The sequence below is a fragment of the Salvelinus namaycush genome, chromosome 4 (assembly GCF_016432855.1).
Source record: "Salvelinus namaycush isolate Seneca chromosome 4, SaNama_1.0, whole genome shotgun sequence".
Lineage (NCBI taxonomy): Eukaryota > Metazoa > Chordata > Actinopteri > Salmoniformes > Salmonidae > Salvelinus > Salvelinus namaycush.
Window position 1 is genome coordinate 35,187,532 of NC_052310.1, and position 144,179 is coordinate 35,331,710.

Genomic DNA, 144,179 nt, shown 5'->3' on the forward strand with positions numbered 1-144,179 from the left:
GGCAAGCTGAAATAATTAGCTGAGGAGTAAAATTTGGCTTAACAAATCACAGAATGTGTAACATGGACTCTATGGGAAATAATAGGGGTTAACATGATTTTCTTATGACTAACCCTTCCTCTGTCCCCATACAGTACATACATCTGTAAGGTCCCTCAGTCAAGTTTTGAATTTCAAGCACAGATTCAACTACAAAGACCAGGGGCCTATCAAAAGCCTCATAAAATGCCAGTGATTGGTAGATCGGTAACAATATCAAATCAGACATTGAATATCTTTTTAAGCATAGTGAAGTTAATAATTATGCTGTGGATTATGTATTAAACCACCCAGACACAAAGATACATGCGTCCTTCTGAACTGAGTTGCAGGACAGGAATGAAACTGCTCAGGAATGTTACCATGAGACCATTGGTGATTGTAAAACCGTTACAGACTTCAATGGCTGTGATGGGAGAAAACTGAGGATGGATCAACAACATTGTAGTGACTCCACGAGAAGGATTTAAATGACAGAGTGAAAAGAATAATACAAATGTACAGAATGCCTAAATGCAAAGCCTTATGTTTGGGGCAAATCCAACACAAGACATCACTGAGTAACAGCCGCCTTATTTTCAAGCATGGTGGTGGCTGCGTCATGCTATGGGTATGCTTGACATCGGCAAATACTGAGGAGATTTTTAGAATAAAAAGAAACGGTACGGAGCTAAGCCCAGGCAAAATTCTAGAGGAAAACCTGCTTCAGTCTGCTTTACAACAGACACTGGGGGATGAATTCACCTTTCAGCAGGACAATAGCCTACAACACAAGGCCAAATCTACACGTGTTGCTTACTAAGAAGACAGAATGTTCCTGAGTGGCCAAGTTACAGTTGACTTAAATATGCTTAAAGCTATGGCAAGATTTGAAAATTGCTTTGTAGTCATGAGCACCAACATCTTGACAGAGATTGAAGAATTGTGAAAATAATAAAGGGCTAATATTGCCCAATCCAGGTGTGAAAAGCTCTTCGAGACTTACTCAAGAAGACTCACAGCTGTAATCTCTGTCAAAGGTGTTTCTAACATGTATTGACTCAGGGGGTTGAATACTTATGCAACGACTATATTTTAGTTATTTAATATCTATCAATCTTTATATATAATAGCCACCCTTTGTCTTGATTACAGCTTTGCACACTCTTGGCATTCTCTCAACCAGCTTCATGAGGAATGCTTTTCCAACAGTCTTGAAGGAGTTCCCACATATGCTGAGCACTTGTTGGCTGATTTTCCTTCACTCTGCAGTCCAGCTCATCCCAAACCATCTCAATTGGGTTGAGGTTGGGTGATTGTGGAGGCCAGGTCATCTGATGCAGGACTCCATCACTCTCCTTCTTGGTCAAATAGCTTTTACACGACCTGGATGTGTGTTTGGGCTCATTGTCCTGTTGAAAAACAAATGATAGTCCCACTAAGCGCAAACCAGATGGGATGGCGTATAACTGCAGAATGCTGTTGTAGCCATGCTGGTTAAGTGTACCTTGAATTCTTAATAAATCAATGACAGTGTTACCAGCAAAGCACCCACACACCATCACACCACCTGCTTCATGGTGGGAACCACACATGTGGAGATCATCCGTTCACCTACTCTGCGTCTCACAAAGACACAGCAGTTGGAACCAAAAATCTCAAATATAGACTCGTTAGACTAAAGCACAGATTTCCACCGGTCTAATGTCCGTTGCTCGTGTTTCTTGGCCCAGGCAAGTCTCTTCTTATTAGTGTTGTCGTGAAGTGACTATCATTCATTTGATGACATGGTATTTATTGAATAATTAGCCATGTTTAATTATTATGTGATTCAATTAATAATGTAACAATTAACTCATTAGTAACCTGGGGCACCACGGGAAAAGTTTGTTTAATGAGTTACCGTTTCCAGAATTAACTCAAGAATATATCAGAATCTCTATCATAGTAGTCAATAATTTCCTTATATCAGCAGACATGCCAACATGCACGTATTTTGCATACCAATGTACTCATACATACCTCCATGTACGCAGGTACGAGATCCGAGTTAAAAGTACGCAGAAATGAATAGGGCTCTATTTATTTATTTATTTATTATTATTATTATTAATTTTTTTTATTGAACAAAAAATAACTCCACTGACTGTCAGCTGTACGTAAACACTAATTGTTTCAAGCTAACGTTAGCGAACATAAGGACATTGTGGGCTCTAAAGTGCCAGCAGGTCACTCACATTTGCTAGTGAAAGGAATTAAATGCAAATACGAATAATAACTGGTCGCATTTGTGCGAGTGTGACATACATATAATTCTGCGTCCCGTTAGTTGTATTTTCCATGTAACATTACGAGTATCACGCAACCTGAGACTAACTGTAATTATGATCCACGTCACAAAAAGCATTACAAAAGTATAATAAAAAATAAATAGAAACATCTTGGCATCAAATGTCGGGAGTTTAGAAGACTGCGCGATGAAGAATGAATGAGTGTCTGGTATTAGCTATAGAGGCAATGCTTCTAAAATGCCTTTGCACTAGATTTAATATTTTATCAATTTTGAAAATCTGAAATTATGTATGCGCTGCAAAGAAATACAATAAGTACCTTTACATAGACTGAAACACTGGACTCTTCTAGCGAACAGCGTTCAGTTTCCCTTTCCGGTAGCCTACTTAAGCTTTGTGTAGCCAGTTTGCGGCCTGTGTTGATGCGATCATTTGTTTTTATGTTTTCAAAATAATTTTGCTTTTAGTGTTGATTCGGAACTGTGTCTAAAAAGCTAAAACTTGTTAGCTGGCCCTAGTGATTGGCCCTGTTTGTAAGGTGACAAATCTCTGCTATAGAGACTAAACTTGGGGGCATGCGCTAAGAAAAATGTTATAGATAATTATCTCCATTCTACACTGTCTGTATGTTTATTCCATTACATGTACATGTAACAGTATAACTTTAAACCGTCCCCTCGCCCCGACACGGGCGCGAACCAGGGACCTTCTGCACACATCAACAACGGTCGCCCACGAAGCATCGTTACCCATCGCTCCACAAAAGCCGCGGCCCTTGCAGAGCAAGGGGCAACACTACATCTAGGTTTCAGAGCAAGTGACGTAACTGATTGAAACGCTACTAGCGCGTACCCGCTAACTAGCTAGCCATTTCACATCCGTTACACTCACCCCCCTTTCAACCTCCTCCTTTTCCGCAGCAACCAGTGATCCGGGTCAACAGCATCAATGTAACAGTATAACTTTTAGTACGTCCCCTCGCCCCGACCCGGGCGCGAACCAGGGACCCTCTGCACACATCAACAACAGTCACCCACGAAGCGTCGTTACCCATCGCTCCACAAAAGCCGCGGCCCTTGCAGAACAAGGGGCAACACTACATCTAGGTTTCAGAGCAAGTGACGTAACTGATTGAAACGCTACTAGCGCGTACCCGCTAACTAGCTAGCCATTTCACATCCGTTACATACAATCTTTGCTAATTCCACAAAACATATATTTATTTTATATGTTCTGTACTTATCAGTATGAATCTCTTATGTTTTGTAAATACCTTTTCAAAAGACTGAACTGAACCAGGTGTGATCCATAATGTTTATGTGTTGGAGATCTCCGTTGGATGTCTTCGGATTGGCCTGGTCTTTTTTTACACCTTTTTTCTCCCCAATTTCGTGGTATCCAATTGGTAGTAGTTACAGTCTTGTCTCATCGCTGCAACTCCCGTACGGACTCGGGAGAGGCGAAGGTCGAGAGCCTCTGAAACACAACCCAACCAAGCCGCACTGCTTCTTGACACAATGCCCATCCAACCCGGAAGCCAGCCGCACCAATGTGTCGGAGAAAACACCGTACACCTGGTGACCTGGTCAGCGTGCACTGCACGCGGCCCGCCACAGGAGTCGCTAGTGCGCGATGAGACAAGGATATCCCTACCGGCCAAACCCTCCCTAACCCGGACGACGCTGGGCCAATTGTGCGCCGCCCCATGGGCCTCCCGGTCGCAGCCGGCTGCGACTGAGCCTGGGCTCGAACCCAGAATCTCTGGTGGCGCAGCTAGCACTGCGATGCAGTGCCTTAGACCACTGCGGCACCCGTGAGGCCGGATTGGCCTGGTCTTTTGTCCTCAGGTGTAAGTCTCTGATTGTTCACAAGATGTCACAATGTCCTTTCTCTTAGTTGTCTGTTTTCTTGCAGTCGTTCTGTAAGAGTGGTCTTCTCAGGATGGCTAATCAGACATGTAGATGATCCCAGCGTGGCACTGAGAGCAGTGTAGATAAACAATGACTTGCAGAGAATAACGGGGTGGTCCTGCTTGAGATGTTCGACGAGCAGGTGTCTACATACTTTTGATCATGTAGTGTACCTTAAATAAATGGTTGAGACATTGATCAGAAAACCAGTCAGTATCGGGTGTGACCACCATTTGCTTTATGCAGCGCAACATCTTCTTCGCATAAAGTTGATCAGGCTGTTTGTGGCCTGTGGAAGGTTTGTCCCACTCCTCTTCAATGGCTTGCTGAATATTGGCGGGAACTGGAACACACTGTCGTACACGTCGATCCAGAGCATCCCAAACATGCACAATGGGTATCAGGTGAGTATGCAGGCCATGGAAGAACTGGGACATTTTTTAGCTTCCAGGAATTGCGTACATGTCCTTGTGACATTGGGGCTGTGCGTTATCATGCTGAAACATGAAGTGATGGCTGCGGAATAATGGCACGACAATGGGCCTCAGGATCTCATGGTGGTATCTCTGTGCATTCAAATTTGCCATTGATAAAATGCAATTGTGTTCATTGTCCGTAGCTTATACCTGCCCATACCATAACCCCAGCGCCACCATGGGGTGTTGACATCAGCAAACGTTGACGTCAGCAAACTGCTCGCACACACGACGCCATACACGTGGTCTGTGGTTGTGAGGCCGGTTGGACGTACTGACAAATTCTCTAAAACGATGTTGGAGGCTGCTTATGGTAGAGAAAGGAACATTCAATTCTCTGGCAGCAGCTCTGGTGGACATTCCTGCAGTCAGCATGCCAATTGCACACTCCCTCAAAACTTGAGACATCTGTTGTGTGACAAAACTGCCCATTTTAGAGTGGCCTTTTATTGTCCCCAGCACAAGATGCACCTGTGTAAAGATCATGCTGTTCAATCAACTTCTTGATATGCCAAACCTGTCAGGTGGATAGATTATATTGGCAAGGAGAAATGCTCACTAACAGGGATGTAAACAAATTTGTGCACAAGCCTTTTGTGCGTATTTAACATTTATGGTATTTTTTATTTCAGCTTATGAAACATGGGACCAACACTTCACATGTTGCATTTATATTTTTTGGTTCAGTGCATATCTGATTATTTGCCAGTTGAACAGATTTTTTTGTAGGCATTGTTGAGCACAGTGCTCAATGAATCCAAGAGTAACTAGAAACTGTGTTTCCAACTACTAATGGTGGATGTAAATGTGGGAAAGGTTGGTCTCATCATTGAACGCCAATTTGTCTAAGCACAAAAGGCTGCTTGATACTAATATAGAATAATACTTACCTATTTTCAAAAATGCATACAACATCGTGTAAAGTAAGAATAAAATCTAACAATGTTGAATTACCCACAATCCTCCAAAAACCGAGCCACATGGAAAGATATGAAGTGCAAGGAGAGTAAAACCAAAGTACCAATGAGTTAAATCACTCAAATGTTCTCTATCTTTGGATATCATGAGAAATTAAATAAAAAATGTAATTAACGACTTGCATTCAATTTGTATTAAGTATATGTTGGTTGTTTTGAGTCAATTTCAATTCACCCCAGAATATTTTTGTGCGTGTTGACTGTGTAAAATTCTAAAGAAATTCCAATGAAATGTACAACCTTACTACCCCTGTAACGGCTGTCGTCGGTGGAAGAAGATGAGGACCAAGGTCCAGCAAGGTAAGTGTTCATGATGTTTAATAATCATCAAAACAGAACACTGAATAACAAAATAACAAAGAAACAACTGAAAACAGTTCTGTCTGGTGCAGACACACAAAGACTGAAAATAACCACCCACAAAACCCAACAGAAAACAGGCTACCTAAATATGGTTCCCAATCAGGGACAACGATTGACAGCTGCCTCTGATTGAGAACCATATCAGGCCAAACACAGAAATAGAAAATCATAGAAAAACTAACATAGACAACCCACCCAACTCACGCCCTGACCATACTAAAACAAAAGACAAAACAAAGGAACTAAGGTCAGAACATGACAGCCCCAGAAGTCAGGGGTTCAATTCCTATTTCTGCCTCTCCCACTTTCGCTCCTTTTCTGTCTCCTCCCTTTTCTAATCTGTCTAAATAAAGCCTTAAAAAAAGGAAGGATGCAATCAATCAATATATAGGCTATAAATGCATTTCGCATTCATTTGATTATATGAGAGATACAGTCTGCAAAAAAATATTTGTAGGTGTTTTAATGCTGCCTTTTACATGCACTGAACCCCCAAAAAGTGTTTTGACAACACTTTCCTAAAAACACTAATACTCAGATTGATTAACCACTTTGGGTGTGTCAGTGTACTTTTATACATTGGGGTTTACATTCAAACACCAGCTCTCAGGTTAGGTGCACTACTTTTCATGGTTTAATTACACAAATCATTGTGTTTTGAGTCTTTCTATTTTTACTGTGCAGTATTTCTCCCAGGGTGGGACACACAGTGCAGTGAGTGCACCCAGTATGCATACATGCCTGTAAATATATACAAAATGATCAACAACTTACATCACTACATTAAACATGTCTAACAAAACCAAACACAGGTAAATAGAACCTGTTATTGTTTCTGTCCATGACGATGACATCACTCTCAGAGGTGCAGTCACAAAATGTAGAGATTCACACAAGCAAACCATTAAGTAATGTAGCGATTTTGGTGAAAAGGGGGGTTACATGCTTTTCAAAACAAACGTTTTATTCAAATGTGTGTGAACCTGTAAAGCAGAGGTAACATCCCATGCCTGTCCTATAAAAGTGGACCCTATACTGTATTTTGTTGTTGGTGGCCTCTTGTCATGGGTACTAAAATGTAATGAAACTCTCTCACAGTCATAAACATAACAGTAACATGGGGTGGGAAATCACAGATGAATTTCGGATATTGACGTCAATTAGCAACGAACTAACAAATGAAAACAGGGGTCTGTCACCAAGTCCTGTTCGAAAGTGTTAAATTCAGCACGCTCCTCCGAAAGCCAGGAAGGAATGGTCGGAGCCTACACACCCCAATGAGAAAGCTGTCAATGCCACTATCAGCAAGCCGGTAATTAATGAATGCCTTAGTCAGACTTCCAACACCGTTGGGAGGAGGATCTCAGTTACAGATGATAAAACTCTCAGTATAACAGCACAAACTACGTTTCAGAAAAAATACCTTTGACCCGATTTACGGTCAGCTGTGATCCAAACACAATGTGACACAGGAGAGTCAATAAAGTTTGGCACACGAAAAGCTCAGCTTGTAAGGGAACGTATTGGAAGTTAATGGAATATTCTGCATAGCCTCCTTACAGTCAGGCGTTTCTGTCTTGTGTTGTGGTAACCAGCCACTGTTTGTACTGCTGCACAGTTATGCCCACACGTTTCCATGTACGCACATCACAGGGAAGGAAGAGGATTCACTGACTCCTAATAGGTTCTAAACAATTTCCTCCATCAATCAGAGGTTTGGTTGAGATGGTTTGGCTCTCATAACACCATTGTACTACGTATTTGTAAAGCAGGTCCCCACGCAGACGTTATAGAACAGCCAACAGGCATCAATGTTGAAGTGACATATTAGTCAGACCTTCAGAATCGGAAGACAAGGGACAGGTAGGATACCCAGTTACCCAAATGCCCGTCTCAAAAACTGCTCATCTCTATGCCACTACAATTACAAAGCAATTACTAAACAAATTATTATTATGAAACAAAAATGTTGTTACTGAGGTAATGACAGTGTTATTACACAGGCATATGAGCAATTTAATATCAAGTCTTAACTCTGTTCCTGTGCGGTACTTGCTGAACTAGTCACACCACTTGAAACATGTTTAAAAGGTGAAAGCGCTGCTTACATTTTGTCATCATAAAGATTAAGCCACAACTTTGCTTTTGATTTTATTTAACCATTATTTAACCAAGTTAAAGCTCAGACACACCGGTAGGATTGTCAAACGTTTTCCCTCTAAAGAGAGTGTCGGCAGTCAGTCACTTTAGTGTTCACACAGCAAAGACCTTGAAGTCGTCAGCTACTCAGCCTTGTGAAAATAATCCAAACCAGAAGGTGGCAGTAGCGTTGTTTGGCAATGCATGTCCATGTGTGTTGCTTAGTTTATGGTCTAGATTTCAATGTTAGCTAGCTAGCTGCACTACTGTTGCTATTTTGTAGAAAGCCCTTGTTGATACTAGTCAGATGGCCACAACTAGATAAGTATCTAGCAAGATGACAAAGAAACAATTTAAATCACTCTCCATAATCCCATACTGCCAGTGCCAGCCCATAGCCAAATGTTTAGCTAGCTAACTAATACTAGCATATTCGCTAGCTAGTACAACATAGTATCAGTACCAATGGTATCTAAAGATGAGCACTTCCCTGCTTGACTTCCAGCATACCCAACTTCTCATCAACCCAAACTCCCAGATATGTGTATGTTTTGACTTGCTCTATGGAATGATCTCTAAGGTAGCAATGACATGGTTTTAGTGTTTAGTTATGGAAAATACCAAGCATTGGCATAGGACCAAAAAAGCTCTGAAGTCGACACTTGTGTGCTGCTTGTTTACATTGGCCCACAGCACAGCTACCCGCACGAGGGATGCACTGTGTACTATCCTAGGTCTAACAAGAATTGTTGCTGTTTTCATTTGGTTTACATAATTAGCATACAGCCATTTAGCTGTGACAAAGGCCCCAGACATTGAGAAGAAGTCAACATTCAGGGACAATTGTTGCATTAACACGTTTATCACAATCCAAACTGCAATTAGGAATACCTCTTGACTTGTTATACTTTCATGCGATATGCTGTCAGAGGGAATTAAATCTCTCTTGACACCAGCCCAAATTAAACTCATGCTCTGTCAAACTCAGTTCCCTATACAATACAGAAATACAGTATACACACCAGTATCTTAAGAGTTAAATATTTCACTACATACATATAACAAATGATGTGTAATCATTGAAAGGGGAAAAGGGGAAAGGGGAAAAATCCTGAATAGACTATGGTAGGACCCCAAATACATAGCAGTTTCCTTTGCAGCTGTAATAAATGCATTCAGATCATATTTCTGTTGGACTGAACAAATAACTGTAGAGGTTGTGCGAGTTCTCCGTCTAGGAACACTGTCTGACTTCCTCAAACTGTCCATGGCAGCCTGAAGAAAGTATAACGTTGATGAAGATGTCAGATTAGAGTTTGACGAGTTCTTAGAAAAGGACAATAGAAAATGATAGCATTATACGAGAGATCCTTCTCTTACAAGTCCTGCTCAGATTTTCCCTGAGCGCGTTTTCCCCTCCCTCTCTGTATGTGTTCGTGAGAAGACGGTGCAACAGAAAGTTATCAGGGCAGAGCCGCCACACGAGATATACTATTCTATAACAATAACACTGTGGCAGCTCCTCTTACCTCTGTAAACCTTGATGTCTGACTGACATAGAAACGTGTAGTAGGCAATCAACAGAGTCAGGAGAGGCACACATTCAAACACAACAATATATCACAGTATTCTATGACATAGTGAACAGAGCATATAGACGTTATAATTTATGACACATTTACTTTTGCATTTTGCATAATGCTATTTCCCCCAAACACAAAAAATGCTTCATTTTGAATCACTTGAAATGTTGATACATAAAGAGACGTAACATATTATAAGCCTTATTATGAGACATTATAAAGTCTCATACAGTACATGCTTATAATAAGTTGCAATGCTTTAAAGAAAGTGTTACTTATACTCCTAATAGCCAAGTATTTCTTAAGTGTGTTCCTGTCTTTAGAAATGAACTGAAGAGTGCGGGTTTGGTTCTGTTGTAAGGGGTGTGTTTTTAAATGTGGACGTGTTAGCGTGCGAGAGTCGGGAGATTACAGAGCCCCCGTGTGTGTTTATCCCGCAGCGACCTTGCCAATCCAGTTTGCCGTGTTCTATTCAGCTTGACACAAAATCCATTTCCTGGTTACATAAACGGATGTAAACTACAAGGAATGTAATGAGCCCTCCTGTAAAAAAAGACACTGTCACATTCTACAGAGCACAATACTTTTATCAATGGAAACACAAGAGGGTAAAAATGTCATAAATCCACCATATGTACACAACTACTAGGTAATGTATTCCTGAGCAAATATAGGCCGTTTCAAAGGCTGAATATAGTGTGATAAAATCACTTACCTCTCAGTCATAGTGCCAACACGTGCTGCACAATCACTGATGGACTATTATCAATAAACTTTTCAATAAATGCATATGACCAAAATGTAATCGGAAAAAATGCACATACAAAAACCGCACACACAAACACACTTTTGAAAAGTTATTCTTGTGGGAACCAAAGAATTGATTCCCATCCAAAATCCTATTTTCTCTAACCCCTAACCCTAACCTTAAACCTAAGCCTAACCGTAACCCCAAAGCCATAAAACTATATCTAACCCTAACTCTTAATCCTAACCCTAACCGTAACCCCTAACCTTAATTGTAACCCTAATTGTAACCCTAACCCTAAAATAGCATTTTTCCTTGTTGGTACGGCAAAATGTGCCCAACAGTGGAGACTCCTCCTCAGAGGAAGAAAATGACCATCCTCCTCAGTGAATTGTTATAAAAATAAAAATAGTGAACCATTTAAAAAGTTATTATTTTTAGTTAAAACTATACTATATAGTTAAATATATATTAACTTCATTAAATAATTGATTAAACCACACTGTTTTGCAATGGAGGTCTACAGTAGTCTCAACAGCACTCTGTAGGGTAGCACCATGGTGTTGACTTCAATACAAAACCTAGGAGGCTCATGGTTCTCATCCCTTTTCATAGACTTACACAGTAATTATGACAACTTCCAGAGGATGTCCTCCAACCTGACAGAGCTCTTGCAGCATGAACTGACATGTTGTCCACCCAATCAAAGGATCAGAGAATGAATCTAGTACTGAAAGCTTAAGCTAGAGCTAGCTAGAATTGCAGTGCATAAAATGTGTTGAGAAGTTGACTCAGATAAAGAAAGACAATAGTTGAACAGTTTTGAACAAATTAATTACTTAAAAAATGAAGGAGAAGCAAGAGCTCTCTCTCTCGCTCTCTCGCCATGTGTCACCTCAAAATTATCTTGACCTGTGTGCGCCTACGTTGCAAACCTCCATTCATAGGCCAGGTTGTAGCAACCTCATGGTGGATACAGGGAAAATTTGAGTATCATGTCGTCGACAAGATCTTGTTTATCCAAGATGGCATAGCAGTCGGTCGTGTGTTTGTCTTTGTCTTATCCCATGTCTGATCCCGTGTAAATAGACGTTTAAAAAAAATATTTTTTCGTATACATTTTAATCACTTTCTATATACGAACTAAATATACTTTCCTGCAACCCGCCTCACCCAATGTGGTACGGATCTGCTATTTTTATTCCTTATAACTGGATCCTCCATCAGGAGCTAGCCAGCTAACTAGCTACTAGTCTTTGTTAGCCACGGCTAGCAGTCTTCACCTTTTAGCTCAGACACTGCCAGCTTTAGCTTGGACAATACATGCCAGTCTGCACAGCACAATATCAACCCAGAGCATATCGGACTGCTTCTCCCTACCACATCACCGGATTCCTGCACCTCCTGTACCTCCTGTACTGACCCACTCTGCCCATTCATCACCATTTACCCGTTGTTGTCTTAGCTCTCCCGATCAACAACTGTGACTGCTTTATGCCTCTCTCTAATGTCAATATGTCTCTCTCTAATGTCAATATGCCTTGTCTACTGCTGTCTCGGCTAGTCCTTATTGTTTTATTTCACTGTAGAGCCCTCAGTCTCTCTCACCTTGCCTTAGATAGCTCTTTTGTCCCACCCCCCACACATGCGGAGACCTCACCTGGGTTAACTGGTCCCAACAGAGACGAAACCTCTCTCATCATCACTCAACGCCTAGTTTACCTCCACTCTAATCACATCCTACCATACCCTTGTCTGTACATTATGCCCTGAATCTATTCTACCACACCCAGAAATCTGCTCCTTTTATTCTCTGTCGCCAATGCACTAGACGATTAGCCGTACCCTTATCCTACAACTCCTCTGTTCCTCTGGTGATGTAGAGATTAACTCAGGCCCTGAAGACCCCAATACCACATCTATTCCCGAGGTGTTATCATTTGTTGACTTCTGTAACCGTAAAAGCCTTGTTTTTATGCATTTTAACATCAGAAGCCTCCTCCTTAAGTTTGTTTTAGTCACTGCTTTAGCACACACAGCCAACCCTGATGTCCTAGCTGTGTCTGAATCCTGATTTAGGAAGATCCCCCAAAAATCTGAAATTTCCATCCCCAACTACAACATTTTCCGCCAAGATAGAACTGCCAAAGGGGGCGGGGTCGCAATCTACTGCATGAGTTCCGTCATGCTATCCAGGGCTGTGCCCAAACAGTTCGAGCTTCTACTTCTAAAAATCCACCTTTCCAGAAATAAGTCTCTCACTGTTGCCGCTTGCTATAGACCCCCTCAGCCCTCAGTTGTGCCCTGGACTCCATATGCGAATTGATTGCCCCCCATTTATCTTCAGAGTTTGTGCTGTTAGGTGACCTAAACTGGGATATGCGTAACACCCCGGTCATCCTACAATCTAAGCTAGATGTCCTCAATCTCACACAAATTATCAAGGAACCTGCCAGGTACAACCCCAAATCTGTAAACACGGGCACCCTCATAGATATCATCCTGACCAACCTGCCCTCTGAGTACACCTCTGCTGTCTTCAACCAGGATCTCAGCGATCACTAACTCATTGCCTGCATCCATAATGGTTCCACGGTCAAACGACCAGCCCTCATCACTGTCAAACGCTCCCTTAAACACTTCAGCGAGCAGGCCTTTCTAATCAACCTGGCCTGGGTATCCTGGAAGGATATTGACCTCATCCCATCAGTAGAGGATGCCTGGTTATTCTTTAAAACTGCTTTCATCACCATCTTAAATAAGCATGCCCCATTCAAAAAAGGTAGAACAAAGAACAGATATAGCCCTTGGTTCACTCCAGACTTCACTGCCCTTGACCAGCACAAAAACATCCTGTGGCGTACTGCATTAGCATCGAATAGCCCCCGCGATATGAAACTTTTCAAGGAAGTTAGGAACCAATATACACAGTCAGTTAGGAAAGCAAAGGCTAGCTTTTTCAAACAGAAATTTGCATCCTGTAGCACAAATTCCAAAAGCTGCACACTGCACTGAGGCTAGGAAACACTGTCACCACCGACAAATCCACGATAGTCGAGAATTTCAATTAGCATTTTTCTACGGCTGGCCATGCCTTCCACCTGGCTCCCCCTACCCCGGCCAACAGCTCTGCACCCCCGCAGCAACTTGCCCCCCGCTTCTCCTTCACCCAAATCCAGATAGCTGATGTTCTGATAGAGCTGCAAAATCTGGACCCCTTCAAATCAGCTGGGATAGACAATCTGGACCCTCTCTTTCTAAAATGATCCTCCGCAATTGTTGCAACCCCTATTACTAGCCTGCTCAACCTCTCTTTCGTATCGTCTGAGATCCCTAAAGATTGGAAAGCTGCCGCGTTCATCCCCCTCTTCAAAGGGGGAGACACTATAGCCCCAAACTGTTACAGACCTATTTCCATCCTGCCCTGCCTTTCTAAAGTCTTCGAAAGCCAAGTTAACAAACAGATCACCTACCATTTCGAACCCCACCGTACCTTCTCCGCTATGCAATCTGGTTTCCGAGCTGGTCATGGGTGCACCTCAGCCACGCTCAAGGTCCTAAACGATATCAAAACCGCCAGCAATAAAAGACAATACTGTGCAGCCGTCTTCATCGACCTGGCCAAGGCTTTTGACTCTGTCAATCACTGCATTCTTATCGGCAGACTCAACAGCCTTGGTTTCTCAAATCACTGCCTCGCCTGGTTCACCAACTACTTCTCAGATAGAGTTCAGCGTGTTAAATTGGAGGGCCTGTTGTCCGGACCTCTGGCAGTCTCTATGGGGGTGCCACAGGGTTCAATTCTCGGGCTGACTCTGTATATATCAATGATGTCGCTCTTGCTGCTGGTGATTCTCTGATACACCTCTACGCAGACGACACCGTTCTGTATACATCTGGCCCTTCTTTGGACACTGTTAACTTACCTCCAGACGAGCTTCAATGCCATACAATACTCCTTCTGTGGCCTCCAGCTGCACTTAAATGCAAGTAAAACTAAATCCATGCTCTTCAACCGATCTCTGCCCGCACCTGCCCGCCTGACTAGCATCACTACTCTGGACGGTTCTGACTTAGAATATGTGGACAACTACAAATACGTAGGTGTCTGGTTAAACTGTAAACTCTCCTTCCAGACTCACATTAAGCATCTCCAATCCAAAATGAAATCTAGAATTGGCTTCCTATTTCACAACAAAGCCTCCTTCACTCATGCTGCTGAACATACCCTCGTAAAACTGACTATCCTACCGATCCTTGACTTCGGCAATGTCATTTACAAAATAGCCTCCAACACTCTACTCAGCAAATTAGATGTAGTCTATCACAGTGGCATCCATTTTGTCACCAAAGCCCCATATAATACCCACCACTGCGACCTGTATGCTCTCGTTGGCTGGCCCTCGCGTCATATTCATCGCCAAACCCACTGGCTCCAGGTCATCTATAAGTCTTTGCTAGGTAAAGCCCCACCTTATCTCAACTCACTGGTCACCATAGCAGCACCCACCTGTAGCACGCGCTCCAGCAGGTATATTTCACTGGTCATCCTCAAAGCCAACTCCTCTTTTGGCCGCCTTTCCTTCCAGTTCTCTGCTGCCAATGACTGGAACAAAGTGCAAAAATCACTGAAGCTGGAGACTTATATATCCCTCACTAACTTTAAGCATCAGCTGTCAGAGCAGCTTACCAATCACTGCACCTGTACACAGCCCATCTGTAAATAGCCCACCCAACTACCTCATCCCCATATTGTTATTTATTTTTGCTCTTTTGCACCCCAGTATCTCTACTTGCACATCATCATCTGCAAATCTATCACTCCAGTGTTAATGCTAAATTGTAATTTTGTCACTATGGTCTATTTACTGCCTTACCTCCCTAATTGTACTACATTTTCACACACTGTATATAGATGTTTCTATTGTGTTATTGACCGTATGTTTGTTTATTCCATTTGTAACTCTGTGTTGTTGTTTTTGTCGCACTGCTTTGCTTTTTCTTGGCCAGGTCACAGTTGTAAATGAGAACTTGTTCTCAACTGGCCTACCTGGTTAAATAAAGGTTAAATAAAAAAAATATATATAAAAAAGTAGCCTAAACCTATTGATGTTAAATTGAACTGGGTGAACGCAATATGAATGACAGTCATCCAATTTGCTGTAATAGAAAATAAGGCAATACTCGTAAAAAAAATAGTCATCCTCCCTCATCTTAAACGGCACGAACACCACTGGTGACACCTGTCAGAATTGTCATTGTTTTACTACCCATGTGAGGACATCCGGTACCCACAAGTATAGTTAAACAAACACACACACACACACAGCTATGTCTTACTATACTTTAGGACTTTTTGTGGACCAACAATTCATTCCCATTCAAAATTCTATTTTCCCTAAACCTAACCGCTAATCCCAATTCTAACACTAATTCCTCACTTCTCTTTATTTTAGTAGGTTTACTACTCTTGTAAGGACTTCTGGTACTCACAAGTATAGTAAAACGTGCACACACACACACAACTGCTCTTCTCTCTCCCTGCTACAGATAGGAGCCAATCTAAACACTCGGGGAGGAAGCCTGGGTTCCACAGCATGTAAATGTTGTCTGGTGCTGTCACCATACATCAAAGCTTGTTTAGACAGAAGTAATCCCGACTAACAGGCCAGCCCTTTCCTTCCACGCTAGAGTACCAAAGCCATGACAGCCTCTTTACTTTAACTATGAGAAACAAAACAATCCCAGCAGCACAATCCTCCCTGGCACAACTCTACACACCTTGTTAACTTCTTAGTAACCGCCCCAGCAGTGCTCTAAACACTGAAAAAGAGCATCCATGGTTCTTCGGGATGTGCAAAAAAGGTGTGAAGCTCTAATCTCAATCCTAGAAATGAATAGAAATTAAATTTAACATAAAACCTTCTATGCTCATCCTTTTCCAGTTCGGGCCTGTTTAAAGTAGACGGACATTGAGGGTTTCCAATTTGTCCCTGGAGCTAGAGCAGTGAAGGTGGGTTTTGACGAGGTACATTAGGGGTGTATTGGGGAGTAATGGGTGAGTGTTTGTGGAGGGTCGTGTTAAGGTGTTCCCTCTCCCTTTGATGGTGGCCATGCGAGGGCTGCTGGGTTTCTTTCTTGCACCCTATTCTATCGACCCTTCTGTCATTCCAGGGGAGAGGGAGGGAGAGACCAAACAAAGAAGAAGTTTCATAAGTTTTCATTATATACAGGGAGGAGTGCAGTACCGAGTCAATGTACGGGGGTACAGGTTAGTCGAGGTCATATACATGTAGGTAGGCGTAAAGTGAATATGCATAGATAATAAACAGTGAGTAGCAGCAGCGTAGAAAACTGTTTAACAGTCCTATGGCTTAGGGGTAAAAGCTGTTAAGGAGCCTTTTCGAACTAGACTTGGTGCTCCGGTACAGCTTGCTGTGCGATAGCAGAAAGAACAGTCTATGACTGGAGTGGCTGGAGTCTTTGACCATTTCTAGGGCCTTCCTCTGACACCGCCTGGTACAGAGGTCCTAGATGGCAGGAAGCGATGTACTGGGCCTGTCATGACTCATAATGTCAAATAGTGCACCCCTCATAATCACAATGGGATTCGATATACTATTAGCATCCGTTACTATATCATTACGGCCTAAATTACGTTATTTTCATCATCGCTGTGCAAACAAGGCTGATTTTCGCGACAATTTCGCTATTTAAACAAGTTTTGTTTAGCTAATAAAATGAAAACATTAATTCAAACTACTTTTTGGTACTTTGTTAACATTACAACGTGAAATCCATGTCTTAAACATTGCTACGTTTCGGAAATGGCAAAGAAAACGTGTAATATACTTGACACATTAAAGTTACTTACCTTACAGATCAGGAAGTCAGCTAATTTCCACTCCATTCATGTGCAAATCCGTTTGATTCATACACTGGCTTGTCTGGCAGTCATGTTTTTATTTTAACCTGCCCTTCCCTTATCTACACTGAAATAATATAATTTCAGTAGTCCTCTATTATGATAAAAAAAAAATATATCTTGCATAGCTCATTAGTACACCCTTGGGGTTGAATATATATGTATCTATTGTAGGTCTTAGGATACAACAATGAATAATTTAGAGAAAATAAATACAATCAAAGGAGAACTTACAATAATGAACACCTTGTGAAACAGCTGTGAAAACCAACCTGGCAATATTTAAGATTATAATACATAAACTTTGATTGTTTTTGGTACAATTGTGTCATTCATTTATTTTCACAGATTTTTTGTACACTCACATGGCAATCATAGACCAAAATACTGAATTCAGGTGTTTGGAATATAGAGGAGGTGGTTGCGAGGTTCTGCCTGTCACTTGTTCTCAACAGACGGGGGACTTGAAGAGGAGACTGCAAAGTCCAGGCACTGCTGCTCTCTTTGTTCTGAGTGTTTGCAATGCTGGTGTTTTTAGTTAATCTGTGTATCTCACATATTATGTGCCTGGTATGACAGAGCAAGAAAAACTTCTTAGCAGATCATGACAACAACAGTAGCTGTAGATGATGTCATGAAAAGTTGGAGGGTGGTTGGTAATGGAGGACGTCAGGTGGATCCACGTCTGGGTGTTGGGCAGAACCCCTAGGTCCTGAAGAACAGGAGCAGAGTTAAAGGGAACAGGGTTGGAAACAGAGACGTAAACAAGCAAACACTTTACTGTGAGAAAATTTGATGGATTAGTGCAGTGTTATAAATGGGAGATATGTACTTTTCAACACTTTTGGAAGGTATAGCCTACCTCAAGCTGGTCCCCCTCCGACTCAGAGCACAGAGAATCAGACTGATCCAAACTCACTGGTTCTGGAGGACAGGATAAATCCTGGGGGGCAGGTGTTGAAGATGTCCACCATCGCCTTGGAGGTGGCCTCTCTAGTCTCGTCCTTGATGGGTATCAAAAAAATCTGTTTTTATTCCAAGCACCCTTTTTAATGGGTTTCAGAAGGGAATTGAGAGTTAAGCACAGTACTCTTCCTTTACTGACCTTAATGGGTATTGCCTCCACCCACTTGGTAAAGTGATCGGTCGCCGTCAGACACCAGATGTTGCCGTTCCTGGATTTCGTGAAGGGTCCGAGGAGGTCTACCCCTAACATTTAAAGTGTTAGAGAGACGATTACTTTATTCTTACACGTATCTGTGTCATACAGTATGCAGATTTTCATATTTGTAAGGATACTGACACACACATTCTATAATATTGAACTCTGCTGTGGTCAAATAAAGAAACCATTACAAAACAACTTATCAGGGCAAAATTTGAATTGGGACACTTACTGATCAAGTGCCATGGTGAAACAACTTTGACGGGCTTCAACTCCGTCTCCACAGTCTTCGCCATCTCAAACTTCTGGCAGGCTAGACAGGTACTGCCAAATTGAAACATTGTGTGCTCTCTGACATGACATTAATTGAAATCATAATAATTTCAGATATAATAGAATGTGATTGATAAACAAAAGGTTATTTCAATTGCCCAGCTGTCTACCGCCTTGACAACTCCCCATCAGATGAAGCATAGGTTGATTAAGGCAATCATGCGCTTCACTCCGAAATGGCCAGCATGCATCTCGGTCAGCACGGCCTCCTTCTCCTCCTTAGTAAAAATCACCCTCCTGTGTAGCTGGCCATCCTTCCCCCATAGGTAGATATGATTGCCTAACAAGTTGGAATAGAAGAGTTGTTGAAATACTCAAGTCTAAGTATATTTGCATCTCTCTCTCTCTCTCTCTCTCTCTCTCTCTCTCTCTCTCTCTCTCTCTCTCTCTCTCTCTCTCTCTCTCTCTCTCTCTCTCTCTCTCTCTCTCTCTCTCTCTCTCTCTCTCTCTCGTTACGGCCATTTTGAATTACCATAATTGCTTACACCTATCCATTTGATTGATCAGGTTTAACTTATAGCTAGACACCTCAATATGACAGACATATCAGTGGAGGCCGCTGAGGGGAGGACGGCACATAATAATGTCTGGAATGTAGTCAATTGAATGGTATCACCCACATGTTTGATACCATTCCATTTACTCCGTGTTATGAGCCATCCTCCCCTCAGCAGCCTACACTGAACTAGATGTATAGCTAGCAACTAGCTAACGTTAGATGGAAAATGGTTGTTGAAAAATAGTTGTACATAGCTAAATCCGTCCAGTTATCTAATTGTTTCTCTGAATGTTGCGCCTGTTGTCGAGATCAGTGGTGTCTTCATAGTATTTTGCCTGGTTGGAAAGATCAAAGAAAATTATGCGGTGAAATAGAACTAGAACTGCCCATATCCTCCCTCCTTCGCGACCGCTATGAGGTAAAATAGAGCCAAGCAACCAGCATAGCAACGGACACTTTGGTTCATTACGTAATCTGGTCAGAATGTTGCAAGTTCTAGCAACAGCCCTAGCAACAGAAGTTAGAACTCATCGAATCCCATTGTGACGTATAGGGGGACACTATTTGGCCGGGGGACACTATTTGGCATGACAGGCCATACGCACTACCCTCTGTAGTGCCTTGCGGTAAGATGCAAAGCATTTGCCATACCAAGTGGTGATGCAACAAGTCAGGATGCTCTCGATGGTACAGCTGTAGAACTTTGAGGATCTGAGGACCTGTGCTTGGCCCTCCTTTTCCTATAGTCCATGATCAGCTCACGTTGAGGGAGAGATTGTTGTCCTGGAACAACACTGCCAGGTCTCTGACATCCTCTCTATAGGCTCTCATTGTTGTCAGTGATCAGGTCTACCATCGTTGTGTCATCGGCAAACGTATTGATGGTGTTGGAGTCGTGGGTGGCCACGCAGTCGTGGGTGAACAGGGAGTACAGGAGGGGCCTAAGCACACACCCCTGAGAGGCCCCCATGTTGAGGAGCAGCGTGGCAGATGTGTTGTTGCCTGCCCTTACCACCTGGGGGCGGCCCGTCAGGAAGTCCAGGATTCAGTTGCAGAGGAAGGTTTTGAGTCCCAGGGTCCTTGGCTTAGCAATGAGCTTTGAGGGCACTATGGTGTTGAATGCTGAGCTGTAGTCAATGAACAGCATTCTCACATAGGTGTTCCTTTTGTCCAGGGGGGAAAGGGCAGTATGGAGTGCAATATAGATTGCATCATCTGTGGATCTGTTGGGTTGGTATGCACATTTTAGTGGGTCTAGCGTTTCTAGGATGATGGTGTTGAAGTGAGCCATGATCTGCCTTTCAAAGCACTTCGTTGCTACAGATTTGAGTGCTACGGGCGGAAGTCATGTAGGCAGGTTACCTTCGCATTCTTGGGCATAGGGACTATGGTGGTCGGCTTGAAACATGTAGGTATTACAGATTCGGTCAGGGAGAGGTTGAAAATGTCAGTGAAGACAATTGGTCAGCGCATGCTCTGAGTATGCGTCCTGGTAATCCGTCTGTTCCTGCAGCCTTATGAACAATTACCTGTTTAAAAGGTCTTACCCACATCGGCTACGGAGGGCGTGATCACAGTCATAAGTATATGAACTGTAAGGATTGCCATGCCAAATTTGACTTGGTATACGCCCGTTTTCTTGTCGTGAGAGCATTTAAGATTTCCTTTAACACATACTACTACATCTTAACGAGTCATAACAGCACAACTGGGCTGACCGTTGCACACAACAAATTACATCATGGTTTTGGATGAAAGCTTGCTGTGCCAGTAAAATGTGTTAACAGTCCGTGACCTGCCTGAAAATGTTTAACATATGCACCCTAATTATCTCAAGTCATGAGATGCTCATCAGGAGTCGGCTTGGACAACACACAGGTAACTGACAAAACAATGGAAACGCCAACATAAAGTGTCTTAATTGGGCCACCGCGAACCGCCACAACAGATTCAATGCACCTTGGCATAGATTCGACAAGTGTCTGGAACTCTATTGGAGGGATGTGGCACCATTCTTCCACAAGAAATTCCATAATTTGGTGTTTTGTTGATGGTGGTGGAAAACGCTGTCTCAGGCACCACTCCAGGATCTCCCATAAGGTTGTTCAAAGTGTTCAATTGGGGTTTCACCATAGGTTGAAGGTGCTCACTCAGAATGGCTGTGTATTTATTGCCATTTACCTTACCCTCTTAGGTAAGGTAAATCTAAACCATGCCAGGTAAATACACCCCACACCATAACTGAGCCTCTAGAACCCTCAATCCTTCAACTGTTTCCATTATTTCCGCAGTTGGTGTAACGTGTACGCTAAGAATCGGGAAGCAAGTACAGGGAGTGAATTTAATAAATAACGGAACATGATATGAAACACAGAAACAGAGTCAATAACGCCTGGGGGAAAGAACCAACGGGAGTGGCAGATACCGGAGAGGTAATCAGGAAGGTGATGGAGTCCAAGTGAGTCTCATGAGGCGCAGGTGCACGTAACGACGGTGGCAGGTGTACATAATAATGAATAAACTGGTGACGTCGAGCGCCGGAGAGGGGGAGCGGGAGTAGACTTGACAGTTGGCTGTAAATTGGGATGTGATAAAACATTTCAGATAGAGAAAAGGGTATATTAGTTCATTTTTGTTCCTGGAAAATGTATTATTCAAATAAACTTAATCCGGCATGCTTAAAATGTTTCATGAGTGTTTGACATTGAACATCTATTACCAGCTTATATACACCTCCAGTAATATTTATATGATAAACTTGTATTTGTTACAATGTGTCAACTAGCTCATTTAGAGAAACCCGAGGAAACTACAGGGCTGGAGCTTGTGCTATGTCCTAACAATTGACATATTTTGCATTTTTGAATTTCGACTTAAAATGAGAAGTCCCCTCCTATTAGGTTAGAAAGGTTTAAAAACACAAACTTTGTACACACTGGAAAGGTGAGCAAAACAGCTAATCAATGACATAATCAAAGACATTTAGAAAAACCTTAAAAGTTTTGATCTTCCCGCCACCCCCCAGTGGTGCCCTTTTTCCATGTACCTCATTTTAAGGAGCTGTGAAATTCTACTGATGTTGTGGCAACATGTTCCGTGTATAAGACTGGAAATTGAATGAGTTCCAACATAACACCATAAGAAACTTTACAGATCATTTCTCGCCATTTTCCTCTCCTCTTTGTTTGAACATTAGCCCACTTGCCAAACTGTTAAATGTTCACATGGACACTTTTACCAGTTTTTTTTGCATTGGCTGTAGCGCAATCCACTGAATCCACCGCTTTAAGTCATTCGCCTATTCGGTGGACAGGTGCTTCCCAAAGTCAGTTTTTGTCAGACATGAGAGGATGTCAAAAAGTACATTTTCACTAAATCATCTTTAAAGTCCGAATAGTTTGAGCTAGAAATTTGTTGGACCCCAGTATCGAAAGCTGTGACTCTCATGAGTCTAATAGCAGTAATGCCACATTCAATATTTCATAAAATATATATTTTTAATTGGTGTAACGGCAGATTTCCTCCTCTTCGTCTGAAGAGGAGGTGTAGCAGGGATCGGACCAAGACGCAGCGTGGTAAGTGTCCATGTTTTAATAGAACAAACTGAACAAGACATAAATACAAAATAACAAAGTAACCTAACCGAAAACAGTCCCGTGTGGCACAAACACTGACACAGGAAACAAACACCCACAAACCAACAGTGAAAACAGGGTACCTAAATATGGTTCCCAATCAGAGACAATGAAAAACACCTGCGCCTGATTGAGAACTATATCAGGCCAAATGACAAACCTAAACATAGAAACACAGAACATAGACTGCCCACCCCAACTCACGCCCTGACCAACTAACTAAAGACAAAAACAAAGGAAATACAGGTCAGAACGTGACAATTGGATACCTACAGTGGTCCTAAAACTCCAAATCAAGGCTCAGACTCACAAGGGTTTTAATGAATGGCATTTAAATTTGTTCATTTATAACATTCCTACCCCTCTCCATCTTTCCTCCTCTCATTGGACTAGGCCCACTGGGGCTCTCTATTATTACTGTCGGGAGTGATGAGTCTCCTGGTGAACGGGGACGTGGGTGGAAGGGAAGTGCCTTGTTCTCCACTGTGAAAGCTGGGACCTACAGAGGCGAGGTGGCACAATGATGGGGTGTGTGGGTGTGTGGGTGTTTCCATGCACGTGTGTGTGTCTTGATGGCAGTAGAGGTGGGGGTCATCGTCTGGCATTGTTTTTTATGCAGCTCCAAAAGTCACACAGCTTCCTTCCTGTGGGGACCGGGCTTGGCTAGCTGAACCATATTGTTGATATCAACATCCTACTGATCTGGGTCCACATTAAATGAATGAAAAATAGACCCCTCCTTTGCTCCTCCAGTCCATGAATGCAAAAAGAGCAGGACAACAACCACAACAACGTACTCTGACTGCAAGTCACCTCCGAAGAAGTCGCCCAGGTCTGCTATTGACCCCTTGCCTAACGGAAGTTTGACATCAACAATAGGTTTAAGACCAGAGACTCTCGGTAAACCACTAAATCTGTCCAAAATCTGCCACCACCTGATCAACTCTGAATGCCTTATCAGCAGCAACTAACAGCTCAGAGGAAATATCAATCCCGCTGCCTTAATGGCACAATAAGCTGAGAACATGCAGTGCCTGAATGGAGACTGGCTGTCAACAGGGAGCTCTCTCTCCAAGGGGGGAATTTCTCTCCCTTCCTACTGGGGTCCAAAGTCACACAAGGTGACTTCACATACAGGCACGAAACTCATGTGAGTCATGAATGATTCTGAAAGTCAGGGAACAGACTAGAACACTTCTGCTTCGAAGGAGGTATTTTGACAATGATGACATTAAGGTTTAATGCAAAAGCAGCACGTTTAGCCTCCCGAGTGGCGCAGCGGTCTACGGCACTGCATCGCAGTACTCGAGGCGTCACTACAGCCCCTGGTTTGATCCCAGGATGTGTCAGTCGGCTGTGGCCGGGAGACCCATGAGGCGGTGCACAATTGGCCCAGCATTTTTAGGGGAGGGTTTGGCCGGCCGGCTGGGATTTCCTTGTCGCTTCGCGCTCTATGAATCCTGATTGTCAAAGGCTCTCAGTCGGTTGATGCATTCTGCTCAACCAATATGACAAGAGGATTAACAATGAATCAGTCAACTCTGATCTTTCATTTAATATTGACCCAATCCCCCAAAAAGTCAGTAAACAGCTGAGACATCGGAGAACAGATCATGTATTGTTCCAGGGTCGTCATCTGTATTTTGTCAGAGAAGTTGGATAAAGTTCTCTTAATGTTCTGAGAACATGACTTTAAACAGAACCATGAGGAAACGTTATGCAGAAGTACTGAAATTCCCACCTCAGAAACATATGGTTCTCAGAACGTTGTGAGTTGTATGCAAAAATAACCATAGGACACTCAAACGCAACTCCATGTTTTTCCATTGTTCCCCTCTAAATCAGAGACTGATTTAGACCTGGGACACCGGACAGGTGCAATTAGTTATCAGGTAGAACAGAAAACCAGCAGGCTCTGGACCTCGTTGGGTAAGTTGAATACCACTGCCATAGGACAACCACGCTCTCACTAAGCTCTAAGAAGCATATGATTCTCAGAACGTTGTGTGCTAGCTGGGACACGACTCATCTCGAGAACACTGCAGATTGTACAACAGACAAGACGACTCAGTACCTTGCATGACTTCACCTCTGCAGGCTGTGGCCAATCGTGCGTGACTGTCCGTCATCATTACCTGCTTGTAAAAACACCAAAGATGGGCCCAGGGAGGGGGTAGAGGGGAGGCTAAGCTTCCCTTTGTAGGGATTATTCACCTCTTACCTCTCACATGGGGGTGACAGATAAACAGAAGAGGGAGACCACTAAGCTACAATGACAGACTCGGTTAGGGTTAGAATAGCATCATCATCATCATGCAGAGGCTAGATAAGATTAGAGCTCATCAGGCATGGTAACAAGCCTCTCAGTTGCTGCAGAACTATTTTCTCTGTGTGCACAAATGTTAACATTTTACTGCAGTGGGCTAAATCAGGGCAACAGTGATTCTTGGTAGTCTTAAATCTACTTTGAAACAAAAGTACAGACAGTTATGAGCTTAAAAAAAGAAGACACCTGTACCATGTCAGATATAGAGTTTAAATGTGTTCAATTTTGAGTTTGCATATTAAACATCACAGAAGACTGTAATATAACAACCATTTGACATAGAAATACCAGATTTGTCAGGTTTTTTGTAAATAGTGTAATTATGATAAATATGAATAACATTCCACATTTGGCCAAAGAGGGCATTATTGGCCAATGACTGCAGGAAAGGGCTACAGAGTAACCTGCTATCACACAGAAAGTCTGAGATTTCACTTCAAATGGAGGCAGGGGATCAGCTTTCCTGAAGGAAGCAACCATTTGAAAAAGAAAAACATTCCTTACTGATTGTTTTGTGCAAATAAAGTAGTGCCAATCCTCCATTCTAATGTCCTTTTTCTGACTTGGCAACTGGTTTACAAGTCAAGCTTCAGTCTAGAGGGATCGCTCAAAACAGAAACAATCTACCTTCACATAACCTGTATGATATGCACAAAATGTGTGTCTGAGACCAGGCAAAAATGATACATCTTGCTAAATTGCCTCAGACTGGTTTATACTTAGCCTGAATATTTATTTTCGTAATCAATTCACGAAGTACATTTCCAAACAAAGCAGTTCTGGTCTCTTCCATGAATTTCTCTACATAGGCCTTGTCTGTGTTTTCTACTAGGACAATGACCAGTGGGCACAGCGAAAGAAGGACACGCGATGACAGCTTTCTTAGCTGACGTGGTTTCGGTCTGTATGTACTGTATTAAGGGCACAAAGCGAGATCCAAATGCAGGCACAGGAGGCAGATGGTTGAGCTCGGATGTTTATTATAACAAAAGGGGTAGGCAAAAGGCAGGTCGGGGACAAGCGAGAGTTCAATAACCAGGTCAGAGTCCAAACATTACCAGGCGATAGGCAGGCTCGAGGTCAAGAGAGGCAGGGGTACAATCTTCTTAACCTTTATTTAACCAGGAAGGGCTCATTGAGATTTAAAATCTTTTTCAAGAGCGTCCTGGCCAAGATAGGCAGCACCAAGTCATTACAAAAATTACAGACAAACATGAAAAACTGCAAGTAATCTAGTAAAACCCATAGAATTCACAAGAGCATAACAAAATCAAAAACAGCAAATTAAAAACATTGACAGGTCAGGGAATCAGTCTCAAGATCATTCATCAGTGATTTAAAAATACCAATTGTGACAAGTTCTTCCAGTTTAAAAGTATTTTGTAAGGCGTTCCAAGACGATGGCGCAGAGTACATAAAAGCCCTTTTACCAAATTCAGTTCGGACATTTGGAACAGTTAGCAGGATAAAGTCCAGCGAACGAAGAGAGTACCCACCACATTTCTGAACAATAAAATTGCCAGAATAAAAAATAAATCTCAAAGTGCCATGGTAAAGGGTGTCAATTGTTTGAGATCAATTGACACCCTTTACCATGGCACTTTGAGATTTATTTTAATCTGCAAAACCCTTACACACCACACTTTGTATACCAGGGTTGGCTGGCCTTCTCTAGTCACTCGTAGGCTCAGTCACTGGTATACTTTTATTTACAAAGCCAATGATCAGGTCCGAGTCCAAACAGTACAAGGGGATAGGCAGGTTTCGAGGTCAGGACAGGCAGAAAGGCCAGGCAGGCGGATTCGGCATCAGGACAAGTAAGGGTAAAAATAAAAAAAAATCCAGAGACTGGGGAAATAATAGGAGCTACGAAAACCACTGGTTGACATGGTAAACAAGACAAACTGGCACAGAGATACAGGAAACACAGGGATAAATACACCAGGGACTAATGGGGAAAACAGGTGACACCTGGAGGTGGGTGGAGACAATCACAACGACAGGTGAAACAGATCAGGGCGTGACAATATGGCTGGTCTCCCATTTTTCACAAAGTACAAGGTGTTCAGCCGGCTTCCACAGGCTTGTGATAATGTTTCTGCCAATAAAACCCCCCAAAATATGACATACAGTGGGGCAAAAAAGTATTTAGTCAGCCACCAACTGTGCAAGTTCTCCCACTTAAAAAGATGAGAGAGGCCTGTAATTTTCATCATAGGTACACTTCAACTATGACAGACAAAATGAGAAAAAAAAATCCAGAAAATCACATTGTAGGATTTTTAATGAATTTATTTGCAAATTATGGTGGAAAATAAGTATTTGGTCAATAACAAAAGTTTATCTCAATACTTTGTTATATACCCTTTGTTGGCAATGACAAAGGTCAAACGTTTTCTGTAAGTCTTCACAAGGTTTTCACACACTGTTGCTGGTATTTTGGCCCATAATTTTACCAAGCTAATACGTTAAGCTGAGTAGAAAAGTACAAAGTTACCCACATGTAATGATGACTGAAGTAGTAATCTTGGTTACATTGCTTGAGAAAGTACAGAAATACATACAGTCAATGCTCTAAAGATCATACAAGGTCAACAAGGAAATATGATGTCCCTTACCATTTCAAACTGCCATAAGCCACCCCATGCAGTTTTAAACAAGAGCATGGGGAACTCTGCCTTACACACATACAGGTTCTTAGTTTGGGTTGAGTGGCAAAATAAGGAACTTCCAGACATAATTTGTATTATCTCCTTCTCCAAAATCATAGTATCCAAAACTGAATCACATGGCAGTCTGGTCACGAGGTCACAAGACAATTAAACAATCAAACTAAACATACGAGTTCGAGTGCAGGTTCAAGGGAAACACTACCTAACAACTCAATTGAAGTTATATCATATCAACACAAAATAAAAAATCTCAAACTTAGTCAGCATTTACTAGATACATGGCTAAACTCACCCTGCACCCGCACCTGCACCTTCCCCCTGGCAGTGAGGGCCTTGTGGTCGCTTGTAGCTTTCAGTACCTCTTACTGCCATGCCCTCACACGTGACCTCAGCAATTGAGCTGTCTGTCTCAGAGCGCACAAGGGGGAGAGAAATAAAATGGTCAGGTTTCGGGTGCTCCTTTAATGAAATGCTGGCAAACGTCAAAACGAGTCCGTATAGGCATTCCTAGAAGAGATCAGTACATTTAATTGAATTGTTTTGTTTTAAAGAAGCAATCTGCAGTTTAAACAATAACAAAGTGTTTCACTCTCTCTGTTATGGTAAGGAGCTGAGGGATGGGGTTGGAGAAATGTCTCTGACAGAGCTATGGATGCAAGGACTGACCATCCATAAGAAAACAAATATTTAAACTATGTTTTGAGGCTATATAGCATTTGTTTACAATTAAATAATTTTAAAATAATGGAGTAAAACATGCTTATATTTTTACTTCTGATGGGGTGTGACAGTTGAACTAAGCTCATGAGGGATTTCTATATTCTTGATGAATTGATGGGGGTATATAGTATATCATTAATTTAAAGGAAAACAAATTGATGCAGTAATTGCCTCTTGAAGGTAAAACAAATGATCCTATATGAATTTAGTGTGTTTTGGTCTCTTGACACAAAATAAATCATTATGAACTTCTCACCTTCTCCTTTTATCCAAATGTACAGATTCATTGGGCTTTTAAGAATGTGTAGTGAATATGAGCGTTTTTTTCTTTCAAGTTTTTTAGTCTTTGTAAAGCTATGTGTAACCTCAGCCTGTCCATCTCTGCAGTGACTGATTAATTCATTAATATTATGTGAACATGTGGAGGAGGGAAATCCTTACATGTCATGTTGATTTACTGATGTTAATGTGAAAAGTTGAACTCTGATTGTGCGTCAAAGCCTTTCAGTAGATCAGCCCAGCACCTGTATGAAGCAGGCTGCCCATCTATGCACAGTCACAAGGGGAGGGACAGACAGCCAGTCCAGATGTAGGCTAGAAAAGCCACATCGAACCATCTCTAAGCTTTGGATCTGCCCCATCTGGTCCTCACCTCTCCCCTCTCTCTCTCACTTCACTAAAGACTTTAAGTTTACCTGGTCAGTGGATGACCTGCATTTAGCTATTTCACCTATTCAAAACTATTCAGTTCATAGCAGTCCGTTCACCAAATCAATTACATAAAGATGATGACATGAGTTTGTTGAGTTTATTGAGTTTAAGGCATTGAGTTTATTCAGTTAAAGGTCAATAAGATCAGGATTCTGGGTTGTTGTATTGTGCCTTGTGAATAGATTCCACTTATTCTCATGCAACCCTCTCATAAGATCCAGTTTGGTACCCCTCTCAGCGATTACACAGGGAAAAAAACAAATATACCAAGCCTGTTAGAACACATACACTGTTTGTCATGACCAGGGAAGTTCAGGATCACCAGTTTGACCATTGACTGGGATTTGCTGGTCCCCAGCGGTCACCCCCCCCTCTGGGCCAGCCACACTCACACCAGCCTCTGTCATGGTTCAGCTCACTTCCTGAATCTTGATTTTTTTTTTCTGATGAAATGTCTCCCTTGAGCCTAGCTTTAATGTTAGTCATATGAATCATAATCTGAAGTACCACTGTCAGATATAGACCTCCACTAATTACTTGAATGAGGATCCTATGACCAACAGAAATGGTTTAATTCCTATTGCATCTCTCATGCACAAAAAAACGAGTATTTCTTCTACTGCTCATACTGACAAAATAATGCATATCTGAGGGGGAGTTACCATGGGAGAAGGAGGAGGAAAAGGTGATGCTGATGTCATTGGAGCGGTGAATATCTGAGGAGCATTTGGACTAGTGAATAAAGTTGAGTGTATGGCCTTGACAATGACAAGGGGGTGGGGTCAGACTTCATCCCCCTCGCCCCGCCCTACTGCAGCAAAGCAGGCTCGAACACAACTACCTTGCTAGGAGGAGTTCGACAAGAAGAGGAGAACCTGAAGTGCCCAATTCAGTACGTGTTGTGAATTCTTGTGCACTCAGGGTTCACTAAATCAAAAAAGCTCTCATGTATTTAATCATATATCCTTTCAGTACTGGCGTGTGTCATGGTAGTTACTATTTATATGAACTAAATTAGTTCATATAAATTGTTTGCAAATTGACTGACCACTGAAAGTAAATTTAATCGGGAAAATTATGTTTCGTATTTTTTTTAAATCATCATTTAATAACGAATGTTGGCATTCTGGTAGGGAGCCAATTTTGAGAGTAAATCAACGTAGGCATGTTAAATAGAAGAATATTGTCTAGACGGATATCGAAATATTTAATAGTGAATTTAGGGGGTGGGGGGGGGGGGGGCTGTGTTTGAAAACACCGGCTGATTAACAATTATGAGAATTACATGAAATGACCCATTTCAGTTTTTGATCTCAAACTTCAAAGCATTGTATAATTGAAACATTAGCTTTATGATACATTGTGGATTTTTTATTCTAAGTCAGAAGAAAAAAATGTGTATAGTTATAGACCTCAGTTGTTACCCATCGGGTTGCGTAAACGTTCAACAACTTGAATCCGGGTCACTGACTGAGATATATTGGTCTTCTGCAGGATAGATGAGAAATATATGTAAAATGCAAACAAAAATCAAGCTTAGGCTGCAAATAACCTATAGCAAAGGGATAAGATTCACGTAATAATGTTTACATATCTTGCATTACTCATCTCATATGTATATACTGGTTTATATACTATTCTACTGTATCTTAGTCCGTTCTGCTCTGACATCGCTCGTCCATATGTATATAGTCTTAATTAATTCCTACTTAGATTCGTGTGTATTGGGTATATGTTGTGTAATTTGTTAGATATTACTTGTTAGATATGACTGCACTGTCGGAGCTAGAAGCACAAGCATTTCGCTACACCCGCAATAACATCTGCTAATCGTGTGTATGTGACCAATACGTTTTGATACGTTGCAAATGAACACGAGGTTATCTTGTATATGCGCTGTCCGTGGTACTGAAGTCTTAAAACTAGCCATATAAAGGGACCGCAGGTCCTGCATCGATTCATTAACAGCATGAAGCAACAGACAAGGCCTGCAACTTCATGTCAACAACATGTTTTGCTCCAACACAAACAAATAAAACTAACACATAAATCAACAAACACATAGGTCAATGAGTGACAAATCTCCTCGCTCAGACTAACACCCTTTCCACAATATTGTGCTTTGTGAGTGGTGTTGTGAGATGCTCAACAGTGATTAAAACGGACATAGATGCAGGGATCGGTCTCATGCACCTAAGGTGACAAAAAAAAAGCCATAGCCTCTGTAGCTTTAGCTCAATCATGTCAGGACCCGGTGCGAGAAACAGTCACTAATAATCGGCAGAACCCAGAAGATGAGGCAGACACAGCAGTACTAGAGATGGTGGTTTAATTAAAGAACAAAATCTTCAGGCAAAGAATCTAAATCCACAATGTCCCAAATAAAGCCAAGAGGCAAAAAATGGATATCTTCCAAAATACAAAGAAAATCCACAAAGTGGTAAGAACAGCAAGGGAAAAAACAAACCTCAAAAGACTAATCAAAAATACACAAGAACAAAACCAGAGAACCTCTGGAAAATCCAACAAGAGAAAATATATGTTCAGAACAAGGCTTGGGCTGGGGCTGGGTGCTAACATACAAACACTGAGCAAAGAACTGAGGAACACACAGGGTTTAAATACTAACAAGGGAACGACACACAGGTGCAAACAATAATTAGAGCAAGGAAAAAACAAAAGGTACAAAAAAGGTGCAATGGGGACATCTAGTGACCAAAACCTGAACAGTCCTGGCCAAAACCTGACAAATCATGCTTATTTCGATTTTTGTGCAGACCAACTTGTAAACTATTATTTCAATGGCTTGTATTCCAAGATATTCGTTAAAGGTACAAGGCAGCCTCTTTTATCGCAATATCAAATAATTTCTGGGTAACAATTAAGTACCTTACTGTGATTGTTTTCAATTCAAATCGTAAAAAATAAACAAATAGCTTCTTAGCTAAGTGCAATTTCTCAAGCACGAATTGTGCTGGTGATGCCACCAGGCATGCTAAAACTCCATCCCACCAAGTCGGTCTTTTCAAACAGCTATTACACTATATTATCATAATTTTCACAATTGCATAGTATTATTCCAACCTCATAGTGTGGAAATACACTGAGTGTACAAAACGGTAATGTGGATGCTACCATGATTTCACGTTGACATGAAGGATCGGGAGACAGGCGCAGGAAAGCGTCATATTTTTTTTATTAAGTCCCAAATTACGGCGTGCCGTGTAAGATCACAAGGACGAAGACCAAACAAACACAGGGTTGAAACCTCCCAAAAAAGAGCGAGGAGTACCTCGAATAAATAACAAACGCCAGATGATTATCACACGGGACGAGACCCGTAATCGTCTGCGCAATCCACAAGGGCACGAAAGCACAACACACTCAGCACATGGTGAACAAAGGGCACACATATACAAATACAATCAGTGGGAATAGTGGCCTGGTGTGCGCAACGAAAGTTCCAGAGGGATCCGTGACAGTGCTGTAATTTCTAAACGGTTTACCCGATACGGATGAAAATACCCTCAAATTAAAGCTGACAGTCTGCACTTTTTTGTATAATTTCAAATCCATTTAAAATCCGAAGTTCTGGAGTACAGAGCAGAAACAACAAAACTAAATGTAGTAATGAATAAATTGGCTAAAGTTTAAATGGACAATTTTTTGGTATTTGACAAAAATAACGTTTTACACAATAACTGTTATCTAGCTAGCTAGCTCATGGTTAGCTAGTTAGCAACATTAGCCTGGCTATATGGCTACACTATTTGTCTATCCATTTAAATACATGAGAAATGCATAAAACATGATTTTATAAACCAACAGTCTAGCTTACTAGTTAACTATCTATTAGTGCTGAGCGATTAGTGGTTTTTTGAGGTCGGTTCGGTTTCTGTTAGATTATTAAAAAATAATCATGTTTGTCTATTTCTGTTTAAAAAATATATTAAATACACAATACATTATGTAGGATGAATGCTGTAACAACACAGAATAAAACAATTAATAATAAATCCATGATGGTAGTGACTGCCCATTGCTGCTTATCACTTACTAACTGTCCATAATTTACTCACATGACTTTACTTTAATAAAATAGTTCAGTTGTTGTGTATTTCCGCATTTGTTTTATTTGATTACTTTAATATTTCATTCCAAGTCATCATCTAATCTCTGTAGAGCTGCTGCCTATCCTGTCTAACAAAATCACTATTTGAGTAGTTCTAGTAGTCAATAAGACATAATTGTATAACTGCTGAAAATCACCTATCATTTAGAGCATGCATTTGCAGGTAGAGATACCTCGCGATGCAACTGCTTTTAATTCCTCTCGATCGCGCGTTCTCTTCTCTCACAGATCCCGCAAGAAGCCGGCGTGCAATAGATTATGGTCATTGTAGTTAATTACCACGTTTTCTGCATTAAACTATGTAGAATGTGGCCTGTTAGAAACTACAACTCCCTACTACATCGCACAATTGAGAAACTGCGTGAGCGCACATAATTTATTTTTACGAAATGGAATTAAAATAATTGAACTGACATCTTTCAATGAGTTGTTTAAAAAAACTAAAAATAACCGACATTTCAGTTATTTGCAAAGCACTACTAGCTATGTAACTTAGATGGTGAAATATAACGCTCCACTCTCAAGTTGAACTTGAACTTGTTGACTGATGTCATGGTGGTGGCTGCTAAGAAGAAGGGAGCAGCTGAGGACCAGAAGACTGCAGCCAAGGCAGCACTGCCCCGTCTGTCAGGTAGTATTGGTTGGTACTCTATGTATTGGTAATATTGGTTGGTACTGTATGTGCTTTTAGGTTCCTGTCCGTGTGTAGGCTATTGTACTGGCCTGTGTGGTACAGTATTTCATATGTGTAGCAGTTTGTTGCATCGTATTGCTTAGTTTATAATTTGTGTCAACTTTGAATTCAATCTAAGCTACAGATTGTTAGTTCCTCCATTTTGTACTTGACCTTTATAGATTCAGACCCGAAGACATTCAAGCAGCAGTTTGAGCACAAGCATCTCAAGTCTCCAAAGATCCCAGTGCTGGTTTATGTGCAGGCCTAAGTGACCACACACACTCAAATGGATCTACAGCAAGGGTAGGATTCTTCCATCATTCACACACATTTGATATAGTTTAAACCACCATGTTGTTAACAAAATGCGACATGTCTTCAATGCTTAAGCTGTATTGTGTATGGCTCAATTTGTGGAAATCCGTCTGTCCCATCAGCGCCGTATGTGGGGACGCTGTACGAGCTGTCCATCCCAGGACGCCTGTCTGCCCCGTGTGAGAGGCTTGACAAGGAGGAGGCCATAGCTGGATTTTTCTCCCGCTTCAATCTTGTGGGTGACTGAAGCCAAGTGGGTGACTTAAGCCTGCTTGATTGAAGCAAGGTGCATAGGTCCCCCTCAGCCCCCACTCCCACTCCCCTCCACATCAATCTCTGTAGTCGGTTGCATTTCCTAAAGCCTAAGTAATATACTGATATGATATCACATTTCGATACTTTGTCAATACAAATATTTTTTTTTTTTCAAGCATTCGGACGGGAAATTAGTGTTACAAATTGAGCGAATCAAATCAAATTTTATTCGCCACATGCTTCGTAAACAACAGGTGTAGACTAACAGTGAAATGCTTACTTACGGGCCCTTCCCTACAATGCAGAGAGAAAGAAAATAGAGAAATAATAGAAAAGTAATAACACATAATAATACAAGTAATAATAAATACATAATGAGTCACTATAACTTGGCTATATACATGGGGGTATCAGTACTGAGTCAATGTACAGGGCAACGAGGTAATTGAGGTAGATATGTACATATAACTAGGAATAAAGTGACTAGGCAACAGGATAGATAAAACAGTAGTAGCAGTGTATGTGATGTGTCAAAAAAAAGTTAGTGCAAAAAGGGTCAATGCAGATAGTTTGGGTAGCTATTGGTTAACTATTTAACTAACTATTTAGCAGCATTATGGCTTGGGGGTAGAAGCAGTGTCCTGTTGGTTCCAGTATCGGTACTGCTTTCCGTGCGGTAGCAGAGAGAACAATCTATGACTTTAGTGGCTGGAGTCTGGCATTTGTTTGGGCCTTCCTCTGATATCGCCAGGTATAGAGGTCCTGGGTGGCAGGGAGCTCGGCACCGATGATGTACTGGGCCGTACGCACTACCCTCCTCTGTAGCGCCTTGCGGTCAGATGCCAAGCAGTTGCAATACCAGGCGATGATGTAGTCAGTCAAGATGCTCTCAATTGTGCAGCTGAGAGAATTTTGCAGAGCTATTGGGGTTGGGGCATACTTTTAGGCTCTGAATGACATGTGGCCCATTGTTTACCTTGTTACCTGGCAACGACCACAGGGGTGTTTCAAAGAGCTGTCAGTCAAGGCGAGCTCATGAATACCCACTCAGCCCATTCTTTCAGGCTTCCTGATAGTTAGAGATGAGAGAAAAGGTACAATTTCCTTAAATTCTGAGCATTTTAATAGCGTAGAAATATTGAATGATGTTTTGGTCATTCAAAGGCAATTTTTTACACGGGAAATAAGATGACTGTGCGGGATCAACAGTTAAAAAGTTATTGCATGGATGCTTGAAATCCGGTTCTGTTGAAACCCGGTCTCTGTCATGTATTGTAGGCCTATATCATCAGGCCTCAATAAGGGAATAAAACAATGGACTATCAGCTTATAATTATAATGAATAATAATGTAATGTACATAATTATTACCATGATCATTTTTGTATAGCCTAGAATATTCATAATTCATAATTTAATATAATTATAAATTAATACTGACATATTTTACTTGTTGATAATTGTAGGCTATATTCCTGTATAATAAGAAATAAAACTACAAGAAAAGCCCAGTCCTGTCTACAAAAATGTTTTTTTTCTATTCATGAGTATGATCCTATGTAGCCTATATGTAGGCTAAACACATTAGGACCCTTTTTTTATTCATAGCATATGAAAAATACATCTTCTTAGATCCATTTGAAACTCGTCCCCTGCATTTAGCTCAACTGTAAATGACACAAATTCGTTTGAAATCCTTAATAAATGACAATATCAGATCATTTGAAAGAATGGATGAGTAGGCCCCTACACCCAAGCTTTATTTGCGTAAATTCAACACAGTTCAAATGAAATATTTCCTCTCCCATTTGCTGCTTGTTCAGATATTGAATGCTATTGAATTTGAATAAACAAAAGATTTCATCAGACACTAACTATCATATGATATTTCATTATGGTTGTGGATCATCAACTACATTCAGCAGCGGGACGATTTTTTCTTGAGCGGATGATCGGGGGGCCGGGACATAATTACAAATCATTTGGAGACTGAAATTTGACAGCAAGAATCCCAAAGAGATATCATATTTGACTAAACCATAATCATTTCAAACCTTGCATACATTTGTAAATGTTCACATGTTTCTCTCTAGTATGTGTGGGAATATTTGAGAACAGATTTCCAAAATAAAAATTACTTGAGCTGATTTCCTGGTGTTTACACAGTCTTTTATGTTTAACAATTATTATTATTATATGTTTTTAATCAAAAATATGTTTTTATTTTAGCTCAGAAAACTTGGGGGGGACAAAGTAAAACATCCCGCGGGCCAAATTCGCCCCGCCGGCTGCCAGTTGGGGAACACTGGAATTGGTGTGTCGGAGAGACAGACAGAGAGGGAGAGAGAAAGGGGAGAGAGTAAGGGTGGGAGGGGAGCTGACAGCTCTACAACAAACCACGACTCAGACGCTGACGAGCTATGATGCTATTTGACACTTCTGTTTCAGAAACTTCTGTTTCAGGCTGTTATTTTCTTAGAAGAAGCAACAAATGAACTGCAAGGTGGTGCTTATTCATTCCCGGTATTTGACTCATTACATTTTGTGCCATATTTTGCTCTGTGATAATATGTCCGCTAGACTATATTTGTGTCTCAAAATAATGATTATTGAATTTACATGTATTTTGCCCTATAATCAATTCATTATTTTTATAGAACTAACTTATTGCTTTCTCTAGCCTCCATAATGGACTTGCAAGTTATATTCGAGGAGATGACCCGGCCAATGCCAAGGAGTATAGGCCTACTATTGGCGTCTTTGACTTTTCTCTTTGCCATGCTCATGTGGCGCAGGATCAGGCGGAACTGGGAAGTACACAGCCCGCCTGGACCGTTCGCTTGGCCGGTCATTGGGAACGCAGTAGAGCTTGGCAACACTCCTCACCTCTATTTCTCTCGCATGTCACGGAAATATGGGGATGTCTTTCAAATTAAACTCGGCTGCCGGGACGTTGTGGTACTGAATTGCGACGCAATCAGGCAGGCGCTCATCAAAAAGGGATTTGATTTCGCAGGCAGACCTGACTTTGCCTCGTTTCAATATGTTTCCAATGGCGATGGCATTGCTTTTGGTACATTTAGCGAAGGGTGGAAAGTGCATCGAAAAGTGGCCCAATCTACTGTTCGGATGTTTTCTACCGGCAACATGCACACCAAAAAGGCCTTCGAAAACCATGTTGTCTGCGAAGTAAGGGAGCTGCTCCATATTTTCCTGGTAAAAACTAAAGAGCACCAATATTTCCAGCCGATGACATACTTGGTGGTATCAACCGCTAACGTAATGACCGCCGTGTGCTTTGGAAAGAGGTATTCATACGACGACGCAGAGTTTGCGCAAGTGGTGGGACGAAACTATCAATTCACCCAAACAGTGGGAGCTGGAAGCATCGTGGATGTTATGCCTTGGCTCCAGTATTTTCCCAACCCAATAAAAAACATGTTTGAAAACTTTAAAGAGCTCAACCAGGAGTTCAGTAAATTTATCCTTAATAAAGTTGTCGAGCATCGAAAGACCATTCAGCCAAGCACCATCCGGGACATGACAGATGCTTTCATCATGGCATTGGACCATTCTCAGGATAGCTCACCAAGGGTCTCACCAGGCAAAGATTATGTGCCACCCACTATCGGTGATATTTTTGGAGCAAGCCAAGACACACTATCTACTGCACTCCAGTGGATCATTCTGATACTTGTGAGGTAATACATATTCATTTTGAATCAGCTAAAGTGAAATTAAAGTACTATTTTTCCTATATGGCATGTTCTGTTAACAATCACCTATGTGTAAAATTGAGAAAGCCCTACATGTAAAGTGAATAAATTATATGCGTAAAGTGGAGAAAGCAATTTTTTACTGGGAAAATTACTTAACCTCCTAGTATTCCACCATCTCGCAATCAACATAAAAAAAACGAAAGAGCAGTTATGCTCGTACTTGCTCTTGAAATCGGCACTTCAGTAGCAGAACTATGATGTTACGTAATAGTATTAAATATCAGAAGCGCCCAGGCAGGTATTGGCAGCCTAAAATGAGGGCTCGGCTGTTTTTTCCTAAAATATCGCTTCAGGAAATAACGTATTCTGAACAGTAGAACATGCTGTGTTGCCAGTAGGATTAACAGTAGGCATACTGTAGTTTGTATGCGCAGGAAAAATAAAAGCGTTTACATACCTAGTAATTAATGCAATTGTTCTGAAGCTGATTGAGAACCTTATTAGTGATGAATGTGTTTTGTTTTATTTATATTTTGATGTCTGCATTTTCTGTAATTTAGGGCTCATCTGTAAAAGACACCTTGGTCTCAGTATGACTCCCTGATAAAGTAAAGGTTAAATAAAAAGTAAATAAAAGTGATAATGTCCTCGAAGCCAGTGTTTGTAGGATATATTGGCACGATTTGACTTAGTCTCGGGACTAACAATCGGGCATTATCACTTAATTATACAGGTGGTGGGTCTAATCCTGAATGCTAGTTAAAAGCGCATTCCAGCCGGTGTGTTTTCCACAAGTTACCACCACCTAAATATATGACATTAAAATGCCCATTTACTCTGTTCCATCTGACTGCGCAATCCACTGTCTCATCAGCCCAGCCAAGAAATGAATAAACTTGATCTCAACTATAAAAAGCATCTATATATTATCTCACATTTCTTTTACACTAACATTTAGCTTTCAACAGCGGAGATTTGTATTGATTTGTATTGAAGAGGGAGCACATTTTCTATGCCAGACGAAATCATGCCTCATTAGCTCATTGTTATGGATGTATCCAAATAAATGTCTCTAGAAAACAGTTAAACAAATACAAATGCAGCTACTTTGCTGTTATTCTGGCTGCACTTTTTGACGTGACTGTAAATTAGCCGTAGTTGGCTAGCTACCCAGCTAGCACAGTGGATCTGGGCCGTTTCGTGCTGAGAGTCGGGGCACTCCGCTGAGAGTCAGACTCTGCCGACGTCTGGTGGCCCAAGTCTGGGCCGCCTTTGGCAGTATTACCACAGATAGATGAGTAGAACATCTTTGGTATTACTTATGGATAGGATTCCGGGCCGATTCAATCAGTTCCGCCCCCCCGGAAGAGGGCCACAACTGGGCCGATTCCTCATTGCTAGCTGGGTAGAAAGTAAGGGATAAGAACATTGCCAGTCAGTATGGAAATGGAACATTCAGAACTAACGACTGGGTCGCTTCCATAAATACAGAGCAAAAAGACTGAACAACTGGGTCTCTTCTCTGGCAACCGAACCAATTGAACCAGCCGGCTTGGGTAGTAACCCCAGATTAGTGTTGGGACCACATATCATGGAATGATGAAATAGTATGAATAAATTCATCAAAATAAAGTATTTAATGAAAATATGTCAATCATTATCTGAATATGTTGGTACCCCATGTTTAAAAGTGATAATGCCCTCGAAGGTGTCATTGGAGGATATATTGGCACAGCTTGCCGGCTCTTGACATCATCTCTGGCCTAACCACAGCCATGCAAATATATCCTCAAAACACCGGCTTCTCTGCAATTACAGTGCATTTGGAAAGTATTCAGACCTCTTGACTTTTTCCACATTTTGTTACGCTACAGCCTTATTCTAAAATTGATTAAATATTTTTTTTTATACACATCAATCTACACACAATACCCCATAATGTCAAAGCAAAACATTGAAAAAAATAACTGAAGTATGACATTTACAGAAGTATTCAGACCCTTTACTCAGTAGTTTGTTGAAACACCTTTGGCAGCGATTACGGTCTCGAGTCTTTTTGGGTAGAAATCTACAAGCTTGGCACATCTGTATTTGGGGAGTTTCTCCCATTGTTCTGTACAGATCCTCTCAAGCTCTGTCAGTTTGGATGGGGAGCGTCGCTGCACAGCTATTTTCAGGTTTCTCCAGAGATGTTTGATCGGGTTCAAGTCCGGGCTCTGGCTGGGCAACTCAAGGACATTCAGAGACTTGTCCCGAAGCCACTCCTGCGTTGTATTGGCTGTATGCTTAGGGTCATTGTCCTGTTGGAAGGTGAACCTTTGCCCCGGTCTGAGGTCCTGAGCGCTCTGAAGCAGGTTTTCATCAAGGATCTCTCTGTACTTTGCTCTGTTCATCTTTCCCTCGATCCTGACTAGTCTCCCAGTCCCTGCCGCTGAAAACCATCCCCACAGCATGATGCTGTCACCACCATGCTTCACCGTAGGGATGGTGTCAGGTTTCCTACAGAAGTGACGCTTGGCATTCAGGCCAAAGAGTTCAATCTTGGTTTCATCAGATCAGAGAATGTTCGTTGTTCAAAACTTATTCCATTTAAGAATGATGGAGGCCACTGTGTTCTTCTGGAGCTTTCAATGCGCGATTTTTTTGGTACCCTTCCCCAGATCTGTGCCTCGACACAATCCTGTCTCGGAGCTCTACAAACAATTCCTTCGACCTCATGCCTTGGTTTTTGCTCTGACATGCACTGTCAACTGTGGGACCTTATGTAGACAAGTGTGTGTAACGGCTTTCGTCGGTGGAAGGAGAGGACCAAAGCGCAGCGTGGTTAGTGTTCATCTTAATTTAATAATAATCAAAAAACAGAACACTTCAAATACAAAACAACAAAAGTGAAAACCGAAACAGTTCTATCTGGTGCAGACACACAAAGACTGAAGAGAACCACCCACCAAAAAAGGACCAAGCAGCGTGGTAACAGGCAGCAGCAGCGACCTAAATCTCAGGACTCCTGGATAAGGGAGGAAATATTAGACGGCAAGGGACCATGGGCACAGCCGGGTGAATATCGCCGCCCCAAGGCAGAGCTGGAGGCAGCGAAAGCCGAGAGGCGGCATTATGAGGAGCTAGCTCGGCAGCGCGGCTGGAAGCCCGAGAGGCAGCCCCAAAAATTTCTTGGGGGGTGGCACACGGGGAGTGTGGCAGAGTCAGGAGTCAGACCTGAGCCAACTTCCCGTGCTTACCGTAAGGACCCGAGAATGGAACCAGAGCAGTCGGCGAAGTTGAGGTGTGAGTCTGAGAATGTTGAGGAGTTATTGGACAGATTGGAGGAGAGTGAATGGAGGGGAGATTATGAGACATTCGAGGAGTTGTTGATGAAATTGGAGGAGAGTGAAGAGAGAGAGCTGTTGGTTTGGCGTAGTATGCACGGCATTCGCCCTGAGGAGCGTGTTAGCTGTCTGATGCCACCGGTGTCAGTTCCTAGTACTCATCCTGAAACATGTGTTAAAGTTCCGGCACAATGGATGCCGGCTATACACACCAGGTCTCCAGAGTACCTTCACAACCCGGGGTGTTCTGTTCCTGCTCCCCGCACTCGCCCAGAGGTGCGTGTTCCCGGTCCGGTACCACCAGTTCCGGCACCACGCACCAGGCCTACTGTGCGCCTCCAGAGTCCAGTATGCCCTGTTCCTGCTCCCCGCACTCGCCCTGAGGTGCGTGTTCCCAGTCCGGTACCACCAGTTCCGGCACCACGCACCAGGCCTACTGTGCGCCTCCAGAGTCCAGTATGCCCTGTTCCTGCTCCCCGCACTCGCCCTGAGGTGCGTGTTCCCAGTCCGGTACCACCAGTTCCGGCACCACGCACCAGGCCTACTGTGCGCCTCCAGAGTTCAGTATGACCTGTTCCTGCTCCCCGCACTCGCCCTGAGGTGCGTGTTCCCTGCTCGGTACCACCTGTTCCGGCACCACGCACTAGGCCTAGAGTGCGCCTTGGCAGGCCTGAGCTGCCCGTCTGTCCAGCGCCGCCTGAGCTGCCCGTCTGTCCAGCGCCGCCTGAGCTGCCCGTCTGTCCAGCGCCGCCTGAGCCGCCCGTCTGTCCAGCTCCGCCTGAGCCGCCCGTCTGTCCAGCGCCGCCTGAGCCGCCCGTCTGTCCAGCGCCGCCTGAGCCGCCCGTCTGTCCAGCGCCGCCTGAGCCGCCCGTCTGTCCAGCGCCGCCTGAGCCGCCCGTCTGTCCAGCGCCGCCTGAGCCGCCCGTCTGTCCTGAGCCGTCAGAGCCGCCCGTCTGTCCTGAGCCTCTAGAGCCGCCCGCCAGTCAGGAGCTGCCAGAGTCACCCGCCAGTCAGGAGCTGCCAGAGTCGCCCGCCAGTCAGGAGCTGCCAGAGCCGCCCGCCAGTCAGGAGCTGCCAGAGCCGCCCGCCAGTCAGGAGCTGCCAGAGCCGCCCGCCAGTCAGGAGCTGCCAGAGCCGCCCGCCAGTCAGGAGCTGCCAGAGCCGCCCTCCAGTCAGGAGCTGCCAGAGCCGCCCGCCAGTCAGGAGCTGCCACTCAGTCTTGAGCTACCCCTCAGTCCTGAGCTACCCCTCAGTCCTGAGCTGCCCTTCAGTCCGGAGCTGTCCTTCAGTCCGGAGTTGCCCTCAGTCCGGAGCTGCCCCTCAGTCCGGAGCTGCCCTTCAGTCCTGAGCTACCCCTCAGTCCTGAGCTACCCCTCAGTCCTAGGCTACCTCTCAGTCCTGAGCTACCTCTCAGTCCTGAGCTACCTCTCAGTCATGAGCTACCCCTCAGTCCTGAGCTACCCCTCAGTCCTGAGCTGCCCCTCAGTCCTGAGCTGCCCCTCAGTCCGGAGCTGCCCCTCAGTCCGGAGGAGTTTTTTCAGTCCAGAGGCGTCCTTCAGTCCAGAGGCGTCCTTCAGTCCAGAGGTGTCCCTCAGTCCTGTGGGCCCATTTATTAGGGTTCCCAGGCCAGGGTCGGCGGCGAGGGTCGCCGTTCCTAGGAGGCCACAGAAGCAGACTAAGACTATGGTGGAGTGGGATCCACGTCCAGCGCCAAAGCCGCCACCGCGGACAGATGCCCACCCAGACCCTCCCCTATAGGTTCAGGTTTTGTGGCCGGAGTCCGCACCTTGGGGGGGGGGGGGGGGGGGGGGGGGGGGTACTGTCACGTTCTGACCATAGTTTTTTTGTATTTTCTTTGTTTTAGTGTTGTCAGGGCGTGAGTTGGGTGGGTATTATCTATGTTTTCTGTTTCTATGTGGGGTTTCTCATTTGGCCTGATATGGTTCTCAATCAGAGGCAAGTGTTAGTCATTGTCTCTGATTGGGAACCACATTTAGGTAGCCTGTGTTCTATTGTGTTTTGTGGGTGGTTGTTTTCAGTCTTTGTGTGTCTGCACCAGACAGAACTGTTTCGGTTTTCACTTTGTTGTTTTGTAATTTGAAGTGTTCAGTTTTGCAGTATTATTAAATAAGATGAACACTAACCACACTGCGCTTTGGTCCTCACCTTCTTCCACCGACGACAGCCGTTACAGTGTGTCTTTCCAAATCATGTCCAATCAATTGAATTTATCACAGGTTGACTCCAATGAAGTTGTAGAAACATCTCAAGGATGATCAATGGAAACGGGATGCACCTGAGCTCAATTTCGAGTCTAATAGCAAAGGGTCTGAATATTTATGTAAATAATGTATTGTTTTAGATTTTGTTTATTGTTTTTGTTGATTTCTTTTTTAGGGGGCAGATCAGTTTTAATAGTGTGGATAGGTTGTAGATTCCATCAATGTAATTGTATGCTTCATTTCGAATCCCCCATACATTTTTTTGTAAATATATATACATATCTTTTTAAAATATATTTTCCTTTATTTTTTCCCCTAACCCTACCACCCCTCAGCTAATTGGAGTAAACTAATAAACACCAACACTTACGCTTCTACTTCCAGCTTATACATACTATATACATTTTACGGACACAATGTATTTTACAATAGTTATCTTTTGTTTGTTTTTAATTCCATCCTTCAGCTACCATCAACCCCTCCCATCTATGTCTGAAGCCCATCCAGTTAAATTTATTTTAATTAATTAATTAAATATATTTTTAACTGTGCTGTTTCACAAAAGTTCTGAACGTATATACATTTTACAGACACAGTATATTTTACATTAGTTATCTTGTTGTTTTTGATTCCACCCTTGAGCTACCCTCAACCCCTCCCATCTATCTCTTAACACCATCCATTTTTATTTGTATTTGCCATATATTTTTCAACTGTGCTGTGATGTTTCACAAAAGTTCTGAACCTTTCTATTCTCATAGTTTCTACAGATTGTAAATTAAAGATAAACATTTTTGCTAAAAGTAGTATTATATTATTGATTGATTGACTATGACTTTTCAAATCCCCCAGGAGTGCTATCTGCAGAGTTATTTCCAGGTAAATGTTGCACTTTTTCAACCATTCATGGACCTGCGACCAAAAACAAGCTACATATGGACAGTACCAAAACAAATTATCTCTTCGCACCAAAATCTGCAGAGCTGGGATGGTTGTATCCCCCATATATATAACATTCTATTGGTTGGAAGAATTTTGTATAATAATTTAAATAGAAAAATTCAAAGTTTTGAATACGGCGTTGTTTTGCATATCAGTTCATAAACCATGTGCCATGGAATCGGTACATCGAAAATCTCTTCCCAACTATTTTGCATTCTATATGGAACCTCTGTCAATTTGTTGGTCCTTAAATGAAACTGGTATACTTTTTTATTTATCACTATTTTCTTTGAAAATCTTTAATCTTTAATGCAGGACTAACAGACAATTTCCTTACTTTTTCTCACTTCCAATTGCCTCTTCCATTTTTGTGGAAATGCTGCAATTAGTTGGTTTTAATTTTGGGTAGCGCAGACATTTCCATATATTTTTGTTAGCTGTGTGTGTGACATAACTCCACCAGTCCTATTTGTGATATAATTTACAAAGATTATATATATTGTTTTGAAAAATAATGTTTTTTTAATCAATTAGTTTAACCACAATATTTTCTGTATTATTTGTTCTGTCTTTTCTGATGGATTAAACTGAAATTGCAACCAACTTTCTATGGCTTGTTTTGAAAATAGTTATATTTTGGAGGTTGTAATCTGAATAAAGGGAAAAAGACCATTCTTGAACACGGGGTGTGTAACGTAGATGCAGGGAGTCAGGAAGCAAGTGCAGTTAGTGAGTTTAATAATGAAGAACATGAACGACACAAAACATGAAAATCGTCTAAACATGGAAACATGAACAAAATTGCCTGGTGGGTGATAACAATGGAGTGCTATATAAAGGGGAAGTAATCAGGGAGGTGATGAAGTCCAGGTGTTCCATAATGAGGCGCAGGTGTGCGTAATGAAGGTTGCCAGGTGTGCATGAAGGATGGTTTGCCAGGTGTGCGTAAGGATGGGTTGCCAGGACCGGTGGTTAGTAGACCGGCGACGTCAAGTGCTGGTAAGGGGGAGCAGGAGAGGACGTGATAGGCCCCCCCCCCCCCCCCCGCGACCCCCCAACACGCGGGTCCAGCCGAAAGACAACGCCGGCCAGGAAGACGGCCCCAAGGACGAGGAGCGGGCCGGTCTGGATGGTGAAGGTGGAAATCTCTGATGTTGGGATCTAGAATGTCGTCCACCGGAACCCAAAATCGCTCCTCTGGACCGTACCCCTCCCAGTCCACCAGGTACTGTAACCTACCTCCAAAACATCTGGCGTTCAGGAGGGAACTGACGGCATAGGTGGGACTACCCTCGATGTCCAGTGTTGTGGGGGACGGCATCAGCCAGGGGACCAGGAACCACCGGCCTGAGGAGGGAAACGTGAAAAGAGGGTGAGATACTGTAGTCATTGGGAAGCTGTAATTGGTAAGTTACCTCATTGACCCTCTGGAGGACTTTGAATGGCCCCACAAACCGGGGGCTCAGCTTCCGGCAGGGCAGGTGGAGCGGGAGGTTCCTTGTGGAGAGCCAGAAGCGTTCACCAGGATTGAAAAAGGGTGCCTAACTGCGGTGGCAGTCCGCCTGCTTCTTCTGGTGCTGGACGGCGCATTGGACCCTCATGTGGGCAACGTCCCGCACCGGAATCACTTATCCATCGCAGGGGCTTCGGTTTGGCTCAGGGTCCACGGAGCCAGGCTGGTTCCAGAGGACGCACTTTAAGGGAGACAACCCCATGGAGGAGTGACGAAGTGAGTTCTGGGCGTACTCTGCCCAGGGAAGATACCGGGCCCACTTCCTCTGCCGGTCCTGACTGTGACTCCTCAGCAACCTCCCCAGCTCCTGGTTGGTCCTTTCCACCTGTACGTTGGACTGAGGCCGCTACCCGGATGTGATGCTGAACGTGACCCCCAGCTTCTCCATGAAGGCTCTCCATACACGTGACGTTTATTGGGGACCACGGGTGGAGACGAAGTCCTCCGGAAGGCCACAGTACTGGTGTTTTGCAGGTACTATTTAATGAAGCTGCCAGTTGAGGACATGTGAGGTGTCTGTTTCTCAAACTATACACTCTAATGTACTTGTCCTTTTGCTCAATTGTGCACCGGGGCCTCCTACTCCTCTTTCTATTCTGGTTAGAGCCAGTTTGCGCTGTTCTGTGAAGGGAGTAGTACACAGCGTTGACCGAGATCTTCAGTTTCTTGGCATTTTCTCTAATGGAATAGCCTTCATTTCTCAGAACAAGAATAGACTGACGAGTTTCAGAAGAAAGATCTTTGTTTCTAGCCATTTTGAGCCTGTAATCGAACCCACAAATGCTGATGCTCCAGATACTGAACTTGTCTAAAGAAAGCCAGTTTTATTGCTTTTTTAACCAGAACAACAGTTTTCAGCTATGCTAACATAATTGCAAAAGGGTTTTCTAATGATCAATTAGCCTTTTAAAATGATAAACTTGGATTAGCTAACACAACATGCCATTGGAACACAGGAGTGATGGTTGCTGATAATGGGCCTCTGTAGGCCTATGTAGATATTCCATAAAAAATGTACAACATTAACAATGTATTTCTGATCAATTTTATGTTATTTTAATGGGCCAACAATTTGCTTTACTTTCAAAAGCAAGGACATTTCTAAGTGACCCCAAACTTTTGAACGGTAGTGTAGGTCAACTGGAATATGACTAAAGAGTTAGAAAAATATAACTAAAGAGTTTCTAGATCATCTATGAGGCTGTGGAGGGATCCAAATTGTGGATTTAAAAAAAGCATGAATCATCAGCATACAATGCCAACTTTGTTTTTAAGGCATTGATTTCTAACCCCTTGATATTATTGTTGGATCTGATTTTAATAGCTAACATTTAGATAGCCATAATAAATAGATATGGCGATAGTGGACAACCTGTTTTACTCCTCTTGACAGTTTAATACTTTAAGAGAAGTAGACATTATTTACTATTTTACACCTAGGGTTACAATACATATTATTACTATTATTATTATTAGGCAAGTCAGTTAAGAACACATTTTTATTTACAATGATGGCCTGCCCCAGCCAACCTGGACGACGCTGAGACAATTGTGCACCGCCCTATGGGACTCCCAATCACGACCGAACTTCAACCCATTTATAACAGATTCTCCAAAATTGAAATTTTCCAGGCATATATTCCAGGCATTACAGTCGTACTTTATCGAAAGCCTTTTCAATGTCAGCTATGAAAACCAGGCCTGGTTTCCCATGTTTTTCATAGTATTTTATTTTTTCCCAGGATTTATATTATATTATCTCAAATGTATCGTCCATATAAAAACACCTGTCTGATTGGGATAAATAATATCCGACAATACCTTTTAAATTCTATGCGCTATGCATTTTGCATCACAACACTGAAGTGGCCTCCATTTTTTTTTAAATGGACCGGATTTTCAGTAATAATGAAATCAGACCTTCTTGATGAGTATTTTTTTAGGAGTGGTTAAAACATGCTAATAACAGTCCTCTGAGTATATCAAAAAAGGTTTGGTATACCTCCACGGGTATGCCATCCAACCCTGGGGCTTTCCCAGGTTTTAAATAATTTAATTGCATCAAGAAGTTCCTCCTCTGTAATTTGGCCTTCACATGAGTCTTTCTGTATAGCTGTTAATTTTACATTATTAAAATAAATAAAATCCATACAGTTGTCTTCGGTTAGTGGAGATGGAGGAGACTGAAATGAAAATGTGCTTAAAGTACTTTGCTTTTAAAATATAGTTTGGTAAATCATGGGTGACTCCATCATTTGTCACAAGTTTCAGTAAATTATTTTTGGTAGCATTTCTATGTTGAATATTAAAAAAAAATTGGGTGATTTTTACCCCATGTTCCATCCAGTTCGCTTTATTTTTATAATATATTACAGTTGATCTTTCTTGAATAAGTTCCTCCATTTCTTTTTGTTTTTCCTCTAACTTATTCTGTACCTCTATGGTACAGTTTTTATTGCTACTGTATCTATGTGTACTATTAGTTCTTCCATTTCCTTTCTTAATATGGACTCGTGACCAAAATTGCTTTTGTTTTAGATACAAGTACTGAATTGCATGGCCTCTAAAGGCACATTTAAAAGTGTCCCGTACCTATGTTATGTCCGAAAAAGTCTGTCCTAGTTAAAAACAAGTTATCATCCAATAAGCTTTGATTACATTTACAATATCCTCGCCCACGTGGAAATTCTGTAAGAGTAATATATATGCCAATTATTTGATGGTCCGACTGCATTTTGTCCCCTATCAACACTTTTTAAACTTTTGGTGCCAGTAAGAATGACATAAGAGTGGTCAAGACGACGAGCTTGATTGAGCCTCCGCCATGTACAGTTGAAGTCGGAAGTTTACATACACCTTAGCCAAATACATCTAAACTCAGTTTCACAATTCCTGACATTTAATCCTAGTAAAAATTCCATGTCTTAGGTCAGTTAGGATCACCACCTTATTTTAAGGATGTGAAATGTCAGAATAATAGTAGAGAGAATGATTTATTTCAGATTTTATTTCTTTCATCACATTCCCAGTGGGTCAGAAGTTTACATACACTCAATCAGTATTTGGTAGCATTGCCTTTAAATTGCTTTACTTGGGTCAAACATTTCAGGTAGCCTTCCACAAGCTTCCCACAATACGTTGGGTGAATTTTGGCCCATTCCTCCTGACAGAGCTGGTGTAACGGAGTCAGGGTTGTAGGCCTCCTTACTCGCACACGCTTTTTCAGTTCTGCCCACAAATGTTCTGTAGGATTGAGGTCAGGGCTTTGTGATGGCCACTCCAATACCTTGACTTTGCTGTCCTTAAGCCATTTTGCCACAACTTTGGAAGTATGCTTGTCCATTTGGAAGACCCATTTGCGACCAAGCTTTAACTTCCTGACTGATGTCTTGAGATGTTGTTTCAATATATCCCCATAATTTTCCTACCTCGTGATGCCATCTATTTTGTAAAGTGCACCAGTCCCTCCTGCAGCAAAGCACCCCCACAACATGATGCTGCCACCCCCGTGCTTCACAGTTGGGATGGTGGTGTACGGCTTGCAAGCCTCCCCCTTTTTCCTTCAAACATAACGATAGTCATTATGGCCAAACAGTTCTATTTTTGTTTCATCAGACCAGACGACATTTCTCCAAAAAGTACGATATTTGTCCCCATGTGCAGTTGCAAATCGTAGTCTGACTTTTTTATGGCGGTTTTTGAGCAGTGCCTTCTTCCTTGCTGAGTGGCCTTTCAGGTTATGTCAATATAGGACTCATTTTACTGTGGATATAGATACTTGTGTACCTGTTTCCTCCAGCATTTTCACAAGGTCCTTTGCTGTTGTTCTGGGATTGATTAGCACTTTCCGCACCAAAGTACGTTCATCTCTAGGAGACAGAACGCGTCTCCTTCCTGAGCGGTAGGACGGCTGCTTGGTCCCGTGGTGTTTATACTTGTGTACTATTGTTTGTACAGATGAACGTGGTACCTTCATGTGTTTGGAAATTGCTCCCAAGGATGAACCAGACTTGTGGAGGTCTACAATTTTCTTTCTGAGGTCTGGCTGATTTCTTTTGATTTTCCCATGATGTCAAGCAAAGAGGCACTGAGTTTGAAGGTAGGCCTTGAAATACATCCACAGGTACACCTCCAATTGACTCAAATTATGTCCATTAGCCTATCAGAAGCTTCTACAGCCATGACATAATTTTCTGGAATTTTCCTAGCTATTTAAAGGCATAGTCAACTTAGTGTATGTAAACTTCTGACCCACTGGAATTGTGATACAGTGAATTATAAGTGAAATAATATGCCTGTAAACAATTGTTGGAAAAATTACTTGTGTCATGCACAAAGTAGATGTCCTAACCGACTTGCCAAAACTTTAGTTTGTTAACAAGACATTTGTGGAGTGGTTGAAAAACGAGTTTTAATGACTCCAACCTAATTGTACGTAAACTTCCGACTTCAACTGTATATCTCATTAGGTCAGGATATTTAAGCCTCCATATATCCATTAGTTCCAATATATCCATGACATTTGGGATTTCCTTAAGTGAATGAAGGGGATAGTTTCTAGTGTGATTTCCTTTATGGTCCATTGAGGTATTTAAAAACGTATTATAATCTCCCACCATAATAAGTATTGCATTGCTTGTAGGTTTGATCAATTATTATATACAGTACCAGTCAAAAGTTTGGGCACACTTACTCATTACAGGGATTTTCTGTATTTTTACTATTTTCTACATTGTATAAAAATAGTGAAGACATCAAAACTATGAAATTACACATATGCAATCATGTAGAAACCAAAAAATTGTTAAACAAATAAAAATATATTTGAGATTTGAGATTCTTCAAAGTAGCCACACTTTGCCTTGATGACAGCTTTGCACACTCTTGGAATTCTCTCAACCAGCTTTACCTGGAATGCTTTTCCAACAGTCCATCACCAACCTTCCATCACAATACACCCACATATACCCACATACTGTGCTTTCTATGTCCTCTGTTTGCTCTGTTTTCATCCCTACCATGTTGATTCTGAGTACTTTTTTTTATTTGCAAAAAATCCAAAAACCTGTTTTCGCTTTATCATTATGGGGTATTGTTTGTAGATTAATGAGGACATGTTTTATTTATTTAATCCATTTTAGAATAAGGTTGTAATGTAACAATATTTGGAAATAACCTGTAACCTGCTGCCCATAGTTACCCACCAAAAATTATTTATCACTACTGTATTGAGAATGCCCTCAGTGTTGAAATAGAGGTTAGCTTCTCAATAGGAAATTATTTAATTACCTGTGATCTGAGTGTTCACCTTTGACCTATTCCTATAGGTTTCCTCATATTCAGCTGCGTCTCCAGGAGGAAGTAGACAAAGTGGTTGACCGGAGCCATCTGCCCATCATCGAGGACCAGTCGCAGTTGCCTTACGTGATGGCCTTCATCTACGAAATGATGCGCTTTACCAGCTTCGTGCCGCTCACCATCCCCCACAGCACCATCACCGACACCACCATCATGGGCTACACCATCCCCAAGGACACAGTGATCTTCATCAACCAGTGGTCCAGCAACCACGACCCCACCAAGTGGACTCACCCGGAGACCTTTGACCCCCTGCGCTTCCTGGATCAGGACGGCTCGCTGAACAAAGACCTGGCCAGCAGCGTGCTCATCTTTTCCTTGGGAAAGCGGCGGTGCATCGGAGAGGAACTGTCAAAGATGCAGCTGTTCCTATTTACAGCATTGCTGGTGCACCAGGCCCACTTTAGTCCCGACCCGGACAAGCCGCCCACTATTGACTACACCTACGGACTGACCCTGAAGCCCAATAACTTCTCCATAGCAGTGAGTCTACGGGACAGCATGGAAGTCCTGGAGAAGGCTAGTCAAAAGCCCCTCTATGGGGGGAATCAGGAGGACACGGGCAAATTCAGATCAGACTGAGAATAGAGTCACTAAATGAAGCTTGAAAGATAAAAACACTGAAGTAGATTAATGAGCTGCAGTTCATCCTCATGTGCCATCAGGTATCAGCTACTATATAGTTATTATAAATGTATTTATGATCTGAATGTAACGGATGTCACCAAGGACGGCCCTGGACGTTCTGCTGCCCTAAGTGAGACAAAAATCTGCCGCCCCCTTGCTATCCCCGCTAAACCATGTACAGCAGTGGTCGGCAATAGGTTATGCCTTGGGCAAAAAAAAGTCTCACCTGAAAGTCGGAGGAACAGAACATAATAGCAGCCCAGTTCATAAGCCTACACGACAAATTAAACACAATTTTTAATACATCTAGTTAGTAGGCTATATAATCAGTTCAATGTCAATAACATAGCTTAATTATGATTTCATTGATAAAATCACCAATGTCTCTATTAAATTCGTTTTTTATATTTTTGTGTGCTTTGATTGGGGAAAAACATCTGGCAATCAAAAGAAAATGTTGGGCTGTAAAAGGAGGATAGTGAAAATATAAGTTTCAGGGAACAAAGGGCAGAGAAATAGGCATTCTTACCTTATTCTTAATGTCAAACAGCTGTTTGCAAATAATTCAATCTTCGACATCCTTATGAATCTAAGCATGGCACTTTCAAAAGTTACCTTTCCAGGTAGCTCTACCTACGCAGAAAAACATCCGTTTCAACTGCTGGCTACTCCTCCATTGCATAACCCAAGAACAGAAGTGCTTCCCTAAAAGCTGCCTGGGTTTAAACAAACATCTTCTCTTTTCAGGGAGTGAAAATGTCAATTAACAGCGACAGACTTTAGGGACAGAATAGCAACATCAATTTGTTTGTCTTCTTGAATATTATAGGCTGCAGCTCAGCTTCAGAATGTCATAGAGAGGAATCAATATATCCCGATGTGCATCGGAGTCATGTCTTTCGCGGGCATTTTAAAGCTTGTTTCTACCATAAGGCATCACAGAGTTAAGCATTGTTATAGAACTCTTTATATAATCTGGATACTTTTTATGTATTTATTTCAAAATATAAAGCAAACAAATATATATCCTTTTTGCCCTTTTCTTTAACGAATGGTATGGGATACCCTCACTCAATTTGAGCCCAAACACACCAAGCCATTCCCAGACACGGAGTGCATGCGACAGTTATTGGAGGATTTGGCTATACCGACATCTATGCATAGCATTATTGTGTTTGTCAAACAGGTAGGCCTACCACGTTTTTGAATAGGACGAAATAGGCTCCAATTTATATATGTAATTCTATGATTAGGGCCATAAAAAATGTTGGTGGGCGCGTGCACATATGAGGTCCCTTACCGGGTAGAAAGGAATTTTACTTTAACCCCTGCATCGGAGAGTTACAATGTTGCAGTCACTATGCAGCCAACTGCCTATAGAAGGAAACCGAGTTTCTTACTAATAATATGCCACCTGTTATATCACACATGGCACGACCCCACAATTGTTACAATTAGAATAAAAATAACACTTTTATGTAACATATTTAACATATCATTTAATCCCACATAGAGCAATGTTCTGGGTGGCCAATATGCGTATCAAGGCCTCTGCAGCACCTGCTGCCAATGGAGTCTCACCGTCAACAGCCTGTAGGGCTTGGGCATTAATAGTTGGCTTGGGCACCAGGCTGATCTCTAGCTGGTTCCACCTCTGGAAAATATCTAGGCGGTCATGCGACTTCTCATGCGAGCTGAGGTGGCACAGATTCTTCCAGTCCCTGGTTCCATCCCTGACCAGTGTAGATTTGTACTCGTGTGAAAAAAAACACAGAAAGCTGCATTGTTTTTGTTTGGAATTAACGAGCCATGGTCACGCTACTCTCTCCCCGTTCGCCATCCTCCTATTGTATTGGGCCACCGAAAATATTCGTTGCCCCTCATCTCTTTGGAAATTCCACTCCTTATCCTGATGTGGCCCAGCCTGCACTAACATATCCCATAAAAATGTTTTTTTTTTTTTATCTGGGAGTCGGAATTAGCAGAAGCAGCACCACTATCTTCCGGGACATGGCGCGACAAATCTGAGTTGGGTTCCCAGATAGTAGAGTCTCTGCCGACATTGTTTGGAGGTGCGGCTAGACTGGTGCGACAGTCTGTTGTTGTCCACCCAGAGAGCTGTCATCATCGGTGGAAGTGGATGGCTCGGACTTCTCCGATTCGCCGTCTTCTCTGCTAGAACCAGCGAACCGGGGCTCGTCTGTCTCTGTGAATTTATGTCCTTGGAGGCTTGTTGTTCTCCGCACAGGCTGATGGACATTGCTGCATACAGCAAATCTCTTTGGCTTAGAGATTGTGCCTCTTTTCTTATTAGTAAAAAACAACAACTATATATTCGCTTCCTGGTAGTTTTTGTCTCTTAGACATGGTAGCAAATCTGGTTGCAAATCTCTATATAGTAGCTTCATTTTTAGCTGAAATCGTTTACACTAGTAGCTAGCTAACGTTAACAAGCTAGGTTAGGCTACTGCCTTAATCACTAATCATCTTCATTACACACAAACATTAAAAAACAATACAATCGTTTAATTGGCAGATTCATTTTAATTAATGTTTCACAATTTGATAACCCCATGTAAAAACATACATATCACCATAGCTACCAAGGATAGTGGGAGTGAACTTCGTGAGAAGCAGGAATGGGGTGGAGGTGGGAACTGCAGCAATGGCTATGAGCTGGTGGCTGGGACATCGCCGGCGGTGTAGTAGCCGAGCAGGCTCCCCAAATTCACGTGCCGCCATAGGCAACCACCGAATCTTGCCTAATAATGGGAGGGCCGGCCCTGGATGTCACGATGCTTGCTAAGCAAGTACCCCTTCCTTCGGATTTGCCTCAGACCTAGGCATTGAACCCAAGACTTCTGCCTTGCTAGCACATTTTCCATCCCTTGCGAAGCGTCTTACCAGTCGGCGCTACCGAAATGCCATCTATTCGGCAGCGCAAGTGGGAACACATCCCCATCATCCCCATTTCACACATCCCCATGCACTACATGAACACTCTTTTCATACATCTATATTTTCTTTGTTTTACAGGATATCACGCAAATAACTATGGCTCACATTTTGTAATAGTTTTTTAAAATCAAGTATTGCACAAGTATTGGCATATCCTTTACTGGAACCTGACATAACATAGTGTAACGACCCTGGGTTTATAAGCGCGGAAATCGACTCTGCTGCACGAGCATGCTTTTGGGGCACAGCCAATAGCGCTTGACTTCGGGCTAGAAGGTCGAGGGTTCGAGACTTGCTCCCTGCCTGTTTCATTACATTGGTGTCAGAAGTAGCTTGCAGTGCGGGCAATGGTCTGTTCTTTCACACAGCCTGTTGGGTCACTTCATTTACTATATTTTCTGACATACTGACCAGAGTTGATTCAGTCTTTTCACTTGCATCCACCATATCAAGAAGTACTTTGTGTACCTTTTGTATGTCCCGAATATATCTCTAAATAAGGTCAATATGATACATTTTAATTTACATATTTGGCACTAGCCAAAAAAGACAGGGAATTCAAATGAGCAGCCCTTTCCTAAATTTGATATGCATTATGCACTAAAGTTTTACAGCAAACTCAGTGTATTATACCTGCTACTGCTATTGATATGCATATAGTGTAAAACATTTGAAGTTGAATCAACTTTAAAAAATCAAGGCAACCAGCTGCAACACAATTATAATATGATATTAAACAAAAAACAAATTTTGTTAGTAATAACTTTTGTAGCAATATTAACAAAAATATGTGATTTGGTCCAATGAACAAAATCGATTATCATCAACCAAGGATAGTTCAATTTATTTCCTCAACTGTGCCATAACTACACTGATTGGATGGACCAAGTAAGTGGTCAGACTTTACTTTGCTTAGGCCTTATACCTGAGTAAGTAATTACCAATGTAACTATCTTGTACTTACTAGTACTTACTAACAAGCTAACAGCCTGACTAACCGGTGTCTGTATGTAGCCTCGCTACTTTTATAGCCTCGCTACTGTTTTATTTCTTTACTTACCTATTGTTCACCTAATACCTTTTTTGCACTATTGTTTAGAGCCTGTAAGTAAGCATATCACTGTAAGGTCTACACCTGTTGTATTCGGCGCACTTGACAAATAAACTTTGATTTGAAGTACTAGTAGTTACATGTAGTTATGCAGTACTACATTATCCTGTTTCCTTTTGAAAAACAGAATTAGCAATAGTAAGTAGGCTACTTGCATACCTGTACTTACATATATATTTAAACTTATTTCCATCACAGCTACACTGGAATAAGGCCATAATAGTTATGTGCTTCTGAATGCTGATTAACTTATATTTAGTTCTAGATCCATACTCTGTTCCAATAGGCAAGGCAAGGGTGCACTGTAACAGAAACCTGTAAATTATACAGAAATGTGTTGTATTATCAACAGTACATTTTTTACTGCAGCATACTGTAAATTATGGTGCATTGTGGGAAAATGTTGTGGGTGGGGAAATAATTGCTGTATTTTGAATGGTACAGTAATTCGACCCCCCAAAATACAGTACTGTACCGTATGTTTGGAACCCCAAAAACCTTTTCACCGCTAGTGGGCTCCCGAGTGGCGCAGCGGTCTAAGGCACTGCATCTCAGTGCTAGAGGCATCACTACAGACCCTGGTTTGATTCCAGGCTGTATCACAACCAGTGATTGGGAGTCCCATAGGGCGGCGCACAATTGGCCCAGCGTCGTTAGGGTTTGGCCCGGGTAGGCCGTCATTGTAAATAAGAATTTGTTCTTAACTGACTTGCCGAGTAAAATAAAGGTTAAATAAAAAAAAAAATAGTGGGTGCATGGTATTGTTGTTTCTTGGGTAGTAACATATTTTGAGGCGTGCCTTGTAAGATGCTATATTTGTTGTACCTGTGAGTGAAAATGCTGTACCAACTTAAATCCTATGTGGTTATAGTGCCCCATCAATTTAAAATGTAAAGGAGACAGATTGGAGTGGCAGCAATTCTTAAACTTTAAATGGTTTGGTCCGTTTTGCCCTGTAGTTGCTGCCAGTTTGGAAGCCTTTGTTAAGGCCACTAGAAGTCCAAGTGATATAAAGAACCAAATATTAATTAATATGCTGTAATGTTTGTAAAAACTTTACCTAGCAGCCAACCTGCTTGCACCAATTCCTTGTAATTACAGTAAAATATAAAGTCCTCCCCTCAATGAATTTAATTCATTCATCTATTCATTAAAATTACAGTAGCATTTACTTTTTTTTGGAAACAATATAATACAGTACATTTTCTGGTATTACTGTGTGTCATTACATAGTACTTCCTTTTTTGGTTACTACATGATTCCATAGTTTTGATGAATTTATTATTATTCTACAATGTAGAAAATAGTACAATTAAGAAAAACCCTTGATTGAGTAGGTGTGTCCACATTTTTGACAGGTAGGGGAAGTATTCACACCCCTGAGTTTGTATATTTGGTCTTGTGATTTAGATTTTGAATTTCTGATTTCTGAAAGGTAAATTAATCTCCCAGTGGCTGGTGAAAACCAGAGCCCACTAAGCTTAGCTCCATCATTTCTTCTCCTGACAAACTCCCCAGTCCTTAACGATTACGAGCATACCCATAACATGATGCAGCCAGCACTACACGTGAAAATATGGAGAGTGGTATTCAGTAATGTGTTGCATTGGACTTGCCCCAAACATAACACTTTGTATTCAGGGCAAAAAGTGAATTGCTTTGCCAATTTTTTTGCAGTATACTTTAGTTCCTTGTTGCAAACAGGATGCATGTTTTGGAATATTTTTTTTCTGTACAGGCTTCCTTCTTTTCCCTGTCATTTAGGTTAGTATTGGGGAATAACTACAATGTTGATCCATCCTCAGTTTTCTCCTATCACAGCCATTAAGCTCTGTAATTGTTTTAACGTCACCATTGGCCTCTGTGAAATCCCTGAGCGGTTTCCTTCCTCTCACGCAACTGAGTTCGGAAGGACGCCTGTGTCTTTGTAGTGACTGGGTGTATTGATACACCATCCAAAATGTAAATAATAACTTTGCCATGCTCAAAGGAGTATTCAATGTCTGCTTTCTTTTTACCCATTTACCAATAGATGCCCTTCTTTGCGAGGCATTGGAAAATCTCTCTGGTCTCTGTGGTTGAATCTGTGTTTGCAGTGGGATCTTACATATAATTCTGTGTGTGGGGCACAGAGATGAGGTAGTCATTCAAGAATCATCTCTATTATTGCACACAGAGTGAATACATGCAACTTATTATGTGACTCAAGCTAATTTTTACTCCAGAACTTATTTAGGCTTGTCATAACAAAGGGACTGAATACTTATTGACTCAAGACATTTCAGCTTTTCATTTTTAATTGTGTGTAAACCAGTGACACAAAATATACATTTAATCAATTTTAAACTGTAATACAACAAAATGTGGAGGGGTGTGAATACTTTATGAAGGCACTGTATATCTAACCAGCTCTTTAGTAAGTAGGGGTTCATTCTAACTAAAGAAAAAGTATAGTGTCAGAATAAACATAGAATGCTGATACTGCAGTGTTCAGTGACAACACTTCCATCTCTCAAATTGACTATGGCTGAGATTTCATATTTTTAAATAACACGTTGAATTGTTTCAGGAAATAAAGGTTGTTCTATTTTCTGAAATAGCAGAATTATTATAAATACAGTGTCTGATACTTTGCATGACTTTCTAATTTCAGCAAGAGAAGGGAGGCTTGCAGCCAGACAGCCAGCTTGGAGTGCGTGACAAATTCTGATAAAGCCAGATGATTGCTGATACGCCATTTCTCATGCTCTCCCCTTCACTGAATAGAAAAGGAGGAGAGTCAAAGAAAAATAGTTGCCTCAGATCTCAGCTAGCGGGAAAGAAAAGTGTAGGAAGACAAGACTCAGGAAACTTGGTACTTGTCCAATAATAGGGTGTTTAGATTTTTTGGAAAGACCTTTCAAAACAAACAAACAAGCCATATTGCAACATAAAGCAGAACTATGAATTTATGGTTCAATGCTCTTATCAGTCCTCATCCTGTACACGTGACCAAGTTGGAATATGACTATGAATGGTCGTGTACATGTTGAATGCATTGTAAACATCCTGGTGCAGGCAGACAACATTTGTCATTGAATGTTAACCCTGACAATGTCAGCCTCAGGGTTATTACGACAGCACAATACAGCCTCTCCTACTACTGCCCACATTATTACCCACACAAGCCAGGAGAGAGTAATAAGTGTCCGGCCTTGCATCTGCAAAGGAAAGAAGAAGCCTTATAACTCTGAAAATCCAGGCCACTGCCTGAAATGATCACAAACATCTGTGAGGAGGGTGGGAGTCATACAAACCTAGAGAGCAGGCGGGTTGGGTGTGTGGGGGATGGGGCACAGTATAGAGGTTTAGTGGAATAGAAAAGAGTTCTTCAACATGATAAGTCCACTTCCCCACTACCCACCTCCACTGCAGTAGAACAAGACTGACCATATTTACAGTTTCCAGACACACCTTGATCTTGAATGGGCTAAAAACATAATAAGACTATCTCCTAACCAGTCATATCCCAAACAGTGATATCCTAACCAGCCACCTTCAGTTAAAATGGCATTGTGATCATGGGTGACAGTGATTCATATTTGGGGCATTTTATGTCTAAAATGCAAAATAAAATACCACAATTAAAACAAACTACAGTAGTCCTGATATGAGCAGTGGTGTAAAGTACTTAAGTAAAAATACCTGAAAGTACTACTTAATAAGGTGAAAAATCTGTCGGCGTCACTTAACCTTAACGTACTATGGCTGACCTTGTAAAACAACACATTTCACTGCACCTATCCGGTGTATGTGACAATAATAAAAAAAAATCTATATTTTTTTAAAATTGCGTTCTATGCAGTCCTACTGCAGAACACAGACAGTGAGACCGACCTGCCCAGCAGCGTAGCGGACTTTGTTTACGTAAGACAATAAGTCGCAATATTTTTTTACTTGAGAAATACTGCAAACAGCTTAGCTATATGTAAAATGTGTTGTATAGCCCTCATATTTAAGTGTTTTACCATTTTATTAATGAAAAACAATTTGACATGAAAAGTTGCATTCGTGACTTTTATTGACTAATGTTAATTTAAAAAATGAGGTCCACTAAACAAAATCCTGATATTCATATAAATGCATTTTGTGCTGTTAGTACAGGAAATGTTGGCTCAACTAGTCAGTGACAACTGTGTTGAATGTAGAGTTTGTGACAGCCACTATGAGTTTATTACAGACACTATGTCCTGGGCAAAAATTTGTGAAATAAACTAATATCCACAAAACAGTCATACCACTTCCAACCCATGTCTGATCTGGCTGTAAGGGACAATCACAATGCAATAATTCTGTATCATCTTCTATGTAGAGTTCTAACAAGACCCCAGATTGGGACAAACATCAGTTTTCTTCCTGAATTCAAATGGAATTCACCCCAACCGTGGTATGCAGTCACTGATGTTTGTCCCAAGGCTCTCAGGGAAAGGGTGGGTGCATCAAAGGAAGGTCACTTCCCCCCCAAACCAGTCAGGTTCCAGGCCAATTGGCACCTCATCTGGGCAGTGAGCTCTGTCATTTCTCCCTGTTCCAGGTGTCACCTGAACATTTCGTAACCCACAACAGTCCCCAGTCTGTTATTCCATCTGCAGTCTCATCTTCAAGACAAGCATGCAGACACCATGGTCAGAGATAGCGTTATAGCCACTTCTCTGACCCACATCTGGTTACAGCCACAGAATGCAACACTGCGATTAAACACATGAAAATCAACTTTTCAGTCCAATATAAAAATTAGGAAGCATTTGGTCAGAAGTTGCAACAGGATTACTTTCACTGACATGGAATACTGCAGTTCCTTGCTGTGTTGAGGCAAATTCGATTAATTTGGTTCAAATCAGGCTAAACCATCTTTCCCAGGATTTCTTTTGAGTTGTTATAATACTGAATAGTGTTCCTTCGGGAGGTTGCTATTTAGAGTGAGTCTGTGCCATGGCAATACCCTAAAACATGACCAGACTAGAGGGAAGTAGGCCTGACTATGATCCAGTGACAAATTCCAAATGGCTCTGGCACAAACTGTACAGTCTGCACAAAAAGGGGAAGGGGAGGGGGCCTTACAAAAAAAAAACTTTACCTATGATAGTCAGGTCAGAACTTGCTTACATACCTTGCTTTTCCATGACATTTGTACTGAGAGAAGGGTAAATATTCAGTTGATAATATAATTAAAATATCCTCATTACATATTAATAAAGTACAAATAGTTGTGTGCATGAATTGCAGCAACATGATCTCTCACACAAGCATGAACATAAACAGTAGGCACATACTCAGAACTTGGGGCACATATCAAGATTGCACATATTTATTGACTAATGGCAGACTCAAATACCATTGATCAGTGGTGTCTATCTAATGTTTTATGTATTTCATTTACAAGATAATTTACTTCACTGCAATGTGCACCACCCTAGATAAAACTAAAGCATACATTCATATTGCTGGATTATAGAAAAACGTGTTAAGCAAAAACAAGTTCCATTCTTGTAGTTCACCTGTTGGATAAAGTACGCACCAGTTAATGGTTTCCAGAAGACTAAATTATACTTAAGAGAACATAATAAAGAACCACAGATTCTTATAGCCCATGCTTTCCCCCCAGTAATCCCAAAAAGAAACCATACAAATGAAAAATACTAAAACTATTAAAATCCATCTCACCATTTGCTTTTTTTTTAACCAAAAATAATAATAATAAAACGGCATTCAAAATTCAGTAAAACCTATCGACTACGATATAAAATCTCGGACATGCACATTGCCCATGGACTATTAGGCTACAGGATCTAATCTCAAATCACATTCTACGCTCAAAAATATCCTCTAGCTAGCTGGAATGTGATGAGCAACACCCCGACCTTGTATGAACGTGAAGACCGAAGGAGCCGTCTAGGGGTCCCGTTTCCTTCCCTATCAACTCCATCATCTTAAAACAATGTGACCATGATCTCTGTCCATGCACAGGCAGTGACAGGAACACGAGACCTGGTAACCTACAGTAGCCACTCAATGCAGGTCAAATAATACCAAGCTTGAGTCTGCAATGACACCCCGTTCCTTATTTAGTGCACTACATCTGACCAGAGCTTCTATTCCCTATTTAGTGACCTAGGGCTTTGGTAAAATGTAGTGTACCTTATAAGGAATAGGGTGCCGTATAGTTACATTACAATCAGGGGGTAAAAGGGACAAAATGTCACTCGGTAGTCACAGTGCGACAGAGAGCTGTGTTTGGGTTGCACCTTTGTTTAAAACGGTTTTGTTATTGCCACTTGAATGCACTGCTAGAGACAAAACAAAAACAGAACATGGCGGGAGGGAGGGACCAACAAGTTCTGTGGATCACTTTCACAAAACCATAAAGGTCTTTATTGTTGAGGAATTTGTGTCAGAATCTCCTTAAAACACACTTGTGTGTGTGCAGTTCTTAGGCTAGGCCAGGGTTCCCCCAACTGGCCCACGGGCTGAATTTGGTCCGTGGGTGGTTTTATTTTGACCCCCAAGTTTTCTGAGCAAAAATGAATACATGTTTTTATTTTTGTGAATTTTCATTGTTGGACATAAGACTAAATACACCGGGAAATCAGCTTCAAGTGATCTTAATTTAGAAAATATGTTCCCAAGTATTCCCACGCATAATAGAGATACATGTGATTGTATACAAATATAAGGAAGGTTTGAAATTATTATATTTTTGTTATGGATATATCTGTTTGGGTTGACACAGGTGATCACTCATATTGGAACCAACTTCAGTATAATTATTAAAATCTTCATAAAATGTATTTTCTAGCTACAGTATTACCTGGTCCCCTACACTTAATTGCTGACTGTATTGATGTGAGGTGGTAGATCATGTATATCCCATTGGGACCAACACCATTGATTGACTTAGGTCCAACTGTCCCTTTTACCACAATCTCTTCAGCGAACAGATGTCAAAGCACTATGCATTCATAAGACATCATGATATGTCTGTGATAAGTTTGTTCCCCAGAACACTGTTCCCTAGTATGCACAGCCAATCCAGTCATCTCCAATCCCAGAGAGCACTAGCACGAAGAAGATACTGTCCCAACAGTAATCAAGGAAGAAATAGATTGGCTTCCCTTCATAGTGTGTTTTCCAGTGAGGAGGATCCTGGGTTCCTCCCTAGCAAGAGGATGGAGCCATTCCACAATGTCCTCAATTAACACCTAGAGCAGAGAAAAGGGTGTCCAGCTCCTTCTGTGCCTCCTCATCCTTGGGGGGGGGGGGGGGGGGGGAGAGAAAGAGAAATTCATCTATTTTTGTAACCACAACAATTACAAATGTGAGAAAACTAAGACTTTAAAGCACAAGCCAGTGACACTACAGTCAGTACCCACCTCTTTGGAAATGGTTTCCATTGAAGTAGCAGCATCACACATCTTTCTGGCCTGACTTTTTTGCCCCAGGTCTCTGTAGCACTGACCAATCAAAATCAGATTCAACAACATCACTGGTGCACATAAATAGCCATTCGATTACGGGATATAGATTATTATAAACTGCTTGGTTCGAGCCCTGAATGCTGATTCGCTGACAGCCGTGGTATATCAGGCCGTATACCCACGGGTATGACAAAATATTTATTTGTACTGCTCTAATTACATTGGTAACCAGTTTATAATAGCAATAAGGCACCTTGGGGGTTTGTTGCATCGTCCCTAAGAGCATCCCTTATATTGGCCATATACCACACCCCCTCGTGCCTTATTGCTTAAATATGCACACATAACAAGATCATTGGCAGCCCAACTTACCTTGGCTAAAAACACATAGTTTAATTTGGAGTACTTGGGACTGATCTCCTCCACCTGTGAAAGAATGAAAATATAAGAAAAACACGAGAACACTGCACATGCTTAGAATCAACTCTTTCTCGAGTTAAGCTTCCCGAGGACGGGACAAAATGGATTCTCCTTGTCCAGAATCTCTGTAATGTGTCAGCACTAAAGGGATCCATCCCTGATTCCTGTATGAAGCAGAGGTGATTTGGAATCAAACTCTCGTGAAAAAGGTAGCCCAGTCTGAGACTTGGAGGCACAAACGTCATCCCTCGGACGCGACGGCGACGAAGTTAAATGTTACCATAAAGCTAGAAAACACGGTTGTATTCTTCCATTGGAACTGCACCAAAAACACACCACTGACAAAAACACTCACAGTTTATGTTCTAAATGCATCAAATCAGTCCAGGACAGGTATGACATTGGTACAGGATTTGGGCAAATGAGTGCAACTGAACATAGAACTTGCACAGCACACACAATCATTGACAGGACTAAACATAGCATTGTTGTACCTCTAGCAATTGATATAAAGACACAAATGAATATGTCTATGTACTGTATATTTCACTTGACTTAACCTTTTATTCTGACCCTATATAACCTTAGCATTAATCATACAGTGAAAAGAGTACTACGACAACACCTGAACACTAGGTAGAGGGAAGCCACTGTTTGTGCACTTGGCTGTTGCGGCACATGTTGCATAACTCAGCAGGATGTGTTTATTGAAGCTAGACAGCCTCTACCAGAGTCCTTGCGGGCAGGAGCAACAAGTTACAACAGAGACCACTTCAATCAAATTGATGGGTGAGATACACGAGACAGGAGGAAGAGGCATGCAGCAGGCCAGGATAAATCTTGGCCAGGAGCGATTTCATTTCTCTTTATATAAACATGTGAAAAGTGTGAACACAGATTACGCCTCTTTAAATACTTGGGGTTTGGTTTTTAAATCTGGGTGCAGAAGCGACCGCTGGGCAAATTCTGATTTAACACAAAACAAATAGGCTGCTGTGTGCTACATGTTTTAACGGTTTGGAGAGAGAGCATGAAAGATAGTAGAGCCTATGGCCCCGCAAGATAAGTTAAAGGAAGAACTTAGAAAGACTGCATGATTATAACAGGCTAAAGTAGACAATGCAGTACTATAAAAATAACAAAAACAGGGTACCCGTCCACATTCAGAACCAGTTGTTTGGGTAAATGAGAAATGTACTGGTGAAGTTACATTTGCAAGGCCTGACACGCTTACGCCATCAAACACACGCATTGTCTTACGTCATATAGCACGACGATTCCGCCTGCACTGATCTGTCTCGTATCTCGCAAAAGGTAATGGGATAGATCAAAAGAAGTCCGGCTACAATGGGCTGTCATAACATTGGAAAATACTGTGTTGCATAGGTGACTTTGCCAAATGAACCCAATTTCACCATCAAAAAGTGAGAATGAATAAACTCAGCAAAAAAAGATATGTCCTCTCACTGTCAACTGCGTTTATTTTCAGCAAACTTAACATGTGTAAATATTTGTATGAACACAACAAGATTCAACAACTGAGAGATAAACTGAACAAGTTCCACAGACACGTGACTAACATAAATTGAATAATGTGTCCCTGAACAAAGGGGGGGTCAAAATAAGTAACAGTCAGTATCTGGTGTGGCCACCAGCTGCATTAAATACTGCAGTGCATCTCCTCCTCATGGACTGCACCAGATTTGCCAGTTCTTGCTGTGAGATGTTACCCCACTCTTCCACCAAGGCACCTGCAAGTTCCCAGACATTTCTAGGGGGAATGGCCCTAGCCCTCACCCTCCGATCCAACAGGTCCCAGACGTGCTCAATAGGATTGAGATCCGGGCTCTTCTCTGGCCATGGCAGAACACTGACATTCCTGTCTTGCAGGAAATCACGCACAGATCGAGCAGTATGGCTGGTGGCATTGTCATGCTGGAGGGTCATGTCAGGATGAGCTTGCAGGAAGGGTACCACATGAGGGAGGAGGATGTCTTCCCTGTAACGCACAGCGTTGAGATAGCTTGTTGTCATTGCAGGCACAGTCTGATGATGCTGTGACACACCGCCCCAGACCAGGACGGACCCTCTACCTCCAAATCGATCCCGCTCCAGGGTACAGTCCTCGGTGTAACGCTCATTCCTTCGACGATAAACGTGAATCTGACCATCACCCCTAGTGAGACAAAACCGCGACTCGTCAGTGAAGAGCACTTTTTGTCAGTCCTGTCTGGTCCAGCGACGGTGGGTTTGTGCCCATAGACAACGTTGTTGCCGGTGATGTCTGGTGAGGACCTGCCTTACAACAGGCCTACAAGCCCTCAGTCCAGCCTCTCTCAGCCTATTGTGGGCAGTCTGAGCACCGTTGGAGGGATTGTGCGTTCCTGGTGTAACTCGGGTTGTTGTTGCCATCCTGTACCTGTCCCGCAGGTGTGATGTTCAGATGTACTGATCTTGTGCAGGTGTTGTTCCACGTGGTCTGCCACTGCGAGGACGATCAGCTGTGCGTCCTGTCTCCCTGTAGCACTGTCTTAGGTGTCTCACAGTACGGACATTGAACTTTATTGCCCTGGCCACATCTGCAGTCCTCATGCCTCCTTGCAGCATGCCTAAGGCACGTTCACGCAGATGAGCAGGGACCCTGGGCATCTTTCTTTTGGTGTTTTTCAGAGTCCGTAGAAAGGCCTCTTTAGTGTCCTAAGTTTTCATAACTGTGACCTTAATTGCCTATCGTCTGTAAAGCTGTTAGTGTCTTAATGACCATTCCACAGGTGCATGTTCATTAATAGTTTATGGTTCATTAAACGAGCATGGGAAACAGTGTTTAAACCCTTGAAGATACAACGAAGATTTGTGTAGTTATTTGGATTTTTACGAATTATCTTTGAAAGACAGGGTCCTGAAAAAGGGACGTTTCTTTTTTTGCTGAGTTGTTAAGCTAAAACAATAAATCAGTAATTGACTTTTTTTCTTAGTCGCTCAATTTTACATCTAGCTAAGAAGTTTGGTGCTTGAAGGAGCAGTATTTCTGTAATTTGACAATGTGCACGACAACTAACTTAATCTAGTGCACACACTCAATGCTGAACACCAAATGCTTCCTCCATAAGCTAGCTACCTAGCAAGCTACTCTAGCAATATTATTTTATCACAATGAGTGATTTGATTTATTAGGATCCCCATAAGCCGATACTAACGGAGACAGCTAATCTTACTGGGGTCCGACACATAATGAAAAATACATTACAGACAAAAGATTGTACAATTTACATACATTTAAAAACATGAACATGTAGTGTGTGTGCGTGCATCTATCAGTTACACATACATGTCAGTACATACACACAACAAGTAGGTCACATGGGGGAGAGGCGTAGTGCCGTGAGGTGTTGCTTTATTTGTTTTTTGTAACCAGGTTTGCTGTTCAGTTGCGCTACATAAGAGGGAAGGAAGTTGCATGCACTCATGGCTCTGTATAATACTGCACGTTTCCTTGAATTTGTTCTGGACCTGGGGACTATGAAAAGACTCCTGGTGTCATGTCTGGTGCGGCAAGTGTGTGTGTCAGTGCTGTGTGTAGGTTGACTATGCAAACCATTTGGAATTTCCAAAACATTAACGTTTCTTATAAAAGAAGAAGTTTTTACTCAACTCCTAGTCAAGAGAGACTGGCATGCATAGTATTAATGTTATCCCTCTGATTACAATGAAAAGCAAGACGTGCCACTCTGTTTTGGGCCAGCTGCAGCTTAACTTGGTCTTTCTTTGCAGCTCTTGACCCTATGGCTGGACAATAATCAGGATTAGCTCAAACTAGAGCCTGCAGGACTTGCTTTGTGGAGTGTGGTGTCAAAAAAGCAGATATATGTTTTGACCATGACCGTTTACAATCTAAGGTAACACCAAGCGATTTAGTCTCCTCAACTTGTTCAACAGCAACACCATTCATTAACAGATTCAGCTGAGGTCTAGAACTTAGGGAATGATTTGTACCAAATAGAAGATATTCTGGACGAGTTTTAAAGAAGCAGCTAGCTGCTGCGAGTCAGTGCAGTAGCCTCCAGTCAGCTGCTGCTGCGCTCAGCTGATCCAGACATTAGTAGGATCTACGGACTGATTTTTGATAATGGTTTAGGGAAGAGCAATCAATACATACTGTGTCAAACACTTGTGCTCGACACTGCAATCCATGGAGAATAACAATACCTTGAGGAAGTTCTTCAGACCATCTTGGACCGTGGCACTTGGAGGCTCTCCAAACAATGTAGCAGCAACTTTCCTTTCAATCCACGACAGCTGAGCCACCTGAACAGAACCAATGTATAAAACCGTTTCAGAACATGGCACATCAGATTAGCATTTAAACGTGGTGGGTAAAGTAGCATTTAAACATGGTGGGTAAAGTAGAATTTAAATCTGTGCTAGTAGTATTTACAATGCATTCGATAAGCATTCAGACCCCTTGACTTTTTACACATTTTATTACGTAACAGCCTTATTTTTAAAAGGATTAAATTACTTGTTTCCCTCATCAATCTACACACAATACCTGATAATGACAAAGCCAAAACAGAAATACCTTATGTACACTACCATTCAAAAGTTTGGGGTCACTTCGAAATGACCTTGTTTTTGAATGAAAAGTACATTTCATGTCCATTAAAATAACAACAAATTGATCAGAAATACAGTGTAGACATTGTCAATGTTTCAAATGACTGTTGTAGGTGGAAACAGCTGATTTTTAATGGTATATCTACATGCATAGGCGTACAGAGGCCCATTATCAGCAACCATCACTCCTGTGTTCTAACGGCACGTTGTGTTAGCTAATCCAAGTTTATCATTTTAAAAGGCTAATTGATCATTAGAAAACTCTTTTGCAATTATGTTTGCACAGCTGAAAACTGTTGTGCTGATTAAAGAAGTAAAAAAAACAGGCCTTCTTTAGACTAGGTGAGTATCTGGAGCATCAGCATTTGTTGGTTTGATTACAGGCTCAATATGGCCAGAAACAAAGAACTTTCTTCTGAAACTCAGTCTATTCTTGTTCTGAGAAATGAAGGCTATTCCATGCGAGAAATTGCCAAGAAACTGAAGATCTCGTACAACGCTGTGTACTACTCCCTTCACAGAGCAGCACAAACTGGCTCTAACGAGAATAAAAAGAGGAGTGGGAGGCCCCGGTGCACAACTGCGCAAGAGGACAAGTACATTATTGTCTAGTTTGAGAAACAGACGCCTCACAAGTCCTCAACTGGCAGCTTCATTAAATAGTACCCGCAAAACACCAGCCTCAACGTCAACAGTGAAGGGGCGACTCCGGGATGCTGGCCTTCTAGGCAGAGTTCCTCTGTCCAGTGTCCGTGTTTTTTTTGCCCATCTTAATCTTTTATTTTTATTGGCCAGTCTGAGATATGGCTTTTTCTTTGAAACTCTGCCTAGAAGGCCAGCATCCTGGAGTCGCCTCTTCACTGTTGAAGTTGAGACTGGTGTTTTGCGGGGGATATCAGGGGATATGTCAGGGGAGTAAAGGTGCATTTTTCACTATACAAAGAATCTTCCAAAATACTGCTGCCAAGGCCCTGTCACTCATGATTTGGAGACAATATAATCTACCATAAAAGCAGTTTATAATCTTAACACACACCAACCCATCATGACAAACAGTGAGAATTAGGGATGTGCATCTTTCCCTTTCAAGACGATTCGATACATGGGCTCCGATACGATACAGGAACGACACGTTTTACTTTGAAATGACTCAGTGCGATTCAGTTTGTTTAGAGAACAAATCGATGCGATTTAATTTGATGCATTACAATTCGATGCACTAACATTTGCCGCATAAAGACATCCATTTTAAATTCTAAATTAAAATCTGCTGCTGATGGAGTTTATGAGCGGGGCCTCTCTGAGCTGACGTCTCTGTGTGTGTGTGTGTGTGTGTGTGTGTAAATGATGTGTACAGTGCCTTCAGAAAGTATTCATACCCCTTGACTTATTCCACATTTTGTTGTGTCAGTCTGAATTCAAAATGGACTAAATCAACAAAAGAATTCACACCCATTTACACACAATACCCCATAATAAGAAGGCGAAAAAATGTTTTTAGAAATTTTTGCATAAGTATTGAAAATAAAATACAGAAATACTATATTTACATAAGTATTCAACACGAGTCAATACTTTGTAGAAGCACTTTTGGCAACATTAACATCTGAGTCTTTCTGGGTCTCTAAGAGTATTGCATGCATGGATTGTGCAACATTTTCCCATTATTATTTTCAAAATTCGTTGCCGCCTGCTATAGACCACCCTCTGCCCCAGCTGTGCTCTGGACACCATATGTGAACTGATTGCCCCCCATCTATCTTCAGAGCTCGTGCTGCTAGGTGACCTAAACTGGAACATGTTTAACACCCCAGCCATCCTACAATCTAAGCTTGATGCCCTCAATCTCACACAAATGATCAATGAACCTACCAGGTACCACCCCAAAGCCGTAAACACGGGCACCCTCATAGTTATCATCCTAACCAACTTGCCCTCTAAATACACCTCTGCTGTTTTCAACCAAGACCTCAGCGATCACTGCCTCATTGCCTGCATCCGTAATGGGTCAGCGGTCAAACGACCTCCACTCATCACTGTCAAACGCTCCCTGAAACACTTCAGCGAGCAGGCCTTTCTAATCAACCTGGCCCGGCTATCCTGGAAGAATATTGACCTCATCCTGTCAGTAGAGGATGCCTGTTTATTTTTTATTTTTTAAATGCCTTCCTCACCATCTTAAATAAGCATGCCCCATTCAAGAAATGTAGAACCAGGAACAGATATAGCCCTTGGTTCTCTCCAGACCTGACTGCCCTTAACCAACACAAAAACATCCTATGGCGTTCTGCATTAGCATCGAACAGCCCCCGTGATATGCAACTTTTCAGAAAAGCTAGAAACCAATATACACAGGCAGTTAGAAAAGCCAAGGCTAGCTTTTTCAAGCAGAAATTTGCTTCCTGCAACACAAACTCAAAAAAGTTCTGGGACACTGTAAAGTTCATGGAGAATAAGAACACCTCCTCCCAGCTGCCCACTGCACTGAGGATAGGAAACTCTGTCACCACCGATAAATGCACTATAATTGAGAATTTCAAAAAGCATTTTTCTACGGCTGGCCATGCTTTCCACCTGGCTACCCCTACCCCGGTCAACAGCACTGTGCCCTCCACAGCAACTCGCCCAAGCCTTCCCCATTTCTCCTTCACCCAAATCCAGTCAGCTGATGTTCTGAAAAAGCTGCAAAATCTGGACCCTACAAATCAGCCGGGCTAGACAATCTGGACGCTTTCTTTCTAAAATTATCTGCCGAAATTGTTGCAACCCCTATTACTAGCCTGTTCAACCTCTCTTTCGTGTCGTCTGAGATGCCCAAAGATTGTAAAGCAGCTGCGGTCATCCCCCTCTTCAAAGGGGGGGGACACTCTAGACCCAAACTGCTACAGACCTATATCTATCCTACCCTGCCTTTCTAAGGTCTTCGAAAGCAAAGTCAACAAACAGATTACCGACCATTTCGAATCCCACCGCACCTTCTCCGCTATGCAATCTGGTTTCAGAGCTGGTCATGGGTGCACCTCAGCCACGCTCAAGGTCCTAAACGATATCTTAACCGCCATCGATAAGAAACAATACTGTGCAGCCGCATTCATTGACCTGGCCAAGGCTTTCGACTCTGTCAATCACCACATCCTCATCGGCAGACTCGATAGCCTTGGTTTCTCAAATGATTGCCTCACCTGGTTCACCAACTACTTCTCTGATAGAGTTCAGTTTGTCAAATCGGGAGGGCCTGTTGTCCGGGCCTCTGGCAGTCTCTATGGGGGTGCCACAGGGTTCAATTCTTGGGCCGACTCTCTTCTCTGTATACATCAATGATGTCGCTCTTGCTGCTGGTGAGTCTCTGATCCACCTCTACGCAGACGACACCATTCTGTATACTTCTGGCCCTTCTTTGGACACTGTGTTAACTTCTTTGGGACAGGGGGGCAGTATTGAGTAGCTTGGATAAATTGGTGCCCAGAGTAAACTGCCTGCTACTCTGTCCTAAAAGCTAGAATATGCATATAATTAGTAGATTTGGATAGAAAACACTCTGAAGTTTCTAAAACTGTTTGAATGATGTCTGTGAGTACAACAGAACTCATATGGCAGGCAAAAACCAGAGAAAAAATCCAACCAGGAAGTGGGAAATCTGAGGTTTGTAGTGTTTCAACTCTTTGCCTATCCAAGATACAGTGGAAATGGGGTCATATTGCACTTCCTAAGGCTTCCACTAGATGTCAACAGTCTTTAGAACCTTGTTTGATGCTTCTACTATAAAGGAGGGGGGAATGAGAGGGGATTGAGTCAGAGGTCTGGCAGAGTGCCACGAGCTGGTCATGCGCATTCACATGAGAGGTAGCTTGCGTTCCATTGCATTTCTGAAGACATGAATTCTCCGGTTGGAACATTATTGAAGATTTATGATAAAAACATCCTAAAGATTGATTCTATACTTAGTTTGACATGTTTCTACGAACTGTAATATGACTTTTCGTCTGAACTTTCGCCTGGACCTGCCAGCGCGTCGTCAGTTTGGATTGTGTACTAAACGCGCAAACAAAAGGAGGTGTTCGGACATAAATGATGGACTTTATCGAACAAATCAAACATTTATTTTGGAACTGGGATTCCTGGGAGTGCATTCGATGAAGATCATCAAAGGTAAGTGAATATTTATAATGCTATTTCTGACTTTGTTGACTCCACAACATGGCGGATATCTCTTTGGCTTGTTTGGGCTCTGAGCGCTGTACTCAGATTATTGCATGGTGTGCTTTTTCGGTAAAGCTTTTTTGAAATCTGACACAGCGGTTGCATTAAGGAGAAGTTTATCTAAAGTTCCATGCATAACACATGTATTTTCATCAACATTTATAATGAGTATTTCTGTAAATTCATGTGGCTCTCTGCAAAATCACCGGATGTTTTGGAAGCAAAACATTACTGAACGTAACGCGCCAATGTAAACTGAGATTTTTGGATATAAATATGAACTTTATCAAACTAAATATACATGTATTGTGTAACATGAAGTCATATGAGTGTCATCTGATGAAGATCATCAAAGGTTAGTGATTCATTTTATCTATATTTATGCTTTTTGTGACTCCTCTCTTTGGCTGGAAAAATGGCTGTGTTTTTTTGTGGCTATGTACTGACCTAACATAATCGTTGGGTGTGCTTTCGTCGTAAAGCCTTTTTGAAATCTGACACGTTGCCTGGATTCACAACAAGTGTAGCTTTAATTTGGTGTATTGCATGTGTGACTTCATGAAAGTTTAATTTTTATAGTAATTTATTTAAATTACGCTAGCTTCCCACATATCCCAGTGGCGAATTTGCCAATCTTGGTGTTCTCTGGCAAATGCCAAACGTCCTGTACGGTGTTGGGCTGTAAGCACAACCCCCACCTGTGGACGTCGGGCCCTCACACCACCCTCATGGAGTCTGTTTCTGACCGTTTGAGCAGACACATGCACATTTGTGGCCTGCTGGAGGTCATTTTGCAGGGCTCTGGCAGTGCTCCTCCTTGCACAAAGGCGGAGGTAGCGGGCCTGCTGCTGGGTTGTTGCCCTCCTACGGCCTCCTCCACGTCTCCTGATGTACTGGCCTGTCTCCTGGTAGCGCCTCCATGCTCTGGACACTACGCTGACAGACACAGCAAACCTTCTTGCCACAGCTTGCATTGATGTGCCATCCTGGATGAGCTGCACTACCTGAGCCACTTGTGTGGGTTGTAGACTCCGTCTCATGCTACCACTAGAGTGAAAGCACCGCCAGCATTCAAAAGTGACCAAAACATCAGCCAGGAAGCACCACCTGCAGAACCACTCCTTTATTGGGGGTGTCTTGCTAATTGCCTATAATTTCCACCTTTTGTCTATTCCATTTGCACAACAGCATGTGACATTTTTTGTCAATCAGTGTTGCTTCCTAAGTGGACAGTTTGATTTCACAGAAGTGTGATTGACTTGGAGTTACATTGTGTTGTTTAAGTGTTCCCTTTAATTTTTTGAGCAGTGTATTTACTTCGCCACCATGGCCTTTTTTTGCCTTTACCTCACCTCATTTGCTCACATTGTATATAGACTTATTTTTCTACTGTATTATTGACTATGTTTGTTTTATTCCATGTGTAACTCTGTGTTATTGTATGTGTCGAACTGCTTTGCTTTATCTTGGCCAGGTCGCAATTGTAAATGAGAACTAGTTCTCAACTTGCCTACCTGGTTAAATAAACGTTAAATAAAAATAAATAAATAAAAAAGCTCTGTCATATTGGTTGTTGATCATTTCTAGACAATCATTTTCAGGTCTTGCCATAGATTTTCAAGTAGATTTAAATGAAAACTGTAACTCTGACAATGTTTTTTCAGAAGAAAGTAATATGAGCAAAACATTTTACTGTACCGGCAATTCGTAAGGTTTAATAGATTTTCTGACCGATGCATGCTACATTTGGATCGGTTTGGAGTCTGCTGACCGATGCAGTCGTATCTTAAACATTTTATTGGGACCGAAGTGAATCGTTACATCCCTATCTCAGGGTTTCTTAAACCTGGTCCTTGGGACCACAAGAGGTGCACATTTTGGTTGTTGCCCTAGCACTACACAGCTGATTCAAATAATCATCAAACTTTGATCATTTGAATCAGCTGTAGAGTGTCAGGACCGAGTTTGGGAAACGCTGCCCTAGTTACACTACACACATCTTGGCACAACACACACACCTCCTTTACCACGAAAACGCGATTACAGCAAAGAGATAATGGTCCTAACGGGAGAGACCTTCTGGGTCAAATGCATTCACGGTTCCTTCCTCACCCCATTCATCTTAGAAACGTGTAATTGCAGATGTAGCACTTCCTTGACGTCACAGTGGGGACAGTGGCCTGAATGTAAACAGTGGATTAATGTCTAACATGAACACAGAGCAGAGAGCCCTTTAAATTCAATTTCACAAAACATTAGTCTGACCCCCCCCCTCTTCTGAGAAATAGCCACTCATCTTGACTGCAGCTAGCTACACATGGGAGGGTGTGTGTGTGTGTGTTAGTGTGTGTGTGTGTGTGTGTGTGTGTGTGTGTGTGTGTGTGTGTGTGTGTGTGTGTGTCACATACAGCATAGCACCAGCGGCCGAGCAGGTAGTAAGACATAGGATCCTGTGGTTTCAGCTCAATGGCCTTATCCAAATGATCCTGTGAGGAAGGGAGGGAGGAAACAGAAGAGTACAGACAGCATTCATTCATTAGACCAGACATTCTCCTACGACCTGATCGGTCCTTCTCCACGTACCCAACACTTACATGAATATATAAAAAGCTCCTATTTGTCATGCAACCCTCTCCTTTTCCCTTCCCCCTGTTCCATTTCCACTCTATCGCAAAATCAGTCTCTTTCGCTCTCTCTCCCCTCCAACTCTCCTCCCACTCACTCACTCCCCCTCTCCATACATTTCATGTTCTTCATGTCCGCCCCCCTCTCCCACCGTTCAGGACTTTGCAGGTAAACAGAGTTTGTGAAGCAACTGACAGGTAAGATAAATGCTGCGTGCGGTTGTCCCAGTCTCTGCCGTTATGCAACCCTTACATCTGAGTGTTAGTGAGGGGAGTTTCCTGCCAATAAGGCTAAGACATGTATAGCAGTCAGCGTATAGAGGCGCTGTCCACAACTGTGTGTATAGGAACACTTTTTACGTTCCATTTGAACAACACCTGACCTAAATAACACAGAGGGTGATTCTGGCTGTCAACTTGTGGTGATGGGAGGACCCTCTAGACGCAGATAGGACTCAACACTGATAGAGACAGACTACAGGGGAGGTTCTGGAAAAGTATAAGCCCTGACCTCAGTTACTCTCTCTTATTATGATTAATTCCACCAATCATTCTGTGTGCCTGCTATCACCTACTAATGTACAATGCCTTCAGAAAGTATTCATACCCATTGACTTACACATCTTGTTGTGTTACAGCCTGAATTCAACATGGATTCAATATTAATATTTGTTCACCCATTTACATACAATACCCCATTATGACAAGGTGAAAACGTGTTTTTAGAAATTTTTGCACATTTCTTGCAAATGAAATACAGAAATATCTCATTTACATACGCATTCACACCCCTGAGTCAATACATATTAGAATCAACTTAGGCAGCGATTACAGCTGTGAGTCTTTCTGGGTAAGTCTCTAAGAGCTTTGCACACCTGGATTGTACAATATTACAATTCTTCAAGCTCTGTCAAGTTATTTTATTTAAATTTTTAATAATTAAAACATACAATATACTTGCAGTGAAGCTGCAAGTACATCACATTAGTCATCTAACAGCCTCCCATCCAAAGCGACACACAGAAGCAACCAGTGTCAACTCCCTGCTCAAGGGCACTACGACAGATCTCCCACCAGCCCTCCAAGACCCCCCCCACAGTTCCCCAAGAGCTGCCCCTCAACCATCCAAGACCCCCCCCACAGAAAAAAAATATAAAATGTTCTGACTGATTCTGTCAAGTTAGTTGTTGATCATTGCTAGACAGCCATTTTCAAGTCTTGCCATAGATTTAAGTCAAAACTGTAACTAGGCCACTCAATGTAGTCTTGGTAAGCAACTTCGGTGTATATTTGGCCTTGAGGTTTAGGTTATTGTCATGCTGAAAGGTGAATTTGTCTCCCAGTGTCTGTTGGAAAGCAGACTGAACCAGGTTTCCTCTAGGATTTTGCCTGTCCTTAGCTCTATTACGTTTCTTTTTATACCCTCCCCCCAAAAACTCCCTAGTCCTTGCCAATGACAAGCATACCCATAACATGATGCAGCCACCACTATGCTTGAAAATATGAAGAGTAGTACTCAGAGATGTGCTGTGTTTGCCCCAAACATAACACTTTGTATTCAGGCCCTAAAGTGATTTTTTTTGCCAATTTTTTGCATTTACTTTAGTACCTTACTGCAAACAGGATGCATGTTTTGGAATATGTTTATTCGGTACAGGCTTCCTTCTTTTACTCTGTTATTTAGGTTAGTATTGTTGAATAACTACAATGTTTCTCCATCTTCAGTTTTTTCCTATCACAGCCATTAGCTCTAACTGTATTAAAGTCACCATTGGGCCTCATGGCGAAATCCCTGAGCGGTTCCTCTCCGGCAAATGAGTTTGGAAGGACACCTGTACGTTTGTAGTGACTGGGTGTATTGATACACCATCCAGTGTAATTAATAACTTTACCATGCTCAATGGGATATTCAAATGTCTACTTTTTTAAAATGTATTTATTATCTACCAATAGGTGCCCTTCTTTGCGAGGCACTGGAAAACCACCCTGGTCTTTGTGCTTGAATCTGTGTTTGAAATTCAGTGCTCGACTGAGGGACCTTACAGATAATTGTATGTGTGGGGTACAGAGACGAGGTAGTCATTCAAAAATCATGCAATTTATGTGGCTTGTTAAGCACATTTTTACCCCTAAAGCTTATTTAGGCTTGCCATAACAAGGGGTTTGAATTCTTATCAACTCAAGACATTTCAGCTTTTCATTTTTAATGAATTCGTAAAAATGTCAACAAAACATAATTCCACTCTGACATTATGGGGTATCGTGTGTAGGCCAGTGACAAAAAATCTTAATGTAATCCATTTTAAATTTAGGCTGTAACACAAGAGCATGTGGAAAAAGTCAAGGGTTGTGAATACTTTCTGAAGGCACAGTAGGTAAGGTCTGACATGGTTCAAGTACACAAAACAAACACTTGAATCGGTGACCACATGAAAATATAGCTTTGTGTGTAGATGGTGTCAGAAAATCACTTACTTTGAAGATGTAGCCATTCTTTATCCTGTTCTGCACAGTCTCATACTCTGTCATGATGCCACACATTATGGCGTACCTAGAGAATAGGGATGTGCACGGTTATTCAAACATCCGAACAGAGGTTAGTATTCAAATACTTGTGTGAGTAGGCTATTCATTTTTGCGAGGCCAAAAAACTATAAGCCTAACACTGAAAAGGCTTTTTCTAAATGTAATTAAAATATCCATGTGACATTGTTACATACTACAAGGATAATGTACAATAATATTTATAATTATTAATTTAATAAAACAAACTTTTCAATGTAGTTTTTATGAGGTGTGCCCCATAAAAAGACCGGCAGTTGACCAGTAACATTAGCAATCACGAGTGTAGCTTGTTGTTTATGTTGGCCAATCAAAGCGGAAAAGAGGCTCAATGTGTAGCAAGTGGAGTGAGCGTTCACTAACCCAATGCAAGATGTAATACAATTACAGAATTAAAAGGTTTGCAAAATGAGAAGGAGTAGGCATAGGCTAAAACGAGCAACAAACATGTAGTTGTTTTATCTGAATGGAGTTGGGGAGGCGGCGCTGCATATAGCTTCAATTAGCCTAGCTAGCTATAGTTGGCTAGCTAGCTTCTCTAGGCTACTTCAGTCAAGACAGGTACTATTATATGGGATGATAAATAACATTGTGGCTGCTACAAGTTAGCTAGTCTTGGCTGTAGCCGAATTGGCTTGACTAACGTTTCTTTGTCTCGTTATCTCCCTCTCTGTCTGCTCGCTCCCATCTCTCACACACAGCCCACTCCTGCAGCTGCAGCAATAAAGCGTCAGCCTATGTCCCTCGCGCAACAGTGCTCAGGTAAAAAATGTTTTTTTGCTTTGTAATTTTGTCATGCCTTTTGAATCTGAAAGAAACATCACGGAGAGATGGCGATAAAGAGACAGGTGGAGAGAGAGAAATATTGAGGAGGGTTTGAATAGGGGTCCTTCAGTTCAGTCTTATTAATAAAAACGACAATACTATATGTTGAAATGTTAACTACTTCGATAAAGCACGCCCAGGCAACGTTTCTCCAACAGGAGTCAGGCATGATGCAGTGCAGGGAGGGGAGGGGTTGGGGTGGTTGCCTGACTTACACCACCCATTTCCTGGATCACTAGCCACATCTCAACCCAGAAGGTGCTGGAAGCCAACAACACTCAACCTCCCAGACAAGCTCCTCACTAAACAACTTGAAGGAGAGATAAGATATGCAGCTTTGCCTCTTTTCCCTTGTTCTCGCTCCCAATTAAAGCTACAGTCTAAGCTTTAGGAAGCTGTTCGATAGTCATTTAAATTATAGATGTGTACCCAGTGTATAGCGTCAAAATATAGTTAAAGCGATCACTTGGATGTCATGGATTATCAGTCCAAAACAAGATGAGGGGCTGGTGTTCTGTTTTCAGAATCCCAGTGTGCAGCTTTAATATACAGGGAACAAGGAAGAGGCTAAATGAAACAGTTGGGTCCATACAGTGGAAGACTGTGTTTTTACCCCAGTCTGTAGCCTGTGGGTTTGGAGAGAAGAAGAATGAGGTGATCAAAGTCCTTTCACCACAAGGCCTCTAATCCTGATGGTACTCACAGCGGGACACAAACACTACAAAGGATCAAGGGGGTGAAAAGGTCACCTGACAGTGAAGAGGGTGGTACTGATGATAGATGGGGATGTGTGTGTGTGTTAGTGAAGGGTGTCTGGTAGCATGTGAAAGCCTTTTTAGGCAGGCCATGAAATAGAGACTCTCTCTTGCTGGGCTTTAATCCGATGAAATGACGCAGGCATAGTGTACTACTTAACCGGATTGCAGCTCCTAAAGAAAACAGTGGAAAAACTTACCGGGTTATCTAGTGTGTTGTGCCAACTACCAATGTTAAATTATGTTACCTGATTAGCAGGAAACTAGAAGGATTTTGTGTATGATCTGTGTAAGTACCAATATAATATGCTCCATGTGATTTATACATGTACAGTGCATTCGGAAAGTATTCAGACCCCTTGACTTTCCACATTGTTACTTTACAGCCTTATTCTAAAATTGATTAATAGAAATACCCCATAATGAAAGCAAAAACAGGTTTTTAGAAATGTTTGCAAATTCATTACAAATAAAAACAGAAACAACTTATAGTATTCAGACAACAATTCCTCAATCTACACACAATACCCTATAATGACAAAGCAAAAAACAGTTTTTAGAAATGTTAACAAAAAAAACCCCACATACCTTATTTACATAAATATTCAGAGCCTTTGCTATGCGAATCGAAATTGAGCTCAGGTGCATCCTGTTTCCATTGATCATCCTTGAGATGTTTCTACAACCTGATTGGAGTTCACCTGTGGTAAATTCAATTGATTGGACATGATTTGGAAAGGCACACACCTGTCCATAAGGTCCCACAGTTGATAGTGCATGTCAGAGCTTGAACCAAGCCATGAGGTGGAAGGAATTGTCAGTAAAGCTCCGAGACAGGTTTGTGTCAAGGCACAGATCTGGCGAAGGGTAGAACACAGCGGCCTCCATCATTCTTAAAACGGGAGAAGTTTGGAACCACCAAGACTCTTCCTAGAGCTGGCCGCCTGGCCAAACTAAGCAATTGGGGGGGGGGGCATTGGTCAGGGAGGTGACCAAGAACCTGATGGTCACGTCAGGATGAAACCTGGCACCATCCCTACGGTGAAGCATGGTGGTGGCAGCATCATGCTGTGGAGATGTTTTTCAGCGGCAGGGACTGGGAGACTAGTCAGGCTCGAGGGAAAGATGAATGGAGCAATGTACAGAGAGATCCTTGATGAAAACCTGATCCAGAGCACTCAGGACCTCAGACTGGGACGAAGGTTCACCTTCCAACAGGACAACAACCCTAAGCATACAGCCTAAACAACACAGGAGTGGCTTCGGGACAAGTCTGAATGTCCTTGAGTGGCACAGCCAGAGCCCGGACTTTAGCCCGATCGAACATCTCTGGAGAGACCTGAAAATAGCTGTGCAGCAATGTTCTCCATCCAACCTGACAAGAGCTTGAGAGGATCTGCAGAGAAGAATGGGAGAAACTCCCCAAATACAGGTGGGTCAAGCTTGTAGTGTCATACCCAAGAAGACTCGAGGCTCTAATTGCTGCCAAAGGTGATTCAACAAAGTAATGAGTAAAGGGTCTGAATACTTATGTAAATGTGTTATCCTTTTTTGATTTAATAGATTTGCAAAATTTTCTAAAAACCCGGTTTTTACTTTGCCATTATGGGTGTTGTGTGTAGATTGATGAGGGAAAAAAACAATGGTATTCATTTTAGAATGAGGCTGTAACGTAACAAAATGTGGAAAAAGTCAAGGGGTCTGAATACTTTCTGAATGCACTGTATGTGCTTGGCCTATAAGCCACCTATTCAAATAAGACAAAGAGAAGTCAAGTGCCACCCACACCACACTCAAGATAACCTTTGTCTATTCTCTGCCAAAGCATTGGTGGGCGAGTTGTATATAACTGTAACAAAAAGGTGCTTGTTTATGTTCTAATGGCAGTGCAAGGTGCGGCCACACAACTGCTGGTTGGCGCTCGATGAGTGGGGAGCTCCACAATACCACAGGAGCAGAGATCCTATCTGCAGCTTTTAGCCGACTGGCTTCCAATGAAAACATTCTGCTGTGTGATTATGAGCTTTAGCAAGTTCTGCACCACCGACCGGCTAGCTACCTCTTATGAAGAAACACGTCGGTGGATGGATGATAACTGGGTTGTTCCGACTTCCAACACGGTGTGAATTATTACATGTAACTGGAGTTGAATCAACAGTGACCACAGCTGGACTAAGTGAGGCCATTGATAACAATGGCCTGATGATTCCAGTTGCACTAGCCCTTATATTCTTATTGAAGGTAAACTGGACCTAATCCTCCAACTATTAAGGTTAGGGGATGTAAAGAAGTCTGACAGTTAGTATGACAATATCTAGGGAGCCACCTGGGAAACACCTTTCAGAGCCAACATAACCCATTTATAACACATTCAACAAGCAATACATTTAGCATTTCACAACGGTTTATGTCAATAACTGCAAGTTGATGTAGTGACAGTGAATAAAAAGCCTGCAAGGAGCAGTGTGTAACCGCCTAGAATAAACCATTCAGAGAAAATTATAGCTTTAAGTAGAAATGTACACAAGCGATCGTCAGGAGTGCAAACACCGTAGGGAAAAAAATCTTGTCCAAGTTTATTGGTCACGTATATCCATTTGTAGATGTTATTGCAGGTGCAGCGAAATGCTTGTGTTTCTTGCTCTAACAGTGCAGTAATAACTAGCAGAAAATAATAAAACAATACACTGGTGATGTGCGGGTTGACTCAACCTGCAGTTCCTGTGGTTATATCCACGGGGCGGATGAATTTAGGGTCATAAAATGTTGTGTGGATGAATGTACCATTGTTGTGCAATATATAGCTATAGGCTACATTGAGGTTTTTCTTTCATTATTTTAGGGTATCTGGCATTAGTACGTAGGCCAAGCCAAAGCTTACGTGCGGCAAATAGACTAGACGGCAATTGCCAAATGCTTTTGGGAATCGGCAGAAAAAGTTAACTGCGATTCACAGAGGCAAAAAGGACAATGTGTCTGTGGTATTAAGTTGATTTCAATAAGAGAAAACCTGCAAAATGGAGAGTTACAAATAAAAAGAAAGGAGAAGTATTGTTTGGGAAAGATTTGGTGAAGTTGTAAAAGAGGATGATAGCAGTGCCGGCTATGCCATGTGTGATGATTGAAGCACTACACAAATTTTACAGTCACAAGACAGTGACTTCAAATAGACTTATGGCATATCCAGGGAACAGTAGCTTACTGTTCAGATGGTTAAATGGAAACTGAAATCTGAAATCTCAATCTCTATATCCTTCATATTTACTCCTGTTTGAATTAAGCATCTCTTTCAGTAAAATGATACACCAAATGTATGCACATATTTCACGCACGAACAAGTGGGGAAAAAAACATGATTTCTTTCTTTCAGCGTCTTGAGAGAATGTGAATGCAATTAGATACCATCTGCAGAGGCCCTGTTTTTAAATCAGCATCATAAAGCTGATAGTATTTTTCAACCACATAAAATATGCATCCAAGCCGAACTGAAATCTTAACAGAAACATATATTGGGCCATTTTCACAGCTTTCAATTTCCTTACAACCGGTCAAACTGATTATGTACATAACTGGAAATTATGTACAGAAAATATTTAAACTTTTTTGTTGTTGTTGCATTTTCTCCCCGGGACCCTAAACATATTTTCTCCGCAAAAGAAGTAAAAATGACAGAACGTTACTTTTGTCAACTAGATTAAAGCATCCATTCAATTGATTTATGACATTCTGGTGAGCAAGAGTTTATTTAGTCTTCTCGCGCAACATACAATGACAGAAGAGAAACGGCATGTATCTAATTACAGCGGAGTTGACTTAAACAGCATACCAAAATCTCGGAAATTATAAGCAGAAACCTAAGCTACATCTACATGACTCAACAAAAAAAGAAGAAAAGAAAATCATTCAGCCGTCTTTGACTGTAGCCTACAGCGCATGTTCTATACTAGCAGGTTAGGGTCGGGTGCGGGCCTCAGATTCTCACTATCACATTAAGGCGGAAGGTTGCAAATGGGTTATTAGCAATTGCGGGCTGGTGCAGATGAACAAACAGCACCACAACAATACACACAAAATCCATAAAACGTAAAGATATTAAGAAATATCAAAATGAGCAATGTCAGAGACCGGAACATAAACACATATACATATAATGTAGACAGTGCACAAAATATTTGGAACACCTTCCTAATATTGAGTTGTACACCCCAACCCACGATTGCCCTCAGAAGAGCCCATTACTCTTTTCAAAAATTCTTCAAGCTCTGTCAAGATCATGGCTAGACAGCAATTCTTGCCATATATTTTCAAATATATTTAATATTCACTGTCTTCTTGGTAAGCAACATCCAGCGTAGATTTGGCCTTGTGTTGTAGGTTATTGTCCTGCTAAAAGGTGAATTCCTCTCCCAGTATTGGTGTAAAGCAGACTGAAGCAGGTTTTCCTCTAGTTTTTATCCTGTATTCCTTTGCTGTATTTTTTTCAGTATTACTTTAGTGACTTGTTGCACATTGTGTATTTGTATTCTTCTTTTCACTCTGTCGTCATTTCGTTCATAATTTGTAGAGTCACTACAATGTTGTTGATCCATTCTCAGTTCTCCCATCACAGCCATTGAACTCTGTAGCTGTTTTAAACTTGAACGTGCTTAAAGAGATTAAATGTCTGATCTGTTACTTCAAAACGCTCCCTAGTCGTTGTACTGTAGTTTAATCTGTGATTGAAATTCAAAAATTGACTGAGAGACTTTACATACACTACATGACCAAAAATATGTGGACACCTGCTTGTCAAACATTTCATTCCAAAATCATGGGCATTAATAGGGAGTTGGTCCCCACCTTTGCTGCTCTAACAGCCTCCACTCTTCAGGGATGGCTTTCCACTAGATGTTGGAACATTGCTGCGGGGGTTTGCTTCCATTCAGCCAAAAGAGCTTTAGTGAGGTCGGGCACTGATGTTGGGCAATTAGGCATTCCAATTCATCCCAATGGTGATTGATGGGGTTGAGGTCAGGGCTCTGTGCTGGCCAGTCACGTTCCACACCGACCTCGACAAACCATCTCGGTATGGACCTCGCTCTGTGCACAGGGGCATTGTCATGCTGCAACAGGAAAGGGCCTTCCCCAAACTGTTGCCACAAAGATGGAAGCAAAGAATCATCTAGAATGGCATTGTATGCTGCAGCGTTAAGATTTTGCTTCACTTGAACTGAGGGGCCTAGCCCAAACTATGAAAAACTTTACAGTTGGCACTGCAGCGTTCTCCTGGCCTCTGTCAAACCCAGATTTGTCCATCAGATGCTGCCAGATGGCGAAGCGTGATTCATCACACCGAGTCCAATGGCGGTGATCTTTACACCACTCCAGCCAACGCTTAACAATGAGCATGGTGATCTTAGGCTTGTGTGCGGCTGCTCGGCCATGGAAACCAATTTCATGAAGCTCCCAACAAACAGTTATTGTGCTGACGTTACTTCCAGAGGCAGTTTGGAACTCTGTAGTTAGTGTTACAACCGAGGGCTGACGATTTATAACGAGCTACACGTTTCAGCACTCGGCAGTCCCGTTTTGTGAGATTGTGTGTTGTGTGGCCTACCACTTCGCGGCTGAGCCGTTGTTGCTCCTAAACGTTTCCACTTCACAATAACAGCACTTACAGTTGAGCAAGGCAGAAATTGACTTGTTGGAAAGATGGCATCCTATGACGGTGTCACGGTGAAAATCGCTGAGCTCTTCAGTAAGGCCATTTTAGTCTATGGCGATTGCATGGCTGTGTGCTCGATTTTATACACCTGTCAGTCAACGGCGTGGCTGAAATAGAAGAATCCACTAATTTGAAGGGGTGTCCACATACTTTTATTTATACACAGTACATTCTGAAAGCATTCAGACCCCTTCCCTTTTTCCACATTTTGTTAAGTTAAAGCCTTATTATAAATGGATTACATTTTAAACAATTCCTCAATCTACACACAATACCCTATAATGACAAAGCAAAAAAACGTTTTTAGAAATGTTAACAAAAAAAAACCCACATACCTTATTTACATACATTTTCAGAGCCTTTGTTATGAGAATCGAAATTGAGCTCAGGTGCATCCTGTTTCCATTGATCATCCTTGAGATGTTTCTACAACTTGATTAGAGTCCACCTGCCGTAAATTCAATTGATTGGACATGATTTGGAAAGGCACACACCTGTCTATATAAGGTCCCACAGCTGACAGTGTAAGTCAGAGCAAAAACCAAGCCATGAGGTCGAAGGAATTGTCTGTTGATCTCCGAGACAGGATTGTGTCAAGGCTCAGATCTGGGGAAGGGTACCAAAAAACAACATTGAAGGCCCCCAAGAACATAGTGGCCTCCATCATTCTTAAATGGAAGGAGTTTGGAACCACCAAGACTCTTCCTAGCCCCGCCAAACTGAGCAATCGGGGGAGAAGGGCCTTGGTCAGGGAGGTGACCAAGAACCCAATGGTCACTGACAGAGCTCCAGAGATCCTCTGTGGAGATGGGAGAACCTTCCAGAAGGATCACCATCACTGCAGCATGCCGCAAAACAGGCTTGTATGGTAGAATGGCCAGATTGAAGCCACTCCTCAGTAAAAGGCACGACAGCCCACTTGGGGTTTGGCAAAAGCCACCTAACCGATTCTCAGAGCATGAGAAACAAGATTCTCTGGTCTGATGAAACCAAGATTGAACTCGATGGCCTGACTGCCAAGCATCATGTCTGGAGGAAACCTGGCACTATCCCTACCCTGAAGCATGGTGGTGGCAGAATCATGCTGTGGGGATGTTTTTCTTTGCCACGTTTTGCAGTTTTACTATTGTGCCTGATTGCAAACAGGATGCATGTTTTGGAATATTTGTAATCTGTACAGGTTTTCTTCATTTCACTCTGTCATTTAGGTTAGTATTGTGGAGTAACTACAATGTTGATCCATCCTCAGTTCTCTCCTATCACAGCCATTAAACTAACTGTTTTAAAGTCACCATTGGCCTCATGGTGAAATCTCTGAGCGGTTTCCTTCCTCTGCGGCAACTGAGTTAGGATGGAAGCCTGTATTTTTGTATCGACTGGGTTATTGCTACACCATCTAGTGTAATTAAATACATTTAAAATTCAGGCTGTAACAACAAAATGTGGAAAAAGTCAAGGGGTGTGAATACTTTCTGAAGGCACTGTTGGTTATCATCAAGATTAGTTCACACAGACAATCTCCTGCCATGGCCTTGTATGCTTTGGCAGCATAACGAGGACACACACACAATCTTAAATCAAATCAATATGTAGTACCTGAGAATTTTCCTGAGTGGTTCCTTTTGAATCAGTAGAGTGATGATTGGCCTTGTCCTATTTTACCTGACAGGGATTGCAAGGCACTCTAAAACTAGATGCTTGTAAGGACAACATTCCAACCACACACTGCAGCCCAAGAAGGAATGAGTCACTGTTCTAGGGACAGCTGCAGGGCTACTCCATCACTCACCCAAAACCAGAGGCTTCTGAACCTCTGTCATGGGCAAGTCCTACTGCAAGTTTCAGGCCTTGTACTAACTAAAGAGATGAATTGGATATAAATTCATCCATGACTGATTCACACATCAGTTGAGTGGGTCGTAAATAGTATTGCTCGAGTCCTAGGTGTGTGCCGTTCAAAGGGTGGCTCTGATCACAGTTCAATTCCTTCGTCCTACTGTACATAACCATCTCTCCCCATACCAGGACGTGTTCACTGGGGGGGGGGGGGGGGGGGTCCAAGTCCCTCCGTGTTTCAGTCCATTATCTTCCATTTGGTGCCTGACAAACACAACCTTGAATCTGAGATAAAGCTCTGAGGACACACAGCTGTTAAAGGGAGAGGAAAGCCTTCCATAAATCTATAGCTGTGACCGACAAAAAACAATCTTGGTCGCATGAAAGTCGTCAGTTCTTTCGACCACCGATTGGTCAACATTTTTCCATATATAGACACACCCTATGTGTTTTAATAAAATCAACTACATATGCATTGAGCTTGTCTGATGACTTATGCGCACTCTTTGATTAAATAAGACACACATTACTCAAGAGGGAGCTACAGTGTCTTGCGAAAGTATTCAACCCCTTGGCATTTTCCTATTTTATTGCCTTACAACCTGAAATTAAAATTTATTTTTGTATCATTTGATTTACACAACATGCCCACCACTTTGACGATGCAAAATATTTTTTTACTGTGAAACAAGCAAGAAATAAGACAAAAAAACTTGAACGTGCATAACTATTCACCCCCCCCCCCCCCCCCCCCCCCCCCCCCAAAGTTAATACTTTGTAGAGACACCTTTTGCAGCAATTACAACTGCAAGTCTCTTGGGGTATGTCTCTATAAGCTTGGCACATCTAGCCACTGGGATTTTTGCCCATTCTTCAAGGCAAAACTGCTCCAGCTCCTTCAAGATGGATGTGTTCCGCTGGTGTACAGCAATCTTTAAGTCACCCCACAGATTCTCAATTGGATTGAGGTCTGGGCTTTGACTAGGCCATTCCAAGACAATTGTCCTGCTGGAAGGTGAACCTCCGTCCCAGTCTTAAATCTCTGGAAGACAAACAGGTTTCCCTCAAGAATTTCCCTGTATTTAGCACCATTCATCATTCCTTAAATTCTGACCAGTCCCTGACAATGAAAAACATCCGCACAGCATGATGCTGCCACCCCCATGCTTCACTGTGGGGATGGTGTTCTTGGGGTGATGAGGTGTTGGGTTTGTGCCAGACCTAGCTTTTTCCTTGATGGACAAAAAGCTACATTTTAGTTTCATTTGACCAGAGTACCTTCTTTCATATGTTTGGGGAGTCTCCCACATGCCTTTTGGCGAACACCAAATGGGTTTGCTTATTTTTTTCTTTAAGCAATGGCTTTTTTCTGGTCACTCTTCTGTAAAGCCCAGCTCTATGGAGTGTACGGCTTAAAGTGATCCAATGGACAGATACTCTAATCTCCGCTGTGGAGCTTTGCAGCTCCTTCGGGGTTATCTTTGGACTCTTTGTTGCCTCTCTGATTAATTCTCTCCTTGCCTGGTCCGTGGGTGGCCCTCACTTGGCAGGTTTGTTGTGGTGCCATATTCTTACATTTTTTAATAACCCAACCCTGATCTGTACTTCTCCACAATGTTGCCCCTGACCTGTTTGGAGAGCTCCTTGCTCTTCATGGTGCCCCTTGTTTAGTGGTGTTGCAGTATTATACTGAGATCATGTGACACTTAAATAAAATCCACCTGTGTGCAATCTAACTAATTATGTGACTTCTGAAGGTAATTGGTTGCACCAAATCTTATTTAGGGGCTTCATAGCAAAGGGGGTGAATACATATGCACGCACCACTTTTCCTTTTTTATTATTTTTTTATTTTATTGAGAAAAAAATATATTTTCATTTCACTTCACCAATTTGGACTATTTCGTGTATGTCCATTACATGAAATCCAAATAAAAATCCATTCAAATTACAGGTTGTAATGCAACAAATTAGGAATAACTCCAAGGGGGATGAATACATTTGCAAGGCACTGTAGAGATCAAGATAACCATAAAAATAAAAATAAAACGTAACCTGACCCAACTATTCTCCTCCCGGCTTTCGCAGATTTTTCCATTACTCTCCTGAAGTTGCTGGTTATAGGCTACACGAGGAGTCGGCAACCTTTCTCATGTGGAATGCCAATTTATCTTACTATTTCTACCAATCTGAGTGCCAGTTAGGGTTTTCATATGCACATTTTCGTGGAACAGTTTCATTCGTCATGTGGTTAATAAATGTTTTATCCAAATCTAAATAAATGACAAACCTAAAAAGTAACTTCTATTGCCAACTATGTAAAAATAGCCTATAAAGCCAACAAATAAAACAATTGCAGCCTGCAGGTAGAATAAAAAATAAATAAAATAACTTACAAATCACATTGGCTATTTTTTCTTTTATTTAACTAGTCAAGTCAGTTAAGAACAAATTCTTATTTACAATGACGGCCTACCCCAGCTAAACCCGGATGACGCTGGGCCAATTGTGCGCCGCCCTATGGCTATGCATGGCCTGTCTGCAACTTGAAACATTGTATCAACTATTAACTTGGGTCTGGCCCGAAGCTGTGCGAGCAAACTTGCAACATTGTATAAACTATTCTGGCCCTCAGAGTTTCCAGCACCAGTGAGCTCTGGGACAGACACAGCTGTAGGCTATTTGAGCAAGGGATAAGAAGTAATCAAGGTCCCCACAAGCATAGTTAAAACACACACACACCTCAAGTAGGTTTTAACACTAGCCTCTGTTTACCTAGTTCACTTCAATGTGCTTGTACATGTCAGGAAATGTGGGTGTGTGCATAGTGAGAACTACACAGCCAATGTGGTCATAGATGGGTGTTGGAGGAAGTGAGTGACTCACTAACAGGGCTGAGTCAAATGTACTCATGCTAACAACAATGAGGCGAAAATATATGCAATCAATGGAGTGGACATGCAAGGAGAGGTAACAACATTCACTCTTTTGGGATTTGAGTGGATAAATTGACATAGTACCAAGCCATAAGTTACATAACTTTAGGGTTACAAACTAATTGAGTTTCACATCTAGGATTGGACCATAGGTTTAAGACGATGTATGTGTAGTGTATGGCAAGAGTGAAAAAGACTCACCACTGATGACTTTCGGCACACATAGGGTTCAGCTTTACGGCTTCCTCTCCAACTTTCTTCCCTGAGGGGAGAGAAGGAGGAAATTAATAAAGTTACTGCAGGATAACACAAGCTCAGTATACACAATACCGGAAGCACATGTTTGTTCACGTCATATACAGTATATACAAATGTATTAGGCATATATACAATGCCTTCGGGAAAGTATTCAGACTTTTTACACATTTTGTTACGTCACAGCATTATTCTAAAATTGATATACACTGCTCAAAAAAATAAAGGGAACACTTAAACAACACAATGTAACTCCAAATCAATCACACTTCTGTGAAATCAAACTGTCCACTTAGGAAGCAACACTGATTGACAATAAATTTCACATGCTGTTGTGCAAATGGAATAGACAAAAGGTGGAAATTATAGGCAATTAGCAAGACACCCCCAATAAAGGAGTGATTCTGCAGGTGGTGACCACAGACTACTTCTCAGTTCCTATGCTTCCTGGCTGATGTTTTGGTCACTTTTGAATGCTGGCAGTGCTCTCACTCTAGTGGTAGCATGAGACGGAGTCTACAACCCACACAAGTGGCTCAGGTAGTGCAGCTCATCCAGGATGGCACATCAATGCGAGCTGTAGCCAGAAGGTTTGCTGTGTCTGTCAGCGTAGTGTCCAGAGCATGGAGGCGCTACCAGGAGACAGGCCAGTACATCAGGAGACGTGGAGGAAGCCGTAGGAGGGCCACAACCCAGCAGCAGGACCGCTACCTCCGCCTTTGAGCAGGAGGAGCACTGCCAGAGCCCTGCAAAATGACCTCCAGCAGGCCACAAATGTGCATGTGTCTGCTCAAACGGTCAGAACAGACTCCATGAGGGTGGTATGAGGGCCCGACGTCCACAGGTGGGGGTTGTGCTTACAGCCCAACACCGTGCAGGACGTTTGGCATTTGCCAGAGAACACCAAGATTGGCAAATTCGCCACTGGCGCCCTGTGCTCTTCACAGATGAAAGCAGGTTCACACTGAGCACATGAGCACATGTGACAGACGTGACAGAGTCTGGAGACGCCGTGGAGAACGTTCTGCTGCCTGCAACATCCTCCAGCATGACCGGTTTGGCGGTGGGTCAGTCATGGTGTGGGGTGGCATTTCTTTGTGGGGCCGCACAGCCCTCCATGTGCTCGCCAGAGGTAGCCTGACTGCCATTAGGTACCGAGATGAGATCCTCAGAGCCCTTGTGAGACCATATGCTGACACATGTACATTTGTGGCCTGCTGGAGGTCATTTTGCAGGGCTCTGGCAGTGCTCCTCCTGCTCAAAGGCGGAGGTAGCGGTCCTGCTGCTGGGTTGTTGCCCTCCTACGGCCTCCTCCACGTCTCCTGATGTACTGGCCTGTCTCCTGGTAGCGCCTCCATGCTCTGGACACTACGCTGACAGACACAGCAAACCTTCTGGCTACAGCTCGCATTGATGTGCCATCCTGGATGAGCTGCACTACCTGAGCCACTTGTGTGGGTTGTAGACTCAGTCTCATGCTACCACTAGAGTGAGAGCACCACCAGCATTCAAAAGTGACCAAAACAACAGCCAGGAAGCATAGGAACTGAGAAGTGGTCTGTGGTCACCACCTGCAGAATCACTCCTTTATTGGGGGTGTCTTGCTAATTGCCTATAATTTCCACCTTTTGTCTATTCCATTTGCACAACAGCATGTGAAATTTATTGTCAATCAGTGTTGCTTCCTAAGTGGACAGTTTGATTTCACAGAAGTGTGATTGACTTGGAGTTACATTGTGTTGTTTAAGTGTTCCCTTTATTTTTTTGAGCAGTGTAATTGTATTTGTGGAGTTTCTCCCATTCTTCTCTGTAGATCCTCTCAAGCTCGGTCAGGTTGGAAGGGGAGAATTGCTGCACAGCTATTTTCAGGTCTCTCCAGAGATGTTCGATCGGGTTCAAGTCCGGGCTCTGGCTGTGCCACTCAAGAATATTCCAAGACTTGTCCCGAAGCCACTCCTGTGTGCTTAGGGTCATTGTCCTGTTGGAAGGTGAACCTTTGCCAAAGTCTGAGGTCCTGAGCGCTCTGGATAAGGTTTTCATCAAGTATCTCTCTGTACTTTGCTCCGTTCATCTTTGCCTCGATCCCGACTTGTCTTCCAGTCCAAGCTGCTGAAAAAAATCTCCACGCATGATGCTGCCACCACCATGCTTCACTGTAGGGATGGTGCCAGGTTCCTCCAGACGTGACACTTGGCATTCAGGACAAAGAGTTTAATCTAGGTTTCATCAGATGAGAGAATCTTATTTCTCATGGTCTGAGAGTCCTTTAGGTGCCTTTTGGCAAACTCCAAGCAGGCCGTCATGTGCCTTTTACTGAGGAGAGGCTTCCATCTGGCCACTTTACCATAAAGGCCTGATTGGTGGAGTGCTGCAGAGATGGGAGAACATTCCAGAAGGACAACCATCTCCACAGAGGAAATCTGTACCTCTAACAGAGTAACCATCAGGCTCTTGGTCACCTCCCTGACCAAGGCCCTTCTCCTCCGATTGCTCAGTTTGGCCAGGCGGCTAGTTCCAAGAATGGTCTTGGTGGTTCCAAACTTCTTCTATTTAAGAATGATGGAGGCCACTGTATTCTCGGGGACCTTCAATGCCCCAAGCTTTTTTTGTGGGGTGTCCTTCCCCAGATCTGTGCCTCGACACAATCCTGTCTCGGAGCTCTACGGACAATTCCTTCGACCTCATGGCTTGGTTTTTGCTCTGACATGCAGTCAACTGTGGCACATTATATAGACAGGTGTGTGCCTTTCCAAATCATGTCCAATCAATTTAATTTACCACAGGTGGACTCCAAATCAAGTTGTAGAAACATCATAAGGACGATCAACGGAAACAGGATGTACCTGAGCTCAATTTTGAGTGTCATAGCAAAGGGTCTGAATAATTATGTGTTTTTATTTTATTTTTTACATTTCTAAAAACCTGTTTTTGCTTTGTCCTTATGGGGTATTGTGTGTAGATTGAGTCGTAAAAATGTGTATTTAATCCATTTACGGCTGTAACGTAACTAAATGTGGAAAAAGTAAACGGCACTGTATGAGCGCAGGAAAAAGATCATGCTGCAGGCAGCATAGAGAAGAACTGATAATTGATTGCATGGCGCAAGAACAAATGCAATGAATTTATTATTTAATGTAATCGAGAAATCTTTGTAGAACCAAAACATGCACACAGCCTTTGCTCAACAAACTTGAACACAAATAATTTGGGTTGCTGCAGTTTGCGAATGATATTGTGCTTATCACCCTCACGGCAGTCAAGCAATGCATTCCACCAAGAGTCGTTCACAATGTACTCTCACATCGCCTCTTCCTTTCTGCTCATGGTGAACAACATGAAAAACAGAGGCTTGTAGAATCATGACTTTTGAGTTTTCAGTTAAATGGTTCGTTGGTAGGGGGTCCTGCGTGCTCTGGACTCAAATGAACGAAATTAGTCAAAATATTTATTTTGACTGAACGAGTCAAAAAGTCAGTAACAAGAGCCAAACTCCCCATCACTAGAAGCCAGGGGAAGTTCAATGGCAGAAATCAGCTAGAGGGGTGGAAACCCAGTGACGCCTCGCAACACGTCAAACAAATCACATGCTTTGCTTGGGCGGAGCTCCAAGGGTGCTCACCAGACTAGTGCCGTAGCAGCAACAGTGCGTGCAGACTAAAAATGTTAACCAAATAAGCACTGGTGACAAAACCAATGTGCTGAAAACGTTCTAAAATGTTTTTGCAGCAAAGCTGCAGCAAGAAGGGAGAAATGGTATACAATGCTGGAATGATTATTTGGCTGTGCAGGCTAGCATGAGGGACAAGAAGTAGCTAGCCACAATGAAGTTTGTTTTGAGAAAAGTCAGATATACCAATGTACCATACAAGGTTAACTAAACTCAGCAAAAAAAGAAATGTCCCTTTTTCACGACCCTGTCTTTCAAAGATAATTCATAAAAATCCAAATAACTTCACAGATCTTCATTGTAAAGGGTTTAAACACTGTTTCCCATGCTTGTTCAATAAACCATAAACAGTTAATGAACATGCACCTGTGGAACGGTCATTAAGACACTAACAGCTTACAGGCAATTAAGGTCACAGTTAATAAAACCTAGGACACTAAACAGGCCTTTCTACGGACTCTGAAAAACACCAAAAGAAAGATGCCCAGGGATCATGCTCATCTGCGTGAACGTGCCTTAGGCATGCTGCAAGGAGGCATGAGGACTGCAGATGTGGCCAGGGCAATAAATTGCAATGTCTGTAACTGTGAGACACCGAAAAAAGAGCTACAGGGAGACAGGACGGACAGCTGAACGTCCTCGCAGTGGCAGACCACATGCAACAACACCTGCACAGGATTGGTACATCTGAACATCACACCTGCGGGACAGGTACAGGATGGCAACAACAACTGCCCGTGTTACACCAGGAATGCACAATCCCTCCATCAGTGCTCAGACTGTCCGCAATAGGCTGAGAGAGGCTGGACTGAGGGCTTGTAGGCCTGTTGTAAGGCAGGTCCTCACCAGACATCACCGGCAACAACACCGCCTATGGGCACAAACCTACCATCGCTGGAACAGACAGGACTGGCAAAAAGTGCTCTTCGCAGATTTGACTCACCAGGGGTGATGATCGGATTCGCGTTTATCGTCGAAGGAATGAGCATTACACCGAGGCCTGTACTCTGGAGTGAGATTGATTTGGAGGTGGAGGGTCCGTCATGGTCTGAGGCGGTGTGTCACAGCATCATCGGACTGAGCTTGTTGTCATTGCAGGCAATCTCAACGCTGTGCGTTACAGGGAAGACATCCTCCTCCCTCATGTGGTACCCTTCCTGCAAGCTCATCCTGACATGACCTTCCAGCATGACAATGCCACCAGCCATACTGCTCGTTCTATGCCTGATTTCCTGCAAGACAGGAATGTCAGTGTTCTGCCATTGCCAGCGAAGAGCCCGAATCTCAAAATCCTATTGAGCACGTCTGGGACCTGTTGGATCTGAGGGTGAGGGCCAGGGCCATTCCCCCCAGAAATGTCCGGGAACTTGCAGGTGCCTTGGTGGAAGAGTGGGGTAACATCTCACAGCAAGAACTGGCAAATCAGTCCATGAGGAGATGCACTGCAGTACTTAATGCAGCTGGTGGCCACACCAGATACTGACTGTTATTTTAGATTTTGACCCCCCCCCCTTTCTTCACGTACACACTATTCCATTTCTGTTAGTCACACGTCTGTGGAACTTGTTCAGTTTATGTCTCGGTTGTTGAATCTTATGTTCATACAAATATATACACATTTTTACACAAGTTTGCTGAAAATAAACGCAGTTGACAGTGAGAGGACGTTTCTTTTTGTGCTGAGTTTAACTACCATTAGATACTAGCCAGTTCCATTTCTCTCACGATTATAAAGCCAACAATATGTTAATAAAAACAGCCCAGTATCTAGCTTGTAACGGAGTTAGTGATACAGAGAGCAACCATGTACTGTCTATCTCAACTCTGGACCTCAAAGCCAGTTATACTGCTGGTAACCAAAAAAGTGTGAAACAACTCAAAATACAGTTGAAGTCGGAAGTTTACACACACCTTATCCAAATACATTTAAACTCAGTTTTTCGCAATTCCTGCCATTTAATCCTAGTAAAATTCCCTGTCTTAGGTCAGTTAGGATCACCACTTTATTTTAAGAATGTGAAATGTCAGAATAATAGTAGACAGAATTATTTATTTCAGCTTTTATTTCTTTCATCACATTCCCAGTGGGTCAGAAGTTGACATGCACTCAATGAGTATTTGGTAGCATTGCCTTGAAATTGTTTATCTTGGGTCAAACTTTTCGGGTAGCCTTCCACAAGCTTCCCACAATAAGTTGGGTGAATTTTGGCCCATTCCTCCTGACAGAGCTGGTGTAACTGAGTCAGGTTTGTAGGCCTCCTTGCTCGCACACACTTTTTCAGTTCTGCCCACATATTTTCTATAGGATTGAGGTCAGGGCTTTGCGATGGCCACTCCAATAAGCCATTTTGCCACATCTTTGGAAGCGTGCTTGGGGTCATTGTCCATTTGGAAGACCCATGTACGACCAAGCTTTAACTTCCTGACTGATGTCTTGAGATGTTGCTTCAATATATCCACATAATTTTCTTTCCTCATGATACCATCTATTTTGTGAAGTGCACCAGTGTTCTTCGGCTTGCAAGCCTCCCCTTTTTTCCTCCAAACAGTTTCAACAGACCAGAGGACATTTCTCCAAAAAATACGATCTTTGTCCCCATGTGCAATTGCAAACCGTAGTCTGGATTTTTTATGGCGGATTTGGAGCAGTGGCTTCTTCCTTGCTGAGCGGCCTTTCAGGTTATGTCGATATAGGACTCATTTTACTGTGGATATAGATACTTTTGTACCCGTTTCCTCCAGCATCTTCACAAGGTCCTTTGCTGTTGTTCTGGGATTGATTTGCACTTTTCGCACCAAAGTACGTTCTTCTCTAGGAGACAGAACACGTCTCCTTCCTGAGCGGTATGACGGCGGCGTGGTCCCAAGGTGTTTATACTTGCATACTATTGTTTGTACAGATGTACGTGGTACCTTCAGGCGTTTGGAAATTGCTCCCAAGGATGAACCAGACTTGTGGTCTACAATTTTTTTTCTGGAGGTCTTGTCTTGGCTGATTTCTTTTGATTTTCCCATGATGTCAAGCAAAGAGGCACTGAGTTTGAAGGTAGGCCGTGAAATACATCCACAGGTACACCTCCAATTGACTCAAATGATGTCAATTAGCCTATCAGAAGCTTCTAAAGCCATGACATGATTGTTTGGAATTTTCCAAGCTGTTTAAAGGCACAGTCAACTTAGTGTATGTAAACTTCTGAGCCACTGGAATTGTGATACAGTGAATTATAAGTGAAATAATCTACCTGTAAAACAATTGTTGGAAAAATGACTTCTGTCATGCACAAAGTAAATGTCCTAACCAACTTGCCAAAACTATAGTTTGTTAACAACAAATTTGTGGAGTGGTTGAAAAACGAGTTTTAAATGACTCCAACCTAAGTGTACGTAAACTTCCGACTTCAACTGTATATAGATGATGTCGCCATAGTCTAGGACCGAAAGGAATGTTGACTGAATAATCTGCTTTCTACTATTTAGCGAGAGGCAGGACCTATTTCTATAGAAGAAGTACATTTTTACACTTAGCAGTTTTACTAACTCATCAATAAACTTTTTAAAAAGACAGCTTTTCATCTATTCAGATGCCCAGATATTTGTAAGCTTCTTCCACATTTTGTTATGTTACAGCCTTATTCAAAAATGTATTAGCTTTTTTTTTTTATCTACACACTATTTTTTTATCAATTCTACACACAATACACACATAATGACAAAGCGAAAACAGGTTTTTGTCAAATTGCAAATGTATAAAATAAAAAAAACTGATATACATAAATATTTAGACCCTTTGCTATGTGACATGAAATTGAGCTCAGGTGCATCCTGTTTCCATTGATCATTCTTGAGATGTTTCTACAACTTCATTGGAGTCCACCTGTGGTAAATTCACTTGATTGGACATGATTTGGAAAGGCACACACCTGTCTATATAAGGTCCCACAGTTGACAGTGCATGTCAGAGCAAAAACGAAGCCATGAGGTTGAAGGAATTGTTCGTAGAGCTCCGAGACAGGATTGTGTCGAGACACAGATCTGAGGAAGGGTACCAAAAAAATTCTGCAGCATTGAAGGTCCCCAAGAACACAATGGCCTCCATCATTCTTAAATGGGAGAAGGTTGGAACCACCAAGACTCTTCCTAGTACTGGCCACCCAGCCAAACTGAGAAATCGGGGAAGAATTGCCTTGTTCAGGGAGGTGACCAAGAATCAATGGTCACTCTGACCAAGCTCCAGAGTTCCTCTGTGGAAATGGGAGAACCTTCCAGAAGGACAACGATCTCTGCAGCACTCCACCAATCATGCCTTTATGGTAGAGTGGCCAGATGGAAGCCACTCCTTAGTAAAACGCACATGACAGCCTGCTTGGAGTTTGCCAAAAGGCACCTAAAGGACTCAGAACATGAGAAACAAGATTCTCTGGTTTTGAAACCAAGATTGAACTCTTTGGCCTGAATGCCAAGCATCACGTGTTGAGAAACCAGACACTGCTCATCGCCTGGCCAATACCATCCCTATGGTGAAGCATGGTGGTGGCAGCATCATGCTGTGGAGATGTTTTTTAGAGGCAGGGACTGGGAGACTAGTCAGGATTGAAGGAAAGTAGAACGGAGCCAAGTATAGAGAGATCCTTGATGAAAACCTGCTCCAGAGTGGTCAGGAACTCAGACTGGGGTGAAGGTTTACCTTCCAACAGGACAACAACCCTAAGCACACAGCCAAGATAATGCAGGAGTGGCTTTGGGACAAGTCTCTGAATGTCCTTGAGTGGCACAGCCAGAGCCCAAACTTGAACCACTACCTAACATCTCTGGAGACCTGAAAATAGCTGTGCATTGACACTCCCCATCCAACCTGACAGAGCTTGAGGGGATCTGCAGAGAAGAATGGGAGAAACTCCCCAAATGCAGGTGTCAAGCGTCATACACAAGATTAGAAGCTGTAATCGCTGCCAACTGTGCTTCAACAAAGTACTGAGTAAAGGGTCTGAACACTTATGTAAATGGAATTTCAGTTTTTTTTTTTTTACATTTGCAAAAATGTCTAAAACCCTGTTTTTGCTTTGTGTGTAGATTTATCCATTTTAGAATAAGGCTGTAACGTACCAAAATGTGGAAAAAGTGAAGGAGTCTGAATACTTTCTGAACGCACTGTTCATATGCTTAAATCAGTTATTTTTATGGACTCTAGGAGAACATACTTAGTTTTACCTACATTCAATACTAATTTCAGGTCAATAAAGTTTTGTAATACAATGAAGGCAAACTGTTCCTAATTTTGTACACAGTGTTTATGCCATATGATAAGCTGCAAAAATCATTGAGATAGCTGATACACTGAGACAACGACTATCAAATTAAACATATTGGAGATAATATTTTGAAGAAATATTCAACCTGAAATAGGATATTGGCCCAGTTTTATTGGAAGGCATTCTAATTGGTCAACCACAGGCTAGGGCTGGGTTATAAACTACATCCTGTCCCTTTGTTCACTGGCGAGAACGACAGGAGAGAATCACTGAGGACAGGGGAGGAACGTCCATCTACCTCGCAGCGTAACATCTATGATTTAACCTCTTTTCCTCCCCGATTTGCTTTGGGGTCTGTGTCAAAGAATAACGTCAACTAGATCTTACAACTAGACAAAAAGGAAATGTTTATTTGAGAATACAACACAGAAACAAAGACAGCACCACTTCCCCTCTTTATTGCAGGATTGTGATAGGTGATTGATCAACATTGACATTGAGTAATAGTTTACCTACTAAAACAAGTTTAAACATTTCACTTCAAAAGAACCAACACTTCACTACAAAATGTACAAATAAGCTAACTCGTATGTAAGGATTAGGCATCTTAGTCTAAACAATAGATCATTGAGTAGTAATAAGTAGGCAATTATAACTAAAGCGTCATTTCAGGTTAACAAAAGAACTCCATACCAGCGGTGGCCAACCTTGCTCCACTGATCCCTGATCTACTTGGTGAGCAGACTTCTGTTCCAGCCCAGCAATAGCACACTTGATTATCAACTCATTATTGATGGGCTGAAACAGAACCCTGCACACCCAGCAGACCTCCAACAAGGGTTGGACTGTTCCAATTATAAATCGGTTTATACATTGTGTGTGTGATGTTTTAACTGTATTTTTGTATACAACATGTGCTAATATAGGTAGGCCTAAACATATAACCCATGTTAGCAAATGTTCTATACAAAAATACTGCTGGTATACAGAGTTGCTTTGTGAGAAGGTGTTCCAAGTTCACAGTTAACAATGGCTATGTAAATGCAAGATAAAGTACCAGTGGCCCAGCTTTGGCCCCAAGTGAGAGCAGGTCTGCCGGAGCCATGGCCCAGTGAGACACGGGTGCCGGCAAGTGTAGATGGAAACCGAAAAGTCTGAGCCTTTTGAGTAAAACACTGTATGGATATGCGCCATTACTCTCTTGGGCAATTCATTGGGACTTCTCGCTTCATCTGCAAACACAGGCTTTCAGTGCTCCATATTTGAGGACAGAAAACATAAAAAGAAAACAGGCTTCATTATACGTCACTGAATATTATGTTGGTATTACAGTATCTCTGTCCTCAAAGTTTTCCCTCTAGTACAGTAACTGAATCTGTAAACTTTTCATGTCCTCCCAAAGTTACCTGCCCTATCCAGTTGCCTAAGCTCTCCCTTCACTGACAGCTGGAACTACAATTTCACCCTCTTCCATGGATGTTATCTACAAATACATTGAGACTGTACATTTAAAACAATGATTAGGTAATAGAACATTAGCTAGCTGCTGACATTTAATGAACTTAGCTAAACAGTGTGGAAAGTTTTCTAGCTAGCAGCTCAGTTACCCTACTTTTCAAAATGTATTTACTTACTTGAATAGGTCCTCCCAGTGCCTGTTTTTGAGTCCTTACAAAAAATGTAAAAAAATGGGCAAGATTTTTTCGGTGGCAGCAAAGCGCAGCCATGTGGATGAATGGAGACAAGGCAAAAAGTGTGTGTGTCACCAGAACAGTTTAGAACGTGTTGTGACGTTTGACTTTACCAGCGTAATCCACTTTCAACAAATATAAATCGCAGAGAGTTAGCCACACTTGATAACTTGAACTAGCACACGTAACAAATCTACAAACTGTGTCCTACGGAAAATAGTGACGCACATAACACCTCTTCTACAGGCATGTGGGGGAGGGTTCTTGAAATGTAACATCAATTAAAATCTTGCTGCTGGGAGCCAGTGGACTATTCAAACCATTTTTTCAATACAAAAAATCTCAAAAGGGAGGCATGACACTGATATGATTTTGGTGGTATGGCAACGAGAGACTAGCTAGTGTAACACAAGACATGGAAAGAGCGTTGAGAGTTGTAACTTTGCTAACAAGCAATGCAGGGATGGAGTATTTGGCAAAGGCAGGGAAAAAAGAAAAGCATGCAAGCATTAAACATTTTTTGGGGGGGAGGGAACACCTCTGTTCACTTGGAAGTGGTGCATGCAATCACAGCTGTATAGTACAAAACATTATGGGTTGTGTGTTCAAAGAGAATACATGATTATTTATTGCCTTTTATAGAAGCTACGTGAGAGAGGTTTCTGTTTTGACAACAGCATTACGTCATACTATACTGCACATCTGTAAAGCGTGAAAAGATCACGGTTATATGTAGTGTTGTTTTGGTCAAACTAAGAATGAGATAACATGCTGGATGGATTGCATGGGGGGGAAATAAGCCCACACACAACTGTGTCTTATTCCATAAGATAATTTAATATGGAGGAAGACCCTGTCAATTGTTCATCGTGCATTATTGGCGATGCACATATAGTTGTGAGTACTTCATCATAAGCCTTCGGGTGACAGAAGACACGTGCTCAAAAATGTAGCCAAAACTCAGATCCTTCCAATTCGCTCTGTGGCCAGATCTCAAACTGGCTGACTGAGGTCATAGTATGGATACTAGAGGTTCATGCCAACTGGGTTAGTTGTCCAGGTGTCATTCAGTTCAGGGCTACTTTCAGGCCACTCCGAGAAGTGGACAATGCCAACAAGTGAGTGGCCTGCAGAACCAGCAGTGCAAATTACCTTACATGGCTCCAATACCAGGAGCTGCTAGGAGCTCTGTTATGGATGCACATTTCTGGACACAAACCTCAGAATAGGGGGATTTCTGAAAAACTGCTGATTTTTGGGAAATAAAAACGTGGGCATTTTCGAAAAGCTTCTGGAATTGTATAACCCTAGTCTTTGGTAAATGGTGTGAATGCTAAGGATCAAGGGTCAGTATGTGGTTTATTACCAGTTTCTGCATGGGTCTTCTTTTGCTCTAGGTTGGTAGTGATGTCATGAACATCCACGTAGGCCCGAACTAGTCGCCATAAGAACGTAGTGTTCTGTCCAAACTGAAGAAAAGAGGTGTCAGTGTCAAACTTTATATTATTAACTTTTATTTGGAGGCAGGGTTCACGAAGGCGCTCTCTTCTGCGCCAACCTGGATTCAAATAGTATTTGCTTTCTTTCAAATACTGTAAGCACCTTTGGATTAGGCCTGTCTACAGTGCCAGATGGGCAAGATTTGCTCTTTTGGAACTATTCAATTTGTTGCATTGCACCAAGCAAACCCAAGCAAGCTCAATCAAGCGCATGGGAATTTGTTTTGAAAGAAAGCAAATACTATGTGAACCCATGTCTGCTACTGCTGTGATTTATAACAAATACAGATATCTACTAGCCCTAGGACATCCAAACTCAAGACTTGGACAGTTGGTTGATGTGGCCCACCTGCTCCCTCTTATCCAGCATGGTGCGCAGGCATTCCCTCTTGTCTCCATCGCTGCCGTCGTGTAGAGCGTCCACCCTCTCCAGAAGGGCTGAGAACTGATTCAGAGGCTCGATCACATTCACTTCATAAGGACTCTGACCCTCAGCCTCAATCTGCTCTTCTTCCTCGGAGTCGGTTAAAGCTGTTATGTACCTGAAACACAAAAAGCATCCATTAGCACCACAGCCTACACCTTCCTAATATTGAGTTGCACCTCCTTTTGCACTCAGAACAGCCTCAATTTGTCAGGTAATGGACTCCAAGGTTTCGAAACTGTTCCAAAGAGATGCGGGCCCATGTTGACTCCAATGCTTCCCACGGTTGTGGCAGGTTGGCTGGATGTCCTTTGTGTGGTGGACCATTCTTGAGACACACGGGAAACTTGTGTGAAACACCCAGCAGCGTTTCAGTTCTTGGCACACTTACTACCATACTCTGTTCAAAGGCACTTACATCTTTTGTTCTGCCCACTCATCCTCAGAATGGCACACATACACAATCCATGTCTCAAGGCTTAAAAATCCTTATTTAACCTGTCTCCTCCCCTTCATCTACACTGATTGAAGTGGATGTAACAAGTGACATCGATAAGGGATCATAGACTATCCAGGTGAACACTATGTCATGGAAAGAGCACTGTTCCTAATGTTGTGTACATTCAGTGTATATTCTCAGTTCCCTTCATGTGTTTTCATAGTAAACACAGGTGGGAGGAAGATGAACTGATGGTGGTTCAAACTAGTGTTGAAGATTTTCATACCGTTCCTGTACCATACCGGGGTATACAGTATTACCGGCAGTGCACACAATGTAATTACACACAAAACAAATTTAGGCAGCAGGGATCTTGATCCAGGAGGGGATTGATTGTTGTAACCAAGAAGCTTGATCTTGCAAGCTAGTAAGTTAGCAAACCTGAGCCCTGAGCTGGAGCTTATTCTCTAAGATGTGCCAAATAAATTAATTTACTGCTAGTGTAGCATGCACCAACAGGCTATTCCTAAAATGTAGACCGGCATTATAAATAACCAACTTGCATTTTTTTTATTAACTAGGCAAGTCAGTTAAGAACAAATTCTTATTTACAATGACGGCCTAGGAACAGTTGCCTTGTTCAGGGGCAGAAAGACAGATGTTTTACCTTGTCAGCTCGGGGATTCGATCTAGCAACCTTTCGGTTACTGGCCCAACGCTCTAACCACTAGGCTACCTGCCACCCCTAAATAAATGTGAAATAAAATGTAAAGTGAAGGCTGAGAGTATCTCCAGAAAAGGAGCTTCAGTTAATGAGTTATTGTTTTTACCCCCTCTCTGCCAGACGCTGTCAATAACAGATTAACATCCACTGCATATTTACACGCAAACAGCGACATGTTTGTTTACACAAGTGGGTCACTTAATTGTGTGCCTAGCAGTTAAAAAGTCTTAATACAGACACTTGAAGGGTTTCCCGGGCCAAACACAGGGAGACTGGTCTCTGTCATGGCGAGGCACGCAGTGTCGGACACTTGTCTCTACCATTGTGAGGCGTACACTGTGCCCGCATTAGCACTGCTTTTACAGCCTTCGAAAAAGGTCCCCTTTCAATTGCTGTAGCAAAGTATGTACTAACACCCACAGCTAACACTTGAGTAGGGGAAGGGAAAAAGCTGAGCGTCAGGTAGAAATAAAAAGACATGGAGGACTGAAAGTGAAAAAGTTCAAAACATGAAAGGCTCCATTAAGTTCCGGCAACAGCTGCGTGTGCGTCATCTGTGGTTCTGGGAAAGTTTTGGTCTGGGAGCGATGGTTCTGGGTAAGGGGGAGGTGTGTTGGAGTGGACAGGTGCATCTTGGGCCCACAACTGGAGGCCCCATCTTAGATCCCTCTCACCCCACCTCAGGCCCGAATAGCTGATTACTTAAATCAGTGCCTTTGAGACAAAAGTATGTGTTTGCAGGAAAACTGCAACACTGCTGCTCTGCAGGGGAGGCAGCAAAATCCAATGACGACGTAAGAACCTGGCAAGCCAATGTTGGAATTCTACTTACCTACAATAACCCTTCCAAATGCTTGAGAAAAGTCAGCCAACGTCTAAAACTTCTGGAATAGTGTGTCACTAGTCTTGAAATAGTTGATGTAATCTATGTTAAGTTCTTAAGCAACACAAGCAAAAATGGCTATAGACCTATTAGCCCATTTCTCCAATTTTCTCTCAGTAAAAATGGACACAAATACAGTCATGGAAGTGCTGTAATCTTAGAGATGGGCACAGTTATTCGAAAATCCGAACAGACGTTAGTATCGATTACTTGGGAGCGTATTCATTTTCACCCCCCAAAAATATAGGCCTATTTTGACAATGAAAAAGCTTGGTCTACAGTCAAATAAAAGTATCTATGTGACATTGCTATATAGCCTACAACGATAGACCATTACATTCAAAACATTAATTAAAAAAAACCTGACCGTTATGAGTGCGCCCCATAAATAAAATAAATAAAAAAGACATGGTGCTTATTGTTGCTGTCGGCCAATCAAAGTGGCTAGTCAGAGGCTCCATGTGTAGCAAAGTGGGTGATTTCTTATCAAAGCAAAAGATATTAAAAAAAATAAGGAATTAAGTCAGCTAAATGAGGAGTTGGCTACAATGATCAACCAACCAGTAGGCTGTTGTTTCATATGAATGAAGTTGTTAGGGAGCACAGCAAAATAGCCTCAATTAGCCTTGTGTAACAGTATAACTTTAGTCCGTCCCCTCGCCCCGGGCGCGAACCAGGGACCCTCTGCACACATCAACAACAGTCACCCACGAAGCATCGTTACCCATCGCTCCACAAAAGCCGCGGCCCTTGCAGAGCAAGGGGAACCACTACTTCAAGGTCTCAAAGCGAGTGACGTCACCGATTGAAACGCTATTAGCGCGCACCACCGCTAACTAGCTAGCCATTTCACATCGGTTACACTTGCTACTTCAGCTAGCTGGCTAACTTAGCTGGCTACGGTAGCTACAACGATGATGCTATGAAGACAGGCTACCAGATGGAATGATACAATTTATGGCAGCAACACGTTTTTCTAACTAGAGCGAGTCAGTTTGGCTACTCTTTCTCCCTCCATGCCACACAGACTGTCACACACACCAGCCCCTGCTCCAAACTCACCCCTCCCTCCTGCTGAAACAAAGGTTCCAAAACCCCTCTCTGCACAGTGACCTCGGAGTAAGCTCCAAACCTGTAGGCTAGTCGTGAACCCAGTTTTATTATTAAACCTTTTTTTGTTGTTATTTTTAGTTAAAATCGGCCAATACAACAGGACTTAAAATTATGAATGGACACGCTTGTGTGAGCTGCGATGGCCCTTCTCCAAATTGTGGTGTATTTATTTTTTGCGCTTGCACACAATGTACTTGTACATTGAGTGATTCTCAGTATTTATCCAGATCCCTAGCGGAGACCTCCCCGGTTACATTCTCTCCTTCATGCAGTCGTTGACCGATTCAGTCACTTGTCCAGTCATTCATCCATTCATCCCTTCATGGCTACCGACGTGAGTGCTACGGGGCGGTAGTTATGTAGGCAGGTTACCTTCGCATTCTTGGGCACAGGGACAATGGTGGTCTGCTTGAAACATGTAGGTTTTAAAGACTTGGTCAGGGAGATGTTGAAAATGTCAGTGAAGACACTTGCCAGTTGGTCCGCGCATGCTCTTACACGTCCTGGTAAACCGTCTGGCCCCGTGGCCAAGTGAACACTGACCTGTTTTAAAGTATTGAGATCTAATGCTAGTTCTACACACAGACAACATTTTCTCAGTGAGAGGGATTGGACATTTAATATGCAGACGGAGAATCCAGGTTGGAGTGTTTCAAGGGAGCTTAGCAGCAATGGTCACCATGGTAAAGCGTCAAAACCAACATGAAGAGTTTAAACTCCCAACATCCTCTGATCTAGGGAGCATTAAGCTCAGCTCATAGAGAATGCATCACTGGTAGTGAGGGGCGCCTCTCAAGGCTGGATTTAGATTGGGGGGCTTGGTTCATCTTTCCATCAATCCTGACTACTCTCCCAGTTCCTGCCGCTGAAAAACACCCCCACAGCATGATGCTGCCACCACCATGCTTCCTCCAGACGTGCCGCTTGGCATTCAAGCCAAAGAGCTCAATCTTGGTTTCATCAGACCAGAGAATCTTGTTTCTCATGGTCTGAGAGTCCTTTAGGGGCCCTTTGGCAAACTCCAAGCGAGCTGTCATCTTTTACTGAGGAGTGGCTTCCTTCTGGCCACTACCATAAAATGCCTGATTGGTGGAGTGCTGCAGAGATGGTTGTCCTTCTGGAAGGTTTCTCCCATCTACACAGAGGAACTCTGGAACTCTGTCAGAGTGACCATTGGATTCTTGGTCACCTCCCTGACCAAGGCCCTTCTCCCTCATTTGGCCAGGGGGCCAGCTCTAGGAAGAGTCTTGGTGGTTCCAAACTTCTTCCATTTAAGAATGATGGGAGGCCACAGTGTTCTTGGGGACCTTCAATGCTGCAGGGCTCCCGAGTCGAGTGGCGCAGCAGTCGGAGGCACTGCATCTTAGTGCTAGAGGCTTCACTACAGACCCTGGTTCGATTCCAGGCTGCATCACAACCGCCGTGATTGGGAGTCCCATAGGGCAATACACAATTGGCCCAGCTTCGTCCAGGTTAGGGTTTGGCCGGGGTAGGCTGTCATTGTAAAATAATAAATTATTCTTAACCGACTTGCCTAATTAAATTTAAAAAAATGTTTTTACCCTTCCCCAGATCTGTGCCTCAACACAATCCTGTCTCGGAGCTCTACGGACAATACCTTCATCCTCATGGCTTGCTTTTTGCTCTGACATGCACGGTCAACTGTGGGACCGTTTATATAGACAGGTGTGCCATTCCAAATCATGTCCAATCAATTGAATTTACAACAGGTAGACTCCAATCAAGTTGTAGAAACATCTCAAGGATGATCAATGGAAACAGGATGCACCTGAGCTCATTTTCAAGTCTCATAGGAAAGGGTCTGAATAGTTATGTAAATAAGGTATTTGTTTTTTATTTGTAATAAATTTGCATACATTCCTAAAAAACAGTTTTTGTTGTCATTATGGGTTATTGTGTGTAGGTTGAAAATAGATATTTAAAAAAAAAAAATCCATTTTAGAATAAGGCTGAAACGTAACAAAATGTGAAATATTCAAGGGGTCTGAATACTTTCTGAATGGACTGTATAGTGTAAATAAGTGCCTTCCGTGAAGTTCCGAATGCAAGAGACGGAGACAAAATGCATCCGACATGATGCTTTAAAATGAGGCCTTTGACAGCTCGGCATACAGACTGGGAGATTGATGGGCCTGCTCGGTTGAGGTGGTATGTTCAAGGAAGCCGTTTTGACAGATGAGCGATTGGTGCAAACAGTTGGAGCTTTCCTCCTTGCGAGTGTCTAAACTGAGCAAATACACTCCTTAACCTGCTACATAATTAAGCCTCCTTCCTTGTCACACGTCTGTGCAGCACAGAGTAAGTACAGTCTGTTCCCAGTAATAGGCACTTCGTGTTTTTGCAAGACCAAGCACAATCTGCAATACCTCAACACTGGTCACGATCTGCATATCTTTGCAAACACACCAGAAAAAGACAATTGTAGGTTACACAACACAAAACTGAAAAAGGGCAATAGAAAAATAAGAGGGACGACAGCTTCGGAAATAGAAGTATGGGCATCTTCACAGCAATAATGTATTTCTAGTTACTGCAAGTGTGGCCTTATTGTGCTAAAAGAACTTCAAAAATAAGTTCAAAAGAGGTTACACTGCTCTCATGTGCTTTACTTGGGTGAAACTCCAGCATTTCTTTAAGACAAGATCAAGGATGACAACCAAAGACATTGTTTTTACCAGGCCCCTTTTACCCTAGCCTTCTGCTACTGAATAATCACAAAAAAGACATGGCCTAAAATAAAAAGAGCGTCTCTGGGCCACACGTTATGCACCCATGCTGTAGGACATGCCTCTAAACATCAATCATAAAAAAAATTATCAATTCATTGCACATTTTGCTAGATTTTTTATCTCCAGACAAAGACAATTAAGCCTAAGAAGAAAACAAGCTATGTCAATTAGAGGTCGACCGATTAATAGGAATAGCTGATTAATTAGGGCCAATTTCAAGTGTTCATAACAAATCGGTAATCGGCATTTTTGGACACCGATTGTGGCCGATTACATTGCACTCCACGAGGAGACCGCGTGGCAGGCTGACTACCTGTTATGCGAGTGCAGCAAGGAGCTAAGGTAAGGTGCTAGCTAGCATTAAACCTATCTTAACATAATCACTAGTTAACTACACATGGTTGATGATATTACTAGTTCATCTAGCTTGTCCTGCGTTGCATATAATCGATGCGGTGCCTGTTAATTTATCATTAAATCACAGCCTACTTCGCCAAACGGGTGATTTAACAAGCGCATTCGCAAAAAAAGCACTGTCTTTGCACCAATGTGTACCTAACCATAAACATCAATGCCTTTCTTAAAATCAATACACAAGTATATATTTTTTAAACCTGCATATTTAGTTAATATTGCCTGCTAACATGAATTTCTTTTAACTAGGGAAATTGTGTCACTTCTCCTGTGTTCTGTGCAAGCAGAGTCAGGGTATATGCAGCAGTTTGGGCTGCCTGGCTCGTTGCGAACTGTGTGAAGACCATTTCTTCCTAACAAAGACCGTAATTAATTTGCCAGAATTGTACATAATTATGACATAACATTGATGGTTGTGCAATGTAACAGCAATATTTAGACTTAGGGATGCCACCCATTAGATAAAATACGAAACGGTTCCGTATTTCACTGAAAGAATAAACGTTTTTTTCCCCCGAAATGACAGTTTCCGGATTTGACCATATTAATGACCTAAGGCTCGTATTTCTGTGTGTTACATTATAATTAAGTCTATGATTTGATATTGGATAGAGTAGTCTGACTGAGCGGTGGTAGGCAGCAGCAGGCTCGTAAGCATTCATTCAAACACCACTTTCCTGCATTTGCCAGCAGCCCTTCGCTGTGCTTCAAGCATTGCGCTGTTTATGACTTCAAGCCTATCAACTCCCGAGATTAGGCTGGCAATACTAAAGTACCTATTAGAACATCCAATAGTCAAAGGTATATGAAATACAAATGGTATAGAGAGAAATAGTCCTATAATAACTACAACCTGAAACTTCTTAACTGGGAATATTGAAGACTCATGTTAAAAGGAACCACCAGCTTTCATATGTTCTGAGCAAGGAACTTAAACGTTACCTTTTTTACATGGCACATATTGCACTTCTACTTTCTTCTCCAACACTTTTTTTTTTGCATTATTTAAACCAAATTGAACGTTTCATTATTTATTTGAGACTAAAATGATTTTATTGATGTATTATATTAAGTTAAAATAAAGTGTTCATTCAGTATTGTTGTAATTGTCATTATTACGAGAAAAAATAAATAAAATATATATATATAAATAATAATAATAAAAAAATCGGCAGCAGCTTTTTTTTGGTCCTCCAATAAATCGGTATTGGAAAATCATAATCAGTCGACCTCTAATGTCAATGCTTCCCCAAGATGGTTTCTGACAGTTTGTGCAGAAATGTTTCAGTTGTGCAAACCCACAGTTTCATCAGCTGTCCAGGTGGCTGGTCTCAGACGATCCCGCAGGTGAAGAAGCCGAATGTGGAGGTTCTTGGCAGGCGCGGTTACATGTAGTCTGCGGTTGTGAGGCACATTGGACGTACTGCCAAATTCTCTAAAACAACATTGGCGGCTTATGGTAGAGAAATAAACATCCAATTCTTTGGCAACAGCTCTGGTGGTCATTCCCGCAGTCAGCATGCCAATTGCATGCTCCCTCTCAACTTCAGACATCTGTGGCATGGTGTTGTGACAAAACTGCACATTTTCGAGTGGCCTTTTATTGTTCCCAGCACAAGGTGTACCTGTGTAATAATCATGCTGTTTAATCAGCTTCTTGATATGCCACACCTGTCAGGTGGATAGATTATCTTGGCAAAGGAGAAATGCTCAGTAACAGAGACAAACTAATTTGGGCACAAAATTAGAGTGTGTGTATGTGTGCATGTGTGCATGTGTGCATGTGTGTGTACATGTGTGCATGTGTATGGAAATGTCCTGGGATCTTTTGGCCTACGGCGATTCTAGTGTTGAAAGAGAATTATAAAAAGAAGCGAATACTTCTATGCAAATGTTGTTGATCAGTACAATAAAATAAGCCCCAACAGGAACGAAAACAGCTTGTTTTTCATCTGTAGCTCCACGAAATCAGCCAAAACAAGCCCAATAACTCAATGCATGCACACACTCCTGTTGAATTTGAAATCACCTTTATTGCAAATAGGCCTAGGCGACATCTTGATTTACCCAGTTTATCAACAGATTAGAAATGTACCAATCAAATAAATGATTAACATGTTATGTAGTTAGATTTTTTTATTTTGTTGTTGACCAAAGATTGATTGATTGTATGATTCTATAACTGACTAATTAATACAGGCATTAAAAAGAAAAATCTAATAAAATGTAATGGTATTTGAACTCAAAAGACCTGTCTGGATCAAGTGCCATTCTGTGACTTTGGCTAATACACCTTTTTATGCCATGGTATCAATTTGGTATCTCAGTCAAAATTCTGGTATCATGACAACACTAGTCTGCCTCTCCAACAGGGACGAGGATAAACTCCATTGATTACAAAAGGTAACAGAAATGACCAAATATGACTTGGTCTTCATCATGTGATATAGTATATGATCTATTTTTTGTATTACACTTCCATTCTATTAGCTTTTTCTCTACAAAAAAAAAAATAGGAGAGTAGTACGCTTTAAAGTAGACCATCTGATTATTATTTTGGTTCCTATCACACCAAACTATATCACTTAAGTATGGACCAGTTCCACCAGTCTGAACCATACACCCTGCAGTAAATGATGGCCTGAGTAACAGTGCCTAGGCCCTCAGTCTAAACGAGGAAGTGTGAGGCACAGCCACAGACAGACTGAACTAAGACACCAAAACAACAATGATTAACTACCCAGAGTACTCTGGCTGGCTGTTGGCCTGCTTGTTATGTTGTTACAGCAAGAATTTCTCCAGGCGACTGCTGCCAGGAGATAAATCTGGAGCCAACTTAACTGGGGGGAGTAAATCTGGAGCTAAGTTAACTGAGGGGAGGAGCCATGATCCAGCTCTGATCTGAAGCCCATTATACTCCTCTACCCCGCCCACTTCGCTGGGTTTGGATGCCAAGCCAGGGTGCTTCTTTTTCTTGGCATTCTTAGTGAAAGTAAAGTCAATTGAGGTGATCCTCTCCTAGTCAGAGCAATGTCCCGCAACGCTATAAGTTATTAATCTACAACATTTTCTTGTTTCAAGGAAGTCCCAGAACATTACTAAGAAAAGTCTACCCCATCCCTCTTTATATTCACCAGCAGAAAATATCAAACTCGCTTACGTTTTTTCCCAGAGATCAAGACTATACTGTGAACAGGCGTAACAGAGTAGCCTCATGTCTCGCTCCACTTTCTGTTCTCACCTCTTTCATATGAAATGGAACGTAGTTGCAGGCTGCAATTATGGTATTAGGAACCATTTGGTGGTGGCTTGTGGTTACAACAATCATGTTATGTTTTTTTGAACATTCAAAAGGGGAAGCCATAACTTGGATGTCAGTTAGGTCATTTTTGTCACACAGTCAGAGTCATTTGCATACCCAGGCGACCCATAGGGAAGACAACAGTAACAGGAAAAAATTCAACAGGGCCTACTGAGGTTCAATGCAAAGTTCAGATTTACTGCTCAATCAAACTGAAATTTGGATCAAAGTAAATACGCGGAATCTTCCTCTAAGCAAGAGATCTTTTTTTTTTTTATGATTCCAAAAATGTAATAAGCAAGCCTACGTGGATAATATTTCAACTGAAACTTCACAAAGCTTTAACACCACAAGTGTCTTTATTTTAATATTCACTACTTACATGTAAATATATTAGTGGTTTTAAGAGGCAGTGAATTTAAAAGAGACATTTGTTATGTTATTCTAGGCTGGCGTGTTATCAAGGTATTTGGCTGCGGACGGAAGAGGATGGGCATGTGGCACTACTGTAAATTCCACTCTGACACCACAGCCACATTCACATTTCATTTAACCAGATATAATGATTGAGCAAGTCAATTTGGCTTTGCGACGCAAAATGAGCATGTAACTTTGGCTCATTAAGATATTGAGTATGTTTACATGCACACTAATAAATTAAGCGGCGCCAGTTCAGAAAGGAAACCTGAGTGCCCCGCCTCGGGCTGACGCACCAGCTGAGATGGCATCAATTAGAGGCTAGTATCAATCACGCCAACCTTATTTGACTTCTCTGCGCTGCGGATCCCTTTTACGGGATCATTTTCCTAAACAACCGCTGAATTGCAGGGCGCAAAATATTACAAAACATATTTATAATCATGCAATCACAAGTGAAATATACAAAAACACAGCTTAGCTTGTTGTTAATCCACCTATCGTATCAGATTTTGAAAAATATGCTTACAGCAAAAGAAATCCAAGATTTTGTGAGTATCAATCAATGCTAGAACAGTTAGCCTTATATTAGCTTGGTCACGAAAGTCAGAAAAGCAATAAAATTAATCGCTTACCTTTGATAATCTTCGGATGTTTGCACTCACGAGACTCCCAGTTACACAACAAATGTTATTTTTGTTCGATAAATATTACTTTTATAACAAAAAAACGCCATTTGGGTTGCGCGTTATGTTCAGAAAACCAAAGCCTCGTTCCGTTCAACGAAAATTCCAAAAAGTATCAGTAATGGTCGTAGAAACATGTCAAATGTTTTTTATAATCAATCCTCAGGTTGTTTTTAACAAACATAATCGATAATATTTCAACCGGACCGTAACCTATTCAATAAGAGAGAAAAAGAAAATGGAGCGCTACCCTCTCGCGCGCAGGAACTAATCAGAAGACACCTGACTAGTTTTGAAAAATCTCGCTAATTTTTCAAAATAAAAGCCTGAAACGATGTCTAAAGCCTGGTCACAGCCTGAGGAAGCCATTGGAAAAGGAATCTGGTTGATACCCCTTTAAATGGAAGAAAGACGGGCCAGGAAACACAGATAAAAAAAAATAAAAAAAATAACCACTTCCGGGTTAGATTTTCGCCTGCAGAATCAGTTTTGTTATACTCACAGACAATATTTTGACAGTTTTGGAAACTTTGGAGTGTTTTCTATCCTAATCTGTAAATTATATGTATATTCTATGATCTGGACCTGAGAAATAGTCCGTTTACCTTGGGAACGTTATTAAAAAAATAAATAATAATAATCTGACCCCTAGCGTCAAGAGGTTTAAGCTGACCGGATCTGCTCACTCACTGCTACTGCTAATATGTGCTGGCTTCTTGCTCCCACCACAACCCCAGCCTCCACCTGTTAGGTTCTGTGTTCCTGTCGGGAGATGGCTGGCTGCAAGTAGGACCTTCAACAGGTACTCGTCTCTATTGTGTAAGTGGAGGTATTTCACCTAAATACAGAGAAATTAATGTTTGTTCTATGTCAAAACCCATTATTTCTCCCCAGTACGATTCAATAGCGGGTCAGGACCAAAACATAATGTGGGCTGTCAAGGGCAGATCACTCTCTCTAACAAGGGTAAAACATCTGGTTTCCTGAGCAATCTTTTAAATTATTAGGACATGTAACAGCTTATAAAATCGGTGTTCCAGCGGTGGATTTGATCCGCGCATATTCTGGCTCCAGTAGCGCAAGACTCCCTTCTATGCGCGAGTGAAGTGAGTTTCGGAAAAACTTAAAAGTACACATCTTAGAAATAGTACACATACAAGGTTTGTATGTCTGAACTCAATCAAATAGTCTTTGCAAAAATAACATGGTCACTGTGGCAGAGCGTTTATTTTGATTGACGATTTCCTGTGTTTATCAAAAGTCCCATGAGTAGCCTTATTTCAGATGTGTCCACGTGAACAGGCTTATTAGGGAAATCGTTCTTGCAAAGCATGAACACGTTTTAAATGAACTATTAAATTAAATGCATGCAACTGTGCTCACTGATCAAGTACAGGTGGGATAGTTAAGGTGGTGCAGCTGGCAAAGAGGAAACCAGCATTTGAGTATAAAATGCGTGGTGGATGCTTCGATAGAGGAGATGATATTGCCTACTGCAATCATATCATATTAATATCAGTGAATATTAGTGTATTGTTGTAGGAAATGTAAAAGGAGCTTGAGCCATTGAACATAAAATAGTACTGAGCCATTAACCGAAATGTCTGTTTTTCATTTTTTTAAACAACTAATTAACCGACGTCGGTTCAATTATTTGAAATCCATTTCATTCTGGGGTTTTTTTCTGTGAGCTCGGTGTGCAGTTTCTGTCGAGATAAATCAGATCAAGCCTGAACTGTGCGATGTAGTGTAGTAGTGAGTTGTAGTTGCCAACAGGCCAATATTATACATAGTTTAGCGTAGAATACATGGTAATTAATAAAAAATTACCATAATCCATTGCGCACTCTTCTGTGCAGAGCAGACATGGAGACAGAAGAGAGAACCATGATCGAGAGGGATAGAAAGAGTTGCTTCGTGAGCCTGAAAACACATGATCTAAGTGATTGATAGGTGGTATTCAGCAGTCATAAAAGTATGTCTTATTTCCTCAAATTGTGATTTTTGTTAGACAGTATAGGCAGAAGCTCTTTTTTTTTTACCCCTTTTTTCCTCCCCAATTCTGTGGTATCCAATTGGTAGTAACAGTCTTGTCTCATCGCTGCAACTCCCGTACAGACTCGGGAGAGGCGAAGGTCGGGAGCCGTGCGTCCTCCGAAACACAACTCAACCACTGCTTCTTGACACAATGCTCACTTATCCCGGAAGTCAGTCACACCTAGTGACCGTGTCAGCTTGCACTGCTCCCGGCCTGCCACAGGAGTCGCTAGTGCGCGATGGGACAAGGACAACCCTGCCAGCCAAACCCTCCCCTAACCTGGACGACGCCGGGCCAATGGTGCACCGCCCCATGGGTCTCCCGGTCGTGGCCGGCTGCGATAGAACCTGGACTCGAACCCAGAATCTCTAGTGGCAAAGCTAGCACTGTGATGCAGTGCCTTAGACCACTGCGCCACACGGGAGGCCCTAGGTAGCAGCTCTAGAGATGAGGTGATGACTTGGCATGAAATAAAATAAAAAACAAATATTTTATTAAAGTAATGTGAATAAATTATGATTATTTAATCAAACCCGAAATCCGTGATATAATCGATCTGAAACGTTCTCAAAGCACTAATCGCTCAGCACTAGCATAGAAATAAAAGTGTGTAAAATACTATGAACAGTGCATTGTTTTTTCTATGAAATCATATAGATGGGTGGATTTCCCCCCTGTATCTGAACCAAACATGTGAATATCCCAGAGAGGGAGAGATGGGACTCACCCTCCTTCACTCTCAGCCTCCTCCTCAGAGCTTTGGCCTCCAGCTCTGGCCACTCCCCCTGCAACTTTCCTCCTGCGTGTGGGTGTAGTTCGGTTTGGCGGGCCTGCCCTTACGCGAGCCGCAGCCCCCTCAGCCCGGCTGCTGCGTCCTCTCAGCTCATCCCTGATGTGGTCCTGCAGCTTTGGGATGGCACTCTTTAGGGCCCGCACCTCATCCTTCAGCTCTGACACACACTGGATCAGGGCTGCGAGACGATCTAGAACCTCAGCCTGACCCGGCATTTCCCTCACCACCATACTGGCTCCAGCCACCCGCTGGTCATTACTGGTGAGGTACAGCTTACTGTGCACACCATGTCCACTCATTGGCACGGCCCTCCTACTGTTGTACAACACCACAGTGCCCAAGCTGAGGCCAGCCGCTCCAGCCAACACACCCAGGACCAGAGCCTTGTTGTCTGACAGGGCCATCCTGCCGACCTGGAGAGAAAGGGGAGAAATGAGAAAGACACATGAATAATGAATTTGTTTTGTTGTGCAGGGACAACTTCCGATTTTAAGAATCCTTTAGGCTACTTGAATATCCGGCAGCAGAGAAATTAGGTTAACATACATATCAGCAAAGGTCCAAGATCTGGATATAGCAGAGTTGACTGAGCAAGGAGCTGAGTTAGCCAGCCCTCAGCTCTTGTAGTCTTTTACCTGTGATGTATATGCCTAACCCAATCGCACCTCCATTCTAACCTAATTCCATTTCTACTAGTCTGTATCAAAATTGATTTGATAGCTTCTGTCACACGAGCAGGTATAATCTCTATGCCTCTAAAATAATACAATTTAAGGTATTTGTCTAAGCTCTTAACTGTTTCTACTAACACTGGGATGAGACCTACGGATAAATTGCCCTCAAGCCAATTAAGGTCACTGTTAATCAACAGACAGGTCATTCGGGGCAGTATTGTAATAGGATTGATCAGCTAGCTGTCATGTGTAGAGTGCCTCACTTGAAACGTCAAGCAAGCTAGTTTGGGATATAAAAATGTAGCTACTGTAACTAGTTAGACACGAAACTTCTGCAACCCAGCAACCATACAGTGACAGCAAAGATGAGTTTGAGAAAGTGACCTTCTTAGCTAACGTTAGCTAGTAGCTAGCTGTCAAGCTACAGCTGGCGACCTCCTGGGGAGAAATAAGTCACTCTCCTGTAATGTCCTCGCATTCACCTCAATGTTAGACTAGATAGCTACGTTTGCACAAAGGGTTAACGTTAACAGGATTAGCTCGCTAGCGAATACTCAAGCTAGTTTATCTCGTCAATTCGCGAGCCAGAATAACGTTAAAGAAAAAGGCATGCCATGACATGGACAAAGTCACCTAGCTTGCCAACTAGTGCCAGACATGGGTGTTTACTATGTGGTGTCTACTAGCTATAAGCACACAGATAAAATAGCTAACTAAACATAAAAGCAGTGACTTTCATTAACCTATTAAATCATATAAATCAAACAATTATATAATTTTATCTCCAAAAAGTTTGAAATTGTGTCTGTCAGCGACCTTACTGCGGAGAAGCGTTCAGTCTTTCTTCTATATGTCCCGTTTGAGAAGTTCTTCTTCTTCTTGTGGGTTTTATGGCAGACTACACCAAAAAGGTGTATTGCCGCCACCAACTGGACGGTTTGAAACCCCCAAAAAAGACAATTAAATAATAAATCCATACGTAATAGTGAAACTTAATCCACCCTAATAAAATTGTACATTGTCAAAACAAACAAAACTCCCACTTCTTCCTTCTTTTAATTCTACATGTGTCCCTTCTCAGGCTCTAAGACCTGAGAAGGTGGTACGGCTTGCGCCAATATTTCATGTAAATCTTTCGCTGAGAAATCTTTCAGCCCCAGGAACAGCTCTGAGGGCATCCACTATGAATTTGATCTTCCTGGACCTTCTCTCCACCTTGGCAGTGCCATTAATTACCATAGCAATAAAGGTAAAAAATTCCAAATCAAATTTATTTATATAGCCCTTCTTACATCAGCTGATATATCAAAGTGCTGTACAGAAACCCAGCCTAAAACCCCAAACAGCAAGCAATGCAGGTGTAGAAGCACAGTGGCTAGGAAAAACTCCCTAGAAAGGCCAAAACCTAGGAATAAACCTAGAGAGGAACCAGGCTATGAGGGGTGGCCAGTCCTCTTCTGGCTGTGCCGGGTGGAGATTATAACAGAACATGGCCAAGATGTTCAAATGTTCATAAATGACCAGCATGGTCAAATAATAATAATCACAGTAGTTGTCGAGGGTGCAACAAGTCAGCACCTCAGGAGTAAATGTCAGTTGGCTTTTCATAGCCGATCATTGAGAGTATCTCTACCGCTCCTGCTGTCTCTAGAGAGTTGAAAATGTCAGGATCCTGCTGGTGAAAGGCAACCCCTGCAGCCTGAAGTGTAGGCCTATTCACCACCATGGACCATTCTGGTGCACCATTCAAACCCTCAACTCTTTTCACAGCTGCTGCATATGAAATGCTCTATACAGCCCTGACTTTGGCCACCTCATTCTCTTTCACAATTGTGGGGCATTCAAAAGACGTGGCTTCATGGTTCCCACCACAATTGCAACATGTCCCATATTAATTACTTTTATAACACATAATGATTTTTTCCCACAACTTGGACATCTCGGCTTCTCCCTTCTGCAAACACTTGATACATGACCAAAAGCTTCACAGTGATCACACTGCATTGGTCCTGGGATAAATGCTCTGACTCTGTAGTTATACCCTAACTGCACTTGAGTAGGGAGAGACTCCATTTAAAAAAAATAAAACAGATATACTCCTCACTTTTTCACTAATCACCACACGATTCATCCGACGTGCTTCAATCACCCCAGGAATATTTTTCATCTCTTCAAAATCAACCACGAAACGCCAGATATAACCCCCTTGAGAGGTGCCCTGTTCCGAAGAGACACACACGACACTTCAAACTTATCAAATCGGTTCAGACTGATCCGCAGAAGCACAAAAAATATAAACATGGCCACCTCTCGTGATCCTCACAGCCTTCACTTTACCCAGCACTCTCTCCACCAGTTTGGATAACTCAAATGGTTTCTTCAAGATTGGTACTCTGCTCAGTTGCTCCTCATTAACAAACTGTACTCCTACTAGATATGAAGGGTCATTCTCATCACTGTACACTACTTTACTCCATTTTCTATTCTTTTGGACAATACTCCAATTCTCCTTGATTCTACCGCCATTGTGTTCAGAATCCACTTCATCATCCGCTTCCAACATCACGCTTCCTATCTTTTGACAAGTTCTTCTTCTTCTTCTTCTTCTTCGTATTCGTTGGTATTATGGCGGTCGGAAAACAAATGTTATAGGTGAATGCTCCCACCTACAGTATTGGCTGTGTATTATTAGCCTACAATTCTGTAGTATGAATTCATTACACTTTGTGAAAAATTGCCCTACCAACTAACCCTGTGTAACATGTCTTGCATTTCATGTTGTATAATTACACAAAATCTGAATAGTTCCCATGCCTGATATTACTGTACATTCCTTTTGTTGTTGTAAGTGCCCTTTTTAATGTCACACACTTCCTTCTCCCTGTGTACTGTATCCATGTGGAAGAGGTAGGTTACTGAAAAATGTACCATGAAAATATGTTAAAACACAGATATTGAGTTTATATTGTCACTGATATTGTAATATTATGGTCTTCTACCAGTATATTGTGATATTTATGCTTTTCATGCATTTCTGAACTTTTCATCTGTTGATTTGTGAATGCTGTACATGCTAGCTGCCTACTGTACTTTCTACTGTAGGCTACAGTACATGTTGTCATTGGGCTAGCATGGCTATTCATATCCCCTGTTGTTAATTTGTACTTTACAGAGGAGTTGGTGCATAAGGGCAGCACAACATTTAATTTATGGATGTTTATTTCTTTATAATTTATGTCATGTGTTCTTGTTTGTTATGATATTTTGACTATATTTTTCTGTTAGTTTGCAAGCGCACATCATGTACTAACGGTACATAACGCCTGGCTGTAATTTATGAAAATTGGCTAGCCCCATAGGCTAAACATACATTACACGTTGTGGGGGTGATTTGCTGCAGGAGGGACTGGTGCACTTCACAAAATAGATGGCATCATGAGGTAGGAAAATTATGTGGATATATTGAAGCAACATCAAGACATCAGTCAGGAAGTTAATGCTTGGTCGCAAATGGGTCTTCCAAATGAAAAATGACCCCAAGCATATTGCCAAAGTTGTGGCAAAATGGCTTAAGGACAACAAGGTCAAAGTATTGGAGTGGCCATCACAAAGCCCTGACCTCAATCCTATAGAAAACGTGTGGGCAGAACTGAAAAAGCGTGTGCGAGCACCTGACTCAGTTACACCAGCTTGTGGAAGGCTACCTGAAACGTTTGACCCAAGTTAAACAACTTAAAGGCAATGCTACCAAATACTAATTGAGTGTATGTAAACTTCTGACCCACTGGGAATGTGATGAAAGAAATAAAAGCTGAAGTAAATAATTCTCTCAACTATTTTTCTGACATTTCACATTCTTAAAATAAAGTGGTGATCCTAACTGACCTGAGACAGGGTATTTTTACTAGGATTAAATGTTGGGAATTGTGAAAAACTGAGTTTAAATGTATTTGGCTAAAGTGTATGTAAACTTCTGACTTCAACTATATTGTATGGTTATTTAATGAGATGATTGTTATTCTTATTTGCAACCTGTCTACTGTATCCATGTGGAAGAGAGAAGTTTGTGCATAAGGGCAGCACAGCATTTTATCAGAACACAATGCAGAGGCAATCTATACCGGTCACACCAGCACCCATTAAAACTTCACCACTATTCCACTACTTTGGCCCTATCTGATCCTACTCCAGGCCGGCAGCCTGGGAGGATGGGACACTATTGTTCAAAACATCTTGTAACTCTTCTGCAGTAAAATCTCATACACCCAAGTACTTCTCTGCAGCTGCCACCACTACATCTATCCTCAGTGATTTATTTACGTTCCATTCCTGCGATACATTTGACAACCATGGTCATGAACATAAAAAATTTAAAAACCTTACTGAAGTTATTCCTATCACTCTCTATTGGCCTCGGCCTACTCACAGGAATCATCTTACGATTCCTCACCTTGGAGCCATCTTCCTCTACTACTTCACTGCCTCAGTATACGACACCTTCTGAACTACTCTGATGCTGGCAACCTCAACCTGCCTTTCTCCCACAGGACCATAGGTACCCCTACAGTTTACACAAACAACTTTTTCCACCGATACTACAGATTCTTTGTCTCATGTCCTCCTTCACACTTCTAACATCTAGGAATCTCCCTCCTACACACTGCTGCCACATGACCATAAGCTTGACACCTAAAACACCTTAATGGATTTGGGACAAAAGCTCTCGCAGGATAACTGACACATTCTAACATGACTTTATCTGGTAAAGACTGCATCAGACAGTGTCTTCTCTGTTTCAACACGCTCTCCACCAGGTCTGCATCGCATCAATAGGCGGGTGTCACAGACACCGGGAATCTTCAACTTTAATTGATCCTCCTTTTTTTTCCTGCCCGCCTTCTTACCGACCTCTATGGGTTCCTCTGACTCCATCTCCAAATCTAACAACCATTCAGGCGTAGGCCTACCTGCCATCTTGTCCTCTAAAATAAGAACCTTAACAAATGCAATGGCAACTTCCTCCATGTTATCTATTCTTCTTCTTTGGTTTTTAAATGGTGGTTGGCAACCAAATGGTGCATTACTGCTACCAACTGGACAGGCGTGTAAATCCATTACAGATTGTTAAACAAAAGTGGAACAGAGTTTTTTTTTAAATAACTACATAAAAGGAATAAACACAATAATATATGTATTTCTAATATTCAAAAGTAAACAAAAACAAAACAAAAATGTTACTCCTTCAATCGGATTCATAATGTCTATTCAGATCCCTACACAGACTTAGGAACCTGGGATAGGGGAACCTCTTCTTTCGGTATTCCCTGTAACATTTCAGCTGTAAAGTCCTGGAGATCCAGAAATATTTTCGCCGCCTTCACAATGATGCCTAGCTTCTTTGATTTTTGATTAGTTTGATTAGTGCAATTTATCACTTGCACTATAACTGCAACAAAGTCCACCTTCTTCACTGCTAGTGTTTCTAGATCCTTCTCCTGAACGTCATTCACGCAAGCTTTGGGGCATCCACTACAAACTAATCTCCATTCGTTCCTTCAGCTATTTTCACTGCCTCCACATATAATGGCCAAAAGTATATGGTCACCTGCTCATGGAGCATCTCATTCCAAAATCATGGCCATTAATTTGGAGATGGTCCCCCCTTTGCTGCTATAACAGCCTCCCGTTTCCTGGGAAGGCTTTCCACTAGGTGTTGGAACACTGCTGCGGAGACTTGCTTCCATTCAGCCACGAGCATTAGTGAGGTCGGGCACTGATGTTGGGCGATTAGGCCTGGCTCGCGATTAGGCCTGGCCCCTCGATATTCGATGGGGTTGAGGTCAGGGCTCTGTGCAGGCCAGTCAAGTTCTTCCACACCGATCTCGACAAACCATTTCTATGGACCTTGCTTTGTGCACGGGGGCATTGTCATGCTGAAACAGGAAAGGGCCTTCCCCAAACTGTTGCCACAAAGTTGGACGCACAGAATCATCTAGAATGCCATTGTATGCTGCAGCATTAAGATTTCCCTTCACCGGAACTAAGGGGTCCTAGCCCTAACCATGAAAAACAGCCACAGATCATTATTTGTCCTCCACAAAACGTAACAGTTGACACTATGCATTGGGGCAGGTAGCATTCTCCTGGCATCCGCCAAACCCAGATTTGTCTGTCGGACTGCCAGATGATGAAGCGTGACTCATCACTCCAGAGAACGTGTTTCCACTGCTCCAGAGTTAAATGACTGCGAGCTTAACACCACTCCAGCCGACTCTTGGCATTGTGCATGGTGATCTTAGGCTTGTCTGGGGGCTGCTCGTCCATGGAAACCCATTACATGAAGCTCCCAACGAACAGTGCTTGTGCTGATTTTGCTTCCAGATGCAGTTTGGAACTCAGTAGTGAGTGTTGCAACCAAGGATAGATGATTTTTACGCACTACACGCTTCAGCGGTCCCGTTCTGTGAGCTTGTGTGGCCGATCACTTCGTGACTGAGGCGTAGTTGCTCCTAGATGTTTCCACTTCACATTAACAGCACTTACAGTTGACCAGGTCAGCTCAGGTCAGCTCAACAGGTTTTATTATCTATTTAATCTGATCAGTTGAACAATTCGCATTCTTAACAATGGGCTAAAATATATGGTAATTACTGTGCTGGTCAGCAGGAACACTACTGTTATTCCTCAAATGTATTTTATCATTCCACTTCTTCCCAATTTTTCCAGAGTAATCACATATTTGAAACCTGATATCCCTACTTGTGTCTTTAAAAATGAATGATATGAGGCTATGTATTTTTGCAGACATTCATGGACAGAATTGAATAAATCATACAAATAAGCATGGGATATTAATCAAATATACATTTTGACATTTTAGTATTGTGCACATGCTAGGCAGAGATAGTAGGGGACTCACAACTCATGAAGGCCATAGCCGCAGGAAGTAGTTTGGGGTTGGGGGTGCAGCTATATCGGTCAGCTAATACAGCACTATTAAAGGCTTTTGTTAGAATTAGTTATTTTATTTTGGTAATTTTATTTTTAAATTTAAAAAAATTCAGGGGGTGCTGCAGCACCCTCAGGAACCCTACTTCCTGTGGCTATGATAAAGGCATCATATTTTGTCTATGTAGAGTAAGAGGGTGTCAAGGATCTTCAACTAGCAGGAATAAACCACCTAAATATTGATATTCATTAGATTTTTCTTGAAGGTTGGGTGATTTTGAGAAATGAATTGTTATAACGAGAACATTTTCAAACACCAGCACTTAGGAAACATAGATCAGGGGTGGCCAACCTTCCTGGAGAGCAAGCATGATTTTTCCCCAGCCCTATTTTAAAGAAATAGTTCACACAAATTACAAAATGTTTGTGTCTTTACCTTGAAAGCAGACTGTGGACAAGGAGACTGCAATCTATGATTTGGTTACCCTCTGCCATCAACCATCAATATAAAAAAAATCCTGTACAGAGCCTAGAAGTAGTGTTAATACTCCCCAGCAAGTGTTGCATAAAACTCTACCTGAAAACAGGGTACCCTGCTTACAACCTTCCCACTGTTTCTAGCTTTTGCCTGTCTCCCTCGCTCATTTCATTACTGTCTGAATGAAGTGTCAAACCACCTAAAAAATATGTTTAAAAAAATATTAGCATCCAAAAAATGTTATCCCCCAAAATCTCAAAGTAGTACAGAAGTCGTCGAATTTTGAGTGTTCATTTAATGTTCAAAGCATCCTGAATACAGCTGACGTGTGGTTTTTATTATTTTTATTTTCCACCATGGTCATGGCCTAAGCCATGTCAAAATACGTAGAATTGCAGGAAATTTGCTTTAAAACAGTAAACTTTTCCCAGTCCCCCTTCTAGGGATTGTGCCAGGGGGCAATGAAATTCACGTAGAAAATCTCACTCCAAGCTTTCTTCAAAAGTTGGCAGCCCTGCACACACACACACACACACACACACACACACACACACACACACACACACACACACACACACACACACACACACACACACACACACACACACACACACAGACAGAGAGAGAGAAATCAGTAGCATGAACAGCCACATGATATTTAGCAACATTGATTGGGCTGAATCGTTTTTGGAATCTTTAAGTTTGTTTTCAGTGTATTAAACTAAGCATATATAGCCTTGATGATTTGATGATGTTTAAATGTTTAAGTTGAAATGGTGCTGGAATAGCGGAGGCAGTGCTCCTGTTGTCTTTGTCCTGACTTGCATTAACTATGTGGTTCTAAATCAGTAGTTGTTTAGTAAACTGTTGAAAACATTAACTTGCTTGACCATGCTGCAGGTGATATAACTGTTTGTTACATGCAATTTTTTCTTTGTGGACTTCAATGATGTGATATGATGAAACGAACGTATGTGTAGTTTAATTTATTCCGCCACTGTGTGACTGTTATCTTTTTGTTGTCGCTTTCTTATTGTATATCACGGTGGCGTATGCACAAATGGGTTATAGAGCAAACAACGGCATTATCACATAGGTTGTAATATGGCTTTTTTACTGGCTTGGCTTCCTGTGATTTTACCCAAGCACCGCCACTGGAAAGAATGCACGCTCTAGAATGCCCTTCAAGCCAATCAGAAACAAGTATTCAACAATGCCATGGTATAATTAAGCAATAATGCACGAGGACGTGTGGTATATTGCCAATATACCACACCCCCTTATTAAGCAAGACACAACGCGGAGTGCTTGGATACAGCCCTTAGCTGTGGTATATTGGCCATATACCACAAACCCCTGAGGCGCCTTACATGCTACCCAAACCGGACTCATCGCATGCACAAGAGTTGCAAAATAAATGTACACATACATGTTATTCAATCATTGCACACACACTGCTCGCACGCGCCAATGAGCATCTGCATTGCCAAGCTGTAAAATATAAGTTGCTTCTATTTGTGACGCCGAACGCGATGCAAGTCCTGCCTCTCCCATCTCCTCATTGGCTTTTAGAAGCATATACCCACGTGCCATCTCCTCATTGGTTATACCCACGTGGGTGATTGAAAGATGACCTGAGGTCGGTCGGTAAAATAACAACTCAACGCTTATATCCCAGGACAAATTAGCTAGCAACCGCAAGGTAGCTAAATAGGACATGTTAGCTAGCAACTGCAAGCTAGCTAACTAAATTGCCATAAATGTTTAATGCTTTTTGACCTGTCCCCAAATTAATATAATTGGTTCAGAGTTTGTTTTGATATGTCAACCTGTGAGTCGTGATCGCGTTTGGTGTGGGGGGACAAAATAAATTTGCGCATGATGGCGGACGCGCATTTGGGCATGGTGTTATTGGTATTACACGGAACCCAAACCGGCTGCGCGCATGCGCTATCGAGCGCTACCGTGCATAAATGTATTTTGTCCCCCTATACCAAACGCGATCACGATACGCAGGTTGACATATCAAAACATACTCTGAACCAATTATATTAATTCACTGGACCCTTATGATCACTTGGCTAAGCATGCCTCTCCTTAATGCCAATATGCCTTGTCCATTGCTGTTTTGGTTAGTGTTTATTATATTATTTCACTGTAGAGCCTCTAGCCCTGCTCATTATACCTTATCCAACCCTTCAGTTCCACCACCCACACATGCGATGACATCACCTGGTTTCAATGATGTTTCTATAAACAATATCTCTTTCATCATCACTCAATGCCTAGGTTTACCTCCACTGTATCCACATCCTACCATACCTTTGCCTGTACACTATACCTTGAATCTATTTTATCGCCCCCAGAAACCTGCTCCTTTTACTCTTTGTTCCGGACGTCCTAGACGTCCAATTCTCCTAGCTTTTAGCCGTACCCTTATCCTACTCCTCTTCTGTTCCTCTGGCGATGTAGAGGTGAATCCAGGCCCTTCAGTGCCTAGCTCCACTCCTATTCCCCAGGCGCTCTCTTTTGATGACTTCTGTAACCGTAAAAGCCTTGGTTTTATGCATGTTATCATTAGAAGCCTCCTCCCGAAGTTTGTTTTGTTAACTGCTTTAGCACACACAGCCAACCCTGATGTCCTAGCTGTGTCTGAATCCTGGCTTAGGAAGACCACCAATAACTCTGAAATCTCCATCCCTAACTACAACATTTTCAGACAAGATAGAACGGCCGAAGGGGGCAGTGTGTCACGATCGTCTTGACTTTGTAGAGAGGACCAAAACGCAGCGTGTGAGAAATACATTCTTCTTTTATTTGAGAAGAGCAACAAACGAAACAAAACAACAAACTGACGACCGTGAAGCTATATAAACAGAAATGGTGCTGACACTGACCACTACACACTGACATAGACAATTACCCACCACCAGCTAAAGCCTATGGCTGCCTTAAATATGGCTCCCAATCAGAGACAACAATAACCAGCTGTCTCTAATTGAGAACCAATTCAGGCAACCATAGACTTTCCTAGACACCTACACTGAACACTAAACCATCTACTCTACTTAACCCCCTAAACCAAACAACACCCTAGACAATACAAAAACACATACTTCACCATGTCACACCCTGACCTAACTAAAATAATAATGAAAACAAAGATAACTAAGGCCAGGGTGTGACATAACCCCCCCTTAAGGTGCGAACTCCGGGCGCACCAGCATAAAGTCTAGGGGAGGGTCTGGGTGGGCGTCTGACCACGGTGGTGGCTCAGGCTCTGGGCGAGGTCCCCACCCCACCATAGTCAATCCCAGCTTACGTCTCCCCCTTAGAATGACCACCCTCATATTACACCCACTTAATTTAAATGGTAACCTTAAGATAAGGGGCAGCACCGGGACAAGGGGCAGCACCGGGATAAGGTAGCTCAGGACAGAGAGATAGCTCAGGACAGAGAGGTAGGTCAGGATAGAGAGGTAGCTCAGGATAGAGGGGCAACTCCGGACTGAAGGGCAGCTCCGGACAGAGAGACAGCTCTGGACTGAGGGGCAGTTCTGGATAAATGGCAGCTCTGGGCTGAGGGGCAGCTCATGACTGGCTGACGGCTCTGGACGCTCATGGCTAGCTGACGGCTCTGGACGCTCATGGCTGGCTGACGGCTCTGGACGCTCATGGCTGGCTGACGGCTCTGGACGCTCATGGCTGGCTGACGGCTCTGGACGCTCATGGCTGGCTGACGGCTCTGGACGCTCATGGCTCGCTGACGGCTCTGGACGCTCATGGCTAGCTGACGGCTCTGGACGTTCATGGCTAGCTGACGGCTCTGGACGCTCATGGCTGGCTGACGGCTCTGGACGCTCATGGCTTGCTGACGGCTCTGGCAGATCCTGTCTGGTTGGCGGCTCTGGCAGATCCTGTCTGGTTGGCGGCTCTGGCAGATCCTGTCTGGTTGGCGGCTCTGGCAGATCCTGTCTGGTTGGCGGCTCTGGCAGATCCTGTCTGGTTGGCGGCTCTGGCAGATCCTGTCTGGTTGGCGGCTCTGGCAGATCCTGACTGACGAATGGCTCTAGCGGCTCCTGACTGACTAACGGCTCTGATGGCTCGGGACAGACGGGCGGCTCTAATGGCTCGGGACAGACGGATGGCTCAGACGGCACTGGGCAGACGGATGGCTCAGATGGCGCTGGGGAGACGGATGGCTCAGATGGCGCTGGGGAGACGGATGGCTCAGATGGCGCTGGGGAGACGGATGGCTCAGATGGCGCTGGGGAGACGGATGGCTCAGATGGCGCTGGGGAGACGGATGGCTCTGGCCGGATGAGGCGCACTGTAGGCCTGGTGCGTGGTGCCGGAACTGGAGGCACCGGGCTAAGGACACGCACCTTCAGGCTAGTGCGGGGAACAACAACAGGGCACACTGAACTCTCAAAGCGTACTATAGGCCTAGTGCGTGGTGCCGGAACTGGTGGTACCGGGCTGGGGACACGCATCTCAGGGCTAGTGCGGGGAGGAGGAACAGGGCATACTGGACCCTGGAGACGCACATTAGGCCTAGTGCGTGGTGCCGGAACTGGTGGTACCGGGCTGGGGACACGCATCTCAGTGCTAGTGCGGGGAGGAGGAACAGGGCATACTGGACCCTGGAGACGTACATTAGGCCTAGTGCGTGGTGCCGGAACTGGTGGTACCGGGCTGGGGACACGCATCTCAGGGCTAGTGCGGGGAGGAGAAACAAGACGTACTGGACTCTGGAGACGCACAAAAGGCTTGGTGCGTGGTGCCGCAACTGGAGGACTGGTACGAGGGGCTGCCACAGGAGAGTTAGTATGTGGAACTGCTACAGGAGGTGCAGGACTAGGAAGGCGTACAGGAGGCCTGGTTCGTGGGACTGTCATTCCCAGACGGTTAGCACGCACCTCAGGACGAGCATGGAGAGCTGACTCAGGTAACATCACTTCCCGCACACGCTCTGTCGGGTGGATTTTGTGCCTCACGCACCAACACAGCAGCTCCCTCATTTCACTCTCCTCCAACCTCCCCAATAAATCCTTAACAGTCTCTGTATCATTCCCATTGCTCACCTCCAATATCAGCCCGACTGGCTCAGGTTCCTTCTTAGGGTCCTCACGGGTAGCACGGGAAGTTGACGCAGATCTCCTATCTGGACTCGCCACACTCCCCATGAGCCCCTCCCCAAGAAATTTTTGGCGTTTCCTCGAGGGCTTCCTACCGCGCCTTCGTGCTCCTTTCTCCAGCTCCATAATCCTGTAACCCTCCTCGCACTGCTCCAGCGAATCCCAGGCAGGCTCCGGTACTTTCTCTGGATCGCACGCCCACCTGTCTATCTCTTCCCAGGTTGTTCTCCACTCATCCTTTTCCCGGGTCCATTCCTCCACTAAGCGCTGTTCCATCCTTTCACGCTGCTTGGTCCTGGTTTGGTGGGTAATTCTGTCACGATCGTCTTGACTTTGTAGAGAGGACCAAAACGCAGCGTGTGAGAAATACATTCTTCTTTTATTTGAGAAGAGCAACAAACGAAACAAAACAACAAACTGACGACCGTGAAGCTATATAAACAGAAATGGTGCTGACACTGACCACTACACACTGACATAGACAATTACCCACCACCAGCTAAAGCCTATGGCTGCCTTAAATATGGCTCCCAATCAGAGACAACAATAACCAGCTGTCTCTAATTGAGAACCAATTCAGGCAACCATAGACTTTCCTAGACACCTACACTGAACACTAAACCATCTACTCTACTTAACCCCCTAAACCAAACAACACCCTAGACCAGGGGTGTCAAACTCATTCCACGGAGGGCCTAGTGTCTGCAGGTTTTTGGTTTTTCCTTTCAATAAAGCCCTAGACAACCAGGTGTGGGGAGTTCCTAACTAATTAGTGATGTTAATTCATCAATCAAGTACAAGGGAGGAGCGAAAACCCGCAGACACTCGGCCCCCCGTGGAATGAGTTTGACACCTGTGCCCTAGACAATACAAAAACACATACTTCACCATGTCACACCCTGACCTAACTAAAATAATAATGAAAACAAAGATAACTAAGGCCAGGGTGTGACACAGTGTTGCATTCTAATGCAGAGATAGCCTGCAGAGTTCTGTCCTACTATCCAGGTCTGTAACCAAACAATTTGAACTTCTACTTTTAAAAATCCACCTCTCTAAAAACAGGTCTCTCACCGTTGCCACCTGCTATAGACCACCCTCTGCCCCCAGCTGTGCTCTGGATACCATATGTGAACTGATTGCCCCCCATCTATCTTCAGAGCTCGTGCTGCTAGGTGACCTAAACTGTGACATGCTTAAAACCCCGGCCATCCTACAATCTAAGCTTGATGCCGTCAATCCCACACAAATTATCAATGAACCTACCAGGTACAACCCCAAAGCCGTAAACACGGGCACCCTCATAAATATCATCCTAACCAACTTGCCCTCTAAATTCACCTCGGCTGTTTTCAACCAAGATCTCAGTGCCTCATTGCCTGCATCCCTGAAACACTTCAGCGAGCAGGCCTTTCAAATTGACCTGGCACGAGTATCCTGGAAGGACATTGACCTCATCCCGTCAGTAGAGGTGCCTGGTTATTCTTTAAAAATGCCTTCCTCACCATCTTAAATAAGCATGCCCCATTCAAGAAATGTAGAACCAGGAACAGATACAGCCCTTGGTTCTCTTCAGACCTGACTGCCCTTCACCAACACAAAAACATTCTGTGGCGTTCTGCATTAGCATCGAACAGCCCCCGTGAAATGCAACTTTTCAGGGAAGTTAGAAACCAATTTACACAGGCAGTTAGGAAAGCCAAGGCTAGCTTTTTCAAGCAGAAATTTGCTTCCTGCAACACAAACTCAAAAAGTTCTGGGACATTGTAAAGTCCATGGAGAATAAGAGCACCTCCTCCCAGCTGCTCACTGCACTGAGGATAGAAAACTCTGTCACCATCAATAAATCCACTATAATTGAGAATTTCAATAAGCATTTTTCTACGGCTGGCCATGCTTTCCACCTGGCTACCCCTACCCCGGTCAACAGCTCTGCACCCCCCACAGCAACTCGCGCAAGCCTTCCCCATTTCTCCTTCTCCCAAATCCAGTCAGCTGATGTTCTGAAAGAGCTGCAAAATCTGGACCCCCACAAATCAGCCGGGCTAGACAATCCGGACCCTTCTTTCTAAAATGATCTGCCGAAATTGTTGCAACCCCTATTACTAGCCTGTTCAGCCTCTCTTTCGTGTCGTCTGAGATGCCCAAAGATTGGAAAGCCGCTGCGGTCATCCCCCTCTTCAAAGGGGGGGGACACTCTTGACCCAAACTGTTACAGACCTATATCTATCCTACCCTGCCTTTCTAAGGTCTTCGAAAGTCAAGTTAACAAACAGATCACCGACCATTTCAAATCCCACCGTACCTTCTCCGCTATGCAATCTGGTTTCAGAGCTGGTCATAGGTGCACCTCAGCCACGCTGAAGGTCCTAAACGATATCTTACTCACCATCGATAAGAAACAATACTGTGCAGCCGTATTCATTGACCTGGCCAAGGCTTTTGACTCTGTCAATCACCACATCCTCATCGGCAGACTCAACAGCTGTAAAGGTTTTCTTCCAGGGGTGAAGGAGAGGACCAAAATGCAGCGCGGCTAGTGTTAAACATGTTTAATACAAACACAAGTGAAACACTACAAACAACCTACAAAATAACAAATGTGCAAAACCGATACAGACCTATCTGGTGCAGAACACAAACACAGAGACAGGTAACAAACACCCACAAAATCCCAACACAAAACAAGCCTCCTACATATGAGTCTCAATCAGAGACAACGACTACCATCTGTCTCTGATTGAGAACCCACACTAGGCTGACATAGAAACAGACAAACTAGACACACAACATAGAATTCCCACCCAGCTCACGTCCTGACCAACTAAACACATACAAAACAACAGAAAACAGGTCAGGAACGTGACAGAACCCCCCCCCTCAAGGTGCGAACTCCGGGCGCACCCCTAAAACTCAAGGGGAGGGTCTGGGTGGGCATCTGTCCGCGGTGGCGGCTCCGGCGGTGGACGAGGGCACCACTCCACCATTGTCTTTGTCCACCTCCTTAGCGTCCCTTGAGTGGCGACCCTCGCCCCCGACCATGGTCCAGGAACCTTCACCAACTCCCCTCTACAATAGAGGAGACAACTCAGGACAGAGAGGTAGTTCAGGACAAAGAGGTAGCTCAGGACAGAGAGGTAGCCCAGGACAGAGAGGTAGCTCAGGACAGAGGGACAACTTCGGACTAGTGGCAGCTCCGGACTGAGTGGCAGCTCCGGACTGAGTGGCAGCTCATGACTGAGTGGCAGCTCATGACTGGAGGGCAGCTCATGACTGGAGGGCAGCTCATGACTGGAGGGCAGCTCATGACTGGAGGGCAGCTCATGACTGGAGGGCAGCTCATGACTGAAGGGCAGCTCATGACTGGAGGGCAGCTCATGACTGGAGGGCAGCTCATGACTGAAGGGCAGCTCATGACTGAAGGGCAGCTCATGACTGGAGGGCAGCTCATGACTGGAGGGCAGCTCATGACTGGCTGGCGTCTCTGGCAGCTCCTGACTGGCTGGCGTCTCTGGCAGCTCCTGACTGGCTGGCGTCTCTGGCAGCTCCTGACTGGCTGGCGTCTCTGGCAGCTCCTGACTGGCTGGCGTCTCTGGCAGCTCCTGACTGGCTGGCGGCTCTGGCAGCTCCTGACTGACGGACGGCTCTAGCGGCTCCTGACTGACGGACGGCTCTAATGGCTCGGGACAGACGGGCGGCTCTAATGGCTCGTGGCAGACGGATGACTCAGATGGCGCTGGGCAGACGGATGGCTCAGACGGCGCTGGGCAGACGGATGGCTCAGACGGCGCTGGGCAGACGGATGGCTCAGACGGCGCTGGGCAGACGGATGGCTCAGACGGCGCTCGGCAGACGGATGGCTCAGACGGCGCTGGGCAGACGGATGGCTCAGACGGCGCTGGGCAGACGGGCAGTTCAGGCGCCGCTGGGCAGACGGGCAGTTCAGGCGCCGCTGGGCAGACGGGCAGTTCAGGCACCGCTGGGCAGACGGCAGACTCTGGCCGGCTGAGACGCACTATAGGCCTGATGCGTGGTGCCGGAACTGGAGGTACCGGGCTGAGGGCACGCACCTCAGGGCGAGTGCGGGGAGGAGGAACAGAGCTCTGGCGATGCACTGGAAGCCTGGTGCGTGGTGTAAGCACTGGTGGTACTGGGCTGGGGCGGGAAGGTGGCGCCGGATATACCGGACCGTGAAGGAGGACACGCGCTCTTGAGCACCGAGCCTCTCCAACCTTACCAGGTTGAATGGTCCCCGTAGCCCTGCCAGTGCGGCGAGGTGGAACAACCCGCACTGGGCTATGCAGGCGAACCGGGGACACCACCTGTAAGGCTGGTGCCATGTACGCCGGCCCGAGGAGACGTACTGGAGGCCAGATACGTTGGGCCGGCTTCATGACATCCAGCTCGATGCCCAACCTAGCCCTCCCAGTGCGGCAAGGTGGAATAGCCCGCACTGGGCTAAGCACGCGTACTGGGGACACCGTGCGCTTTACCGCATAACACGGTGTCTGACCGGTACGACGCCCTCTCACTCCACGGTAAGCCCGGGGAGTTGGCTCAGGTATCCAACCCGGCTTCGCCACACTCCCCTTTAGCCCCCCCCCCCCAAGAAATTTTTGGGTGAGCCTCTCGGGTTTCCAGCCACTCTGCCTTGCAAGCGCCTCATAATGCCGCCTCTCCGCTTTTGATGCCTCCAGCTCCGCTTTGGGACGGCGACACTCCTCTGGCTCTGCCCAGGGTCCCTCTCCGTCCAGAATCTCCTCCCATGTCCATTCCTCCTTGTACTGCTGCTGCTGTTGCTGCTGCCCGTTGCCACGCTGCTTGGTCCGGGTTTGGTGGGTGTTTCTGTAAAGGTTTTCTTCCAGGGGTGAAGGAGAGGACCAAAATGCAGCGCGGCTAGTGTTAAACATGTTTAATACAAACACAAGTGAAACACTACAAACAACCTACAAAATAACAAATGTGCAAAACCGATACAGACCTATCTGGTGCAGAACACAAACACAGAGACAGGTAACAAACACCCACAAAATCCCAACACAAAACAAGCCTCCTACATATGAGTCTCAATCAGAGACAACGACTACCATCTGTCTCTGATTGAGAACCCACACTAGGCTGACATAGAAACAGACAAACTAGACACACAACATAGAATTCCCACCCAGCTCACGTCCTGACCAACTAAACACATACAAAACAACAGAAAACAGGTCAGGAACGTGACAACAGCCTTGGTTTCTCAAATTATTGCCTTGCCTGGTTCACCAACTACTTCTCCGACAGAGTTCAGTGTGTCAAATCGGAGGGCCTGTTGTCCGGGCCTCTGGCAATCTCTATGGGGTGCTACAGGGTTCAATTCTTGGGCCGACTCTTTTCTCTGTATACATCAATGATGTCGCTCTTGCTGCTGGTGAGTCTCTGATCCACCTCTACGCATACGACACCATTCTGTATACTTCTGGACCTTCTTTGGACACTGTGTTAACAACCCTCCAGACGAGCTTCAATGCCATACAACTCCCCTTCCGTGGCCTCCAACTGCTTTTAAATACAAGTAAAACTAAATGCATGCTCTTCAACCGATTGCTGCCTGCACCTGCCCGCCCGTCCAGCATCACTACTCTGGACGGTTCTGACTTAGAATATGTGGACAACTACAAATACCTAGGTGTCTGGTTAGACTGTAAACTCTCCTTCCAGACTCACATAAAACATATCCAATCCAAAGTTAAATCTAGAATTGGCTTCCTATTTCGCAACAAAGCATCCTTCACCCATGCTGCCAAACATACCCTCGTAAAACTGACCATCTTACCGATCCTCGACTTCGGCAATGTCATTTACAAAATAGCCTCCAACACCCTACTCAACAAATTGGATGCAGTCTATCACAGTGCCATCCGTTTTGTCACCAAGGCCCCATATACTACCCACCACTGTGACCTGTACACTCTCATTGGCTGGCCCTCGCTTCATACTCGTCACCAAATCACTGGCTCCAGGTCATCTATAAGACCCTGCTTGGTAAAGTCCCGCCTTATCTCTGCTCGCTGGTCATCATAGCAGCACCCACCCGTAGCACGCTTTTGGCCGCCTCTCCTTCCAGTTCTCTGCTGCCATTGACTGGAACGAACTACACAAATCTCTGAAACTGGAAACACTTATCTCCCTCACTAGCTTTAAGCACCAGCTGTCAGAGCAGCTCACAGATCACTGCACCTGTACATAGCTGTCACGCCCTGACCGTAGAGAGCTTTTTATGTCTCTATTTTTGTTTGGTCAGGGTGTGATTTGGGTGGGCTTGTTCTTTTTCTATGATTTGGATTTCTGTGTGTTTGGCCGGGTGTGGTTCTCAATCAGAGGCAGCTGTCTATCGTTGTCTCTGATTGAGAACCATACTTAGGTTGCCTTTTCCCACCTGTCTGGGTGGGTAGTTGTCCATGTTTAGTTGCCTGTGAGCACTACGTTGGCTTCACATTTTCGTTTGGATGTTTATTGTTTTGTTGGCGACATCGTTAATAAAGAAGTATGTACGCTCACCATGCTGCGCTTTGGTCCACTGTTTCCACCTTAGACGATCGTGACAATAGCCCATCTATAAATAGCCCAAACAACTACCTCTTCCCCTACTGTATTTATTTATTTATTTATTTAGCTCCTTTGCACCCCAGTATTTCTACTTTGCACACTCATCTACTGTCAAATCTACCATTCCAGTGTTTTAATTGCTATATTTTATTTACTTCGCTACCATGGCCTATTTATTGCCTTTACCTCCCTTATCTCACCTCATTTGCTCACATTGTATTTAGACTTATTTTTCTACTGTATTATTGACTGTATGTTTGTTTTACTCCATGTGTAACTCTGTATTGTTATATGTGTCGAACTGCTTTGCTTTATCTTGGCCAGGTCGCAGTTGTAAATGAGAACTTGTTCTCAACTTGCCTACCTGGTTAAATAAAGGTGAAATAAATAAATTTTAAAAATAAAATGTTTCTTGAGCTGAAATAAAAGATCCCAGAAATTTGCCATATGCACAAAAAGCTCATTTCTCTCACATTTTGTGCACTTGTGTTTACATCGCTGTTAGTAAGCATTTCTCCTTTGCCAAGATAATCCATCCACCTGACACGTGTCCTATATCAAGAAGCTGAATCATTACATAGGTGTACCTTGTGCTGGGGACAATAAAAGGCCATTCTAGAAAATGCATTTTTGTCACACAACACAATTCCATAGATGTCTCAAGTTTTCAGGGAGTGTGCAATTGGCATGCTGACTGCAGGAATGTCCACCAGAGCTGTTGCCAGTAAATGTTATGTTAATTTCTCTACCATATGAATAATGTAAATACAATCATTCAAAATAGGCTACTAATTATGATTTGGCCACAGAGGATCATAAGCATATTTTGTCATTTTTTATTATGGATTGTTTTAAATCGCATTGCCTACCGTTGGAAAGAAAGGCAGCGTATGCAATTTGGGCAGCATAGGAGGCAAATACCAAATAGATGATTGTTGAGTTGCAACTGTCAGTGAAAAGTAGAGAGGCCCAGCCAGGCAGGCAATCGCAATATTTCAAAATACGATCACGGGAAAAACTATTTTGGCAAGCAAATGACTGTTACTGTAAAGAGAAGTTGAGAAAAAAATCTTATTGGCACCAGTGGAGAGCATCGACCATATCCTCGGAAAGTGTGCACTACACATATTCACTTTTAATCATTGTTGGCAATTTAATCATTTGTTTTTGGACAATAATTTCCTCATCCAATTTTGATGGACGTCATATGATATTTGTGTCTCCCCTTCTCATAGGACTATTATATATCTGTTTGTCAGTGTCAGCAGGGTAGGCTACCCTGTAATTGGTTGTATTAGAAAAATATTATGCTAAGGGCTCCAAAGTGTAGTAGAATTGCATGAAATTTGTTTATAAAAGCATTTTTAGGGTGAAAATTAGCTTCCCGAACTTGAAACTTGTGAGTTTTCCCATCAAGAGAAGAAATGTTCTGTAGCCTATTATGTATTAAGTTTGCCATGTATTATGTATTCTAAGTGTTTTTTCATGCTATTTTGTATGCAATGTTGGATTATGTAAATTCTGCATTTCTTCCATTTTGTGTAAACTGTGAGAAAGAATGAATAAAGTCAAAGTCACTCGTTCCATCAGCATCGTGACCTCAACATAGGATATGATGACAATGTATAACGTGTATGCTAATAATCAGGAAGCAGGTACAGGGAGTCAATTTAATAAATATCGGAACATGGAACAAAATAATGAACACGAGTAGCGTACAGACATGAAACATGTAAAACAGAAACAATAACTCCTGAGGAAAGAACCCAAGGGAGTGACAGATATAGAGGAGTTAATTAGGAAGGTGATGGAGTCCAGGTGAGTCTCATGAGGCGCAGGCACGTGCAACGATGGTGACAGGTGTGCGTAATAATGAGTAAACTGGTGACAATGAGCGCCAGAGTGGAGGAGTGGGAGTAGACGTGACACATTGGTTCTCATATTTGCTCAACAAAGATATTCTACAATTAAATAATCAAACAATTAAAATGATAAAAATAATTAAACATGAAGTAGCAAGTTAAGCGACGTTGACATTGACCTTACTATGTTGACCTTTGGATTATTGGTTAGGGTAGTCTACAGTGAAATGCGTGAGCTTTTAGATAATAGTAGCCTATAGGCAGGCCCAATAGATGGCTTACTACTAGGTAGGTCTATCCAGGGTGCAAATTACGGGGGAGCCAGGGTGTCTCAGCTCCCCTGAATGAAACATTAGCTCCCCTAAATAATTATAATTTAACCATTCTCCTATTTGTTTAAAATGTAGTGATACATATGTTTTACAGTGGTAAATATGAAAATAACAGTTTCCAAATGAAACGAACACCCCCACCACCTCTCTGTCATGGTTTAAACCATTTACAGCATTTCTATGTGGCAGTGCTGTCCACTCAGTAGTGCTGAATTCCGGCCTCAGCCCAGCTCCTTTATGGACAGATTTTCCTTTGTACTTCCTCATTTTCACCATTTGTTTCTCATGCGTCCAAGATAAGAAATAGCTTTTATTCCAATGCATTAGATTTATCCATTAATTTGTCATTATTTGCTTTTGTCAGTCAGCTCATTGCTTTGTTTTTCAGGTGCGCGCGGGTAGCCTACTGTTGTTCTCAGTGCCATCTGTGGCCAGAAGTAGTATTCCATTTATTTATCTTTATTATTTTCTATCAATATTTGTTTATCTTTCCTAGATCAGCTGATGATGGTCGACAATATCGCTAGACAACTAGCCTACAGCTAGACACCAATGCACATCCAATCCATCCAACAAGTAGGCCTATAGCCTACGTTAATGACAGTAGGGCTTTAAGGTGATGCCTCCATCACACTGACAGCGTTATTCCAATTATTCATTTCACGTTCATTCTTGGGCTATAGTAGCTACCCTACCCTACTGGCACTGGCGAGATCGCATTTGTAAAATGATACATTGTTGCACAGGTGGTAGATGCATACAGGTAGCTTTATGCCTCGATCACACCGACAGTGTTATTGCGTTTTGGTAAACCAGATGTACATATATTTCCAATGGAACGCTGCAGCATTGTGTTGCAGAGGCAGTGGCAGTGCGTTCTGTGTGGTGCATAAGTTGGATTTATCAAACTGTATGGGTAAACGACTTGATATAAATTGTAGCAGAAGGTGAATGTTGAAATTTGTTGCTCACATAGCCAGATGATGCCGCATACATTTTGCTGCCTGATTCTTTCAGTTAGAAGAGGTTTTAATGTTCGGACTGCAAAACATACTGAAATGTTAGGTAGGCATAGTTACACTTAGTGTATTTTATGAGATCTCCTAGATCCATTATTCATACAGGGTTTAAGTTCAATGTTCTAATTAAATTGTTAAATGCTTAAAAATGACAAATAACACTGTCATAAATGACATTACTGTAAGGAAAGAACGGAAATGTTTAATGTCACACGATCTGTGAAGACTCCAAATATTAACTCGTGAATTATGGACAACATGTTTTTATTCAACTCGTGTTACATTGAATGTAGGCTACATGTTCTGCGTGTGATGATGTGGGTAAAATTGCCTGGCTGAGAGAGTGTAGGCTACCGGTAGTGATGTAGGCCTAGTGGAGGACAAACCCAAGTCAACGCCTTTTACCCACCTTTTTCAGAAAAATGCATTGGAGTGTTACTTTCAGAGTTAACCCACCTATTTTTTTTACCACTACATCACTGGCTACCGGTAGCCCTATTTGAAGTTCATGGTCATACACATTGTAGCCTAGGCTAGTAAATTTACCTTATGTTTTAAGGTGACCATCACGTTTTTCCCGGGACAGTTTCAGCCCCATTTCAGGTGTCCCAACTTTTCAGGTTTGGATGCTGGGATTATTTTGGAGTGGACAAACATGCACAGGTAGCTTACTTTTTTAAAGTGATTTGTTTGACAATCAGATTAAAATATCATGCCACATTATTAAAAGGTAATTCCTTTTTACAGTTTAAATTAGGCTACGTCTTTCTCATTAGAGACCCCCAAATGTCATGGTGTAATTCACACTCTGGGTCTATCGATTGCACACACATGAAATTGATGTCAATATTTAGCCTAAGAATCTAGCTACTCTGTAAGACTTTTCTGTAATTTCAACAGTAAAACACTGTAGGATGCATAGTACACTGCTCAAAAAAATAAAGGGAACACTTAAACAACACAATGTAACTTCAAGTCAATCACACTTCTGTGAAATCAAACTGTCCACTTAGGAAGCAACACTGATTGACAATAAATTTCACATGCTGTTGTGCAAATGGAATAGACAAAAGGTGGAAATTATAGGCAATTAGCAAGACACCCCCAATAAAGGAGTGATTCTGCAGGTGGTGACCACAGACCACTTCTCAGTTCCTATGCTTCCTGGCTGATGTTTTGGTCACTTTTGAATGCTGGCGGTGCTCTCACTCTAGTGGTAGCATGAGACGGAGTCTACAACCCACACAAGTGGCTCAGGTAGTGCAGCTCATCCATGATGGCACATCAATGCGAGCTGTGGCAAGAAGGTTTGCTGTGTCTGTCAGCGTAGTGTCCAGAGCATGGAGGCGCTACCAGGAGACAGGCCAGTACATCAGGAGACGTGGAGGAGGCCGTAGGAGGGCAACAACCCAGCAGCAGGACCGCTACCTCCGCCTTTGTGCAAGGAGGAGCACTGCCAGAGCCCTGCAAAATGACCTCCAGCAGGCCACAAATGTGCATGTGTCAGCATATGGTCTCACAAGGGCTCTGAGGATCTCATCTCGGTACCTAATGGCAGTCAGGCTACCTCTGGCGAGCACATGGAGGGATGTGCGGCCCCACAAAGAAATGCCACCCCGCACCATGACTGACCCATCGCCAAACCGGTCATGCTGGAGGATGTTGCAGGCAGCAGAACGTTCTCCACGGCGTCTCCAGACTCTGTCACATCTGTCACATGTGCTCATGTGCTCAGTGTGAACCTGCTTTCATTTGTGAAGAGCACAGGGCGCCAGTGGCGAATTTGCCAATCTTGGTGTTCTCTGGCAAATGCCAAATGTCCAGCATGGTGTTGGGCTGTAAGCACAACCCCCACCTGTGGACGTCGGGCCCTCATACCACCCTCATGGAGTCTGTTTCTGACCGTTTGAGCAGACACATGCACATTTGTGGCCTGCTGGAGGTCATCTATATTTAGCGAGTATTCAGACCCCTCTAGTGACACATTTTCAAAAAAGCGACTAGCAACAAATCTAGCAATCTTTTCTGGTGTTATTGGAGACTTTTGGAGACTGACGTGAAAGCACGTATCATTCTTACTCTTCTCAACGAGCAGCGGGTGCTGCCGTGGGCCCCACCCCCGTCCCAAAGCACTCACAGGCGGCCCAGTCCTCGCGCAGCAGTCCCTCCCAGCTGCAGTCAGAGCAGGAGATGTTCACCCCTCCGCGACCAGACTGCAAATGAATCGTGCATGCGGGAAGCCGCCGCTGGCTGATCCCGCCCTGGCTTACATTCAGGGCGGGATGTAAATGTAAAATGTTCTTTGCCTAAAGTAAATCCCTGCACAAAAATAAATCACTACATTTTACTCACACAGCCTCAGTCACTTACTCACCTTGTCCACTCTGTGTGTGCCTCTCTGTGATATAAGCTAAACATCTAGCTGGCTAGATCATCATGGCTCAGTCTAAACTGTACACTCAAATATACAGAAAGGAGTGGGAATCAAACCCTGAATTCAAAGGCTGGTTGAAGCCGTTTATTGGAGATGACACACGGGCATACTGCCTGTATTGTAAGGCTGATTTCTACGCCAAACTTAGTGATGTAAAAAAACACATGACAACTAAAAAACATACTCAAAAGGCAAAGCCTTATAACAGTTCCACCCAAAACAAGCTGTCATTTATGGTTAAAAAAATTGACTCTGCAAAAAAGGCTGAGGCCACCATGGCATTAGCTATCGCTGAACACTGTTCCATGCTGGCATGTGATCACATTGGAGAAGCATGTAGAGCTGCTTTCTCAGACTCCACTGCTGCTACCCACTTCAAAATGCACAGGAAAAGGTGCACAGAAATTATTAATGGTGTTCTAGCACCATACTTTCTGAAAAAGTTGGTCGCAGATGTGGGTGACCAGCGTTTCAGCCTCCTCTTTGATGAGTCCACGGATGTAAGTGTTTCTAAGTACCTGAGGGTTGTGATAAGGTACTTTAGTGGCACCAAGCAGACAATTGTATCAACATTTTTGGGGCTTGTTGAGTTGGAGGGAGGAGATGCCAAATCTATAGCCCGTGCTGTTGTGGCTTTCCTCAAATAAGTGTTGTCTTAAAAAAGAGAAACTCCTGGGGATAGGGACTGACAATGCCTCTGTTATGACGGGGATTAACAACAGGGGCCATAAAGTGCTGAAGGAGGAGTATGGCCTCAAATATCTGGTTATTTTTCGCTGTGTGTGCCACTCTCTGCAGCTTGCTCCTTTGTAGTTCTAAACATATTTAGGGTGTTTTTTACTCACTTTTTGTCTCTCCCACGACGTTATTCCTCTCTCCTACAGCGTCCATCACAATTACATGCACATGGCCAATTATGCAAATTCGGTGATGACTTCATTTAGCAACTTCTAGCGACTTTTAGGACAGCCAATAGCTACTTTCCTTACTGAGGAGTTGGCAACACTGGTCAGAGTCTCAACTTACTGTTGCAAGTTCAAATAGTAGAATACACAACGTGCAACTTTGAAATTCTGTTGTGCATCAACAGTTTTTTCTTGTTACTGCATGTCAGTCACTGATAGTCACTAAATTAGTCCATGTCAACTAAAATCTTTTAGTTTGGTAAATTAGTCTAGCAGCCAGCTATCTAAACATTTAGTAGGCCTAATCATGGTCAAATTACCAACCGGGGGTAAAATCATATTTAAAACTGCAAACATTTCTCTCCACCCTATGGCAAAATATGTAGAATTGCAGGAAATGTGCAGTAGAACTGCAGATTTGCCTCTCCGCCCCATGGCAAAATGAGTAGAATTACATGAAATGAGTTATACATTTCAAAATCTTCTCTCCGCTCCATGGCATAATATGTAGAATTGCAGCAAACGTGCTTTTAAACGGCAACATTTTCTCTATGCCCCATGGCAAAATGTGTAGAATTTGCACGAAGTTACAAAAAAAAGATGTTTCTCTGCTGTCAAGAGTCAGTAAAATGTTTTTAGTTTGAGGTTTAAATCAAGAAGTTTGTTTATTCGTTCTTCAAGAGTGCCTTGATGGGAAACATAAGCCCCACTAATCATTTTTCTCCATTATTTGTTTACTGAGTGGTGGCCATCATCGTCTTTGATTATCCTCTCTAACTACTGTCAGTTTGGTTGGTTGGATGGTGTCTAATGACTGTGAGTTGTGGACGGAATCTAAAACTTAATCCAATGAAATATGACGTAGACAAAAGTATTCTGTC

At 42.8% G+C, this 144,179-nt stretch overlaps 2 protein-coding genes across 4 annotated transcripts; one reads left to right on the top strand and one right to left on the bottom strand.

The window, feature by feature from the left end:
- Nucleotides 1-37,556: 37,556 nt before the first annotated feature.
- LOC120045592 (cytochrome P450 1B1-like) lies at nucleotides 37,557-52,659 on the top strand. Its single transcript, XM_038990492.1, has 2 exons — nucleotides 37,557-38,569; nucleotides 51,918-52,659. The coding sequence occupies exons 1-2, from the start codon at nucleotides 37,557-37,559 to the stop codon at nucleotides 52,528-52,530; spliced, it is 1,626 nt and encodes a 541-aa protein (XP_038846420.1). The 3' UTR covers nucleotides 52,531-52,659.
- Nucleotides 52,660-61,975: 9,316 nt separating this feature from the next.
- Nucleotides 61,976-118,475, bottom strand: LOC120046479 (regulator of microtubule dynamics protein 2-like). Of its 3 annotated transcripts, none has more exons than XM_038991750.1 (11): nucleotides 118,413-118,475; nucleotides 116,852-117,330; nucleotides 103,285-103,477; nucleotides 102,803-102,905; nucleotides 90,776-90,836; nucleotides 78,432-78,507; nucleotides 75,741-75,818; nucleotides 68,725-68,823; nucleotides 64,471-64,524; nucleotides 64,054-64,134; nucleotides 61,976-63,928 (listed from the first exon to the last, which is right to left on the bottom strand). In XM_038991750.1, exons 2-11 carry the CDS (start codon nucleotides 117,319-117,321, stop codon nucleotides 63,872-63,874), a joined length of 1,272 nt encoding a protein of 423 aa, XP_038847678.1. In that variant the 5' UTR covers nucleotides 117,322-117,330; nucleotides 118,413-118,475; the 3' UTR covers nucleotides 61,976-63,871. The 3 variants fall into 3 exon arrangements, with proteins under 3 accessions (XP_038847678.1, XP_038847677.1, XP_038847679.1); XM_038991749.1 differs by having other exon boundaries at nucleotides 118,408-118,475; XM_038991751.1 differs by lacking the exon at nucleotides 75,741-75,818 and having other exon boundaries at nucleotides 118,408-118,475.
- Nucleotides 118,476-144,179: the final 25,704 nt, after the last annotated feature.

Coding starts and splice junctions, on each gene's coding strand:
- LOC120045592 (XM_038990492.1), top strand. CDS start 37,557: ATGGACTTGCAAGTTATATTCGAGGAGATGACCCGGCCAATGCCAAGG. Junction 38,570..51,917: donor ATCATTCTGATACTTGTGAG/GTAATACATATT, acceptor CTATTCCTATAG/GTTTCCTCATATTCAGCTGC.
- LOC120046479 (XM_038991750.1), bottom strand. CDS start 117,321: ATGGCCCTGTCAGACAACAAGGCTCTGGTCCTGGGTGTGTTGGCTGGA. Junction 75,819..78,431: donor AGAATGGCTACATCTTCAAA/GTAAGTGATTTT, acceptor CCTTCCTCACAG/GATCATTTGGATAAGGCCAT. Junction 64,135..64,470: donor ACTATGTGTTTTTAGCCAAG/GTAAGTTGGGCT, acceptor TTGATTGGTCAG/TGCTACAGAGACCTGGGGCA.